Source organism: Megascapheus bottae, chromosome 22 (assembly GCF_031878675.1).
Source record: "Megascapheus bottae isolate mThoBot1 chromosome 22, mThoBot2.hap1, whole genome shotgun sequence".
NCBI lineage: Eukaryota > Metazoa > Chordata > Mammalia > Rodentia > Geomyidae > Megascapheus > Megascapheus bottae.
The window spans coordinates 12,015,994-12,117,841 of record NC_143530.1 but is presented as its reverse complement, the minus strand read 5'-3'; the positions used below and the strand labels follow the sequence as shown (position 1 = coordinate 12,117,841).

The 101,848-nt window shown below is 49.5% G+C and overlaps 3 protein-coding genes and 2 long non-coding RNA genes across 14 annotated transcripts; 3 read left to right on the top strand and 2 right to left on the bottom strand.

Moving 5' to 3' along the window:
- Positions 1-23,964: 23,964 nt before the first annotated feature.
- Positions 23,965-43,927, top strand: Scube3 (signal peptide, CUB domain and EGF like domain containing 3). 2 transcript variants are annotated; one of them, XM_090355827.1, is made up of 22 exons: positions 23,965-24,113; positions 25,678-25,803; positions 27,692-27,826; positions 28,568-28,693; positions 28,867-28,983; positions 31,506-31,553; positions 33,339-33,455; positions 35,182-35,304; positions 35,727-35,843; positions 36,838-36,963; positions 37,219-37,335; positions 37,478-37,582; positions 37,819-37,935; positions 38,273-38,431; positions 38,643-38,858; positions 39,206-39,367; positions 39,574-39,741; positions 40,536-40,697; positions 41,099-41,296; positions 41,739-41,891; positions 41,999-42,078; positions 43,148-43,927. In XM_090355827.1, the coding sequence occupies exons 1-22, from the start codon at positions 23,966-23,968 to the stop codon at positions 43,295-43,297; spliced, it is 2,970 nt and encodes a 989-aa protein (XP_090211953.1). In that variant the 5' UTR covers position 23,965; the 3' UTR covers positions 43,298-43,927. The 2 variants fall into 2 exon arrangements, with proteins under 2 accessions (XP_090211953.1, XP_090211955.1); XM_090355829.1 differs by lacking the exon at positions 31,506-31,553.
- LOC150047791 (uncharacterized) lies at positions 32,392-82,143 on the bottom strand. Of its 3 annotated transcripts, XR_016539298.1 has the most exons (4): positions 35,015-35,732; positions 34,781-34,910; positions 34,212-34,341; positions 32,392-32,841 (listed from the first exon to the last, which is right to left on the bottom strand). It is a non-coding gene; the product is annotated as an uncharacterized LOC150047791 (long non-coding RNA). The 3 variants fall into 3 exon arrangements; XR_016539299.1 differs by lacking the exons at positions 34,781-34,910; positions 35,015-35,732 and adding an exon at positions 81,916-82,143; XR_016539297.1 differs by having other exon boundaries at positions 34,781-35,732.
- Znf76 (zinc finger protein 76) lies at positions 50,442-80,348 on the top strand. 6 transcript variants are annotated; one of them, XM_090355823.1, is made up of 15 exons: positions 50,442-50,751; positions 65,892-66,011; positions 68,086-68,254; positions 70,642-70,722; positions 70,836-70,913; positions 72,269-72,468; positions 74,877-74,993; positions 75,238-75,313; positions 75,733-75,858; positions 75,976-76,155; positions 76,893-77,126; positions 77,209-77,372; positions 77,894-78,058; positions 78,899-79,012; positions 79,534-80,348. In XM_090355823.1, exons 3-15 carry the CDS (start codon positions 68,182-68,184, stop codon positions 79,636-79,638), a joined length of 1,713 nt encoding a protein of 570 aa, XP_090211949.1. In that variant the 5' UTR covers positions 50,442-50,751; positions 65,892-66,011; positions 68,086-68,181; the 3' UTR covers positions 79,639-80,348. The 6 variants fall into 6 exon arrangements, 5 of the variants coding, with proteins under 5 accessions (XP_090211949.1, XP_090211950.1, XP_090211952.1 ...); XM_090355824.1 differs by lacking the exon at positions 65,892-66,011 and having other exon boundaries at positions 50,442-50,637; XM_090355826.1 differs by lacking the exon at positions 65,892-66,011 and having other exon boundaries at positions 72,269-72,384.
- Positions 73,739-74,771, bottom strand: LOC150047793 (uncharacterized). Its single transcript, XR_016539296.1, has 2 exons — positions 74,019-74,771; positions 73,739-73,978 (listed from the first exon to the last, which is right to left on the bottom strand). It is a non-coding gene; the product is annotated as an uncharacterized LOC150047793 (long non-coding RNA).
- Positions 81,070-101,608, top strand: Def6 (DEF6 guanine nucleotide exchange factor). Of its 2 annotated transcripts, none has more exons than XM_090355830.1 (11): positions 81,070-81,326; positions 90,996-91,136; positions 91,614-91,805; positions 93,501-93,746; positions 93,827-93,973; positions 96,753-96,861; positions 97,009-97,307; positions 99,161-99,327; positions 99,444-99,642; positions 100,655-100,745; positions 100,920-101,608. In XM_090355830.1, the coding sequence occupies exons 1-11, from the start codon at positions 81,231-81,233 to the stop codon at positions 101,168-101,170; spliced, it is 1,938 nt and encodes a 645-aa protein (XP_090211956.1). In that variant the 5' UTR covers positions 81,070-81,230; the 3' UTR covers positions 101,171-101,608. The 2 variants fall into 2 exon arrangements, with proteins under 2 accessions (XP_090211956.1, XP_090211957.1); XM_090355831.1 differs by having other exon boundaries at positions 91,614-91,799; positions 100,920-101,606.
- The last annotated feature ends 240 nt before the right edge of the window (positions 101,609-101,848 follow it).

Below are 101,848 nucleotides of genomic sequence, written 5' to 3'. Positions count from 1 at the left end.
TTAAATTGAAAAGTTCGGTTGTGATAGCCACATTTCTAGAGATCACCAGGCATCCAGGCTGGGTAGTCATACACAGAACATCCTCATAGAAGGTCCCGCAGACTTGTGTTGGCTTAGCAGCTCTTCCTAGTGTGGTTTTATTTGTTCCTGAATTTTCTCACTGACCTCTGATGTGCTGCGCATCCTTATTTCCTGGTGTGCATTCAGCATTATGTGTCTCTGGTGAGGGAGGACGGTGAAGGCCAAGCTGCTTCCCTGGCTGGCTGCCCAGACCCCCTGGCAGGATGCCTGTGGCTTTGGGGCATTGCACAGCTCTAGCCCCAACACCTCCAGGCACGTCTCCCAGCTGCTGAGAACAGGTGCTAGGACTCCGCCCTCCCCCACCTGGCCCCCCATAAAGGGGGAGCATCTCTGGTGTGTTCAAGTCTGTGGTCTCCTCTGTGGAGACCCCCAAACCATTCCTCCCTCCACAGCCATTTTCTCTCTCACCTCTGGTTTCCTACCTTTTCATCTTTATAGCTGCGATACTGTTTATCTTAACCTCTTAGGCAGCCAGACGCTAATGGCTCACTCTTGTCTTCATATACCATAGCTGACGTATTCATTCTATAATTTCAATCACTTTTGGTTATGTTGTGATCTGAGGCCAGACAGAGGGTCTTCTGCCAGCTTGACCCCACAGCTCCAGCCAGGCCTCTGTATAAATCATGGCCCTGTCACAGGTAGACCCAGTTCACAACCAGTGATGGAACACGTGGTGATACCCAAAGCCAGACTGGTACTGGGCTGGCTGAGGGACAAACTCCCAGGCTCCCCTGCAAGCCCAGGGCTCCCGGTCATAGAGGCTGTGAATGCGCAGCACTGCTGAGGGGCCAGCTTACTAAATGGGATTGTGGAAGAGACTTCAGTACTCAGGATAGCCAAGGCCATCTTGTTTGTAGCCAAGGCCTACATCCCCATGGTGTCCAGTGGCTAAGTCATTCTGGGAATGACCTGGGCGCTGGCCGGCTGTGGAGCTGGGGATGGGTGTGTGTCTAAGGAACCTTTTTTCTTTGAGAAACCCAATGGGGACAAGAAAGATACAATGAGTGCCATTGAATGGTGCTGAAAGATTGCTGGAGGCCTCTGCCTCCCACAGCAATATCAATTCTGCAAACTTCAGCGATCATAAGGGAGCAAGGGAGCCAGAAAATTCCCCCACCTAGAGGTTGTTGGATTTTTTTTTTTTAATTTAATTGCTATCCTTCTGAGGAGGCCCCACTTGAGCTTTGAGGAGATACATTTACTGGTTAGATTTGCAGTAATGATTATTATTGTTTCTGTTCAGAAGAATGTACTCATTGTCTCCTGAGAACTCACAGGGCTGCACAAACATAACCTCATTTCTCCTCGGATTGGGCAGGTATTGTTAACTCTGTTTTTTTTTTTTTAAAGAAGGATATGGAGGTTCATTGCGGTCCAGTGCCTTGAGCAAGGCCACACATCAAGAGAGGAAGGCAGGGTGGAGCCAACCCCAGGCCTCACCCATTTGAGTTCCAAGGCTCTTTGCACTGGTCTTGGCTCATGTGTCTGTCTGGTCAACTTCTTTGGTAGTCAGAGACTTGATTCCAGAGTCTCCAGATCAGAGCAGTCAAAGTTCCCCCAGCGGCTCACAACTGGAATCCTAGCTACTCTAGAAGCTGAGCACTGAAAATCTCAGCTGGAAGCTAGCCCAGAAAAACAAGCCAAAGAGATTCTTCTCTCCAATTAACCAAGGGAAAAGCAAGAGGTCAATGTGTGGCTCAATGGTAGAGCCATAGTCCTGAGCAAAAAAGCCAAATGAGAGTTCGAGGTGTTGAGTTCAAGCCTCAGTACCAACCCACTTACCTTCCTTCCCCCCACCCCCACACAATCAGAGGCAGAATTGGTCCTGGCTCTAGGAATGTTTAGCTGGCTTCTTTCTCACTGTTTCTACAATTTAGGTGGCTCTGACTCCCCAGCCCAGCTCATTCTCTAGACAGTGCTATGGGCTGGAGGCTGGCTTCGGCTAGATGAACAGGAGCAGCCCTGGGCCAAGGCTATCTGCTCTGGGAGGGAGGATAGGAAGGTAGGGGCTTCCACAGGTCAACACCAACTGTGCCCTGGACTGCCACAGCATAGCTAACTCCACTCACACCAGCTGCTGCCAGCTTGGCTTCTCCCCCATGCCAGGCTCATAGAGTATGGAGGATCTCACCACCAAAGGCATGTTCTGCCCTGCACTTACAGCAAGTTTATGAGTATTTACATCAGCATGTAAACCTATCATTTAGGGCCTGGGCATGTAAATCAACACAGAGCTAAAGGGCTTCCCTCCTGTTCCCCACACACACTTGAGGTTGATTTAGGAGAGACTTGATTGAGCTATGTGACAGGGGGAGGGCTGGGAATGAGGAAGTGTCTCCAAGGAGGAGGAGCACCCATTTGCCTAGGAGTAAGGCTGGCCAAGCAGAGAGCAGAGGGGGTGGGGAGTTGGTCTTCTGTGTCCAGTTAAAGAACTTCTTCTGTTACTTTTGGAGCAGGGGTAGAAATGTTATGGAAACTTTGAAGAAAACTCTAGAAAAACCTCCCTCTGGCAACATGAACATGGAGGGGAGGTGGGCACAATTTCATAGGAGATTCCTAGATCTCAAAGCCTATGTGACAGCCTGTGCTAAGTCATACCAGCATGTACATGACTGACAAGGTTCCAAACATTTTCATTTTAATGGAGTGCCACTCCATCATGTGGGTTCATGCACATGCTAATGCGACTTGGAAAGCATCTCATATAACTTCTGGCTTCTTTGCTAACCTCTGTATGAAACTGGGGTTGGTGGTAGGGAAAGAATAGAGAGAGGAAGGGTATCAGGACCTGGTTTTAGGCTAATTTGGAACCAAAGACTGCCTGAGACTCTTGCCAGTAGGGATCACTGGGACCTGGGTAACAGAGATTCCTGGAGCATCTGATCTTGTTAATGTGTCAATAAAAATTAGGGGGGACAAAGGCCAAGCCCTGGCAACTCTTTTGTGAAGGGGAGCAAACTCATAAAGAGCTGTAACTGAGCAAACCAAGGCCTCATTGCCTTTCATTAACTTTAATAGCCCTGGTTAGGTTGTCTTCCAAGGGCTGTGAGCCACGCGGGAGAAATGCAGCCCGTCCTCACTCCGGACTCCCCGGTGCTCCCCGGTGCTGGGAAGCGCCGCTCTTGCTACCCTGGAGGCTGCCTAACCGGGCACCACATCCTGCCTTCCCAGGCAAGCAGCCTCTTCTTCCAGGACTAATTCATTCCTGCCAGAGTGGGGAAAGACAGGGGCCAAGCGCCTCCCACCTCCCCCAAATCATCTCCAGGCTCCTGCAGGCCACCTGACCCCAGAGTGCCCACATAGAGGCCCCTCCTGGGGGGGGCAGCAAAAGTCCACCCCAAGCCCAGCTGGGGACCATTGTCAATGCCTGCCACACCCCTATCCCCCTCCCCCTCATCCCCAGACATGGTCAATGTCAGCAAAGCAGAAAACAAACAAACAGGGCGAGCAGAAAACACATCACCAAATAAACCCGCCTTACATTGTCCTCTGTGGTCAGCTAGGGCCTGGAGCCCGAGGCTGCTGGCTTGGAAAAGCGGGAACAGTGCCTTGTGTGCCCTGCATTAGGCCCCTGAGCAAAGCCTGTTCTCTGTCATCTCCTCTTCTCCCATCACCCCTTCCTTTCCCTCTACTTATTATTTCTGTCCTGATCCCATCTCCTCATGCTCCTTCTCTTCCTCCTTTCCCTCCTCTCCTCCAGTGTCCATGATGAAATTCATTCACTAAAATCCAGCCCACTCTAGATGTCATGCAGGGTTCAGAAAATCGCCGTGACTTCCACCTTCCTTCCCTTTCTTTCTTTCCTTCCTTCCTTCCATCTTTTCTTCCTTTGTTCTTTCTTCCTTTTTTTAAGTCATCCAACCCCATTTCACTTTCCAGTTTTCCCACCCCTCTAAGTACAAATCTCTCCCCAGGCCCCAGTGGCTCCTGCCTGGTAATCCCAGCTACTCCACAGGAGGACTGAGGGTTGTGGTTCAAAGGCAACCAGGACAGGAATGTCTGTGAGATTTGTATCTCTAATTAACCAGCAAAAAAAAAAAAAAAAAAAAAAAACCCTAGAAGTGGAACTCTGGCTCAAATGGTAGAAAATTGGATCTATGGTTATGAAGAAACACACTACCAATTCTGCACCTCAACTTCACCATTAAGAATGCATTTGATTTATCAAAAATTGATATACTTAGACCGGGAGTTTGGCCTAGTGGTAGAGTGCTTGCCTAGCATGCACAAAGACTCAGGTTCGATTTCTCAGTACCACATACATAGAAAAAAAAGCCAGAAGTGGTGCTGAGGCTCAAGTGGTAGAGCTCTAGCCTTGAGAAAACCCAAGGACAGTGCTCAGGCCCTGAGTTCAAGCCCAGGACTGGCAAAGCAAACAGACAGTCAGACAAATAGATAACATAGATAGATAGACAGACAGACAGACAGACAGACTGACAGATAGACAGATAAATGATAGGCATATTTGTTTGAGGCTTTGGACCTGGAATTGGGTCCCTAAGGTCTAATCTGGGACTTCACCTGAGGCTGGAGGATGGTATGTTAGATGGCGGCACCTACTGGTGAAGACTGGAACTGCAATGTGGGTCAAAGTAGGAGAGGCCAGTTTCTGCGTGAATCCCCAGCAGAGGGGACCTGCAAGACAGAGGACTAGAGTTAAGTTCCTGTCCCTCCTCAGGAGCCCTTATCTCTGGGTCTGTGCCTCTGTTGAGTTGGCTCTCCAGCCCACTACAGTTTCCTGCAGACTGGATTTTCGTAGACCAGAATAACGAATTCCTAAAATACCTCAGCATTACAATTACGATGGATGAAGAGTGGTGGCACAAAGAAGACAACTTCTGAGCACGGGGTCATGGCCCACTGCTAGTCCTGGGATACAGGGAAGGTGGCGGTGCTATGTATGTGCGGGTGAAACAAGATGGAGAGTTCAAGGCCAGCCTGGTCAACATAGTGAATTCAAAGCCAGCCTAGGGCTAAATACAGAGATGATGTCCAACAACGAATGAGTGAATAAACGAAACAAACCTCTTAAAAGAAAAAGAGAGGTGAGGCTGGGAGTTTGGCCTAGTGGTTAAAGTGCTTGCCTAGCATGCACCAAGACCAGGGTTCCATTCCTCGGTACCACATACATAGAAAAAAGCTGGGAATGGTGCTGTAGCTCAAGTGGTAGAGCTCTAGCCTTGAGAAAGCCCAAGGACAGTGCTCAGGCCCTGTGTTCTAGCCCTAGATCTGGAAAAAAGAAAAAGACAGGCAATAACTGGGCTTGGTGGCTCACATCTGTAATCCTAGCTACTCAGGAGGCTGAGATCTGAGGATTGCGGTTCAAAGCCAGCCCAAGCTGGCTATAATTGGAGACTCTTATCTCCAATTAACCACCAAAAAACTGCAAGTGTCTCTATGGCTCAAGAAGTAAGGCCAGGGGTAGGGATGACACAAAGGAAGAAAGCAAGCAAGCAAGAAAGCAAGAAAGAAAGAAAAAGAGAGGCAAAATTTCATAGATATTGGGGCTGGGAATGTGGCCTAGTGCTTGCCTCACTTGCATGAAGCCCTGGGTTCAATTCTTCAGCACCACATAAACAGAAAATGCTGGAAATAGTGTGCGGCTCAGGTGGTAGGAGGAGGAGGAGGAGGAGGAAGAGGAGGAGGAGGAGGAGGAAGAGGAGGAGGAGGAGGAGAAGCAGCAACAACAGCAGCTCAAGGACAGTGCCCAGGCCCCAGGACTGGCAAAAACAATTGTAGATATTGGTGCAAGCCCATGACTGGCAAACATCCCTTCTTTGTCCCAGGCTTTCAGCAGCTTCAATCCTATGGAAGTCTTTCTCTGGAAATCTAATACAACATTGGGTACCAAAGCTTTGTTTTATACCAATTACTTGAAATAGCTTCATGGACAACTTGAGTTTTGTCCCAGTATCTTTTCTTTCTTCCTCTCTTTCTTTTTTTTTTCTTTCTTTCCTTTTCCTGTCAGTCATGGGGCTTGAACTCTAGGCCTAGGCGCTGTTCCTGAGCTCTTCAGCTTAAGGCTACCACCCCACTCCTGGGCCTGCTCCCTGTCCCTAAGCTCTTCAGTTCAAGGCTACTGCCCTGCCCCTTGAGCAACAGCCCTAAACAGCTCCAGGTAGCTTTGAACCATGATCCTCAGATCTCAGCCTTCTGAGTAGCTAGGATTACAGGTATGAGCTACTGTGCCTGGCTCATAATACTTTCCTTTAACTCTTTTTTTTTTGGCAGTCCTGGGCTTAATCTCAGGGCCTGAGCTTTGCCCTTGGGTTTTCTCAAGGCTAGAGCTCTACCACTTGAGCTACAGCACCACTTCTGGCATTTTTTCTATGTATGTGGTACCTAGGAATCGAACCTGGGTCTTCATGCATGCTAGGCAAACTCTACCACTAGGCCAAACTCCCGGCCCATCTTTAACTCTTAATACCAATGAGAATGGCGTTGGCAGGTAGAAAGATCGTAGCAGCCATTCCTCTGGGAAGGGGAGACGGCTATAAAGAAACTGTGCTCTCAGCAAAGTGAAGGCACGAGTGATGAGTGACCCTAGCCCCTCCCCTGCCAATCAGAACATGATTGTTAAGGTTTTCTCTTGGCCACTGAAGTTTCCACAGGCAACAGCTCAATCCTGCCATCCTCTCTAATGAGAGATATTTGTATTTAAGACCCAGGGACAGAAGGTCTACCTCAAAGGGGTGATGAATGATGAGGTTTTACACATCAGCAGGAGTGATCTTTGATGAGGTAGTGAAGAATTCTCTAGGGACTTTAAAGAGGGCCCCACTCGGGGTTCTCCCTCCTGGTCTGTCTCCTAAGAGTTCAGGTGGGAGATGCTAATGGGCCTCGTTCTATCAACTTTGGCCCCGGGCCTCTGGCACTCAGGCTAGTTCTTGTCCAGTCTCCAATTCTTCAAAGCTTTGCAGGAGATCCATACTTGTGGCTTGGAAGGTTCTAGGTCATCTTTGTCTCCCAGAATCTAAGAGACCTTGCACCAGTGTCCACTCTAGGCTCCAGATCTACGTAAGCTTTCCATTTCCACACTACCCTTTCATTCAACACCATCTGCTGTCCTCTTGTCCCTTAGGAAATCCTAGGCATTCTCAGGCTACTGGGAGGCGTCCTTAGGGCTTCTATGAGTCATTCCTTCCTTCATTCTTTCAGCCATTCAACAAATGTTCCTTAGGCACTGCTCTGATCTGCTCCGATCCAGGCATGTGCTTAGGACACACATTGCCCACAAAGGATTTGTCTATCAACCACCATTGGGGGTAGATTTCAAGTCCCACTGAGCTCCAGTCTGTTGGGACAGTAAGATGACTTTGGGGATCCGGTGCCATTTTTGCTGGATCTCAAAAGGGAGAAGCAGTTTACCAGCTGACAAGACCATGCCGTGAGCAGGCACGCTGTGGAAAGCATGCGTAGGAAAGCAAAGTCAGAAAAGACACATGGAATGTTGCTGGAGAGCAAGGTCTGGGAATGGCACATAGGGCCATCCGTTCCATGCTAAGAAGTTAGTGCTTAATGCTTGCTGGGCGATGGACAGTGCCAGCAGCGATAGGGCCAAATGTACATAATGGGAGGTGGAAGGGAAGTAGACTTAGAGATATCGATGTGGGGGTGCTGGCTGGAGCCACAAAGGCCCCCTCGTGCTCTGACCTGCACGATGCTGACCTGGCCCAAATCACCTGTATCAATCTCCCAACACCCAGGGGCTGGAGGGTTGGTCTTCACTCATAGGGAAGTGAGCGCATGGCAAGGGAAATTGCTGCAGCCTCCCCCACAGATGGGGCTAGGAGTTCAACTGGGGACCGTCTGGCTGGCCCAGCATTTTGAGTGTCCCTCAGGAAGGTCCTGCAGAAGGGGAAGTGAAGCTAGCCATGCTGGACATTCCAGTCCATCACAGACAAGGGGAGGAAGAGCCAGAGAGAATCGAGAGAAGAAAGAGGAATGTTCGGAGGTTTCAGATGACACAGAAGAGTCAAGCTAGCCTTTCACAGGCAGTGTGTGTGGGGGGGGGGGCGGATATTGCCGGAAATCTTGGGGAGGAGTAGCTGTCGGGGAGCTGAGGGGTGGAAAGGAGGCTGTGGGAGAGGGTGAGTGTAACGGAGATCCTCTGAGGAGCCTGGACGCAGGACAATGAGGTGGCGGGGTGGCTGTCAATGGGCTCTGCAGGTTTGTATATGTGGGATTGGCCTTAGCCAAAAGGTGGGGTCCTTCTCTCAGCAGTGGAGGGATACAAAGGTATGGAGGATACTAAGTTGAGGCCAGAGTCTTCTGATTTCTCAGTGACCTGGAGTGAAGGGACTGGTTGGGAATACAAGGGGGGGGGGACCTGGGGTTGGCAGGTTTTGGGACACCAGAGTTTGGCAGAGTTGCTGTGCCAGGGCAGCAGGGCACAGGTGCTGAGCAGACTGGAGACATGCCTCATGATTCACAGGAGTCTGGAACCCCAAGGTAGTCCTGGGGCCAACTGGCGGATTGGAGATTTCTTATTTGTCCTTCAGGGAAGTGGCTGGAAAGCAGGTGAAGAGGAAGCAGGTGTGGCCATGAGTCAGGTATAAGGTGGCCAGGAAGAATCCATCTCTTTTAGAGAGCCTAGGACGGTATGCGGCAAAGTGTGAGACAAGTACCGCAGACTGCAGGCTCCCTGCAGCTCCAAAGCAGTGATGCAAGTTGCTCAGGAGGCTGAAGATTAGTTTGAAGCCAGCCTGGGCAAACAACTCCAAGAGACTCTTCTGTGCAATTAACCATCAAAAAGCCTGAAGTGGAGGTGTGGTTCAAGAGGTAGAGTGCCAGTCTTTAGGGAAAAGGCCAAGTGAGAATGCCAGGTCTTGAGTTCAAGCCCCAGTACCAACATACACACACACACACACACACACACACACACACACACACACACACACACACACGAGTCAGAAGTGGCAAAGGTGATGCTTCCAGCTTTGCTTTTAGTGTGACCCAGGACATATCGTGTGACTAATTGTCAGCTGACATAGATGCCAGCTGAAGTCTTCCTGAGCAAGCGCTGCCTTCCATGTGAAGGCGCTGGTAGTGCCAGATGGTCTTCTGGATTTAGAGGCTGAAAAGGGAGAAGAGGAGACCCATAAGCTTTAGAATCAGGCCTGCTACCAGCCCTAGCTTTGTCCTTTTGTAGTCTGTCATTCTACACAAATTAATCTACCTGAGCCTCCATGTTCCCATCAGTAAAATGGAAACACTCGATGCTGCCTCCAGTCCTATGCTGGTGGGCTAGATGCACTGCATCCAGGTAAAAAGCCCTTGGTGAGTGGCAGCTATGAGCCCCAATTTGTGTCTCCATGTGTGTGCCTTCTGTAGGATAAAGAGCTACAAAGGAGCAGGAAAGGAAAGATCCACCCCCCCCACACACACACATTCACCCCAAACCCTGCGCTGTCTGCTTGGCAGGTGAATCCCCTTCAGACTCTCCACCAGGTGGAAGCCTGTCCACAAAGGTAATGTGCTGGAATGCATGGAATTTTCAGAAGCCTCGTAGTAGTACTGTGTGACGGACCAGACCTGTCAGCAGTGGCGAGAGTCAGGCCCACATGGCTGCACTGGACACCCAGCAACATCAGAGCCTGGCTGGGGCCATGGCTGCCTCTTCCCAGACTATGATACCTTGACCACCACACACTGAGGTCTTTTGATCCTTCTGAGAAGCAGTTGCAGTAACAATGATTCCCCCCACCCCCACCCTATCTCTCAAATGCCTGCTACGTACTGGGTATTTTCCACACTTTATCTGGCTTAAGTCATAGCATAAGTCTATGATGCTTTTGCATCACAGATGGAATTGGGATCTCATTAAGACTGAGAAGTTTACCAGAGTCACACAAGTAGGATGAAACTAGACCGAGTCTCATCTCAACCACACAGTTGTTTCACTCTAGAGCCCATAGAGCTACATGCTGATACAGATCTCATATCTCTAGTTAGATGCTGATACAGATCTTGTGATCGGAGCCATTTTCCAGATGAGGCAGCTGAAAAGTGAAATAACTCACCAGGAATAGATAAATGGCTGGGAGATCCTAGGGCCTGACATTGATCTTGAGCTCATCCCTGCTAGACCATACTGCTTTGGAGGTATGGTCAAGGCAGAGGCAGGAGGACCAAAAAATCCAAGACCACAGCCAAGCACTAGTGGCTCTTGTCTGTAATCCTGGCTACTCAGGAGGGTGAGCCTTGGAAGATAGCTGTAGAAAAGTCTCCAGAACTCCATCTCCAAAATAACCAGCCAAAAGCTGGGCTGGAGGTATGGTATGGCTCAAGTGGTAGAGCACCAGTCAAGCAAGGAGCAAATTGCTGTTGAATGTTCAAGGTTCAGAGAACACTGGATACCTGGTCGTGATGGCTGTGTCATGTCAGTATTCCTTTGTTACGAGTTTCAGTTAAAGCCTCTGAAAGTGGTGTACCGGACGATGTGTCTGCACTCTAGTTTATAGTGATAGAGCCTCTTCTTGTCCCCAGTAGCATGCTCTGAAGGGCTGGGAGCAGGCTCCAGCATGATTGCAGGTGAAGCAGGGGTGGGGCAGAGAGTAGACACAGGAGGAGAAAGATGATGAGACTAAAGGGAACCAGAGGGAGGCCCATATCACTATAGTGGCTAAGGGAGCCTCCCTCCCTCCTAGAAAAGCTGGGGAAATCACAATGGGACTGGAGAGAAGATACTAGAACACCCATCACGGCCCCTGCAAACTCCTCCTCCATGCCCACATACATAGCTGTGCAGAGGGGCAGGCTGGAGCTTCTGCCCCCACCATCAGCACCAGAGGAGAAGCAGAGAGCTGGTGTGCTCTCTCTCTCTGTCTGTCTCTCTGTCTCTCTCTCTGTCTCTGTCTCTCTCCCTCTGTCTCTCTGTCTCTGTCTCTGTCTGTCTGTCTCTCTGTCTCTCTCTCTCCCTCCCTCCCTCCCTCCCCTCCTCCTGCCTCCCCCCCCCTCCCCCAGGTAGCTCATAGGCACTGTCTGGCAACCTTCAATTCTTTTCTTCTTCTTCTTCTTCATTATTTTTTTTTCTAACTGCTGTCTTGTTTGGGGCAAAAAGGATGGCAGGTTTGCACTTGTCCTCCAGCCCTCCGCATAATTGGTGGCAGTAGGGGAGGGGTTTGCCCCTGGAATGAAGGAGGGAGGGAATCTTAGAAGGACAGGGCCCTCGAGATCATGTGACCCAACCTTTCTGTGGCCTCCACACCATTCCCATGACCTGCTTGCTGGCCTCCCCTCCGGCACCTCCCACCCCCACCAGGGGCCTCCGCCTCCTCCCCCAGGGCTTCCTGAGGGCACTGCCCGCGTTTCCAAACGCCCAGAGAATCCGTCCTCTTGTTTTCTAGATGAGGAAACTGAGGCTTTGGAGAGCGGAACTTCCCCAAAGCAACCTTTGTCCCAGGATAAGGAACCCGAAACCTGGGTCTCCCCCATTCCCCAGAAAAGGAAGGGCCAGGCTTTCCCAGGAGGCGGGAGGGCGGCCTCCGCAAGGCCCACCCGCACCCCCACTCCGGCTGGCTGCCAAGGTCAAGGGTCTGGGACGGAGCGGTCCTGGGGGGCGCCTGCCCGCCGCCCCTCCGCGGGGTGCCACGGCCCCCCGTCCTGCAGACAGCCGGCTCCGAAGCGTGGACCCGGTTGGTGCCTCTGGGTCTCACCACAGCCACACGCCAGGAAAGCCCTGGCCGCCTCACAACACCTTTCCCCACGACGAGGAGAAGGCGCGGGGCCGGTCCACGGGGTGGGGGGTGGGGTCCCCTCGGCGGGGTGCGGGGCAGGAGGCGGCTGCGGGCGGGCTTTGTGTCTGGGGTCCGTCGAGGGGCGTCCGCCCCGTGCGCCACAGGTAGGGTGCGGGGCGGGCTCACCTCCGCGCGCCCCGGAGCGGGCAGCGGGGTGGGGGGCCGTGGGGGGGCCTGGGTGGCGCTACTCCTTCCCAGTCCCGACAGCGGACTCAGACCCAGGGAGGGGCGCGGGGTACACGTGGGGAGGCCGTCAGCCGTCGGGAGCTGGGGTCGTCATCTGGGTTTCGAGGTGCCATGTGGCCGGGCCCTGCGGGACGGGCCGTGCCGAGGGCGAGCCGCGCGCCCGGGCGCCGGGGTCCGCTCCGGCCGGCGCCCCGCGCGCCCTCTTCGTCTCCCGCGTCCGGAGACGCGCGGGGGCCGCCGCCTGGCTCCCCGGGGGGCGCAGCCAGGCTCCCGCTCGCTCCGGAGAGAGAGAGGCCGAGCGGAGCCGGGTGCTGTTTGGTCTGGAGCGGAGCGGGGATTGCATTGATCCATTGATTGCGCGCGGGCTGCGCCTGACCCCGGTGCTCCCGGGAAGCCGTCTCCATGGAGACCGGGCCCGCGCCCCCGGCGCGGATTGTAAATTCCTGCCGGCGGCGGCCCCGCAGCCGGGGAGGGGGCCGCGCGCCCGGGCGCAGGGGGCGGCCGCCGAGCCCGGGCCCCATGTGAAAGAAGAGAAAAAAGGGGGGGCACGGAAAAAGGAGGTGGTGGGGGAGAAGGAGGGGGAGGAGGAAGAAACGAAAAGGAGAGGAGGAGGAGGAGGAGGAGGAGGAGGAGGAGGAGGAGGAGGAGGAGGAGGAGGAGGAGGAGGAGAAAGGCGAAGAAAAAGAGCCGGAGTCGGGAGCCCGGAGCGGGCGGGGGACCCGGAGAAAGGGCGTTCCTGGCGGCGTCTCCCCTCCTCTTTCTCAGGTCCCTCGCCGGGCTCCGGCTCGGCTCCCTGCGGGCGGCGAAGCTGGGAACTGGGTGGGATTAGACGGAGCAGCCCCGCCGCCGCCAGCGGAGCCGGGTCGGGAGGAGGCGGCCGGGGGGTCCGCGGGGTCCCCTCCGTCAGCCGCGGCGGGCGTCTCTCGCCTGGATCTCCGCCTCCATCTCCCCCGCCGTCGGGCCGGGAGGAGCCGGCAGCAGCCCCGGGAGCCTCCCCGCCCGGGGCGCCCCGCGCGTTCGCCCGGCGCCCCGTGACTGCAGCGCCCCCCCCCCCCGCTCCGCCCGGCCCCGGCGGGGCGTCCTCCCCTCCCCCTCCGGCGCGCAGGGGCCCCGGGCCGCTTCCGCCCTCCGGGGGCTCCGCAGCCATGGGCTCGGGGCGCGTGCCTGGGCTCTGCCTGCTCGTCCTGCTGGTCCACGCCCGCGCCGCCCAGCACGGCAAGGCAGCGCAAGGTAAGCCTGGAAGGAGGGCGCGGGGCGCGGGGCCCGGGGCGCCATCTCCCCCGCAGGGGCCGGGCAGGTGCCCGGCGGCGGGCTGCGGTGGTGCTCCCTCCCGGAGTGCCCGGCACGGGGCCCGATCGGCGGGCACCGCGCCCGAGGCGAAAAGCTGGAGGAGCCGTGGGTGGGGGGGGGTTGCTGGGGCTGGGGGGGGGGGTGAGTGGAAAGTTCGGGGGGACCCAGGGGGCAGGAGGGACCGCACGCCTCCCTCTCCGGCCAGACGCGTCTGCCGCCCGCGCCCCCGCCCCGGCATCCTCGCGCACACGGTGCCAGACGCTTCAGCTGTGGCCTGGAGAGGGAAACGCGTCCGGGCTGCGCCCCAGGCCCCCCTGCCCTGCTCCCCACCCTGTGTGCACACTCGGGGAACCTCAAGTTGCGGTCTTATCAGTGGGGGAAGAAAAAAAAATGTGAAAGGAAACATAGAGTCTTTTGCGGAAAATCCAGCTCGGTCTCTCCAGGGATGGTAGGGGGCTGACGACGAGAAGAATTCCTGTGACTGGCTGTGGCAAGAATGCCTCTCTCTCTCTCTCTCTCTCTCTCTCTCTCTCTCTCTCTCTCTCTCTCTCTCTCTCTCTCTCTCTCTCTCTCTCTCTCTCTGGGAGGGAGGGAGGGGGGGATCTCTTTCGTCTAGCACGACTTTCGTTTCTTATCATAATATTTATTTATTAAGGCCTCAGGGTTTCCAATTCCATTTAAATCCAGGTCAGAATTGTATTAAAATAACAAAGTAAAATTCCAGGCTGGAGAGCTCTGACAGATCCCTCTAGGAATCAGACTCCACGCCCTCCGGCTTCAGTCCCCAGGCATCCGTGCTGGCGTCCCAGAGTTCTCCCGGGACAGATGCCCCTCACCCCATTGTATCCTCACCCAGAAAAGATTTGTACAGACGGAAAGAAAACTGTTCCTGGCAAGCTTTTTCCCTATTGTCCCTGGGGCTCTTGAAGCTAGCCAGGGTGTGATGGCTGGGGCAGAAGGAAAGTTGAACTTGGGAGTTGGGGAAGCCTGACTGTCTGGCAGCTAGGTCTCTGTGTCCCCTGTCTCCTAAAACACTGGCATTTCAACTAACCCTTCCTTCCTCTCTTCTAACCTGCCCTGTAACAGAACCAAGCATGGGAGACCCTCAGCTGTCAAAGGCCAGATCCCAGCCGCATCCCCTCTGTACCTCAAAAACTACCTCCTTTCCAGGTCTGGTTCCAGACAGTTCACCCTTCCTCCCCTACCCACCCCCCAGCCTGGGAGCAGCCCCTCTCCTCACTGTGGATTTGCTTGTGTTTTCATAAACAAAGCTGGCTTTTGTAGTGCCTGCTGACTTGCTCATAACATGGAATTAGCTGGGGAGTTTAGTCTGAAGGAAGGAACAGATTTCATGCAAGTAATCTAGAGACAAGATAAGGACCTCTTTCAAGTTGGAGCCAGTGTCTGTAGTGGTCTAGAGAGACTGGAGGTGGGGAGGGGTGGGCTGGGGGGGAGCAAAAGGAGAAAGCAGTGCATCAAAGGGGCCCTAAGGGCAGATGGGGACCCCCTAAAAGGGACAGGTGTCACCAACAAAGCTCCCAAGCCTGGAGATCAGCCCCTATTCCAGGGATAAAAGAAGTCAGAATCTCCTCAAGTTACTTCAGGACCCCCTCTTTCACTGGATGTCTTACTGAGTGCTGAGGGGTGCTACTGGATAGGGGTTCTCTACAAGGAATGTACCCACTAACAGAGTTGTTCACTGCCTGACTCACTACTGGGCCACACCTGTTCTGATGGAGCTGCACCAGACTCCCCTCCCTCCTCCCTCCTTCCCTCCTTTCCTCCCTTCCTCCTTCCCTCCCTCCCTCTTTTCCTTCCTTCCTTTCTTTTTTCTTCTTCCTTGATCCTGCTCCTTTCCTTTTCCTTTCTTTCTCCCTTCCCCTTCCCTCCCTCTATTCCTTTCCCCCTTCTTTCCCTCCCACCCTCCCTCCCTTGTTCCTTTCCTTCCTGCTCTTGAGTCTAGCTTGGCATGGAATGGAACCTCTCATTGACCCTGCCATTCAGGAAATCTATAAACTCCCATCTACCGGAGGTTGCTTAACAAATCCACAGGCTTGCTGAATTAGAGAGATGTCTTTGGCCCTGTTGTAGGCAGATACTCAGGAGGATGGGGGCTTGTGGGGCAGCCTTGCAGACTTACAGTGCACTGTGGGCTTCCAGGAGGCCTCTCTTGCCCCTTGGTATATGTCCCAGATATCATCAGGAGGTGTGCCTAAAGACCATGTGCTTTTCAACCGTGCTCTAGAAGTCTTTAACATAAAAATACACTTGGCAAGTATCATGAAGGGAGTTTCTCTCCTGCTGGGGATGTCTATGTTGCTGACTTTAAAAAAAAACAAAACTAGAAATTACCACACTGAGAAAACCAAAGTCATGTGGAATGGGATAGAGGGTAAAGACCAGGACATGAGCCCTAGGTGTAAGAGGGTGTGCGTGCGTGTGTGTGTGTGTGTGTGTGTGTGTGTGTGTGTGTGTGTGTGTGTGTGTGTGTGTGTGTCCGTGATCACCCACATAGGACATAGCTGAGTGGCTGGGTCTGCTGTAACTTAGTCATTACCGACATGAATGCTGAGTGTGTACGAGTGGGCGTGTCAGCTAGGGGAGTGAGCTTGAGGGTACATGGTTTTGAGTGTTTTTCAAGTGCCTGTCTGTGTATCTTAAAGTAGACAGACTGGATAACCAAGATAATTGTTAACTTAAAAGCATTAATTTGCTTTGCTTTTTTTTTTTTTTTTTTTTTGAAGGTGGGGGCAGCAGTGGTTCAAGAGACCTAATCCTGGCTTAGGGCTCAGGTTACAGCTGAATGAAAAAGTCCCCCAGCCTCCAGGGAAACTGCCTCCAGGCAGACGCTGAGGGAGCCAGCTTGGCCCTTTTCCTTTTACCTGATCGTTTTCTCTCCTCATTAGGGATAGAGTTGTGCTCAAGTCATATATTTACCATTTCCAAGTAACACCATTCCTGGGGCTGAGAGTATTCATCTGGCAGCAAACAGTGTCTCTCTGTCTCGATGTGTCTCTCTGGGTCTCTGTCTGGGTGTATGTGTCTCTCTCTCTCTCCCACCCCTCTTTCCTCTTTAATGTGGCTGTTTCCTCTCCTCCCTGCTTCCCTGGGCTCCTGTGGCCAGCTCTTACAGTGAGGGGACTGTTCCTCCTAGCCCCTCCCTCCAAAATATGAAATGAAAGCCATAACCATGGCAGGGGTGAGGGTGGCTCCGTGGGTAGCCGGCTACAGCGTGTGCCCCAGCCGGGCCATACTGGGAAGAGAGGAGGGGAGGAGGAGGCACACCCGGCCCTTGGTTCCCTAGCTTTAATCAGTTCCCCCCTAAGCCCATCCCTACCTTCATTTTTTTTTCCCAGAAGGGTGGAGGGAGGAGGGGGGACTACTCAGAAATTCCTCAGGAATCCCTTTGACCTCTTCTCTGGGTGACTGGCTCAGGTGGTCAGGGAAAGAAAGCCTGGGGCCATGAGCACAGAAACTTTCCCACCATCACCTCTCACCCCTTTCAGTGTGTTCAGGGTGGGGTGTGAGGGAGGGGTCTGGAAGACCATGAGGCCATAGTCACTGCTGGGAGAGCTAGGGGAAAGTCTTCAGTGAGCTGCACACTCGTTCTCTAGAACTTTCTGGAATCCGAGAGCATGAGAACCAGGTTGAGACATGAGCAACCAGGACCTGTTGTAAAAGGAGCTGGCCTGTGAAGTTTGGGAATATGAGGTGTGCATGACTCAGGGTGTGTGTGTGTGTGTGTGTGTGTTTGTGTGTACACACTTGTGCTTGTGCATGCTTCAGTGAGAGGAAAAAGGAAGTAGGGCAATGTGCACTTTGTTTTCATCGGAGAAGCAGAGAAGTGGAATGGCTTGGTTCAGGGCCTTAAATTGAGGATGGGGGATGGGAATGGATGGCTTTGACCCTCTGGAAAAGATGGAGGTGGAGGAGTTCACTGCCTGATCCCGCCCCGTCCTTTCCCCAGCTCCTGTGTCCCGGTGTGGGCCTCCTTTGCCATCCCATGCCTCTAGCACATGACCACTTATAAGAAAGAGTCCCTGTCCGGGCTGGAAACTGCAGAGCTGCAGGGCGGCTGGCACAGCTTGCAAGAGGCCCAGACCTGGGGACAGTGTCTCCACGAGTCTGGGAGTGGGAGGCCTGCTAGCCTTGGGGAGAAGGGGAAAAAGTCAGTCAGGGGTCCCTGGTGTGTGTGTGGGGGAGTTAGATGGCTAGCTGTTCACCTGAGCTAAGGGGATGAGGGGATAGGATTCCTTCCCTGCCTGCAGACTGGCCACCCTCCTCCTGCCAGACCCGCACCCCGCCAGCCTCTGCTGGTGCTGGGGAGCAGGGGACCATGGTGCCAGGGGCTTGGACAAATATAGACGCTGAGCATTGAGGCCTCTGAGGAAATGATTGAAATTCTCTTTCTCACTTGCAAAATCAATAGGGGCCCCTTTCCTGCTGCTGAGCTCCAGTGCTGTAGCCAGGCCACTGCTGGAGACTCAACGAAATACCGCGTCCTCTCCCGCCTGACGCCGCTCCACTTCTCCTGCCTGGGTTCATGTCACTTTTCTTCCCAGGGTTCCAAGTTCCTGACAAGTCTGTGTCCTTACGTGGGCATTTACTCCTGGAAAGAGCCCCAGGAGAACCTGGGGTGCTTGTCTCTCAGTGTTCACCCAACCAAGGTGGGAGGTTGAGCTGGACTGCTGTGTTGTGGCATCACAGCTTCTGTTTCCTTGCTCCAGGCCTGGTGCTCTAGGAACCCATTCTACCCCTCCCACTCTGTTCTCCCATCGGGCTGTGCTTTGGAGTAGAAATTGAATTGGTAGGGTTTCCTTGCTGCACAGGCAGAATGATGACACCCTAAATAAGGCACTGGGGCCCTTGGGTCACCTATGGCTTTCCCTGTGGGTGGAAACCATAGCCCCAGAGAGCTGTGGGGTTTGGATTTCAAGCCCTATGCCAAAAGCTGACCAGGACTGGCCACTGAGAGTGATGGGCTGAGGGAGGGGGGCTGGGCCAGGGCTGGTGGGTGAGAAAGTGATGTAGGAGGAAGACACAGACTTCAGGAATGCCTGGTTAAGGGTGGAGTGTGAAGGTATGTGGGCGCTGAGGGAAGAGGGGGAGGCCAGAAGGCGGGGTGCTTAGGGTAGAGCCTGGGGAGCAGGTTTACAGAGAGGATGTCTTTACAAGTTTCTAATTATATTTATCTGGAGCTTTCCTCTGGCGGTTTGAAGCTGTTAACAGCAGGAACCGGTGTCCCTTGTGTTTGTTTTTGTTTCTGACCAGCTGCCTGGCCCCAGCCTAGTGGATCCAGGGGCAGGCGACACCTGCCCACTACTGCGCCACCCACCCCTTCCCTCTTGCAATCGTGTGTGTTCAACTCCCTGCCCGGTCCTGTGCCCTGCTTCCTTCTTTTGATGCCCAGATGGTCTGTCTCTGCCTGTTGGGTATTTACCTCTTACCAGGATCAATCACTCAAATCTCAGCATCCTTCCACCCCGTGGCTGCGCATTGACTGCTTGCATAGTCAACTAAAGTCGAGTTGAGGCCAGGGGGCACAAAAGAATGATGAATGAGGGCATGGATCCCTTCCTCGGGTGATTCTAGAAGCTAGTGGGTAGTATAGTCAGAAGACCAGGACCCTGGATTCATGCGGGTGATTTGCTCTTTCCTGAGATATACTCACTCAGCTTCAGTTTCCTCATCTGTCTAGTAAGAGATGCCCACCTCCAGATGAGGACTAAAGAGCCTGAGTCCATGTACAGGGACTCGATAACTATTTGAGTGGCTGGATGAGGGTGCATTCCCTCAGGAGCTGACAAGCATTGACTTCAGCATGAAGCAAGCAGCCAGTAGGATCCCGGGGAGACTTAACACATTTGCAGAGCACTTACTGTATGCCCGCCCTGAGGAGCTGAACACTGGGGTATGAACTCTCGATGCTCGTGTCCGTGAGAGTGCTGTGGTTCTTATTCCAGTGTAGCAGGGAGGGCACATAAATGCAAGTCTAGCCCAAGGCTTCACAGCCTTGGACTGAGCTGCTGTTTGAACTGTTTGAACTGCAGCATCACTGCAGGACCTTTAAACCATTCTGTCACTTTGCTCACCCGATTTCTCCCCAGTTTGGGCAGGTAGATCATCCACATTCCCTGAGTTAGGGAAGGGACACAGACAGCAGTCCTGGCCTCCCCACTTAGGTCCCCCTGTGGTGTGGCTGAGGAGGCCTGGAGACATTTACAAACCTTCCCAGAGATTCCAGTGATCAGGCAGTGAGCCCTCCAGTCTAAGCCAATGGGCACCTATCAGCACTGACTGGTTTGTGGGCCACTGAAGGGTTGTGCACTGAGAACAGGCTGAGCTGAGGCTGTGTGCGTGTTGGGAGTGGAGAGAGGACAAATTCTGGCTTGGCGGTGGTGCGAGGGAGCGCTGGAAGAATGAGCTGGCAACAGGGAGAGATGTTGGGGATAATTTAGGGTCTTGTTTCACAGTTCTCTGCCTTAGGCCTGTTTTGCTTCAAAAGCTTTCAACCAAACAGTTGAAAGGTCCCTCTTCGACTCAGCCAAGTGAGGAAAGTGGAGCCCATTACGGGAGAAAGCTTCAAAGGATTCTCAGAGCAACTCAGCAGGAGTTGCAAATAAGTGGAAGCAACTGAGTTGGCCAGGATCAGGAACTTGCCAGAAATGGCTCACTGGGAAATCTTTGGGGAAGATAAATGTGTGTGTGTGTGTGTGTGTGTGTGTGTGTGTGTGTGTGTGTGTGTGTTTGTGTAGGGGGGATGTTTATGTGTATTGGGACTTGCACTCTGGGCCTGGGCACTGTCCCTTAGTTTTTCACTCAAGACTGATGATGCTCTATCACTTGAGACACGGCTCCATTTCAGCTTTTTGACGGTTCCTTGGAGATAAGAGTCTCGTGGACTTTCTGCCTGGGCTTGCTTTGAATTGTAATTCTTAGATCTCAGCCTCCTGACGAGCTACGATTTCAGGCATGAGCCATTAGCACCTGGCTGGGAAGACAATTTTGAGCCATATTTGAAGAGTAGCTGGAAGAAGGAAAGGAGTGTGTGTGAATCCAGTGTGAAAGTAAAAAAAAAGTGTGTGCACACGCGTGCCCATGTGCACACGCACACACACACATGTGTAAGGAGAATGGTGAGGTGTTCTAGAGGAAATGGGAACACAGTGGGGAGAGAAAACTCTTAAGCACTCAGCTGGACAGGGCAGGCGATGAGGAAGACAGGTAAGAAGACATCATGGAAGGTTGGAAAAGCCCTGGGCCCAAAGGTCTAGCTTTGCTGGGTGCTGCTTCGCCGGCCTCTGTAGGACAGGGAGCATTGACTGGGAGGAAAAGGGAAGAAGTGGGAGTCAGCGAGCCTTGAAGCATCTGCAGATTCAGAAATGGCCACAGAGGAGGAGGGGCTTCTGTATGAGTCTCTGTATATCTGGGCCTTGCCAGGCATTCTTCTCTTTAGAACTAGAGCTGTGCTGTCCAACAGGACTTTCTGTGAGGTTGGAAATGCTTTAGATTGTCCTATCCACCGAGGTGGCCACTAGAGCTGTGCTGTCCAACAGGACTTTCTGTGAGGTTGGAAATGCTTTAGATTGTCCTATCCACCGAGGTGGCCACTAGCCACGTGTGTCTATGGAGTATTAGACCAGTGAACTGAGGAGCTGGATTTTAAGTTAAATTTAAAGTTAAGTAGCCACCTGTGTCTGGTGGCACCGCAGTGGATGAACCAGAACTCCAGCTGGTGACTGTCCCATCCCGGGCTTCCTGTGTCTGTGTTGGGGACCTGCTGTCTCCCTCTTGTCTCCTTTATCAGGCACTTGATACAAGTTAATCTCATCAGCTGCTCACACCCCTTAGGGAGAGGTAGTTCCGGCCTCGTTTTAAAGAAGAGAAGCTGGGCCTGGAGGCTCTGGAGTATAATCCAGCCACTAAAGAGGCACAGGAGGGCTGGGACGTAGCTCAGTGGCAAAACACTTGCCTAGCAAGTGCAATGCCTTATCTCCAATTCACCACCAGAAAGCCAGACACATAAAAATGTATGTAGGGGCTGGGAGCATGGCCCAGTGGTAGAGTGTTCCCCTAGCATGCACGAAGCCCTGAGTGTGATTCCTCAATACACAGAAAAAGCTGGAAGTGGTACTGTGGCTCAAGTGGTAGAGCACTAGCCTTGAGCTGAAGAGCTCAGAGGTAGTGCCCAGGCCCAGAGTTTGACAATAAAAAAAATAGAAAAAATAGGAGTTGGGAGTTTAGCCTAGTGGTAGAGTGCTTGCCTAGCATGCATGAAGACCCCGGTTCGATGCCTCCTCGGTACTACATACATAGAAAAGCCAGAAGTAATGCTGTGGCTTTCCTTGAGGAAAGCTCAAGGACACTGCTCAGGCCCTGAATTCAGTCCTCAGGACTGGAAAAATAAATAATAATAATAATAATAATAATAATAATAAATTCAAAATTAAAATGAAGAGGAGGAGTTTAAAAAAATAAGAAAGGCCTCCCTAGAGAGTGATAAAGGTGGAGATTTATCTGGGAATCAGTACAATTTTATATTAAAGACTAACTGGCTTAAGCTAGGCACCAGTGGCTCACACCTGTAATTCTAGCTGCTCAGGAGGCTGAGATCTGAGGATCACGGTTCAAAGCCAGCCCAGGCAAGAAAACCCATGAGACTCTTATCTCTAATAAACTACTCAGAAAAAGCCAGAAATGATGCTGTGGCTCAAGTGGCAGAGAGGCTCAGGGACAGAGCTCAAGGCTCTGAGATCAAGCTGCAGGATCCAAAATAAATAAATAAATAAATAAAATATACTCATAGGCATGCACATATACACACACGCACACGTTATGTATGTGTGTTCATATGTATCTGTGTATATATCTGTGTATTTAGTACCTTAAGGATCTGGATTTATTCAGCCTAGAATAAGGCCTGGAATCCACATTTTAAGAAAGCCCCAGCAATTTTGTAGCCAGAGTATGTTGGTTTCCAAGCCTATGTCTTTTATGGTCGGGATGCTACTTGCACGGTCCTTGATTTCCTCTTTCACTTTTAGAAGCAGGTCTTCCTCACACCCTCCCTGTTAGAGATTCGTAACCTTCGCTGCACAGTAGAGTTACCTGGAAGCTGCAAGGAAATACTGAACACAACGCTAGACTCCTGCCTAAGCTGGCTGGCCAGAATGTGGAGACTCTGCCATCCCCTAGGGAAGCAGCCAGGGTTAAGGATGCTCTCACTTTATCTCCATTTCAAATGAACAAAGCATTCTTCCTACACACTTCAGCTTCACGGGAACCATAATTTTGTCCTAGAGTTCAGAATCTTTGGCTCAAAGACTTCCCTAGGTCCTTGTATAACTAGCCTCACCTTCCTGGCAGGTCTGGAGGAGCCTCTTTCTTTGGTATAACACTGGGTCCTGCTGTGTTAAGCACTTGCATTTGAGCAGGGGAGCTGAGGGAAGAGGGGGGCTGGACCTGCATTCTGGGTTAGGCAGAGGGGGCTGGGCTTCAGGTTGCTGGTGCTACCCTGCCCCCCCCCCCCCCCCCGCCGCCGCCCCCATGAGCTCCTAGTTCCTCTGCAGCTGTTGACAGCTCCGGAATCAAGGAAAATCTGAAACCAAACTTCATTCCTACATGTTAAATTGAAACCCCTGTATATAAGTACTTAAAGATAATGATGATAAATGGTGATAATAAAAAGAACTTTATTCCTCTAAAACTTCTTGGTGCCAGGGTGGCACATAAGGAGCAGACCTTATTTTTTTTGTTTTTTGGGGTTTTTTTTGCTTATTTTTATTCTTCTGAGATAATCTTAATATGTAGCTCAGGTTGGACCTCAAGATGATTCCCAAGTGCTGAGATTGTAGATATCACCATCCTGCCTCATAGCAGCAGGCCTGTTCTAAAGCAGAACTGTGAGGCAGATGAGGAGCTTGCAGATTCCAATCTCCCTTCATTCATCGTTTAATTACTAGCGACCACTGGACACTGCCACCTTCTGAAGTCACTGCCCCATGCCTTTTCTTCCTTTTTTTTTCTGTTGTTGTTGTTGGTGGTGGTGGTGGTGGTGATGGGGCTTGAACTAAGGGCCTGGATGCTACACCTGAACAATTTTGCTCAAGACTAGTGTCCTACCACTTTGAGCTACAGCTCCACTTCCAATTTTTGAGTGGGCAATTGGAAATAAGGGTCTCATGGGGACTTTCCTGCCCAAGCTGGCTTGGCACTATGATCCTCAGATCTCAGCCTCCTCTCCTGAGCAGCTAGGATTACAAGTGTGATTCACCTGCACCTGGCCTCCATGCCTTTTCTCTTGTCCTTTCTCTAAGTCTGCTCCTGAGGAAGCGATACCAATTCACATTAGGTTGGTTGTTTCTAATCACATTAAGGATAATAGCCAGTCCTGAGGGCTGAGTTCCAAGTGACAGTTTAGTTGTCACTTGGGATTAGGCATGTTTGAGGACAGTGGGGGTTCTTTCTGAATTCCTGAAATTACAAAGTCTGCTCTCTGGGAAGTCAAGGGCTGTGGAAAGAAGTTGGCTCTGCTTAGAGAGGATTTTGCCTTTGAGAAGCCCATCTTCAAGCCTCCTGCCCCGCCCCATGAGGACTGGGAAGGATGTGGCTAGTGGTAGAGTGCTAAAGCCCTGAGTTCAAATCCCTGGTATGGAGGGAGGAGATTCATGTACCCCATTCTGCCTCTGTCAGATGTGGATGAGTGTGTGGAAGGGACTGACCACTGCCACATTGATGCCATCTGCCAGAACACCCCACGGTCCTACAAGTGCATCTGCAAGTCCGGCTACACAGGGGATGGCAAGCACTGTAAAGGTGAGGGGGTGGGGAGGGGGGCAGAGCAGGGGGCGCCAGAGACATAGCTTTGTGCTAGCCATACTATGGGACCCTAAACCCTGTAGCCCACTCTGGCCAAGGGTGTGGGAGGAGGGGTTACATCTTCTCCTGGGAGGCACCGAGTTATACTTTGCATCAGGGAAAATCCAAGATTGAAGCCCTGGTGGGCTAGTGCACAGCCACACAGATGGCTGGGGTGAGCTGAAGCCATTGCCATTCGATGGGAACACACACACACACACACACTAAAGTAGCCTTGAGATATTATTTAAAAATTATGGTGGGGCAGGAGTTTGACCTAGAGGTAGAGTGCTAGCATGCACGAAGACGGGGATTCGATTCTTCGGTACCACATACATAGAAAAAAAGCCGAAAGTGGTGCTGTGGCTCAAGTGGTAGAGCTCTGGCCTTGGACAGTCCAAGGACAGTGCTAAGGCCCTGAGTTCAAGCCCAAGATTGCCCCCCCCAAAAAATGGCATATAGGTAGGACTTCAGTGGACACACTCGCTAATTCCTACTGGCATTGTAAATTGAAAAGTACAGGTATTGTTTGGTATCTAGGGAGAGAGGAGAATTAGTTCTAAAATGTTATCAAAATTAGAGAATACCTAAGTCCATGATCTAAAATGGCATGGTTCTCATGTACACTTTATATCACCTTTAGATTACTTAGGCTATGGAAATAGTTGTCATACTATACTGTTTAGGGAATAATGACAAAACAATCTGTACATGTTCCATAGAGACATAATCTCTTTGAATACTTTTGACTGATGGTTAAGTGGACCTGTAGCCATGGAAACCATGGATTCAGACAGCTGACTTGGCAGGAACCTTAACATGGGTTTTACCTTTTGACCCTTGGGGACTCATTCAAAGGAAATCAAACATGGTGGCTCATGCCTATAATCCTAGCTACTGAAGAGGCTGAGATCTGAGGATCATGGTTTGAAGCCAGCCCAGGCAGGAACAGTGAGACACTTATTTTCAATTACACATCAAAAAAAAAACCAGAGTAGAGCTCTGGCTTAAGTGGTAGAGCACTGGCTTTCAGAGAAAAAAAAAAAAAAAGCTCAGAGATAATGCCCAGGCCCTGAATTCAAGCCGCAGGACTGGTTACAAAAATGGAAGAAAAAAAAGAGAGAGAAGAAGCCGGATGTGGTAGCTCACACCTGTAATCCTAGCTGTTCGAGAGGCTGAAATCTGAGGATCATGGTTCAGAGCCAGCCTCCACACTAAAGTCTGTGAGACTCTTATCTCCAGTTAACCACTTGAAAACCGGAAGTGACTCTGTGACTCAAGGGACAGGGTGGTAGCCTTGAGTTGAAGAGCTCAGGAACAGCAGCCAGGCCCAGAGTTTAAGCCCCACACCTGACAAAAGAAAAACAGAAAAAGAATCCCCAGCAAAATAGTTTATAGGCTATGAGTGTAACTGTACACACCAATACATTATATATTTTAAAAAAGCAACCACAAGGTTCAGCCCAGGGGCAGAGGGTGGGGTAGACTCATGGACTTAGAGGTGTCTTCTGCTTGCCCACAGACGTAGATGAGTGTGAACGAGAGGACAATGCAGGCTGTGTGCACGACTGTGTCAACATCCCCGGCAATTATCGCTGCACCTGCTATGATGGGTTCCACCTGGCGCACGATGGCCACAACTGCCTAGGTAAGCGAGGGAGCAGCACTGCTCGGCCGCTATCTAGTTGGGGAAAAAAGCTGGCTTTAACATTTCCCAGCCAAGAAGGAGAAGTACTCAGAAAGGATCACATTCCTCTAAGGAAATGAGGGCAGCTGCCCCTTTGGGGCCTGGCTGGTAAGAACACCCCTGCATCTGGATGAAGACACCAGAGGAGATGCTGCTAGAAAGTGCCACGGGGCGAGGGCCAGGAGATGAGTAGATTTATGTCTCAGGAGTGAAGCAGGGTGGGAAGCTAACTTGATTCCAAATACATCTTCATTCTGCCTCGCACTGCCTGTGCAGTCCTGGGCGAGTGGGCTGGTCTCTAGGACTCTGAGCTTCTGTCTCTGAAGTGCACAAGGGCTGATGAATAGCGCATCACAGGAGAAGGTGTAAAGAGCACTGTAAAATGCTGAGAGAAATGGCTCAGATAAGGATGATAGTCTTCCCTGGCTCTCACAGGCTGGTTTCCCCCCCAGCACTCCCCACTCACCTTCTCCACACTCATGAGGCTTCAGGCTGACCTGTTCTCCTTTGTCCTGGTAGCTGGATCTGATAAGACATCTCTAGGAGACTGAATTCACTCACCTTTGGTTTCTGTCATTGTGGAAGATTACTACGATCCATTAAACCCATGCCCCAAGCATCATACCTGGAGCCCATCATAGAAAAGGGTTTGAGATTTGAACCCTCTTTCAAACTCTCTCTGGTGGCAAAACAGAAACAAGGCACTGGAAGCATAGAACAGAAAAAGAAGAGAAGCCAGAAGCAGAGGTGCCCCCCCGCCCAAATCAGCCTGGGCCCCACTGGCCTCACGGAAGCACATAGATGACTTGTCCAAGGCCCTGCTGGCCGAGGACCTCCTTAATACCAAGCTGCTTCTAATTGCCCGCCCATCCTGGGATTCAGGTCTCCAGAGTCCCTCCTGATCCCTTTCCTACATGGCCATTCCCCCTACCACCTCAGCCTGTCTCCTCCCTTCCTAGTCACCCCAAGGGGACTCCCGTGAGACTCTGGTAGCACTGGGATAAGGACAGGGAGTTCCCGCAGAAACCCAGGATTTCTCATCAAGAGAAGCAGCAACGGGCTTTGGGAAGGGAGGGCAGATGAGGCCCGCAGAGCCCAGATTCCCTCTGCTCCTTTGGGTCAAGGCAAACCGATGTGGGAGGGAAGGAGCTGGCATGGAGACGGAGTCAAGGTGTTGAAGGGGGAGCCCCAGGGGGAGCTCCGCTCAAGGACTGAGGGAATGGTGGGTGAGGGCCTGCTCTTCACCTTCTGCCATCTAGGGTGTGGCCTGGCAGCTCTCTTTCCACCCCCGCTCTCCCAAATGGCCAAACTTTGTTTTGTTAAACCAAAAATAGGAGAAAAGCTAAGCTATATGGCAGTAAGCCAAGGCATGAGGAGAAGGGGAGGGACAGGGCTGTGGCTTGTTCACAGAAGTGGTCCCTGTCCCAAGAGAAGACAGCCTGGAGCAGGGCTCAGCTGCCATCCTCTGTGCTGTCTTCTCTCCAGACTCAGCACCATTGCCATAGCTCTGACAACAGAACCATTTCCTGGCTGCTCATTGTGACCAGCCCCCCTCCCCCACCCCTCCACAAGAGATGTGACCCCCCAATTGTTATCCTCTTACCCTGGTTCCTTCCCGATCTCTGCCCTCAGATCCTGTCTTTGGGCCAGGAAGGAGAGTCATCACCTAGATAATCCCTCCCTCTGCCCTCTTCATACTAAGGAATATTAGTTGACCACCAAAGGAGAACTGCCTGGTCTAAGGCAGGGCTTAGGTGAAAGGGAAGTTGAGTTTGTGACTGAACCCTACAGGTACTGTTGAAGTCCCGGGCTACACCCCACAGACCCACCTATCGCTTGTCTTGCACAGATGTGGACGAGTGTGCGGAGGGCAATGGCGGCTGTCAGCAGAGTTGTGTCAACATGATGGGCAGCTATGAGTGCCACTGCCGGGAGGGCTTCTTCCTCAGTGACAACCAGCACACCTGCATCCAGCGGCCCGAAGGTCAGCCTGGCCCCTCCCCACCCCCCACCGCCCTTCCCCTGCAGGTAGCCCTGCAGCTACCCCCTTCTGTCCTTCCCACAACTCCGGCAACCCCAGGGCTCCCTGGATAGAGAAACATCTGGTGAAACTCATTTGTGGTTGGGGCTGTATGGGATTGGAGCTACTTTGGGGTGTTCTCGGCACAGCCCTGAGACTCCTGCTTCTGTGAGAGGTTTCACCCAAGCCTCCTCTGTGGTCCCTGGACCAGGAAGGTGGGGTGGAAGAGTGGGGTATATGTTGTCTACTTCTATGATTCATCATATGCCAGCACGCTGCCCTTGCATGTGACCAGAACTACACAGTGCTTTGTGGCAAAGTAATTATCTGTACCAATGACTTCGTCCTCACAGTGTGGATCTGATGGCTGTTTTGAGTGTAAGCTCTTTGAGGGAAGAGATAATGTCTTAGATTTTCTAGATCTTTATTCCCAAGTTCCTAGCACAGTGCCGGACGACTCTTAGACACGGCGTGGACTGTTGGAAAGACAGGGTAGCCAGGTTCTTTGTGAAGCCATCACACAGAATGGTTTGGCGCCCTGCTCCCTGCACCTAGTTCTGTGGGCCTGGGACAGGCGGACAGGAAATCACACATGTTCTTCTCCTAGTTGCAACCTCCTCCAGTCTCCCCACTTCCCAGTTCTCTTCCTCGTTCTCATCCATCTAGACATCCAGGGCACAAACAGCATCTGCTCTTCCCTTTTAGAAGGAATGAACTGCATGAACAAGAATCATGGCTGCGCCCACATCTGCCGGGAAACCCCCAAGGGGGGTATTGCCTGTGAATGCCGTCCTGGCTTCGAGCTCACCAAGAACCAACGGGACTGTAAATGTGAGACATTGTGGGGTGTATGTGGAGGCGCACAAAGGAGAAGGGAGGGGCTTGTACAGCAAGGGGACAGGGCTGGGTGTGGGGGAGCCATCTAGAAAAGAGGGCCCATTTGGAGTTGTGGAGCCCTGTGAAGCCCAGAAGTGAGCTGACAGGCCTCCTGCCCCTCTGCGCAGTGACCTGCAACTATGGGAACGGTGGCTGCCAGCACACGTGTGACGATACGGAGCAGGGCCCCCGCTGTGGCTGCCATGTCAAGTTTGTGCTCCATACGGACGGGAAGACATGCATCGGTGGGTGAGGTCGAGGGGTGGGGGGGGGAAACCCAGGCCACCTGCAGTGGGGTGGGGATGCAGCCCCAGGGAACTGTGGGAAGTGGGGAGCACTCCTATTCCTTCCCCAGAGTGACCGGTGAGGGAACCAAGGTCCAGACAATGCCAGTTCTACAAGGAACAACTCAGAGAGAATGAAGGACGTACTTGACCTTCTTCCTCCTTGACCAGCCCACACCTTCCTCTGCCTGCCCCAGAGCCTCACCACCCTCTTCCTCCCAGGAGGCCATTGCCAGACTGGGAATAGAATGAGCAGAAGTGCTGGCTGGCCAACGCTGAGGAAAGTAAGAGAGAGGAGAGCTGGAGAAATCAGCTGAAGGCCCTGGTGGAACGGTGGTGGGAGCTGGCCCAGTCAGAACCCAGGGCTCTTTCCTGGAACACCCAGCCCTGAACTGACAAATCCGGGGTGGCGGGGGGAGCATATCCTAGCTCCAGTGTCATCTTCTTCTCTGTTTTCTTTCCTTATTTCTGCCCCACCAAATCCCATTTCCTTCCCTCTTCTCCCTTAGCTCCACCTACATAGCCTGCCCACTGCCTCACCTACTCTAGCCTTCCATTCCTCTCAGTAACTAGACATTTTATTCCTGAATTCCCGTGCCTTAGCTCATGTATCCCCACTGGCTACCTTAGATGAGCTCAGTTCCTTAAGGTTAGTTTTGGATTCCCTTGGTCTTTAGGTCTTTGGTGCTGAGATCATCCTGGGTTCCTTTGGAGAGCATAGGGAGAGTTTTGGCTGGGGTGAGGCTGGGATTGAGCCAGGTAGGGGTGCGCTTGCTCTGTGGGCACAGAGTGCATGGAGGACCCTCCATCTGGTTGGCTCCAACAAGCTTGGAAAGGATTCTGAATTCCTGTGTGCCACACACACCCCCACACACACACTTCAGAGATTTGTCACCTTCACTGAAAGATTCAAAGAGAGAGGACAGATAGTATTCTTACAAGATTCCCTTAGGCACCTGCTACAGAAACAGGCTTAAGTGCTTCTGTAACTGGGGAACTTTCTGCACACCTTCCTTCTCCACTCCTCAGCCACCTTAAAACAGGATTAGATCTTCATGTTGTCTTCTCCGGGCCAGGCTGGTTGTTCTAGTTCCTTTCATTCTTTCCTCCTAGGTCTAATTCTGCTTTCAAGTTCCTACCACCCCCTGGTCAATTAGGTGTCCCCAGAATCTCCCTGCCCCACCCTCCAAATGCATGCAGCTGGAGTGGTAGTCATGCCTCTAATCCTGCACTTGGCAGGCTAAAGCGGGAGGATCTGGAATCTGAGGACAGCCTGGGCAACTCTAACTTCCCTAGTAAAAGATTCTCCTGTAATAAAAGGGAGAGGAGCCGGGTGCCGTGGCTCACGACTGTACTCAGGAGGCTGAGATCTGAGGATCATGGTTCAAAACCAGCCTGGATACTAAAGACTGTGAGACTCTTATCTCCAATTAATCACTAGAAAAGGGAAAGTGGGGCTGTGACTCAAGGGGAAGGGCGGTAGCCTTGAGCTGAAGAGCTCAGGGACAGTGCACAGGCCCAGAGTTCAAACCCCGTGACTCACAAAAATCAATAAAAAAGAAAAGGGGAAGGAGTCAGACAGTGGTGGTTTATGCCTGTAATCCTAGCTAGTCAGGAGGCTGAGGTCTGAGGTTCATAGTTGGAAGCCAGTACAGGCAAGAAAGCCCATGAGACTTTTATCTACATGGTTTAAGTGGTAGAGTGCTAGCCTTGAACAAAACAGCTCAAGGACAGCAACCCAGTTCCCGAGTGTAAGCCCTAGAACCAGAACAACAACAACAAAAAAAAAAAAAAAAAAGGAAAAGGAAATACATGTGATCTCTCCCAAAGAAAAGCTGTATGCATCCAGACAGAGCTGGGGGCCCATAGGTCAGAGGCCTAGATTCCTCTCTGGTTTCTTTCAGACATGGCTGCTTGTGAAAAACCACCTAATTAGCTTGACCTTTTCTCTGAGACCCACTGGGCCCACCATGGCAAGAGAGGCAGAGTGAGCGGGCAAGCGAGGCTGCTCTCGGTCTTAGCGCGCTGTCCTTTCCTGCTTTCTCCTTGGCTCTGATAGCACGCAGTTCATTTGCCCCCATCTCATCTCTCACCAGCCTCCGTAGAAGTTCTCCATTGTTCAGGCCCACGGGAATGCTCAGCTTTAGTGGGGAGGCTGAACAGGCCGTGTCAAGAGCCGAAAAGCTAGGCACGCTTTGAGATTTGGCTGTTCCTAAGACTTGCCTGGCAGGCCAGCTTTGCCCTGGGCATGCTGTGTAGTGTTGACCCACCATTGCCTGTCTCTGAGACTCAGTTTCTCAGGTTTTCAGTCACTTGTGGGGAAGCTTGGCTTCTTTGGGGACTCTAGGCCGGAGTGAGAATGTTGTGAGGGTCCCAGGGCTTGTGGTGTGGGGATAGGGGTTTGGGGACTGCAGGGTGGAGTTGGCCTGGGGAGGGAAGGCCCCTGCCCAGCATCTAAACAGCTTTTTTACAATGTCAAACAGGGGAAAGGCGGCTAGAGCAGCACACCCCCCCTCAGGCCGTTTCTAATGGTAAATATGTCCGCTCTCCGCTTGCTCTCACTGGCTTGCTAGGGGAGGGGCTAACCGCCGGGGCTCCCACTAACTGCATGCCCATTTGAGCCCAGCCTGACTGAGCCAGTCTGCCAGCAGAGCTCCCCTGGCAGCCGGGGTACTGGGTCTATCTGGTGACAGGAAACTCACATCCCTACAAGCTGGCCTGGGAGCCTTTGTGTTGTTCTTATCTTCCTCTTCTCTCCTGCTCCTCCTCCTTCCTCTTCTGCTCCCTTCTCATCCAGCACCACCTTCTAATGCCCCAGGTTCTTCCTAGCCATCTGTCCCCACTTGCCGCCACCTCACAGTCAAAGACCCAGCTAGGTCTCTCTTCCCCGCCGTGCCTACTGTGTCACTGAGACACGGGTGTGCATGACGTGCCATTCCCTCCACAGCCATCTGTCCCGGGTTCTTACATGAATTCGCAGTCTTAGCATTGCCTACCATTCTCCACCCCACTCGTGGAAAGGAGGGTGGCGTTGGCGTTCAGGCAGACCAGCGTGTGGCATGTAGTGATGGCTGGTCCACACAGAGCAGGGGCAGGTCGTGACTTTACAGTGTGGGGTGAGGGGAGCACAGATGAGCTTGCCCTGCCCAGTCCTGCCTCACCCCTGGCCTCCCTGCTCTTAAGGAAGCACTCTTAGGGGGAGGAGGCTGAATTCGGGTTCCTGTGGTCTTGAGAAGCTCTGAGGAGTAGAGGATGGGGGGTTGCTGCCAGAGCTGAGCATGTGCTGGCTCAGGATGTGCCTGGGACCTGCAGGGCGAGACACGCTGTCCTCCTCCATGGTGATGAGGAAGGGCTGGGAACTTTGCTCACTCACTTCCTGACTGTGGGAGCCCCTGTCCTGGGCTTCCTTGAGAGGCCTCGGGAGTCTCTCATGGGAGAATTCTAGGCGCCCCCACAATGAGTACACAGCTTTTTTTTTTTTCTCTCTCCCTGGCTGCTGGTTAAACCTACTTTTCTCTGGCTAAGTAGGAAGAGTGGTTCTCTACATAGTCTCTTGGCTAAGGGAAACAAACACAGCAACGGAAATAAGATGGTTTTTATCTTGCTTTTCCTACCCTTCCTAGTCTGGATTCTTCTCCTTTGGCCTCTCCCCTTCCCCTATGCATTTTCTCCCCATAGGAAAGGAGCACAGCAAGTAGCCATCTTCACTCCAGGTGGAGCTAACAGGAGGGCTGGGAGGAGTTCAGGGTGCACAGCCTAGTATTTGCCTTCTCCTCTAGGCTGGGAGGTCAGTCCTGGAGCTGGGGTCTCTTTAGATAGCTGGACAGGAAACAAGGGGAAACCAATGGATGAGTGTCCTTCAGCTGTCTTAGGAATCTCCAAACTCCCTTTGCCCGACCCACTCACAGGAAGAGTGTCCCTCCGTGACCCCAGCTACCTCCAGAGAGCTGATGGGACAGGGAGGAGGATACCTCTGCCTGTCCCTTCTGTTCCTTGGTGATCAGAAGCCCCTTACTTGGCTTCGGTGACTCCCTGCTTCCCCTCCCCCACCTCAGCACATTCCTGCCTGACAGCCCTGGCTTGTACCTGCCTCACTGCTGTCCACCTTGTTCCAATCAAGCAGGGGGCAGGGCAGCGGCTGCATGGCTGCACTGGTGAGGGGCTGGGGGCTGGGAGCCTCGGCTTCACGCTGCTGCTGCCGAAACACAGGATGGCCCTGGAGGCCTTCCCTCGGCCCCTGTGGCCTCTACTACTTGAGCCTCGGGGTCTTCTGGGTGAATAACCTCCCTCCCACCCTCTGCCGCTCTTCCCCACAGAGACCTGTGCTGTCAACAACGGAGGCTGCGACAGTAAGTGCCACGATGCAGCCACTGGCGTCCACTGCAGCTGCCCTGTGGGCTTCATGCTGCAGCCAGACAGGAAGACCTGCAAAGGTAAGGGCTCTGAGGGGACAGGAGCATGGACAGTTCTGGTAAGGGACTAAAGCTGGGTCACTAAGAATGGAACCGCACCTCCTCAACCCTGAGAGCTCAGGACAGGGCTAAGGAGTGTCACGTGTCTCCCTCTCCCTTCTTGTTCATGGGACCCAAAGGTGCTTTCTATCCCTCCTCTCTTATTCCTCTACTCTCCTCCATGGCTCCCTGGGTAAGGGTGGAGGGTCAACCATCTTAATTAATGAATATATCATTCATATTAGTCCCACATGTGCCAAAAGGATACTTTAGCCCTGAAACCGTTTTTTCTTTTTTTTTGGGGGGGGGAGGTAGGAGCTGGTCATGGAACTTGGACTCAGGGCCTGGGCATTGTCCCTGAGCTTTTCTGCTCAAGGCTGACATTTCTACCAGTTGAGCCACAACTCTACTTCCTGTTTCTGGTGGTTCATTGGAAATAAGAGTTTTGTGGACTTTCATGCCCAGACTGGCTTCAAATTGCCATCCTCAGGTCTGTCTCCTAAATAGCTAGGATTACAGGCCTGACCATAGACACGCACCCAGCATGTAACTTTAACCTTCCTTCCTCAGGCATTCCCAGTAAGCTCTGGGAACTAACCTTCCTTTATAAAGTCTGTCCAGGCCCAGGGAGAACAGTCTGGCTATTGGATTCAGTTCCTGGCTCTTCCTCTTCCTAGTTCTGTGACCCTGAGCAACTCATGTCATGGCACCATGCCTCAGTGTCTCCTTTGTGCTTACCTTGCTGTGCTGTAATGAGGGTTTCACATACAGAGTCCTTAGAGGAGAGCTTGGCTCCTGACGTGTAGATTTGTCCTGACAGTAAGAGCACTTTGTCCATTCTACTTCTTTTCATCAACCAGATCTGGGGCTGATGGAGGAGAGGGAGGAGGAAAAGAAAGGGTAGTCATATTAAAAACAATGATTCATGGGGACTGTCCCCTACTCACAAGTGGCTGGGGCTCCTTCTTTGTGTTTTTTGGCCCAACAGCTGTGGGAGGAAGGGAGGGCTGGGGCAGCAGGTCAGCCAGCCCAGCAGGAGCGAGGTTTCCTGCTGGGAAGGACTGTTGACAGGTATGCTGGGGTGAGATGGAAAGCTGCCCTCCTGCCCCTCCCCTCCAGGAGGGGTGAGTAGCCTGGGTCGTGTCTGCCACCAGCTCCAGGAACTTGACCTCAGGAAGGAAGCCCCTCACCCCCACCCACCCCCTTCTCTAGTGCTGAAAGCTGACTCAGGCCTGAGGCTCTCCAGACTTCTCCCCATCCAGCCCCCTGCCTGGCCCCTGCCTCCCCCATCAACTACCCAGCCTTACCCGCTCTCCTGAAAGTCCTCCCTGCCTGGCCCCATGCCCAACTCCTCCTCCCTGAAGGCTGCCCCTTTGCAGTAAGTCCTCTGGACTCTCCACTTCTCCTTGGCCCCCTGCTTGGCGTTCTTGGATGGGCCTTTGGAACAGGGGTAGGGGACAGGAAGGAGACAGGAGATGACTACCAAGCCTTCTTGGGTGTAGCCATCAGCTGGAGAGCATGGAGTAAGGTCAAATGCCCACCTGTTGTACTGTAGGATGTTACCAAGTCCCCTGAACGGGGAAGGTCCAGAGGCAGGAGAGTGGCAGGAGTTGGGAGGGGTAGGCCAGTACCCTCCTTGCTTTCCCTTGTCCGTGGGAAGAAAGGATCTATCCACTTCCTTCTGTTCTCTTCTGCCCTGCCTCCCCAGACATAGACGAGTGCCGCCTGAACAATGGGGGCTGTGACCACCTTTGCCGCAACACAGTGGGCAGCTTTGAATGCAGCTGCAAGAAGGGCTACAAGCTTCTCATCAATGAGAGGAACTGCCAGGGTAAGCAGACTTGGGCCACTGTGAAAGGCCTGGGAGAGGTTCTCAGGCTCAAGTCAGCCAGAGGTCAGAGCCTGAGAAACTCAGTAAGTGCTGTTTAGAGTCATGAGAGGCCACGTCATGCTGCAGATTGCAGGTAGTCCCCCTTCCTTCTGGCAGGCCAGCTCCACACTGGAGCATGCAGCGTAGTGAGGCCTAGGGGATAGATTTCTACCCAGTCTATACCCAGTGTGGCCTGCCTAATCATGCACATCTTTTGGTCCCTGGCTCCAAGGACTCTAATAGAACGGGCACAAGTTAGCACTGCTTACTCACCAATCTGTGGCCTGGTCATGAATGGGGCAGTCCACTCCAGGAGTTCTTCACCTAAGCATGGGTCCAGTACCCCAAAACAGACTCAGTAACTCACCTCTTATCTCTTGCAGATATAGATGAGTGCTCCTTTGATAGAACCTGTGACCATGTGTGTGTCAACACACCAGGAAGCTTCCAGTGTCTCTGCCATCGTGGCTACTTGTTATATGGTGTCACCCACTGTGGTGGTAAGCCAATAAGCTTGCATCCCCCCCCGCCCCGATCACCTATTTCTTACCTCCTCGACCTCCAATTGACTGCATCTCTGTGTATTGGCTTGTGGTTGTGGGACACCCCTGGCTGCACATGCCATGTCTGTACCAGCCAGGATGAAATGGAAAGCGCTCAGGCAGCCTTTTAGACAGCATTGGAGAACAGCATCCTGTCTCCAAACTTCCCAGATCATAAACAGCTCCATCAGGAGGTGGGAATGGAAGCCTTTAAAAGGCCAGTCAGTGTGCCTCTAACCCATGAGTCCAGAGATAAGGGGAGGAAGTCTGAATTCCTGTCAGGCCACAAAACCCTGAATTTTTTTTATTGTAAGTATATTTTGAACTGGGAACCAGTGGTTCATGCCTGTAATCCTAGCTACTCAGGAGGCTGAGATCTAGAAGATCCCGGTTTGAAGCTAGCACAGGCAGGAAAGTCCACAAGACCCTTATCTCCAATTAACCCCCAGAAAACCAGAAGTGGTGCTGCAGCTCAAAATGGTAGAACACTACTAGCCTTAAGTGCAAAAGCTCAGGCAGGGACAGTGCCCAGGCCCAGAGTTTAAGCCTGACAACTGACCAAATAAAGAAGAAGGAGAAGAGGAGGAGGAGGAAGAGGAGGGGGAGGAGGAGGAGGAGGAGGGGGAGGAGAAGAAGTAGGAGGAAGAGGAAGAGGAAGAAGAAGAAGAAGAAGAAGAAGAAGGAGAAGAGTTATTTTGACTGTGAGGGTAGGGGTGGTATTATCCAAAATGAATAGAAAAACAGAATTTAACATGATATTCACCCTCTTAACAATATTTTAAGTGTGCAGTATAAAGTACTGTTAACCAGAAGAGATCTTTACAATGTACTCATCTTTCATAATCCAGGAAGCCTACAACTATAACCGAAGGTCCTGGTTCCCTGCCGACACCCAGACTTCTACTCCCCAACCTCCATAGTTGACTGTCTGTCTTCCTACCCCTTCTCCCAGATGTGGACGAATGCAGCATCAACCGGGGAGGCTGTCGCTTTGGTTGCATTAACACCCCTGGCAGCTACCAATGTACCTGTCCCGCCGGCCAAGGTCGCCTACACTGGAATGGCAAAGATTGCACAGGTGCGCAGTGCCCTCTGCTGGCAAAATGTGGCACCGAGATTTCAGAAGAGGGATGTTGTCAGTGGAGTACCAGGCTGGGATAGGAGGTTGGGGTAGAGCTGAAGAATGTAATTATCTGTGTTAAGACATGGCTTCTCCGTGAGCATAACTATAGTTTTGCATATAGCTGATTCTCTTCCTCCAGATTCACCAACTGAGGGAGAGGGTGGGAAAGGGATGCGTGCCGCCCCCGTCAGGCCTCTCTCCCCTTCCTAGAGCCAGTGAAATGCCAGGGAAGCTCTGGAGCCTCGAAAGCTATGCTCAGCTGCAATCGGGCTGGCAAGAAGGATACCTGTGCCCTGACCTGCCCCTCTCGGGCCCGGTTTTTGCCAGGTACATGGGAAGAGAAGAGAAGGTTGGGGGGGACAGGTTGGAGCTGAAGGAAGAAAATGGCAGTGCTTCTGCTCCCCTGAGATTCCTCCTACCAGTGGGAGTTCAGGAGCAGATCAGAGTTGTGATAGGCTCCTTTTCTCAGAGTCAGAGAATGGCTTCACGGTGAGCTGCGGCACCCCAAGTCCTAAGGCTGCCCCACCTCGAACCAGCCACCCTGGGAACAGCACCAGTGCCAGCCACTGCCATGGTGAGCACTAGCACAGAGCCTCTCTGACCCTCTTCCACCGACCTCTCTCTCCTCTCGTCACCCCGCCTTGCCTTGTCTCGGGTCTCCTGCATAGCTCTCCTCCAGACTCGCTGCCTCTAACATCACTGTCTCACTTTCTGGCTGTGCCTCTGGTTTAGAGCCCAGCTTTGCCACACCCTCCCCAAGGACCACCCCCCACACACACACACCATGCTGAGCTTCTGCCATCCCTCTAGAGGCTGCAGCCCTGTCGGTTAAACAGCGGGCCTCCTTCAAGATCAAGGATGCCAAGTGCCGTTTACACCTGCGAAACAAAGGCAAAATGGACGAGGCCAGCAGAATTCCAGGGCCAGGTCTGGACTGGGGACCTTGCCCCGATCGGCTGTCCCATTACTAAACCCTCCCCACCCCGTCGGCCCCTCTGCATAGTGAGATCTAGAAACTTCCCCAGCATCAATGACTGTGCACAGAGCAGGAGGGAAGCCCTTGTAGACACAGGGGATAAGGAAGTGCCAGGCTGTTTCCCCCCAACTAACATCCCAGACTAAAGGAACCCTGCGAGTTGCATTCAGAGGCCTGGGGAGGCCTGTCTGGTTTGGGGAGGGGATGTGAGAGCGGTGAGGAAGAACTTCCCCTCCCGCTGGGGGAGAGGGGGCCCACAGACTGAGGCTAACAAGGCCTCTCCCCCAGGTGGCGCCCCTTGCACTGACTGCCAGGTTACCTTCATCCATCTCAAGTGTGACTCCTCTCGGAAGGGCAAGGGCCGGAGAGCCCGGACCCCTCCAGGCAAGGAGGTCACCCGGCTCACCCTGGAACTGGAGGCGGAAGTGAGAGCTGAAGAAACCACAGGTGTAACTTGGGTGGAGGGCTGCAGGGGCGGGTGGAGGTGGGGACACAGACAGGCCTCAACAGACCCAGGGAGGGCCAGGCCTTACACTAGGGGCACACCCTGTGTAAACACTGGCCCCTTATCATGCCTCTTCCAGTTTCCACCTTTGCACCCCTGCCCACCCGCTCATGCCAATCTTTCTTTCCAACTGATACCATGATCCACCACCAGCCAGTTGCGGGATGTCCTGTCTCCGCCAGCGGATGGAACGGCGGCTGAAAGGGTCCCTGAAGATGCTCCGAAAATCCATCAACCAGGACCGCTTCCTGCTGCGCCTGGCAGGCCTTGACTATGAACTTGCCCACAAGCCGGGCCTGGCAGCCGGAGAGCGCACAGAGCCAGCGGAGGCCTGCAGGCCCGGGCAGCACCGTGCTGGGGCCAAGTGTGGTAAGGCAGCGTGCAGAGGAGCAGGGGGTGGGGGGAAGGCCCCAAGGAGGGACTTGCCTTTGCAGAATAGAGCAGGACCCTTCCTTTGTGGCCTCAAGGACATTTCTTAAATTATGAGGCAGCCAAGACTCTTCTGCCCACTATCCTCCCTTTCTTGGTCCCAGGCCGAACTCTTAAGAAACCAGGGGGGACCAGCACATACACTTGACCTGTTTCTCAAAGCAAGAATTCTATTTATTCCCTAACAAGCGGAAATCTCCCAAATCTACAGGAGCGGGAAGGGGAGTCCTAGGCCTGGGGGGTGGGAAGTGGGGGGTGGGTGGCTAGCGCGGCCGACTCTCCCTCAGTCAGCTGCCCGCAGGGAACGTATTACCACGGCCAGACGGAGCAGTGTGTGCCATGCCCAGCGGGCACCTTCCAGGAGAGAGAAGGGCAGCTCTCCTGCGACCTTTGCCCTGGGAGTGATGCCCACGGGCCTCTTGGAGCCACCAACATCACCACGTGTGCAGGTGCCAGGGGAACAAACAATACAGAGTGGGCTAGGGTGGGCACTGGGGCACCCACGGGCATGGGATTTCCCACAGGGCAGGCCCAGGCTCCAGGCCATTCACCTAGTTGACATCTCTTTGTATGCTTTGTCCCTCAAGACTGGGTGACCCCATGAGGGTGACTCAAGACCACCCCCATCAGAGCTGGGCCCTTGGTTTAATTGCAGGTCAGTGCCCTCCCGGACAACACTCTGTAGATGGGTTCAAGCCCTGCCAGCCATGCCCACGGGGCACCTACCAACCTGAAGCAGGACGAACCCTCTGTTTCCCATGTGGGGGAGGCCTCACTACCAAGCATGAGGGGGCCGTCTCCTTCCAAGACTGTGACACCAAAGGTGAGTGCGTTAGTTACCCCACTAGGAGACTGCTTGACCCCAGCTAATATCAGACACTCTCCAGATCTCTGGCCCCGCCATGCAATCATAACACACTGCTACACCACTACCACAGACACACCCCCCCTCCCCGCCAAAAAATCCCCTCCAGAGTCCCAGAATGTTATCCCACCATGGTGTCTAGAGAACCAGGGGCCCAGCTACCCAAGCAGGCACACCAGCCTGCTCTCAGAAGCCATCCTGGCCAACCCTCAAGCCAGGTCTGGGGATAAAAAGACTTAGCAGCTGGGCACCAGTGACTCATATTTGTAATCGTAGCAACTCAGGAGGCTGAGATCTGAGGACTGCAACTTGAAGCCAGCCAAGGCAGCCAAGTTCATGAGATTCTAGTAAACTACTCAAAAGCCAGAAGTAGAACTGTAGCTCAAGTGATAGCTCACAGAACAAAAGAAGCACAGGGACAGTGCCCAGGCCCTGAGTTCGAGCCCTGGCATTGGCACCAAAACAAAACAAACAAAAACACCTTAGCAGCCACTGTCTCCTCTGTTTTGGAGAGCGTGGTTCCTGAATAGATTATTGGAGCCAACACTATTTAAAAAAAAAAAAAAGCTTACATTTTCTAAGCTTAAATTCTGACAAAACTGGGAAAGGTTCAAGCCCCCAGACTGGCAAAAAGAAAAAGAAACTTCAGTTTTTAATTTTCTTGATGAGCCATCCTGCCGTCCTGCCTACCCCATGCCCTGGAGTGCCTCCCTGCCCTCCATCTCACCTCCTGCCGTCCCCCTTGCCTGCAGTTCAGTGCTCCCCGGGACACTACTACAACACCAGCATCCATCGGTGCATCCGATGTGCCATGGGCTCCTACCAGCCAGACTTCCGTCAGAACTTCTGCACGCGCTGTCCAGGAAATACAAGCACTGACTTTGATGGATCCACCAGCGTGACCCAGTGCAAAAGTACGTGGCAGGCCGAGCTGTGGAACAGGGGGTAGGACCTGGGAGCTGTGGGCATGGAAAGAGAAGGAGAGTGGCCAACCAACAGGAAACAGGGCTGGTAGGTGGATAGGCACCAAAGCCCTGCTTCTCTCCAACCTCCTTGCTCTCTAGGTCAGTTGCTAGGTTGAGCCTTGTATCCTCCTTTCTCTGGAGATGGGTAAGGTAAGAGGGAGGAAGTGGTGAGGAAAGCGAGAAGGAAAAGGGACTTAAGGGTGAAGCAGGAAGGTGAACTAGAACGTGCAGAGTAGAGATGAACTGGCGTATGGCTGCCCTCCACTCCAGAACGCTTCCCTTTTCCTCCATCTAGTTCCCCACTGACTTCCCTTCTCTTTCTTGCTCTCTCCGCCCGGGCGTGGCTGCAGATCGTCAGTGTGGTGGCGAGCTAGGTGAGTTCACTGGCTATATCGAGTCTCCCAACTACCCGGGCAACTATCCAGCCGGCGTGGAGTGCGTCTGGAACATCAATCCCCCACCCAAGCGCAAGATTCTTATCGTGGTACCCGAGATCTTCCTGCCATCTGAGGACGAGTGTGGGGACGTCCTCGTCATGAGAAAGAACTGTGGGTGGCTGCAGAGCTGGGCCAGGGAAGGGCAGTCGGAATCTGGTTGGGAGAGAGTGAGTTTGGTACAGGAAGAGCTGGGGCTCCAAAGTCAGGGACTCAAGGGGGAGACATGATGAGGGACACTTAGGGAGAGAAGGGCACAAGGGTGGAAAGGAATGAATGGCCGGGGTCCGTGGAGAGTGGAGGGAGGAAAGCCAGCACTGCAAGCCAGTGCAGTCCATGTGTGACTTTCTAATCCTAGCCCTATGGCCATTCTGCTCATTTAAATGTCAGAGTTGATGCACTGTGTGAGTACTTGACTATCAGAAGTGGAAGGAACCCAGGAGGCAATGGGAGAGGGGTGATGGGGAATGTGTTTGGGGGTTTATGTACCTCCATCCACAGCAGGGCATGGGGAGCCTGGCCTGCTGCTCTGCTGATTGGCTGCTTCCCTTGCCAGCCTCCCCATCCTCCATCACCACCTACGAGACCTGCCAGACCTATGAGCGGCCTATCGCCTTCACAGCCCGCTCCCGGAAGCTCTGGATCAACTTCAAGACCAGTGAGGCCAACAGTGCCCGTGGCTTCCAGATCCCCTATGTGACATATGACGGTGAGCAGGGGCAGGAGAGGGGAGGTGGGTGTGGGAGGGGTGGCCTGGGGACTTGGGAGGGGAGTAGGGAAGCAGGTAGAGCCCCCACAACCTTGGTGCCTTTGCAGAGGACTATGAACAGCTGGTAGAAGATATTGTGCGGGATGGACGGCTCTATGCCTCTGAAAACCACCAGGAGATCTTAAAGGCAAGTAAATGGTAACAGTGATGGCTATGTTAATATTAACAATGAGATAGAAATGCAACATGCAAAGTGCCAAGACGAATATTCTTTGTGTGTGTGTGTGTGTGTGTGTGTACGCACACGCATGTGTTATGCGCCAGTCCTAGGGCTTGAACTCAGGGCCTGGGCACTATCCCTGAGCGTTTTTGCTCAAGGCTAGTGCTCTATCATTTGAGCCACAGCTCTATATTTGGCCTTTTGCTTATTGGAAATAAGAGTCTCATGGACTTTCCTACCCAGGCTAGCTTTGAACCATGATGCTCAGACCTCAGCCTCCACTTAACCACAAAAAGTTGAAGTGCTGCATACTAGCTTTGAGCAAAGGAGTTCAGGGATAGTGCCTAGGCTCTGAGTTCAAGCCCTCGTACCACTCCTTTCCTCCCCAAAAAGAATAATAAAGTTTATCCATTTGTGAAGGTACATGCCTATAGTCCCAGGTACTTGGGAGGCTGAAGTGTTGAGATCAATTAATCCCAGGAGTTTAAGATCATCCTGGACCACATAGTAGGACCTTGACTTGGAAAAAAAATTAAAAAGGAAAGGAGGGAAAGAAAGTGAGGGGAGGAAGAGGAAGAACAGAACAGAAAGGGTTGCAAGCAGGAAAAGAGTGGACAAATTAACTACCTCAAGAATCACTCTGGCTATTGTGGGGAATATAGACTCTGTGAGCAAGGGGACAAGTTGAGAGGCAGGCAGTGGTCCGAGTGAGAGATGATGACAGCTTGGCCCAGGGTAGCAAGTGTGGAGATGCCACCAGAGGCCAGACCCTGGATATATTATGACTCTAGAGTCAACAGATTAGTTGTAGTTTGGGTAAAAAAGAAGTATCAGGGAATCTGCACAGATTGGGAGATTAAGCAGTAGACAGCTGGAGTGGCCATTGGAATTCAAAGAGCAGAGGGTGGGACTGGTGGTCTGAGTTCAATGTGGTGCCATACCCAGAGACATGGAGAAGGGCTGCTGGGTGCAGGCTGGTGTTCCCATTTCCCACCCACGCCACTGAGCTGACATGGCTGTCTGCCATCCTCTGCAGGACAAGAAGCTCATCAAGGCCTTCTTCGAGGTGCTGGCTCACCCCCAGAACTACTTTAAGTATACCGAGAAACACAAGGAGATGTTGCCAAAATCCTTCATCAAGCTGCTTCGGTCCAAAGTTTCCAGCTTCCTGAGGCCCTACAAATAGTGCCCACAGCCCACGGACTCAGGTTTTGGAGTCCTCCGACTCCTCAGCCCTCAGAGCTGGCAGCCCCCGACCTTAGACAAGAAACTCTCTCCTCTCTTTAGAGGAACTATCACTACACAGACCAGGCGTTCTCCCTTTTTGTCTTTCTCACTTCCTCCTCTCTTCCTCCCTCCCTCTCTCCCTCTTCCTCTTTTCTTCTTCCTGTCTCCCTCTTTCTTCCTCTCCCCACCCCCCACTGGTCTTCTAGGGAATGGGGATGGGTAAGAAGGGCTTCTTGCCATAAAGGGTTGTGCCTTGCCAGTCAGGAGTCAGAACATGGCCTACTGTGCTCCCCAGGGTTTTTGCCAAAGAAGCCTTTTAACTTAACTGGCTTAATGCCAGAACTGGGCTGCAGGGAACACAGTTTGAGCCCTGAGCTGCCCACACAGCTGGCTTTCTTGTCTATAAAGCTCCTTACTGTGTTCCGCTGCCTGGGATCTACTCTGTAAGGGTTTACAAACAGCCCACGCCCCTGGGCTCGTGGACACTGATGAATGAGGGCTTGGGGGACATTACCATGTACATCAGTGCTCTGCTGTGGCTTCAGAGAGAAAGACTACAGCTCTGCTGGGCAGAAAGCAGGTTTTAAATCATTGCCCAAAAGAAGAAAAGAGAGAGAAGGAAGGAAGGAAAGAAAAAGAAGGAAGGAAGGAAAAGAAGGAAGGAATCATCTAAAGGACTAGATTACAGAACAATTGGAAGCCAGCCTCCAACCCCAGTAGCTTTTCTAACTTGTCCAGCCATGCCTTCATCCCACCCAAGTGCTCCCTGGGGGAGCCCTACTCTTCCTGCTAAATGTCCTTAAAGAAACCCGGCTGTTGCCTGGCCCCTGCCTGGCCCTTGCCCCACAGTTGTCTTTCCCCTGTAGCTCCAGGTGGCCTGTGGGTCCAGCAAAGATGACTCCACTCTGCAACCGGCCTGGAGCTGCCTACCTCTGGCCTTGGGCAGAGGGCAGCAAAGAGGAGTATGTGTGCACTTGGCCAGCCTCCTGCCCACCCTGTCCACATCTAATAAGTGCAATCATTTTGAGTCTTTCTGTGTTGTCTAAAGGGAGGGTTTTTGTTTTCCAGGTTTTGTTTTGTTTTGTTTCTTTTTCCTTCTTAGAACAACCCTATTTATAGCTGCCCAAGAAAGAAGAGTGTGGTAGGAATGGAAGAATATCCATTTTGAATCTCATGAACCTTAAGTGCTGGAGCATCTCATCTCTGTCCCACCAGTGGCTACCTACTGCTCTAGGGCCCTAGCTGGGCTAGCCTGGGGCTGTAGCTCAGAGATATCTGCTATGTAGGACAGTAATTCTGGAGACCTGATGGAACAGAAAAAAAAAAAAGGGACTATTTGCTAAACCAATCCTGCCACTCCGTGACTTCCTTGGGGTTTGTACAGGCAAGTGGGATTGGTCAGTGACTCTATTGCAAGTAGGGGAAACCTCATGTCTTCCTGCTTTCCTGGTTTCCCCAGTGTGCTCATGGAAGAGGACCAGGTCCAAATGCCCAGGGACAGGCCAACTCAGGTTCCCAAGGCCAGACAAAGCTGCAGTAACTAAGAACAGGGTGGTTACCCAGGTGTGATGCTGGTACTATGCCTGACACTTGTCCCTTCCCACTTAAGAGTTGACCTCAAGCCTGTCTCTTGAAGGAAGAAGAATCAAGTCAATGCCCAAACTTAGATCCTACACGCTCTACCCTGAATCCACCTGTTGCTTATAGAATCCTTTTCCGTTTGTTCCTTCGAGTTCTCCCAAAGCTGTGACCCTAGTCACAGTTTTTGTAACTCATTAGGGCCAGTTCTAGGTGACTATGCCAGGCTGCTGCTCCCCAGGAGAACTGACAGGAAAGAAAAGGGCTCCTCAATGAGCAGCCAATGGCAGAATTCCATTTCTTGACATGTTAGTTGGGAATGGAGATCTTCTTTGTCCCTCCTGGTCACCACTATAAAAAAAAATGCTAAATGGCTACATCCAAGCTGGGGAATGATTATTTAGTATGGATGGCCACACTTTCTAAGAAACATCATGAAAACTAAATCAACGTTGACCATCCTAATTCTCTACTAGAAGCATTTAACTTTGGTTCCTCTCTCCCTATCATTTTGCATCTCTCTTGGAAAGCCAAACAGTGAGGCTGAGTCCTAATTTATGCTTTCAGAGTTTGGCTTCTTCTTTCTTTTTTCCTGCCATACCATACATTCACATAAAATATAAAATTCTTCAGTCATTTATGCCATGGCTTGTGGAAAGGGTAGGTTACTAGGTTATTAACTGATATCAAGACAGATCTAGATGAGTAGATGAAGATTTGCTCTTGTCTACCAAGTTTAATTTAGGTGATCCAAGTTGGGCATTAAGAATCCAGGCACAGCTGCTGCTGAACCTAAAGAGGAAAGTGGTCGTGGGCATCAGACTGGGGGATAAGTGGACTGAATGAGGAGTCAACACTCAGGGACTCGCTAGGCTTCACAGACAGATGAAAAAGGTATTTCCACTGGTAAGCTAGAGGAGTGGGAAAATGTGTAAATAGGAATCCTTCATGATCTAACCCAGGGGCCTTCCTGCAGGATGGAGTGCTTGTGGGGTCATGGAACTGTGGGGCCTCATTTGTCTTAGTATAAAACCTGTCCTGATCTGAGTCCATGCATGGGGAGCTATTTCCATAGGGGCCCCATGCGCCAATTGAATTGGAAAAGAATCCAAGTGTTCTGGAAAGGCACTTACATCCTCTGAAGCACTGTGATATCTGTACTTCTCCACCTCTCCCTCTGTATGATCAGGCCAGGCCCATCCCTAAACCTGAGGGAATTCTTGGTCAGGAGAAAACTGTCCAGAGCCCAGACTTGAGCTGCCTACCCCAGGCCTAGAGATTCCCCAAAGGCTGGACACTGAACTGTGACTGCTCAGATTCCTCCCAGGATTTGGTCATTTTGTGGTGATGGAAATGCAGATCTGTTGGTGAAATTTCAATGATACAATCCTGAGAAGTGTTCTTCTTACGCATGTTTGAGGGAACTCTGCAATGGATTATGAGGTCGTTATCTAAATAGGCCAAAAAATTATAGAGCATTCAAACATTTGTATCTGCTGCTTAACCACATTCTGACAGTCTCACACCAAGAGAACAAGACAGTGTAACTGATCGTAGGCAGAAAATGTCAAGCTGCCTGTTTCTTTCTTTAGCACAAGAGAAGAGTCAAAAAAACAAGACGTTTAAACTTGATCTCTCTCAAAGGTAGTCCACCCTGTCCGTGGGCCATTATTTGGACTGGGAATTCCATAGTAAAAATATGAGAGGGAACAGAAGCCCCATTCTGTTATCAGCCCATCTAGATGACACAGAACTTTGCTCTACTGTGCAAGTTGAACGGAAGTTTCCGAGCTTCTTTTCTAATACAGAAAAGATCTCCAAAAAAAATCGCCCTCCACCACTGCCAATATAGCAAGCATCTCCTTACACAATCAACAGTAAACAACAAATGATGCAGTTCCTAGAGTATTTTGCACTTGGGGAAAGATATGTATCTGAACTTGTAAAACACAATGTTTGGATTTTGTATTGTCTTTTTTTTATAATTATTATTAAAATACTAAATGAAACTTCTGCCTGCCATCTTTTCCTCTTTCAATAGCTTATCCTAGAACTGTAAACAAGCTTGAGGAGCAAGTGTCTTCTGGCTTCCAGCTAAGACTTAACTCTTTTTATCTTATTCCTGATTTTAGAAATTAAAAAGGCATATGTGTGTATAGTTTTTAGTTATTTTTTTTAATGGAGGTTACTGGGGTTTGAACTCAAAACCTCTTGCTTACCTTTTTTGCTCAAGGTAGGCACTCTACTACTTGAGCTGCATAGATTCCAGCTTTTGGATGGTCAGTTGGAAATAAGAGACTCAGAATTTTAGTCTCTACAAAGTATTTAAAACAATGAAAAATTCATGTGTGAACTTGGGGGAAAAAAGGAGTACACAGATCTTTAGAATTCCTTTTTTTTTTTTTTTTTTGGTCAGTTGTGGGACTTGAACTCTAGTCCTGGGCCACTGTCCCTGAGCTCTTCAGCTCAAGGACACCGCCCTATTCCTTGAGCCACAGCACCACTTCCAGTTTTCTTCTGGTTAACAGACTTGAGTGCCTGGGCTAGCTTTGAACTGCGATCCTCAGATCTCATCCTCCTGAGTAGCTAGGATTACAGCTGTGAACCACCATGCTTAGCTTCAGAATTCTTTTATGAGATCAACTTTTTAAACGAATCAGTTAATATATATGAAATGTATATTATATGTATTTCTGTGTATGGTTTTGATTTGGGGGACACCACACAAGCTGCTAGAAAGCATCTTTAATATTTGATTCCAAACCGTGTTTCTCACCAATTCTTAAGAGTTGAGAATTTTTTCCCCCCATTAGAATCATGACTTCAAATGAAGGGAGAGGGATCTGCAAGAATTTTTTTTTTTGCCAGTCCTGGGGCTCAAACCCTGGTCCTAGACACTCCCTGAGTTCCTTCTTGCTTAAGCCTGGTGCTCTACCACTTCAGCCACAATGCTACTTCTGTTTTTTTTCTGTGATTAATTAGAGATAAGAGTTTCACATGCTTTCCTTCCCAGGCTGGCTTCAAACTGAGGTCCTCAGATCTCAGTCTCCTAGGTAACTAGGATTATGGGCATGAGCCACTAATGCCTAGCTGCAGAGATGTTTTCCTAAGGACAAAGGTGGTGGTGGAAGGTTGAAGGGACATACAGGTACACTGGATCCTATTTCTTTCTGTACATTTCATGTTATGAGATAAGCTATTTCATCCTTTCTTTTTAGCTATTTAAAAAATCATTTGTCAAATGACCACGGAAAAGGAACTGAAAGAGAGCCCCATAGGGATCAGGCTATTTGTTTCTTTTTATGCTGAGGTCTTTAAGGGTTATTAACTATGAAAATGAGCCATCAACAGCCACTATGCCCATAAATGAGAAACTGATGAGAACTTCTAGTTCCAGCTCCACCCCTAGAAATGCTGAGCCAAAACAGATAAGATCAGAACAGCAAGGTGTAAGATTGAGGAGCTGGCCCCATGTTCTGGTTAAGCTCTTCAGACAAAAGAAGAGGATCTGTACTTCCAAACCCCCAAAGGCATATTAAGCTGCTATAGGCCCCACGCCCAATGTATTGTCAGTGTTGCTAATTTACTCACTTCAAAAACTATTTTTAAGCAGGTGTGGTAGCTCAGGCCTGTAATCCTAGCTACTCAGGAGGCTGAGATCTGAGGATCATGGCTCACAGCCAGTCTAGACACTAAAGACAGTGAGACTCATATCCAATTAACTACTAGAAAACTGGAAGTGGTGCTGTGGCTCTAGTGGTAGAGCCATAGCCTTGAGGTGAAGAGCTCAGGGACAGTGCCCAGGTCCAGAGTTCAAGCCCCACAAGTGACCAAAAAATATATTTTTTTAATGCAGTGGGAATAAGGGGTATAATCCCAGCACTCGAGATTGAAGCAGGAGAACTGGGAGATCAAGGCTAACCTAGACTACATATATGATATAGAATATATACATATGTGTATGTATCTATGTATATAGACTACATATCAAGAAAAAGTATTTTTTTTGTGGGGCGCGGGGGGGAGGGAAATGCAGTCGTGGGGTTTGAACTCGGGGCCTGAGTGCTGTCCCAGAGTTTCTTTTCTTTTCTTTTTTTTTTTTTGCCAGTCCTGGGCTTGAGCTCAGGGCTATGTATGTGGGGTACCAAGGAATCGAACCTGGGTCTTCATGCATGCTAGGCAAGCGTTCTTTTATTAAGTTAAATTTGTTGGATATATATATACATATGAAATGAATTTTAAAAAATTGTGTGTGTGTCAGTCCTAGAGCTTGAACTTCCACTTGGGCCATAGCTTCAGGTTTTTTGGTGGTTAAATGGGCTGGCTTCAAGCGCCAGTCCTTGGATCTCAGCCAGCTAGATTACATGCATAAGCCACCATTCAAACTTTGAAGGTACAGAGCAGTACAGTTTCTCACCCCATTCTTCCCCATCTGAATCCAGGGCAGTTCTTTATTTTTTGTTTCTTTATTTTTTGTTTCTGTTGGGGTTTTTTTCCCCTCTTTTGAACCCAGTTTGCTCTGCACCCTAGGCTGACATCAAACTCTTGATATTCCTGTCTCTGCTCCTAAATACTGCAATTATAGGCATGCATTCTCCACCCCCCTAGTCCTTCCTTATGTAGCTAGACGCAGTGTGTGTGTGTACTTATGTATGTATATATATATTTTTTGTCGGTCGTGGGAGTTGAGCTCTGGGCCTGGGCGATTCCGCCGGAGCTCTTTGGCTCAAGGTTGCCGCCCTACGAGCCAGAGTGCCACTTCCCCATGTGTGCATGTATTTTTTTTTTTTTTTGCCAGTCCTGGGCTTGAGCTCAGGGCCTGAGCACTGTCCTTGGACTTTCTCAAGGCTAGAGCTCTACCATTTGAGCCCCAGCACCACTTCCGGCCTTTTCCCTATGTATGTGGTTACCGAGGAATCGAACCCGGGTCTTCGTGCATGCCAGGCAAGCACTTTAACCACTAGGCCAAACTCCGTCCATGTATGTATTTTTAACGAAGCTCACTTTTCATTTTCTCAGGTTTCTAGAAATGCCCCCCCCACCCCTGCCCGCAGCCCCTCCGTGCTTAGTTTTGTCCTCCCTGTTCCCAGTCAGCCCCGGGGAAGCCGCAGTTTGGCGGGCATCGAAGCTGCGCAGAGTCCTTTTCAACCACGACCGATGAGTACCTGCCATGGCCCCCTCAGAGGGCCAGCGCCAAGGTCAGCGGGCTGTGCCCGTGGACCGCGCCCTCTGAAGGGCCTGCAGACCCTGCAGCTAGCTCAGACTCCGGAAGCTCCCGGACTGGACTCGCCAGCGGGAGGAGGAGGACGCCAGGCCGGTGGGCCCGCCAGGCCCCGGCCTCCGGCCGCAGGTGACCGGAGCGCCGGGAGAGCCGGTCAAGGTAGCGGTCCCGGTTGCTATGGGGACTGTGGTGGGCGCGGCGCCCGGGCGCCGCCCCGGCGTCGTGACGTCACCGCGCCCTCCCCGGGCGCTCGGCCTCGCGGGCCTGCGTCACGCCGGCGGGGGGCGGGGAGCGGGGGGTTCTGCGGGGCTCCGCTTCAGAGCCGGGTTTACCGGGGCTCTGACGGGCCCCGGAACCGGGATAAAGAGTCCGTTCGCTGCAGCGAAGGGAGGGCGGGGTGGAGCGTGCCCGGTACTTTCCATACGGGTTCCGGGGCGCGGTAGAGGCGCACCGAGAGCGGAGGAAAGCGCGGCGGCCCTGGAACCTGGATATCGCGCGAGGCAAGCCGCGCGCGGGCGGGCGGGCTATGGCGCAGGCGGGTTGCGGGGCCGGCGCTGGTGGCGGGGCCCGGTGCATGGCGGTCTGTCGGCGGAGTCGCCCTCGGGGGCTGTCAGGTTGGTGGCTGCGGGAAGAGTGGGTCCACCCTGCCCCAGGCGGGAGGCCGGGCGGGCGCAGGGCCCAGGGAAGGCCCCGAGCCCGTCGTGCCCACCTTCCTCCGGCCCTAGTCCCGCGGCCCGGCCACTGGACTGCGTCCGGGCTTCCCCACCCCCCCCAAGTCCCTGCCCCTCAATTCCCGACTCCCAGGCCCCACCCCGTGACTCCGCCCGCCTCCACCTGTGTGACCCCACTTCCCAGCCCTGACCCCAAGCCGAACCATGTGACCCCTGATTCTTACTCAGTAACTGCTAACCAGGGATCCGCCAGCCCAGTGACCCCCCCACCCCCAGGCCCTCAGTTCTAATACAGTGACCTACAGCCCTAAGATCCCCACCTCCCATCTTAGTGACCCCCCAAACTATCCCGGGTTCCCCACAAAGTTAGTGACTCTTCTCAAACCTCTTCTGCCAACTCACAAGCCATACTCAATCATAGTTTTCCCAATCAGCCATCTCCATAACTCATGATTTTTGCCCTGTAACCTCACAATTCTCAATCCCATATTGTCCTAAAAACGCCCCCACAATCATCCCTTTCTACCCCTACCCCCATCCCTTCAGTGTCAATCAGCACATGAATTACAACTGACCCACACCACAGCACCTTGGTGTTGCTGAGGAGGACATTGAGATTCATCCGAAGTAGCCTTTATTAGAGACATCAAAAATTCTGGGTTGTGCTGTTACAGGTTCAAGTGTAGAGCCTGCCACTGTTGTGTTTGGAAACCTGAGAGAAAGGCTCTTCCTTACTCTGCATCTCAGTGTCACATCAATATGGTGATATGGTTGGGTTAGATCTCAGAAGTCGCCTTCCAACTGAAGCTTGGCAATTTTCAGTCAAGATAGTAATCACAGTCGTGTGTGTATTCCACCCTAGAAGCTTAGTCTTGTAACCACGTGTCAGAGTGTTCTTGCTTTATGACTCTTCTTCCCTCATTCCCGTGATCTCCTATACTCTAATACTCATTCCCCTTGATCAAGCCATCCATCCGTTGTATTGGTAAAGCAGTAGAGCTGACAGTTTCAGTTTAGGGCACTGAGGTCATAAATCTAAGGCCCAGTCTAACCTAACTCTAGCCCTCCAGCTGTGAGACTTTGGGCATTACAATTTAGCTTAGTCTCCACTTCTGTTAAGGGAAGATGATAGTGGCATCTGGGGTAGCACCCGAAGGTGCTCCTGGCACACTAGGAATCTTTATAGCAGCTGTTTTTACTGAGGACCCCCTGGGGGAGGGACTGGGCTTAATTGTCCTCAGTGCTAGGGATTCACAGACCATAAACAATGTGGCCCAAACTGGCCACTGCTGATATCTTAGAATTCCAGTCTTCTCATCTTCACTGAGGCCGCTTTTGTTTTTTCTTTTATACTGCCATGATACTTTGATGATAGGCCTACTAAGCACCTCTTAGAGAGCAAACAGGTTAAGTTTTTACCTTTCAACAAGCCTAAAAGAATAGTTATAGTCATTATCATTTTCTCCCCCTCCCTTTTTTTTTTGGATGAATTTTTAAAACCACACAGCTAACAGAGCTAGGATTTGAGCTTACCGTCTCAAAACAAACAAACAAAAAACCCCCACTTAACTATCTCTCTTACCTGAATCTACTTGGTTTTCTACATCATCCTCAGCCCCCAGGTTCCTTATTTTCTAATCATTATTACACTCAACACCAACTCATCCCAAGACACACATAACCTGGGAGAGGGTACTTTCTGCTTGTCCTTCAGCCCATGGCTTGGTGTTTTTCTTACCCTACTTTTCCTGTCTTTTTGCCCTTCAATTCCTTGGTATCCCTGTACTTTAACGAGAGAGAAGATAGCTTCCTCCCTCCCCAACTCATAGTTGAGGGCTACATAACAAAAGATGAATCAAGAGAAAAGTACATAAATGTATTTAATATAACTTTTTTGTGTCCTAAGAACCTTCAGTAAGGAAATGAAGATCTGAACAAAAGATTAAGCCTGTGTGTTTTTCTGCCAGGTTGGATGATGAGCAGATACTTGAGAAATGCTGTAGGGCCAATGGTATGATCTAATGATAACAGAGTCAACTTGCAACCCTTCTCTCATTTCTAGTTATCATTCCCAAACTGGGGAAAACTGCTTTTTCTACTGTATGACCCCCCCCTTTTTTTTTCTTTTTGCCAGTCCTGGGGTTTGAACTCACAGCCTAAGCACTGTCCTTGGACATTTTTGCTCAAGGCTAGTGCTCTGCCACTTGAGCCACTTCCTGAGTATGTGGTACCAAGGAATTGAACCCAGGGCTTCATGCATGCTACATGAGCACTCTACCATTAGGCTATGCTCCAGCCCACCCCTTGCTTTAAAACTAAAGATGTTCCTTTTGGGTGTAGGGAAAGCACCTGGCACATGAGGGTCTTGCCTTATCCCTTGCTTCAAGGGAAAAAGGAGAGGGATGAGAATGACCTATACACTGCTGTCATTTTTTTCAAATTGCCATGTTTTAGGGTAGCATGTGTGTGTGTAGGCGTAGGCCTGTACGCCCTGTCTCTTAAGGTTTTTTTTGTTCAAGGCTAGTGCTCTACCATTTGAGCCACAATTTCACTTCTGGCTTTTTTGAGGGAGGGGTAGTTAATTGGAGCTCAAAGTCCCATGAACTTTCCTGGGCTGGCTTCAATAATCCTTAGATCTCAGCCTCCTGAGTAGCTAGTATTATAGATGTGAGGTATTGGTGCCTGGCTGGGGTAGCATACCTTGAACCAATTAACCTTAACACCTGTCTATATCCTCTGCCCAGATATTCTTGGAGCACTCAGCGTTCACCCCATAATCTCACCTAAAATGTCTGCCACCTCATGACTCTTTACCCCCAATCTTCTGATCCATGTAGATTTCTTGCCCCTCTCGCCCCATAATCTCACCTAAAATGTCTGCCACCTCATGACGCTTTACCCCCAATCTTCTGATCCATGTAGATTTCTTGCCCCTCTCGCCCAGGTATCCATGTATCCACATTCTATAAGATCTTCTGTCCCAGTATGTAAACAGTTTGAACTCAGAGCTTGAGTGTGCTAGGCAGGCACTCTGGTCCACCACTTGAAGTGCATCCCAGCCCTTTTTCCTTTATTTTTCAGGTAGGATCTTGTTCTGACAACTTGAATTACAGTCCACTTACCTATTAGCTCTTACTTGGCTGGGATCTCAGGTGCAAGCAACCACGTGGACTTTTTCCTCGAAATGGGGTCTCACATTTTCGCTCCAGTATATCTCCTGGACACCATTGGCCTCTCTGGTTTATTGGCCTCAACCTGGGATCCTCCCAATCTCTTAATTGTTATTTGTTTAGTGACCTGATATGCCCAGCTTCAATGAAATGACTCCCTTCTATCTAAACATGAACCCTATTCACGATAACCTATGCATTCCCATCCTGAGCTCTTGTGTCCACATCCCTGCCCACAATCCCCTGCTCATGGCATTTCCTTCATTTTCATCACCATCAGTTTTTAAGTGAAAATTGTTTTTCCACCTTCTTTCTTCAGTTTTCTCAAAATATCTTGTCTTTCCCTCTTATCTCAATAACCATCAGCATCTTTCCAGTCTTTATATCTGATTACAAAGCAAATCCCTCTTCTTCCCAACTCTGTCCCATACCTCTCCTATACACCTAGTTCAAGGGGCACAAGGATGATCTTGTTGCTCTTAGACCTTCTCCAATTAGCTAGTAAATCTCTTTAGCCATTTTGGCTTATCGAATCTTTGGTTTATCCCATCTTTCTCTGGGAACTTGTGATAGTTTCTGGTAATAGATCACTGAGATCTGTTGTTAGACTACTAGGGAGACTGTTCTTATGTAGGAAGATACTTACTTCTGTACCCTCAGGGCAAGAATCCTTTGAGTGTCAGTGTTGAATTAGCCCCAAGATTTCCCAAGCGTTTGGCTGGACTTTTATTCTCCACTCCTCCCCTCATACTGGAAACTGAAGGGATGTCAAAAATATTACATTAAAAAGACTACATTAAAAAATCTTCAACCACCAGGTACAGTGATTTACACCTGTAATCCTAGCTAGTCAGGAGACTGATCTGAGGATCATGGTTTGAAGCCAGCCCAAGCAGGAAGGTCTGTGAGAGTCTTTAATGAACTAACAACAAAAAAACCAGAAATGGAGCAGTGACTCAAATAGTAAAGCAGTAGCCTTGAGCAAAAGAAGCTCAGAGACAGAACCTAGGCTCTGAGTTCAAGTCTCAGGACCAGCACATATGCACACACACATATAGACCCCCAACACAAAAGATCCACAACAAAAAATGTTCTTTGGATCACCAAATTCCCAGTCTCTGAAAATGTACTTATTGGCTGTACAAGTACAGCATAGAGAGAAACTTCATTTAGGGAAGGGGTGTGCCCTGGGGTGTATAAACTGTGTGGATTTTTAAAAAAAGCTTTTAGTCTGAGCTGTTTTATCTTTCTTAGAGCATAGAGTATATTCTGCCTTATGCTTCAATTATTTGTCTACTTTTCTTCTTCCAGCCATCCTTATTACTTCCCTGAGAACTCAGTTGCTGAGTTTCCTTTATCTTCTGTTTTATTTTTTTGTTTGTTTTGGCCCTGTAGCTAGAACTCAGGGCTTGGGCACTGTCCCTGAACTATTTTGCTCAAGGCTAATGATGTACCATTTTGAGCCAAAGCCCCATTTCTAGTTTTCTGATGGTTAATTTGAGATAAGAATCTCTTAGACTTCCCTGCCTGGACTGGCTTTGAACTGCAATCCTCATATCTTAGCCTCCTGAATAGCTAGGGTTACAAGTGTGAGCCACCAGTGTCTGGCTATCCTCTGCCATTTTAATCCTCATATTTAGAATAAATACTTACTGGATTATATTAACTCACTCAGAAATTCTGGGTCACATACAAACAAGTAAAAAACAGTTCATGTATGTACTTATCTCCGAACATAATTGACAAGTCTCTTGATTTAGACAGTCTTTTCCTTTTTCAGTCATTGTTCTTGTGAAGTCTGTCCTATATAGACCTGTTCTCAGGGAAAACAGCTAAGTAAGATATATTTAGTGAGAGACAGAGAAGATCACAGAATAGAGAAAAACATATTGGAAATAGTTGGATCCATGAAATTTGGTATACTATAATTTTCTTGGTTTTTGTATTGTTTTGTGTTGGTCCTGGTGCTTGAACTCAAGGCCTAGGTGCCCTCTTTGAGCTTCTTTTGCTCAAAACTAAGGCTTTACCACTTAAGCCACAGCTCCACTTTTGGGTTTTTAGTAGTTTCTTGAAGATAAGAATCTCATGGACTTTTCTGCCTGAGCTAACTTTATACTGTGATCCTCGGCTTTGGGCTTCCTGAATAACTGTGCTTACAGGCATAATCCACCAGTACCTGGCCCAGTATCTTATTCTTTCTGCTTTTTTTTTTTTTTGCCAGTCCTGGGCCTTGAACTCAGGGCCTGAGCACTGCCCTTGGGCTTTCTCAAGGCTAGAGGTCTACCACTTGAGCCACAGAACCACTTCTGGCTTTTTCTATGTATGTGGCACCAAGGAATTGAACCTGGGTCTTTGTGCATGCTAGGCAAGCACTCTACCACTAGGCCAAACTCCCGGCCTCTTTCTACTTTTGTATATATTAAAAATCCACAGTAAAAACTTGAGGGTGAGGTAGCTTGTTGAACAAGTGGAAATTTAGCTCTATTCCTTTGAAAATGCCTCAAAGCAAATGAGCTGCTGTTATTGCATCAGGACTATTATCTAAATTACATAGTACATGTAGTTTTAATCTTGTGACCTCTTCTGTTTGTGAGATACCAGTAGGCTAAATTTAAAAATTAGTACTCTGTGGAATTCCGTACCTGGTGACACGAGAGTTGTAATACCCTAGCAACATGCATGTGTTGCCCTAGTGTTTCCCTGCTTCCTAGTACTGGTTTGGTTTCTGGCGTTAAATGGGTGGACTAAACTTGAGAAGGTAAGATAGGAAGGGGAATTGGCCTCCCCAGGGATGGGAAGAAACCACAGCTTGACTAGGGTCTCCCCCAACTGGCTTAAGCTTTCAGCTAATTTATAGATTCTGAAGGTGTGAAAGATCCGTTCTTCACAGATCCATTCATTCATTTCTAGGAGTATTTGGAGAATGCTCTGTACCGTATACTTTTCTAGACACTAGAATTGGAGCCCTGAGCTCATCTATTGGGAAGTGGATGAAGGAAGACAGACAAAACAAGTAAAAAATATATTGAGAAAATTAGATGGAGAAGAGATACTAGAAGCCAAGATTCTAGGTGTTGTAGTGTTCAATAGCATGTTCAAGGACCATGTCACTAAAAAGATAACATTTGAACAAAGACATGAAAGAAATTAGAAGTGGATGTTTATCTGGGAAATTTATTCCATTCTGGATAAACAGTAAGCTTAAAGGCCCTAAGGCAGGAGTGTATTTTGTGTATTAAACATGAGAAGCCAGCCCTTATGGCTATGGTACAGTAATAGAAAAAAAGCTGGTGTTCAGTGGGAGTAGACTGAGGGAGGGTCCCAGGTTTCACAGAACACTGGCTTTCTTATGAATTGTGATGTGCATTTATCCATTAGAGGATTCGAGGAGAGTAAGTGACATATCTGACTTCGATTCTCTTTGTGGCTTCTGTGTTGAGAATAGGCTGTATTGGGGCAAGAGTAGGAGGAGAATCTGATGAGGTTTAAAGTAGTGGTCTAGATGAGAGAAGTTGATGGCTTGAATCCAAAGTAAAGCTGTAAAAGACTGAGTGATTTAATCCTGGCTCCATTGATGGATTGAGTATGACAAGTAAAGATATTGAGGATGGCTCCTCATTTTTGGCCTGAGCAAATAAAGAGTGGAACCCATTTACTGGAATGGAGCATTTGGAGTAGGGCAGGTTGTGAGAAGAGGGAAATAAGAAGCTCACTTTTGAATATGTTGTTGGTAAACAGCTGGATATACAAGTCTATTGGACTCTAGTAAATACCTGTTCTCCCAGCATTGGACAACAGATGAAAGGTTTCAGTGTCAGTCTGTGTTCTGTTAGGAGGTGGCTTTGTGGGCCTTTGGGATTCCTCTAGCCCTGGCTGTCTCTTCAACTACAGTTACCACTTTAGGCTAGAAATGAGCTGTATTTTTAAGTTGATCACATTGTAAGAGTTGAATTAGGTGCTTAGGGTAATCTGTGTGCAGTGAACATTTGGGGAACTGCTTAATTCTACATGGTGGTAAGATTGGTGGTAAGATTCCTTCCTCCATTCACTAAAGTAATACCCAGGCAATGTCTGCCATGTACTGGTCTGTACAACCCAAGCTTATAATGATAGAAACAATAAATATGCCCTCTTTGGAGCATGACAAATGACCCCTGCTCCTTGGTGAGCTTCACTGGCAAATGCACAGGATCACGGGACTAGAATTTGAGTTTGATATGCTATTAGTCAGGTAAAGAGCTTTTCTTGCCATTGGCCTGAGGAGAACTGTGAATGTAGGTGTCAAAGAGGGGAAAAGATGGTATTTCAGGTGAGGGAAAGTCCACCAGAGGGGCTGGGGGAAAGTTCACGTAGTAATTTCAGGGGAAGGGTTGGGGGAGCTTGGTTCCTTGCCCACTCCCTCTTTCACCTTTCACTCAGTGTTTAACCTTTTCTTAAGGAATTCGTAAGTTTTGTTGTTGTTGGTGGTGGTGTTTTTTTGTTTTTTTGGGTTTTATTTTGTTTTGTTTTTTGGTGGATCATGGGGCTTGAACTCTGGGCCTGAGCCCTGTCCCTGAGCTCTTCAGCTCAAGGCTACCACCCTACCCCTGGAGCCATAGCCCACTTCCTATTTTCTAATGAGTAATTGGAGATAAGAGTCTCACTATCTGCCAGGCGCTGTGGCTCACACCTGTAATCCTAACTATGGAAGCTGAGATCTGAGGATCAAGGTTCAAAGACAGCCCAGGCACAAAAGGACCTGGGACTTTTTTTTTTCATATATTTTTTATTGTAATTAGGACCTGAGACTCTTATCTCCAGTTAACCTCTAGAAAATGGAAAGTGGGGCTTGGCTCAAGGGTAGGTAGTAGCCTTGAGCTGAAAAGCTCAGGGACAGTGCCCAGGCCAAGTTCAAGCCCCATGACCCCCCCAAAAAAAGTCTCATGGTCTTTGGTGCCCAGGCTGGCTTTGAACCATGATCCTCAGATCTCAGTCTCCTGAGTAGCTAGGATTACAGGTGTGAGCCATTGCTCCAAGCTAAGGAACTCATAGTTTTGTAATAGATGACATCTAGTCTCAGAAGTTTCAGTTGGATCTCACTCATAGTAACTGGAACTGAATCAGAACGCATTTTTGAGCTAAACTGCTCAGTTAGCTAGGGACCAATGGCATAATCATTTGTTATTTATGTACATATTCTTTTTTTTTTTTTTGCCAGTCCTGGGCTTGAGCTCAGGGCCTGAGCACTGTCCTTGGACTTTCTCAAGGCTAGAGCTCTACCACTTGAGCCTCAGCACCACTTCCAGCTTTTTTCTATGTATGTGGTACCGAGGAATCGAACCCGGTTCCTCGTGCATGCTAGGCAAGCACTCTACCACTAGGCCAAACTTCCAGCCCCTTATGTACATATTCTTTGTTAGGTTTTAACTAAGTTGAGAGGTATACTCTCCAGGAACTTAAATTATAATCAGTGTGACAGAAAGTAAGAGTGTGCTATTTCCCCCTAAAAAGAGCTAAGTGCTGGAAACACATACTGTGGCAGTGGAGTCCTTTAACTGCATCTGGAAGTTGTCCTCTCTTAACTGTGATCCCTTTGTCACTTAGTTGTTAGTGCTACCACTAGGCAGTGCTCCTACCCCCCCCCCCCACTTTTTTTTAATCGTACTGCTTTTAGAGCAACTATTGCTTTCTTTTTGGCCTCTTCTGACCATGTCCACTTGGAGTTGATCCAGATATTACTTGACTTAACATTAACTTTATGTATTTTTTTCACTTATAATTAACCCCCTGTGAACCCCAATGGTCCTCATAGTTCTTATCTGAAACATTCATTACACAACTAACTCTTATTTTTTCTTTTTTTTGTTTTTGTGCACTGTTTTGTGGGATAAATTATGAGAACAGGTTGTTGAATCTTGAATTCTTCCCATTGGGGATTAAGTACAGACTGTTCTCTTAGAAGACAAGAGCAACTTCCAGAGCAGTCATTAGCAAGACACACCTGTGCATATATATATATATATGTGTGTGTGTGTGTGTGTGTGTATGTATGTATATGTATATGTATATATATATATATATATAGTTTTTTTTACCAGTCCTGGGGCTTGAACTCAGGGCCTGAGTACTGTCCTTGGGCTTTCTCAAGGCTAGTGGCCTACTACTTGAGCCACAGCAACATTTCCCGCTTTTTTATGTATGTGATATCAAGAAATTTGAACTTGGGTCTTTGTGCATGCTATGCAAGCACTCTACCACTAGACCAAACTCCTGGCCCAGATATCTTTTAAGTTAACTGTTTCTTAAGTGGCTTTAAATTTACAGAAAAACTGAACAGAAAGTTCCTATACCCCTTTATTATTAACACCTGGCATTGGTAAACCCTAATATGGATAACCCATAACCCTAATACTATTGCATCAAGGAACCTGAATACGTAACCTATTATGGACACATTGTTCATAACTAGTATCTGTAGCTTATATTAGGGCTTCCTCTGTGTCATATTCTCTGTGTTTACCTACATATAAAGTGCTCCCTGTTCTACCTGTTCCCCCTCTCTCTCTTACCTTGAATTTCCAGTAACCATTGATCTTTTTACTGGCTCTCTAGTTTTACCTTTTCCAGAATGTTGTACAGTTAGAATCATGTTGTATGTAGTCTTTTCCAACTCAACTCATTTAGCAGTATGAATTTAGGCTTCTTCCATATTATTTCTCATGGCTTGATAGTTCATTTTCTTATTGCTGAATAAGTATTCCATATAGAAATGTGCCACAGTTTGTTTACTAAAGGACATCTTGGTTGCTACCAGTTTTTGGCAAGCATGAATTAAGCTGCTTAAGCATTTATAGTCCGGTTTTTCTGTGGACATAAGTTTTCGGCTCATTTGGGTAAGTAGCAAGGAGCATGATTACTGGATCATATGGTTGGAGTATGTTTAACATTGTAAGTAACTGCCAAACTGTCTTCCAAAGTGGTTGTTCCACTTTTTTAGTCCCCACCAGCAATGAGTGAGAGTTCCTGTCGCTCCACATCCTTTGCCAGCCTTTGATGTCAGTATTCTAGATTTTTATCATTCTAACAGCTATATAGTGGTATTCATTGAAGTTTCCTGGTGACATGATGTTGATTATCTTTTCTTGTGTTTTCTGTCATATGGATATCTTCTTTGGCAAGGTGTCTGTTCTAATCTTTTGACCATTTTTCAGTTAGGTCCTGATAGCCTGTGCCTATTTCCCATCCTTGCCAACTTTGACTGATGGTTTTTATGCTTTAATTAATTAATTTATTTTGCTAGTCCTGGGGCTTGAACTAAGGCCCTAGCACTGTCCTTGCGCTTTCCTCAAGGTTAGCACTCTGCCATGTGAGCCACAGCATCACCCAGCTTTTCCTTTGTATGTAGTACTGAGGATTACAGGCGTGAGCCACCACACTCGGTTTAGCCTCTATTATTTTAAGAAATGAGAATGAACCATTTACAAAAATAGTTAATATATTAACTGTGGTTTTCAGTTGTGTTAATTCACATTGTAGTCTTACTTTGTCCAATGGGAATTCAGTATTGTTCTGGAAGACATGTACATGTCTATGTTTTTAATATATTTTATAGGTTTATTCTTTAATATTTCCTTTACTATTAATTAATTTTATTTATTTATTTTCGTGCTGGTTCTGGGGCTTGAACTTGGGGCTTGGACTATGTCCCTGAGCTTTAGTGTCAAGGCTACCTACCACTTTGAGCCAGAGTTCCACTTGCAGCAGGGTTTTTTGTTTTGTTTTTATGGTTAATTAGATAATAATCTCCAGCCTTCCCTATCAAGGATAGCTTCAAACTGTGATCTTCAGATCTCAGCCTCTTGAGTAGCTTGGATTATAAGCATGAGCCACCAGTGCCTGGCTATTAATTTATTTTTTAACCACCCCTTCCTTTCCTTGTTTTTTTTTTTTCCTTAATTTTTATTTTTTTGCCAGGGCTCAAGCTCAGAGCTTGAGCACTCTCCTTGGACTTTCTCAAGGCTAGAGCTCTACCACTTGAGCCTCAGCATCACTTCCAGCTTTTTGCTATGTATATGGTACTGAGGAATTGAATCCGGGTCTTTGTGCATGCTAGGCAAGCATTCTACCACTAGGCCAAATTCCTGGCCCCTCTCTTGGTTTTTATTTTCCTTTAAAAGTTCAAAACTACTCTTCCTCTTGGTTAAGATCTTGGTGTTATTCCATGTTGATGATAAAAATTTGGCCTTTTTGTCCCAGGGTTTTGAAATAACCCCATGCTGATGGGAGATTTCATTTTCAAATGGCCCTGTTTGACCAGTGCTATAAAGTTTGTCCTTAGGATATTCCTTCTAAAATGCCTTCGTTCGTGGCTTTCCCCTCCCCACCACTCCCAGTTAAGTAAAGGTAGGTTGGAAAAGCAGCCTTGATTGCTGTGTTGACTGTTTACACACTGAGGTGTTAAAGTCCACTTAAATGTGTGACTGCATTTTTAAGTTACTTGTTTTAACTTAAATGAAATTTTGTAATAATTAGAGCTCTGTATTTTTATTACCCCTTTGGAATTGGAAATAATCTACTTGGCCTAAATTACTCCCTTTTCTGTGACTAATTCACATCTATAAAGTTGCAGTAGTCACATAGGAACCATACTAAAAGCATTCTGAGCTTTTAACATCAGTGTGTCTTTTGCAAAGAAATGTTTAGCTGATGTTTTAAATTTGTGTCATGTTAATGCAAGTTTCTGTTATTAATTTCCTGTTTTTTTCTTCAGTGTTTAGAAGCCCACAGAACTAAGCTCGTTTCACTTAGACTTTTTGTTTGCATTGAAGTCTTTTTTTGTAATAACAAATACTGAATCATTTTACTGCAGCTCTGAAAGCTGATTCTAATTTGTTTGCCACTTGTCTCCATCAGCCTTTATCCCTTCCAACCTAATGTTTCTTTGTCATCTCTGAGAATTTTTCTATATTTGCAAATAAGGAATTTTCTGAGTGAAAATAAAGTCTTTTTTTTTTCAGTTGTCAGTCTTGAACTCAGGACCTGGGCACTGTTCTTAAGCCCTTTACTCAAGGGTACCACTCTATGACTTTTAGGGTTTCCTGGAGATAAGAGTCTTGCAGACTTTCCTGCCTGGCCTGGCTTTGAGTGGAGATCCTCTAGATGTCAACCTTCTGAATAGTTAGGATTGTAGGTGTGAGTCACCAGCACCCAGCATAGTCATTTTTTTTCTAGTTGAAGTTGAACATTCTCCTCTTTCCAAGCAAATGCTTTATTGTTTAGAGATAGTTGCTCTCTAGGCTGGCTAAGAGTACAGAAGCTGTGTTCCAGTGTCCAGGGAGTTCTGGTTAGCAGAGGTGATGGAATAGTAGTCAGCATAGCACAGCTTGAACATGACCAGATTATATCTGAACTGTGGCAAAGTGGAAAAACACAAGTACTGTGGCTGCTCTTTAGTTTTGTTATCTCCTTTTTTTTTCTGTTTTGAATAGTTTAAGCACACCTTGTTTCATTAAGAGCTAAAAAAATTGTTCTAAATATTACCTCTAATAATTCTAATTTATGTTTCACAGTAGGAAACACTGATATATTATGGAGCCATTAAGTTATTTCCTGCTGTAGAATAACAGTAGGTAATTTCACTTTTAAAAGTGCATCGGGGCTGGGAATTTGGCCTAGTGGTTAAAGTGCTTGCCTAGCATGCACGAAGACCGGGTTTCGATTCCTTGGTACCACACACATACAAAAAAGCCGGAAGTGGTGCTGAGGCTCAAGTGGTAGAGCTCTAGCCTTGAGAAAGTCCAAGGACAGTGCTCAGGCCCTGAGCTCAAGCCCAGGACTGGCAAAAAAAAAAAAAAAAAAAAAAAAAGTGCATTAGGGGCTGAGAGTTTGGCCTAGTGGTAGAGTGCTTGCCTAGCATGCATGAAGACCCGGTTCGATTCCTCAGTACCATATGCATAGAACAAAAAGCCAGAAGTGGTGGTGTGGCTCAAGTGCAGAGTGCTAGCCTTGAGAAAAGCCCAACGACAGTGCTCAGGCCTTGGATTCAAGGCCCAGGACTGGCAAAAAAAAAAAAAAAAGTGAATCAAACAAAACTGGGCTTGCTACATTTCCTGGTAAAGTGAGGAACGCTTCCCTTCAGTTCAGCCTTTTATCATCAGTTTCACATCACTTTCCCCTTCATCCAGCCCAAATCTTCCCTGTGTTCAGCTCAGGTTATGGAAAAGCTGGTAAGCCTGGTACCTCTAAGGAGAAAACAGCAGTGGTTTCCCCCCCTCATCTGTCCTTCTTAGAGGGCCAAAGGAGTTTCAAATGTCCAGTGCAGGTAGGAACTACTCAGACAGCTGCCCATGTCTACAACAAACCTCTGCCTGTCACTGCTGTTAGAATACATCGTTTAAAGAAGGGAATGAGAGTTGATGTCATAGAGATTAAAAGTAAACAGCAACCAGTTAAGAGGAGAATTCTGACATCTAACTCAGCTTTTCTACTCTACCAAGATTTGGTGATCTATGCCTATAATCTCAGCTATTCAGGAGGCTACAACCGGAAAATCACAAGTTGAGAGCAGCCTAGCCTACGTAGCCAGACCCTAACTCGGGGCGGTGGGGGGGGAGGGGAGGGAAGGTGAAAGAGGGAGAGGGAGAGAGGGGAAGCCAGGGTGTCCTGGCAGTCATGGAACATCCCCTTAACACTCTCCTATTTGGTGCTGGTGGAAGTTGAGGGAGTTAGGGAGCCATAGTAGTCTGATGGAAAGGTTTAACTTGTGGGTCCTAATGAAGAAAAGTGAGTCAAGACTACTTAGCCTAGATTAATCTAGAGGGGTAGGGGCTTGTTTCCTTTGAGCCTAAAAGAAAGGTGGTTTTGCGGAATATGGCCACCAGTTTTTTTCCCTCTTGTATTGTAGGCAGACAAGAAGAACCAGGAATAAGTTATAGTGAGGGAATGGAAATTAGTCCACATATATTCAGTGTTTTGACTGCTGACAGTGTGTAGGTCACAGTAGATTAGCTGAAGTGCTCTATATATGGAGAGGTCCAGACTTGGGCCAGCCAGCCTAGTACTGAATCCTGGTTTCTGTGCTTCGTAGCTTTGGGATCTTGGCAGATTGCTCTTCTTCTAAGCCTAAGCAACCGCATAAAATGAGGGTTACATACCCCCTTCTCATAGAGTTATTCTCTTTTTTTCTTGCATGTGCTGGTCTTGGGACATGAACTCTGGGCCTGGACACTGCCCCTGAACTTTTGTTCTCAAGCTAGCAGTCTACCACTCAGCCACAGCTCCATTTCCAGCTTTTTGGTAGTTAGAAATAAGAATCTCATAGGCTTTACTGTCTGAATTTGCTTGAAACTGTAATATTCAGATCTCAGCCTCCAGAGTAGCTAGAATTACAGGCATGAGCACCTGTTTTCACATGATTATTATTATTTTTTTGCCAGTCCTAGGCTTGAGCTCAGGGCCTGAGCACTGTCCTCGGACTTTCTCAAGGCTGAGCTCTACCACTTGAGCCTCAGCATCACTTCTGCTTTTTCTGTGTATGTGGTACCGAGAAATTGGACCTTGATCTTCGTGCATGCTAGGCAAGCACTCTACCACTGGGCCACACTCCAAGCCCCCTAATTTAGCTGCCTAAGTAGCTACTACTGTTGTCCCCCAAGACGTGGTATCTGAGACTCAAAGGTTCACTGGCTTGTCCAAGGCTACAGCTTCCAAGATAAAGTCTGGAGAATTAAAGCACGGCCTGTCTGACTCCAGAGCCTATGCTCTTGACCACACTATTGATTTTCTTTGCGAAGTTTCCATGGGATGTAGACATGCTACACCTTTGTTGCATGAGCCACTTGGCCCAGTCTAAAGGCTTGAGATCATTACCCACCTTCACAACTCGTGTTTCTCATATGGTTCTTATTTCCAACACAATGTGTTACACTAAAACAGGTTAGAAGAATCTCTCCCTGATCAAGACCATGAGAGCTGAATGCCAAGGATCCAGCCAGAAGTCAAGCCCAGAGCATTGTGCAGTAGGGGCCATTGGGGATTATCAGGGATCTGAGAAAAGTAAGGCCAGATTTCAGATTTCCATCTTTACTGGTAGCTGCTTAACTTTTACCTCTGTGAGATTCTAGTATAGCTTTTGACTCCCCTCTTCAGAAAAAGATATAGGCTCACATACCCCATAAAAGCATTTGGGGGGGTTAACTTCAGGTTTCATAATCTCTCAGTTTAAGAACCACTGAACTACTAAGCACCAATGGCCCATGCCTATAATCCTAGTTGTAGGAGACTGAGATCTGAAGATTGTGGTTCAATGCTAGCTGGGGCCAGAAAGTCCAAGAGACTCTCTCATCTCCAGCTATGTGCAGGAAACCAGAAGTGGGTGGTGCTGTGGCTCAAAGTGTTAGAGTGCTAGCTTTAAGTGAAAAAACTCAGGGACAGTGCCCAGGCCCTGAGTTCAAGCCCCACAATCAACAAAAAAAAGTAAATAAGAGAGTCAAGGTATAGAATTGCTGCTAACATGTAATTTGCCTAGTACATGGTTAGTTCTTCGGTACCATTTACTACCAGAAGTAGCAATATTGCTCCTTGGAGCTTAGCTTATTCAGTAAATGTTTATGGACAGGATGAATGAATAATTCCAATTGAGATGCCAAGCCTTGGATAGAATATGCCAGCATATTGATCTGTTCAATTCTGAGGGTGCCAAAGCCCCAGCTGGTTTCTAGTGGTTTTAAGCAGCAGCATCTGCTACGTAGCATACAAATATGCTTTCCTCCTGGATGCAGTGACATACAAATGAGATGTCAGCTAGGAGGTCATAGGGATCAGTGGGCAGAAATTCTGTGGATGGAGGCAGGCTTGGGGGTAGGGAGCGATACCGGCTTGAATTCAGAGCCTGGTTGCTGGGTCCTCAAGGCTGGCTCTTTACCATTTGAGCTACTTTTGGCTTTTTGGTAGTTGATTGGAGATAAGTATCCCAGGGACTTTACTGCCCAGGCTGGTTTCAAACCTTAATCTTTAGATCTCAACCTCCTGAGTAGCTAGAATTACATGAATGAGTCACCAATACCCAGCAAAAGAAAAATAAACTTAAGTTGACTAAGAACAGAGGTTATGAGCTTTCTTCCAAGCTTCACAAACATGGAGGTCTAAAGTTGGAGGAGGCTTTATGCCACCAGAGGGACATGAGGACCCAGTGAGTCACTCTGGCAGGATCTGTACACAACCCCCAGGACTAGATGCTGGAGAAACCAAGGGGAACCAGGAACAGACTGGAGTCCCAAGTCCTGCCTGCAATAGAGATGAAGCAGATAGTATAAGTCTTTTATGAGTGAGCTGAGGGGTGTGAGTGCTAGGAAGAGATCATACGGAGGCTACAGGAACCATAACAGGACCCACAGCCTTGCCTGCCAGGTGCAATCCGCAGCATGATAGGACGTTATCAGAGATTTTAAAGAGGGAAGTGCATTTAGGTTTATAGTGTTTTCTAAAAGTTATTTTCAAAGCCAGGTAGAAACAGACAAGAGTTTATCCAGGGGCGTGGGAGACCCTGATAGTTGAAGGGTAATAAGTGATACTTACTTGAAATGGGTAGCTAAGTTGTAAGGGAAAAGGACTGAAAGATGATACCACTGCTTCTGAGTGGATAGAGGTGCCTGTCATTCTTGGGACAGGGATATTGGGAAAGTATAACAATTTGGGGGAGCAGGGAGACATTGTATATTCCATTTGTGTTACATACTGGCTATTCTCTGAATGGCAAGCAATGCCAGTGGTAGATGGAACTGAGGACAAGAGAAATGGGGAAGGCAGAGAGGACTAGCAGCATTGTTGGCTGTCTGTCTTTAATCAGGCTCCCTTGGAGGGGAACAAATTTAAAAGTGAGTTTTGATCAAGAATTCTTCCTTTACAACTAATTTGAGTGACATACTTCTGTGTTCATCTTTTAAAATTTCTAACTAAACTATATATATATATATATATATATATATATATATATCCTAAACACTTCATAAAAACTAACAGTTCTCTACTTTGAAGAACTGGTTTCTGTGTTCTTGGCTTGCCTCATTTAACTGCGTGAGGAAGAAGGAAGCTGTGTAACATTTTATATGACACTCCATTTTTTTTTCAGATTTGTGACCCAGAAGGAAATCTCTGACATCAGCTGTGGTTGTCAGTGCTGGCCAGAAGCCAACTTCATGTCTGAGTGCACGAGCAACAGTTTGCCATGGAGAGCTTGGGGCTTCAGACGGTGACCCTCAGTGATGGGACAACCGCCTATGTCCAACAAGCTGTCAAAGGTGAGAACTTCCAGGGAATCCGGGAAAACCAGAATCCTGCCCCTCAGCCTCTGGAAAGGCCTATCTTCTAAAATTCTCTCCACACTGCTCTTCTGCCTGCTCACCCCTGCCACTACCACTTGCTCTGCATGAGAACCCTGAACGGTATTTCATGACAAGGGAACTCTAAAATAAAATGCCATCCAGGAAAACTAGAAAAGCAGACTACCCTAGCCAAGACTTCTCAAAGGCAGAATTCTTTCCAAACAGTGAGTAGTTCATAAGTATCTCTGTAGTGGACCAACACAGTATTAGTGTGGCTTCCTCCTTTTCAGATGCTCCCTGACTGGTTTCTTGGTGCTTCATTTTCATTCAAGCATGTTTACGTACTCAAACTCTCTCTTGAGTATCTACCTACATAAGATAACTCTTCTAGGCTCAGAATGGCACCTCCTTCCTCCTTTCCTCCCTTTCTTGCCCCTCCTTCCCTTCCTTCCTTCTTTTTTTCCTTCCAGTTTTGGAGGTAACAGACATGTGTGACACAAGGAGGATTTGTTGTGATGTGCACATACACGCACACAGTGTCCTTTGAACAAATTTACTGCTTCCATTATGTTCCCATTGATCTCCTCCTTCCCCTTTCCCCTGCCCTTTTTCAAACAGCATTTGGTGGGTTTCATTATGCTATATTCATGTAGAGACTCATCCTTTCTTACCAGCATTCTCAGGCATGCCTAGTGATACTCCTGTCTTCCTTGGACAGCACTAGGCAAATACTGCCTTATCTTTTGTTTTGACCTTTGCAGGATTCTATGAGCATCACTGTCTTTCTGACCACATTGTCATTGCAGCATTGCCTTCCTTCAATCAAATACACTTCTAAAGTAAATTTCTGTTCTAAGTTTATAAATCAGGTGTTTATTTAGTTAGTTATTTTTGCCAGTCGTAGAGCTTGAACTCAGGGCTTGAGCACTGTCCTTGGTCTTTTTCCTCAAGGCTAGCACTCTGCACTTGAGCCACAGCACCACTCTGGCTTTTCTATGTATGTGGTACCAAGGAATCGAATCTAGGTCTCTGTGCATGGTAGGCAAGCACTCTACCACTAGACCAAACTCCCAGCCCTCAGGTGTTTATTAATTTCATTTAAAAACTGTCCATTTCCTGATGATTAGAGACATCTCTTAATTTCATCAGTGAGCTCTGTCCATATTTGTGGGGGACTTCTGGAAAGGGTTCTTTTTTCTTTTCTTTTCTTTTTTTTTTTTTTTTTTTTGCCAGTCCTGGGCTTGAGCTCAGGGCCTGAGCATTGTCCTTGGACTTTCTCAAGGCTAGAGCTCTACCACTTGAACCTCAGCACCACTTCCAGCTTTTTTCTATGTATGTGGTACCAAGGAATTGAACCTCGGTCTTCGTGCATGCTAGGCAAGCACTCTACCACTAGGCCAAACTCCCAGCCCTGGAAAGGGTTCTTGTAATGAGCTGATGGTATTGTGTTATTCTTTTGAGAATATTCTTTCTCTAGAACACATCTGAAGCTGAAGCTCTCGGACTTCCCACCAAAAGTCTTGCATACTGCCACAGTAAGCAAGAAGGGAATATTTTGGATTCATTAGTTGGTGCTATATCTGAATTTTTCCCCTCCCCTCCATTTTTTGTGGGTTTTGTTTTGTTTTGTTTTGTCAGTCATGGGCTTGAACTCTGGACGCTGTCCCCGAGCTGTTCAGCTCAAGCCTACTGCCCTACCCCTTGAGCTACAGAGCCACTTCCCATTTTCTAGTGGTTAATTGGAGATAAGAGTCTCATGGACTTTGATGCCAGGACTGGCAGTCAGGTCTCAGCCTCCTGAGTAGCTAGGATTACAGGCATGAGCTACCGCACCTGGCAAATTTTTGCTCTTTTGGTTCTTTTTAGATTCATAACGTTATTTTCTTTTTTATTTATTTTCTTTTGCTAGTCCTGGAGTTTGAACTGAGAACCCTGGCACTGCCCTTGGGCTTTCTCAAGACTAGCATTCTACCACTTGAGTCACAGCACCACTTCCAGCTTTTTCTGTGTATGTGGTACCAAGGACTCTACTACTAGGCCACACTTGTGGTCCTACGGCACTATTTTCATTTGGATTGCGTCTTGGCACCCTGAAGTTTAATTTTGCCGGGTCTGGGCAGAACACTAAGGAAGTTGCTCCTCAGTGATGAACAGGAAGGAGATCTGTTGGAGATAGAAAGTTCCTACATGCCAGGATGTCTTCACCCTCACTTCCTCCAGGCCTAGATCTAAGAGGAAGCGCCAAAGAGCAGCAAATGTTACCTGTGCTTAGACCATAGGCTAGTGCCCAAGCTGCTACTAAAAACAGGCAGGTATCTCTTAGTGCTCTTTTGGCCCATTTCTGTCTGCTTCTCCCTCCACAGGAGAGAAGCTGCTTGAAGGGCAAGTGATCCAGCTTGAGGATGGGACCACTGCATACATTCACCAGGTGACCGTACAGAAAGGTGAGGGTCCTCCAGCACACCCCTGCCATGGGAGGTGCGCCAAGCAGCCCTCTATGGAGGACCCTTCCGTGGCACTGAGTTCCAGAGAAAGGCTGGCATTGCTCTTGTTACAGAATCTCTCTCCTTTGAGGATGGACAGCCTGTGCAGCTGGAAGATGGCAGTGTGGCCTTTATACACCGCACACCCAAAGGTAGGATCAGAGTCATCAGAGGTAACAGAAGAAAGGAACACAACAGTAGCAGTGCAGTGGCACACTCCATCATAGGCACAGATACTCACTCACCTGAGCAGAAGCCTTGCCCACCTGCCCTGGTGAAGACCATTGGGAGCAGTTTCTTTTATCTCTAGGAGGTTGGCCTTAATAAGGGAATGGAGTCATCTTGACCTCCATTGTGGCTTTGGCTCCAGCATAGCTTACAAAGTCTTAGGGTTTTAAATATGATATAAGGACATCACCTAAGACCAGGGGAAAGAAATTTACTAATGTTTAAGAATGAATCACCTGCTGGGCTGTCCAACAAGCTGAGATCTAGAAATCATGTTTTGAAGCTAATGTGGGCAGCAAAGTCCATGAGCCTCCATCTACAAAATAACCAGCCAAAAAGCAGTCCTAGAGGCACAGTTCAAGTGGTAGCTAAGCAAGCAAAGCAAGCAGACTGATTGAGCATGAAACATTGAGTTTAAACTCCAGTACAGGGTGGAGGGGAGTGGCGGATGTGGAGAGCTTTTAATAAACTGTTGAATAACAGTTGAGTCCTACAGGTAACTTCTTGGATAGCTGCTACACACCAAGCATTTTGTTAGGTGCAGAGCATAGTACAGAGGACAAAGACATAGGCCATTCTCGCCCACAGTCTAGTTGGGAAAGAAGAGTGAAACAAGCCATGCCTCATGTAACCTAGTTCTGAGGTTCTCAGGAAGAGCTTCTCTAAGGGGTTGCTGCTAGAGCTGAGAGCCAAAGGGTAGATGGGCTTGGGTTACTTAGCTAGAAATAGAGAGACATCAGTAGTCAAGACAGGACCAGCATATATGCTGACACGGAGCTGATGGGGAAAGACAGAATGGCACATTCAAGGAACTGCTGGGGCTAGAAGGGGACCGAAGGGATAAGAGGAGGCTGAAGCAAGAGGGGCAGGGTCAGAGTGCTCTGACCTTGTTAGGATAGTTTGGGTCTTTATATCCTAAGACCAATGGGAAGCATTCGGACTCTTCAGGCAGCTGGGTGACCTTTGCATCCTGTGAAAGTCCCTATGGTTATTGTGTTTCTTGAAGGAGCTAGAAGGGGTGAGGGGCAAATGAGCAGGAAGCCATTGAGACTGTCTCAGCCTCCGAACAATTTCTCACAGAGCTAGCAACTCCCAGTCAGTGACCAAGGTCACCACAGAAAAGCCTGTCCTTAGGAGAGGCCTCCCCAGAAGAAGAGCCAGCAAAAGAGGCGACAACCAGGCAAAACTCAATGCTGAAACCCTCAACGTTAAAGCCAGAGTCCTAGATGGATTGCCTCTTCTTGTGTGACATCAGGGCTAACCTTTTTGTTCCCTGCAGAGGGCTATGATCCCAGCGCCCTGGAAGCTGTCCAGCTGGAAGATGGCTCCACTGCCTATATTCACCACCCTGTCACTGTGCCATCAGACAGCACCATCCTGGCTGTGCAGACAGAGGTGGGCTTGGAGGATCTGGCCACAGAGGACGATGAGGGCTTCAGCACAGACACGGTAGTAGCCCTGGAGCAGTATGCAAGCAAAGTGAGCATGCAGAGCCTACCGCTGCCCGTCAGTCAGGACGGTAGGGCTTCTTGGCCCCGCCAGAATGTCCTTACCAAAGACAAGGACTGTCCTGTGTTGGGCCACTCCCTCAGCCCCTCCACCCTAGCTCCCTGATTTGTGCCTCACACAGCCTTGTTGGAAGTGTGCAGGAGAGCCTGGCCAGGGCCTCTCACAGCTGTTGGCACTTACCCTTGTTTATGTTGTCTCAGCAAAGGGAAGGCTATAAGGAATAACAGCACCCGTGTGGTGGGAAGTTTGGCCCAGCCTCACTTTGGCAGCTGTATTAATCCTGTGTTCTTTGGAAAAGCCCCTACCAATGTCTTTTATTAATTTTCTCATCCACTGAAGTCTAATGCTCTTGTATTTGTTGTTTCTCTGTGACTCATTTAGTCATTTGGGAAAATAAGTTCAGTAGCTAAAGAACAGGGCCTGATTCTTAGAACAGGAGACCCACAATAACTCCATTGGAAAGGAGAATGGTTCCACTTCTCTGCTGAGTGAGAACAGGAACAGAGACATCCAAGAGTTGAATGTGACAGTTACTTTTATAAAACAAGAGTGGATGTATGATAAAGGAAAAGAGAAAATCTTTGTGTCTTTTCAAAATGAAGCCTAGGGCCCAATGACAGTGGAGCACACCTATAACCCTAGCTGTTCAGGAGGCTGACATTGGGATCATAGTTCCAGACCAGTCTGGGCAAAAAAGCTCATGAGACCTCATCTCAGTGGAAAGGAAGTGTAAATAGTAGGACTGAGGTCTAAGCCAGACTGGGCAAAAAGCCAGAGCCAAAAGGGCTGGAGATGTAGCTCGAGTGGTAGAGCATCTATCTTGCAAATGTGAAACCCTAAAAATAAACCCTTGTACCACAAGGGGAAAAATGCATGAAACTTTATGCAGCAGGCCTGTTTGGATTATGCTTATTTCTACCTGTTTCCCAGGAATTATAGAGACCAACCTCTGACAAGAAGAGAGCTGGACATTACTAAATCATGAGTTCTAGTTAGTTGTGAGTTATATATGAGTGTGAGCTATTACAAGAGACCAAGGTAGGGAGATAATGAGTTCGGTACTAGCCTGAGTTACGCAGTGAGACCCTGTCTTAGAAAAATAAATAGGGCTTTGCGATCTGTGCTGACCCTCCTGTAGCTTAGTCCAGCCATGGCTGAGCCACTCCCTCCCTCACTGGCCTAAGTTGTCTTGTGCAAGCAAACTGGAGGAGCTAAGGTCGCTTCTGGCCACCATTACTACTTCTTTTTTTTTTTGCTTGACCACAAGGCCTAGGTAAAGTCCCTGAGCTTCTTTTACTCAAGGTTAGCACTCCACCAGTTGAGCCACACTACCACTTCCAACTTATTCTGAGTGCTTTATTGGAGATAAGAGTCTTATACAGACTTTTCTGCCACAGCTGGCTTTGAAACATGATCCTCAGATCTCAGCCTCCTGGGTAGAATTACAGATATAAGCTACCAGCAGCTGACCCACAATGACCTCTTGATTTCCAAGCTACCAGCGCCTGACCCACAATGACCTCTTGATTTCTTTGATTACCCCAGGAGCTGGGAGACATGGGAATGAAATATGAGTGTCTGTGAGTCAGCCTGTACTGCCACCTGTAACTCTCCCTTTCCACCACCAGCTGTTTAAGTGGCTAAAATTTTGCCAGCTGCCTGAGCCCCTGACTCAGAGCCTGAGTGGATGGACCTTAGCCTTTTGCTCTCTACTCACTATGACTTACAAAGCTGTTTCAGAAGCTTCTAGAGAAAACAGTGTTTGCATATCACCCAAAACACACAGATTAAGAGTCCTCCCAGGACCTTGCCTAGAAAAACTAAAGATTAGGAAGGCTCCATGTGGCCAGAGACTCTAGCATTATCACCAGTGTTGTCTTCAGGAAAGGAGACAAAACAGAAAAACGGACCCATTCCCTGGACCCTGTGATAGAACTGAGACATCTCATTTTCACCATTCCTCTGGCTGTGGGAACCTTATTCTGGGCACTTGGCCTGTCAGGCAAACACAGTAGCCCTGTCCCTGTAGCCTGCTCATGAGGAGCATGAGCACAGTCTCCTACCAGAAGGAAGGACCAGCCGTGAAAGGATAGATGTGTCAAAAACCATGGTGCACATGGGGTTTAAGGCACTCCCCTTGGTGCCCATCTGGACTGCTCTGCTCCCCAGTATGACCTTGTGGTCCAGGAGATAATCTTTCTTCAGTCCTCCCTCTAATGAGAAGTTGGCGTGTGAACCTGCCAACCCTGATTCTCCAAGGGCCTGAATATCTGGGTATGTCTTTGCCCCAGAGGTCTCTGACCATCTTCACTGACCTAGGCTGCCATCTGAACCAGTGGAAAGATTACATATAGGAACTCCACGATTTTCTTCTTCAGGTTCTGCATGACACCCAGGCTCCCCACAATGGCAAAGGGCAGCAAGTTGGAGACAGAGCTTTCCGCTGTGGCTACAAGGGCTGTGGGCGTCTCTATACCACTGCTCATCACTTGAAGGTAAGGTGGCTGGCAGGGAGCTCTCGGGTCTGCCATCTCCTGGCCAAGTTATACTTCTTTTTTGTTTTCCTTGGACTGACCCCTGCAATCTAAGTTGTGCCTCACCTGCTGGAGGGAAGAGAAGCATAAGCACAGAGACTGTGACTCATGACCATTGTGGGACAGAAGACAATCCGGGGCCCTAAAAGAGAACAAAGAGCCCAGCTCTTGCCCTGGTTCCTCTGAATTCTGACTGTCTTCATAGGTGCATGAACGAGCCCACACGGGTGACCGGCCATACAGATGTGATTTCCCCAGCTGTGGAAAGGCCTTTGCCACAGGTAACCTGCCCAGAAGGAAGCTCAGTATGGACAGCTTCTGGTTGAGGACAGAAGCTTGTGATTTGCGTGGGAGCTCTCTAGGACGGAGAAGCCATTGTAGAGTGCCCTCCCCTGCATGTACTCCTGAAAGAGCTCCTCCTGTAGAGAGAAAGCTACAGAGGGAGCCAGGGAAGAAGTAAAAAAAGACCCTCCTCTTGGATCTGTTCTGCCAGTTGCCAGCCATAGGCTGCAGGGGGACACTGTGTCTCTGGGTTTCCCCCGAACCCCCAGCCATAGGTTTTCAGGTTCCCTCTCACACCTGCCTTCTGAAATGCCCCTGGAGCAGGAAACAGGCACCTCCAAGTACATCTTAAGATGGAAAGGAGGCACCAGAAATCAAAGTCTCTGACTGTTCTCTTCATCCCCACTACATGTGACAGGCTATGGGCTGAAGAGCCATGTTCGCACCCATACTGGCGAGAAGCCATACAAGTGCCCAGAGGAGCTGTGTAGCAAGGCCTTCAAGACCTCAGGAGACCTGCAGAAGCATGTTCGCACCCACACTGGTAGGCTTGGCCCTGCCTGCCTTTCTCACATCCACCTGGAGCCTTGGTGCCATCCCTTCTTGCTCCAGCATGGCGGCTACCCCTTCTGAGCCACCCCTTGCACCACCATCTACACAGGTGAACGCCCATTCCGGTGCCCTTTCGAGGGTTGTGGTCGCTCCTTCACCACGTCTAATATCCGCAAGGTACATGTGCGCACCCACACAGGCGAGCGGCCCTACACCTGCCCAGAGCCCCACTGTGGCCGTGGCTTCACCAGTGCCACCAACTACAAGAACCACGTGCGCATCCACACAGGTGGGCCAGCTGGCATGCAAGGACCACCCCTCCCAACACCCTACCTCTCTCCATTGTAGGCTCTGTTTTGAGACATGGTCTTAACTCCTAACCACTCCAGGCTAGTCTGAGGAAGCATGTCCTCAGAATCACTATTTCACTTGCAGTGAGCACTTTCCCCAGTTTCCAGTTAGGTCGAGTCAGGTATTGCTTGCCTTCTGTGGGATCCCTCAACTCCTTACCATCCCTGTCCTTCACTCCCAAATCTCCCCCTCTGTCTGACACCTGAACAGAAGGATCCGGAATGGCAGGGGGAAGTGGAATGAACAACATATTTACCTCCTTATCTCAGCCACTGCACCTGAAACCTCACCCTCCCCGGTGCCATGTCCCTATCCAGCTTTCTGTGTCCTTTCGTAGTCATGTGGCCCCTTCGCCCATCATACCTGATATCAGCCTCTATCTTCCCTCCTGCTTCGTCTGTTCACATTCTCAATCCACCTGTGCCCCTGCGACCTCACCCCTTCTCTAAACCAGCTTTGCCCCTTCCCCATTCTCTCTCTACTCTTCTCTGGGCTCAGAGGTCCCACGCCCATATCCTGCCTGGCTATCTTCCCCAGCTATCCATTCCGAGTCTCAGGTCTCAGTCCCTCTCCCTCCCTTTGGCTCTCCCTTCACCAACCCTGCCCCCTGCCCTTTCCCTTTAGTTTCCCTCTGCCAGCCCCAGTTCCCACCCCCTCACAGCCCAGTGTCCCCAGGGGAGAAGCCCTACGTTTGCACGGTGCCAGGCTGTGGGAAGCGCTTCACTGAGTACTCCAGCCTGTACAAGCACCACGTGGTCCACACGCACTGCAAGCCCTACACCTGCAGCACCTGCGGCAAGACCTACCGGCAGACCTCCACCCTGGCTATGCACAAGCGTAGCGCACACGGCGAGCTAGAGGCCACCGAGGAGAGTGAGCAGGCCCTCTACGAGCAGCAGCAGCTTGAGGGTGAGGGAGGGGAGGGGGGGGGCAGGCTAGGCCTCCCTGTGACATCTGGTGGCAGGTAGTAGCCTGGGCTCTCCTCTCCTAGCCGCCTCCGCAGCTGAGGAAAGCCCTCCACCCAAACAAGCGCACATTGCTTACCTTTCGGAGGTGAAGGAAGAGGGTGATGACATCCCAGCCCAAGTGGCCATGGTGACAGAGGAGGATGAGGCCCCCCAGGTGGCTCTGATCACTCAGGATGGCGCCCAGCAGGTAGAGGACCAGGGGATGGGTGAGGCAGCCACTCTGTCTGGGGATTTGGGATCTCTGGTGGTCCTGCCTCCACTTAGATTCCATTTTAGCTTTGCCCACCTGAGAGAGCTGAGGCTGGGGAATCAAATCCATACCTGCCTCTTCCCTGCCTCCAGCCGTGTCACCTCCTGTTGCAAATCAGTCTTTTCCTTTGCCATTTGAATGGGACATTTATTTGGATGTCCTTCTCAAGAAGGTGTGTAGTAAGGGGGCCTGGAAGCTTCTGTGGAACTGGACCCTGCCCGCACGCTGGCTATCCAGTGCACCTCTGTCTTCTATAGTTGTCAGGAGGGCAGAATTAGCTGGAGACCTCAGAGTGCATTCAGCAGGCCACTAATAATGCACCACTTTCTTCAGCCTTTGCTCTATATTGTTCGCCTGTCCCTTCGTCCTGTCCACTGTGACCTGAAACCCACAGTATCCCAAGCACTTTCAAATAACCTCCTATGACAACCAACACATTTTTTCCCTCCTGTCGGCAGGTCAGCCTATCCCCAGAAGACCTGCAGGCCCTGGGGAATGCCATCAGTGTGGTGACACAGCACAGCAGCACCACCCTCACCATCCCCAGCCATGACAATGACCTGGCCACATCAGGCACACATACGGTCACCATGGTCAGCGCCGACGGCACCCAGACGCAGCCCGTATGAACAGGCGGTTTACTTGGGGTTTCTTGTTTTCTCATCTTCCCACGAAGTGGACATTTGTATAAGGCTCGGTTAGTCAAGCCTTTATAAGACAGAGATTCCCCACTGAGAAATGTCTCCTTGGCTTCTCTGAGTCCTCAGAAACTCTCATCTTCTCAAGCCTGTAATCTTAGCTACTCAAGGGCTAAGATCTGAAAGATGGCAGGTCCAGTCCCCTGGGCAGAGAAGACCTGAGATTCTATCCCTGAAATAAAAAGGGCTGGAGGCATGGCTTAAATGGTGGAACACCGGCCTAGTAAGCACAGGGTCCTGAGTTCAAACTCAGAGAAAGCTTTTGACTAGGGACTAGACAGTTTGTACATCTCAGTCCACCCTCGATTAACTTTGCCACCAGAAGCACATTGCTTTTCCACAGACTTCACAGTCCATTTTCAACTGAGTGATTAAATGTTCTGGGCTAGTTTATTTTTTTGTTGTTGTTTCTTTTTACTTTGTTTTGATATCTGTCTCCTGTGATTGAAAATTCTTGAAGGTATAATAGTGTTAAGAGTGCTTGTCTTACAAGGCACAAAGCCAGGGTTAAATCTTCAGTACAAAAACAAAACAAAACCAATTCCTAAATTCAATTAGACTTAAGTTGAAGAAAACCCAGCCTCATTTAGCTCAGAGCCCTAAGCTATTTAATCTGGCCCATGGTGATTTTATTAGTAACTCCCTTCTCGTTTGTTCCTGGCCACCTAGTATAGGGGGACTTTTTTTGTTATTGTTTTAACTTGGAGTGGGGAGAGGGGGAGTGCTGTAGGCGAGTGGACATAAGGTCTTCCTCCTGTGTTTCAGGTCACAATCATTACCTCTGGGACTATAGTAGCTGAGGACTCGAGTGTCGCATCCCTCCATCACCAACAGGTGGCGCTGTTAGCCACAGCAAATGGAACACACATTGCAGTGCAGGTGGGTAGAAGTGTGGGAGAAAGGGGTGTTGCAGACCCAAGAAAGGAATGAGGAGTAGGGGATATTGACGATAAGGATATCCATTTCCAAAAGATCTCATCTCATAAGGCAAATCTTTTTCTGCCTGCATCCACATATGTCTTAAGCTCTTTCTTGGCTAAGGCAGAATGAAGAAGCTCCTTCCAGCCTTTGAGGTAACCACAGTCTACCTGTAGGCTGAGCCCCTCAACCCTTCATCTGTTTCTTCACGTGGGAGAAAGGGGGCTGCAGTAGATGCCCACCAACGTCCTTTCCAGGCAGCCATTCTTGTAAACAAGCTGGCTCTCCTGCCTACCTAGCCTAGCCTACTACCTAGCCTACTAGGCTAGCCCACCTAGCCTAGTAGGACTCTTTAGTGGTAAACTTTTTACTTATTGGGGACCTGGGTAGATAGGGAGAATTCAGAAAGGCAGCACGCACTCACCAGAGGATCTAGAAAGAAAAGCTTCACACAGTCCTCCTTTTGCATCCCATCTCTGCAGCTAGAGGAGCAGCAGACCTTGGAGGAGGCCATCAGTGTGGCCACTGCTGCCATGCAGCAAGGGGCGGTGGCCCTGGAGACCACCGTGTCAGAGAGCGGCTGCTGAGCCTGGGGCCTGGCTCCACACCATGCTGGCAGAGGTGCTGCACTCACAGGCAGCCCTGCCTCCAAGGGCCCTGGCTGTGGCTGGCACATGGAAGGTGGCCACATAGGTGTCTGGAGAGAGAAGGCAGCCCAAAGATGACCTCACTGAAGGGGAGCGTCCCCTGCCTGAGGTGAGGTCCAGGCAGCAGGAGGTGAAGAGAACCAGCCTGATCACCAAGCAGCTCTAGGACGTGCTCTCTTCCCTCTGGACAACACCCGTCCCCCATCTGCCCATTCCCCCTCTCAGGTGGAGCCGGGCTATGGGCACTGGCCTCCATGCTGACAGGTCAGGGCTAACAGGGGAAATGGTAGATAGCTCTTCAGCCCTGGACATGAGGGCAGAGCAGCCCAGCCTTGCCCAGCAATAACCACCTCCTGGAGGCAGCCAGGATGTCTGCTACTCAGCACTAGAGATTTCCTGCCATCACAGAATTAATTCCTCAGGGGCCTGTGGCTGGAGCAAAGGTGCCCAGCTCCCCACAATACACCCCCAGCTGCTTCCCAATCTCTTGTGGCAAAAACAGGGAGTGAGTGGCCTGTACATAGACTGCTGGGGATTGGGTTTCATTTGTTTTGTGTTTTTTTTTTAATTCCATTTTGATAATTTTTTTTCTTTCTCTGGGTGGTGGTGGCAAACGGGTGAATGAATATTTAATAAAAGTTCCAAGTTTCCACCTGGTTTCTCCATCTTTTGAGCTCTTGCCCTGGTGGCAGGACCTACCAAGTTTCCTTTCAGCACTGTTTCCCTGGTACAGAACTTGCTCAACCTCAATGGCTTAGTTGTAGGCTGGCCTGCCCTAGAGGCATCTCAGTTACTTTGGGCAGTACCTCTGGTGTGGGTGGGCCCTGGCTTCTACTCTTAAGGCAACTGAAGCAGTTGGGTCCCCAGCCTGCCCCTGCCAGGACTGCAGAGCTTCGGTTGCCTTTTAGACCCAGTGACCCCCCAGGAGTAGGGTGCCAGCAAGTCAAGTGCCAAGTCTGCTGTGCAGGCCCAGTTCCTCCTCCGGCCTTGTAGCATCGCTTTTTTTTTTTTTTTTTTTTCTGCCTGGGTGGAGCCCCACCACTAGGGCCGTGTCAGGTAGAACTGAAATGCTTCACCAGAGCTTACTGTGTCCTTAACATCCATTCTCAGACGTTTTCCCCCTTCATGATCATGAGAAGAAAGTGCTCTGTCAGGTTAAGTAACTCACTTAAGACCCCCCCCCCTCACCCCCCATCTGCCTGCTGCAAAGTCAGGATGGCCTTTCTTCCCCCAGTGAGCTGCCTCTGGGAGTCTGGGAAAAGTGCCAGCAAGGAGGCTTGTAAAAGACATCACATACCCAGGGATCCAGGCCCATAGGAGGCTCCAACGCTACACAGTTGGTCCCTGGTCCCTGGCAGGTTGAAGGACCTATTGAATGCTGTCAGCCACAGGCCAGCAGGGGAGTGAGAGCAGGCAGGCAGGTGGAGCTCTTGTACTGCACCAGGGCCCCTCTGCGGTCTGCAGCCGTTTGCACTTCCTGAAACCGGATCTTGGTGTCAGAGCCGCCCCCAGGCCGGGCAGGCGCCTCAGCCATGGCCCTGCGCAAGGAGCTGCTCAAGTCCATCTGGTACGCCTTCACTGCACTGGACGTGGAGAAGAGCGGCAAGGTCTCCAAGTCCCAGCTCAAGGTGAGGGGCACCAGGGGCCCTTGGGGGCCCACAGACTCAGCCCGTTAATCCCTGCCACCCGGGACTCCACGGGGAACCTGCCATCCGGCAGCCCTGGCCTGGATGGAATGGAGGGCTGGTACGGGTGACTGGGCCAGTGTAGCTCAGTGGCTGCTGCCTGCTGCCACCTGCATCCCAGTGGCCCCAGTGAGGTCTGTACAGTCAGTGCCCAGAACCTGGCCCCCCTGCCTGGGTGGAGGTGGCCCCCTGGGGTTCAGAGGGCCAGGAGCCAAGTTATTTCACAGGCTCCTTATGAGCTTCCCAGTCATGCTTAGGCCGTACCTTACTCCTCCCTGTTGCTGCCTCTGGCTTTGAAGAGAGACTGTTAGCTAGACTTGTCAGTCACTTCCTCTGGAACTGAGGCATAAAGGGCCTCACACCACTTACAAACCAGGCTGGTAGCTGAACCCACATGTGGGACAGAGCTGAGGAGGGAGTGAGGACCAAGGAGCCCAATAGACTGCCATCTAGCTCACCATCTTACCCACACACTCCTCTGTCTCTCTCTTTCTTACACACACACACACACACAGCAGATTGGAAAACTTACCATAGACCTTGAGATATGAGGCAGGAAGTAGGTGGAAGCTGAGCACAGGATAGTCCTGTCGGTGGTTCTGGAGTCCATCATCTGGCTGTGATTGTGTATGATGGGGAGTTTCTCTCCATTTCCTCCATCCTTGGCTCGTGCTTCCCTTCTCACTCTGTTAGTGGGGAGGAAGCCACTGGAGCAGAGAGCACTGTGGAAAGGCACAGTGACAGCCTCCACTCTCTGGGACCTGCTGTAAGGGTTTGTTCACTCACTGTAAATAACCTCAGAGTTCTCTGTGTGGCTGGCATGAGGCCAGATACTAGATTCCGGATGTCTCCCCTCCCGTCCTACAAAGAGGGCTGAAGTCCCAACCTCTATCCTTAATGTACAAGCTAAGAGGTGTGGAAAGCTGGCAGGCAAATGGAACACTAAATAAGCATGCCCTAGCTCAGCCCAAACCCATATACTGAATTTGCCCCTGTAAACTTGGATGTCCCAAATCATGAGCATCCAAGGAACAATTTTCTACTCCCTATAGAATCTACTACCGTACATCCTACTGCAGTCCTTTTTCTTTTTTTGGTAGCTCACATTATCTGCATATGGATGAAGAAAAATCAGATCAAATACCAAGGTGCAGAAACTCCATGCCCACACTCAATATTCCCACTCTGCCTCTTCAGTCTTACCATGGCAGTCCTAACACCCATGGCTTCTTGTTTCCAAGGTCTTACTTTCCACCTGTTTCCCTGAGATCTCTCCAGCCCCTCTGTGTACCTCGGGCATGGTTCCTCAGTGGTCAGCCATTAGCTAGTAAGGCTTCCCAGATCATGCCTCTGTGTTGGCCTTTGGCTGACCCCATGCCCACTCCTCCAGCCCCTCAGGTTGAGTATTTGCTGGGGAGATTCCATGGAGAGCTCTCTTTGTACCTCCTTACTGCGTGCACTGAGCCTGCTCCTCGCAATGCTTCTGCTGGCACAGGACTCGTGGTGGATTTAACCTCTCCCTAACAGAAATTTCCACTCCAGGAACTTGTGCTAACAGTAGGAAAGTCAAGGGACAAGTGAGGGTTTGGGTAGAAACAGCACAGCCTCTGCAGAGGAGGAGGGAAGGGAGTCTGTTCACACACACACCCACAGCTTATAACATGGACACGGGGGCGGGAGTAGCGATAGGAAGGGGTACCAGAAAGGCAGAGAAGAGAAATGGAGAAGTGGTTAGAAGGCAGAGGAAGAAACAGATGAGACAGATACATCATTATGGCCCACCTAATCCCCTACAGACTGGGGGATAGGGAAAAGGCTTTGGAGTTAGCTTGCTCTTACCAAAGCCCCTAGCTTTGTCTGTGTGCCACACCTTTCCCTGAGCTTATTGGTGGAGGACTGTCTTGGCTGCCCTGGGCACCCCAACATGAGGCCAGAGGAGTCCTGACAAAAGCCCAAGAGCTTTGGGAATGTTTGGGGCAGAAGAGGAAGCTTGAGGAAGAGACCAAATTAACCTTCCCCTCTGATTCCTTGTAGAAAGTGTGACAACATTTGTCCTATGTGGAGAGAATAGTAAAAGTAGACCTACAGAAATGGTCCTTCTGCCCACAGTGGACTTGAACACAAACTTCTTAGAAAGTTCAGGGCTAGCACTTCTCACCAGTTCCCAGAACCTTCTTTAAGGAACTTGAGGAGTGAGTAGCCAGCCCAACACACAGCTGTAGAAAGGAGGCCCTCAGAATGGCCCCACTCTCTCCCCAGGGTCAGCTGAGAGTTGGGGCTCCCTCCTCCCTGATTGCCAGGCACTGACTGGATTTTAGATGAGCTGTGAGTGGTTTGGCAAGGATCTTGGGAGGTATCAGGCTGGAGCTGGAGTGGAGCAGGGGTGGGGGAGGGAGAATGTACAGAGCAGGGGTCTCCCAGGCTGCCAAGCCTCTAGCTGACATTAAGGGAGGAACCACCCTCCAAAGGCTCCGAGCATCAGTCTGCCTCCTTTGGGAGGGGCAGCCACCTGCTCCTTGACATAGGGAAAGTTAAGAAACCCAAGGGCTGGGGTCATCAGCCGTGCCTTGACCCCTGTGTGCTGCTGGTCTCCAGGGACGGTGGGAAGGAGTGATGTGTTGACATGTGGAGCACTTGATTCAGAGTCACATAGGACTGGACCTGTCGCCCGCTGGATGACCTCGACCAACTCACTCTCCATCACTGATCCATAGTTTCCTGTCTATAAAACAAGAAGGTTGAACTAGGGATCACTAAGCCATTCAGCCAGCCAATAAAAATAACACAAACACTTGTCAGATGAAGAGGAACTCACCTGTAATCCCAGCACTCGGAGGCAGGGGCAGGAGGAATCAGTGAGACACTATCTCAGTAGATGATAGCAAGCCCTCTCCTCAGCCTTTCTCTCTTTCCTTTGCTGCCCACACCAACCCATGTTGGCCTTTCTTATCAGCAGGCTACATAGCTGATCCAGAGATTCTACCCTTGACAATAGTTATGCATGAGTTCCCATGAAGAGCCTACAAGTCACTTCAAGACTGAGTTTATTCATTCTTTCCCAAGCCATTGTTCTTAGGGAGCTGAATCTCCTCATCAGCCATGGCTTTGGGTTCTGAAAGCTGGAACTACAGAACGTCTTCTGGTCAGCATAGATCTGATACCACCTCTCTCTCCCACAGCGCTGACAGGGGTTGAGGAACTGCTCCTCTCTCCCTGCCTCCAGAGCAGTGAATAAATGGTGCCTCTCAAAGGTCAATAGCTGCCCAGTCAGAGGTCAGAAGCTACTGGGTGGGCTGGGGAGGCTGTGGACATCTTTTCTGAAGGAGTCCAGATGACAGCTTGTGGAAAGTACAGTCACCTGGACCCCACCTCCTGGAAACTCTGAGTCAGCAGGTCAGGGCAGGGCGGCCATATTCGTTTCCTCAGCTCTGGGTGATTCAGAGGCTCAGCCAGCGACTAGGAGGCGTAGAAGAGCAGGAACAGGCTTTGGAATCAGACTTTTGCAAGATGCTTTGCTTTGGGTCTTGATTGCCTCATCAGTAAAATGTGGATAATGAGAGTTGCAGCCTCTAGGGCTGTGGGTTGGTTGAGATTATCAGCTCCCGCCACTCCTCCACCCCTGTCATTTCCTTTCTAGCTCAACTCCCTTCAACCTGCTCCCCCCAGGCACCGGAAGCCTGCTGCTTCTCTGGACAGCCCCCAAGTGTCTAGAGCCCTTAATTTCCTCCTCCTCTCCTCCTGACACAGCACAGAGGGATCAGAGCCCTCTGCCTCCCTGCCTCCAGCGCTCATGGTCCAAAGGCAAAAAAAAAAAAAAAAAAAAGAATAGTGAAGAAACCCTTCTAAGTAGCCTCTGAAACTGGTGTTAGTGAAGAAAACAAGGTTGCTAGCTGCTTAAGCAGCTGCTACAGCATAGATGAAAAGGGACCCCTCCGTCCTCTCCTTTTAGACTGAGAAACAGAGCCCAGGGAGCTGCACTTGCTCAGGGAGAGTCAATCTATAGCTGTCTTCCTTTTTGTAGCTTCTCTGTTTCTGCCTAAGAAACGTTTGAGCTCATTCCATGGGTAGCTTTTGAACAACAGTGCTCTGTGGAATGCTTAGTGACCAGGTGGCCAGACTCAGTGATGGAGCAGTGAGTGAGAACACTGTGTGACCCCTGGAGGCTGTTGGTATAGACCAGGAAACAGGAGATAAAGAGAATTCTAAAACTGTTGACTGTGATGGAAGACAACACAGTCCAAGGAGGGAAATCAAGCAGGAGCAGCTAGCAATATAGAACTTAGAGGGACTGGGTTATAGATTTAAATAACATAACCAAGGGCACCAGCTCTGAATAAAAGAAGTGAAGAAGCCAGGCGCCGTGGCGGCTCACACCTGTAATCCTAGCTACTCAAGGAGGCTGAGATCTAAAGATCAAATTTCAAGGCCAGCCACCAGGGCACAAAAGGACCTGAGACTCTTATCTCCAATTAACCAACTAGAAAACAGAACTGGGGCTTGGCTCAAGGGTAGGGTGGTAGCCTTGAGCTGAAGAGTGCAGGGATAACACTCAGACCCAGGGGTAGGGTGGTAGCCTTGAGCTGAAGAGCTCAGACAGCGCCCATGACCCACAAAAAAAAAAAAAAAAAAAATGAGAGCAGAGAAAGGACAGGGTACCATCCATGCCATAACCTGGAAGAAGAAGGTTCCAGGCCATCGGAACAGCAGGTTCAAAGCCTCTAAGCAAGAGCATCCCTGTCTTGTTTTGTGATCAGCTAGGAGACCAGAGTGGCTGAAGAGAGTGAGGGGGAGAAGGGAGAGAGAGAGAAGGATGAGAGGGGGAGATTAGATCAGACAAGGGGCAGGGGGCCAGGTGACAGGGCCTGGAAGCCCCTGGAAGGACTCTAGCCTTTATCCTATAAACCACTGAGGTGCTGATGCTCAGCTTCAGGAGTCACTTAGAGACATCCAGCTGTAGAGACACTGTACTGTCCTCTGGAGTCAAGTTTGAAGTGAGAGTCCTTACTGTGTCCAAAGAATGAATGAATGTGCAGTACCCAGACAGGGAACAGCACAAGACTGGGCAACTTAATAACAGGGCAAATTTAATAACAGGGCAAATTACTGGCAGTGGATAGTGGTGCTCTTTAGTGTTTATCCTTATTGTTTAAATTTTTTTTTGTCATGCACTAGGTGTGGTGGTTCATACCTGTAATCTCAACACTCAGGAAATGAAGATAGGAGGATCTTAAATTGGAGGCCAGCCTAAGCTACAGCAAGAGACCCCCTATCTCAAAAGATAAAATGTATATTATAAGGATAATGTGTACTCCAGGGAAGGTCTTGACTGTGATCCTCCTATTTAAACCTCCCAAGTAGCTGAGATAACAAGCATGCATCACCACACCCAACTTGCCAACTGTTTACCTGAAGTGGCACAGCCTCTACCTCCCAAGTCGCTGGGATTGCAGGTGAGAGCCACCAACCACACCCTGCCTGGACTTTTTGTTATGAAAGTGAAACATGTTTCTGGTTTAAAAAAATTCCAAGAGTAAAGCCTAGAAGTTTTGCCTAGTGGTTAGAGTGCTTCCTTAGCATGCACAAAGACCCGAGTTCGATTCCTCAGTACCACATACATAGAAAAAGCTGGAAGTGGTGCTGTGGCTTAGGTGGTAGAGTGCTAGCCTTGAGAAAGCACAAGGACAGTACTCAGGCCCTGAGTTCAAGCCCCAGGACTGGCCAAAAAAAAATTCCAAGAGTAGAGAAGAGGGCAGAGAGCATGGCCTAGTAGTAAAGTGCTCGCCTAGCATGCACAAAGCCCTGGGTTCAATTTCCTAGTACTACATACACAGAAAAAAACCAAACGTGGTGCTATGGTTCAAGTGGTAGAGCTCTAGCCTTGAGAAAGCCCAAGGATAGTGTCTAGGCCCAGAGTTCTAGCCCCAGAACTGGCAAAAAAATAAAAAAAGAGTGGAGAAGAATGGGCTGTTAATAGAGATGAAATACCCTCCATACCCTTCACTCAACTCCCCGGAGTGGCTGGGGGAACCCTGGGGGTTTCCCTGTTAGTTTGCTGAGTCTTTTCTATGATTTCCTATGAACAAATACAAGCCAGGTTGAACCACATGAAATTTCTGCTTTTTTTCCCTACTAAAACAAGTTTCTTATTAGTCAATCTAATCTTTGTACATATTTACTTTAAAAATGGGTCATTCTGAAGCTTGTTCACATACTGGCATAGCATTCATATATAAATATAAAGATAACTCACAATTTTTTTCTTTTGATCCTGAGAATTGAGCCCTGAGCATCACAAATTCTAGGCCATCACTCTACCCCTGAGCTAACACACCAGTTCACTCACAGTTGTTATTAAGTTGTACACTGCACATCACATACTGTGCTAAGGTTTTGACACTGAACAACCCACTAAAGTGGGAGGAGAGCAAGACAGAGTGACAGGGGTGAGCTAGATAGGAATATGTTGTATATATATGAGTGGAAATATCACAGTGAAATCTCATCTTACCTAGCTAATATATGCAACTACATCTAGGGGCTCATGATCAGCCTCTCCGAGGAGGAGATTTAGGTTTTAGAGAATCAAATCACTTTCCCAGGAGCACACAAGGGACAGAGGTCAAATCTTGGCAATTATGCCTGGAGTCCTATGATCTGGAGTCACTATTGTTGACTCACATTGTGCCCAATGCATAAATGAACATAGCTCTGAACTCCTGAGTTTCTGTAGAGTCTGTCACTAGAGATGCTGGGTCAAGATCATGCCTATTTTGCTTGACAGATTCCTACACTCCAGAAAGATGATCGGAATTCATACTTCACTAGTAAGATACTCAAATCTCTGCTTCTCCAGACATCTGTGATACTTGATACTCGCCATTAATATTAACCTTTGTCTGCACATGTGTCAGCAAGATGGAGGGCAGGACTTCCCATGTAGGAAGCGACCTAGCACTTGCTTGTGAGGACTTGAACCTGGCAGTACCTGTGTATTATCTTACATCACCCCCCAGTCCCTCACCACTGCCAGTATTAATCCCTGCTTCTTTATTTTATTTTATGCTGGTACTGGGGCTTGAACTCAGGGCCTGGGTGCTATTCCTGAACTCTTTTGCTCAAGGCTAGTGCCCTACCACTTGAGCCACAGCTCCATTTCTGGCTTTCTGCGGTTAATTGGAGTTGAGTTTCTTGCATTTTCCTGGCCCGACTGGCTTCAAACCTTGATCCTCAGGTCTCAGCCTCCTGAGTAGTTAGGATTACAGATGTAAGTCAATGGCACCAGGCTAGCCCCTATTTTCTTGGCAACAAAACCAAGGCTCAGAGAGGTGAAGGGACATCCTAAGACCCCACAAGCAGAAGGCGAGGGTCCCTGGCTTCTAGCTCTCCTTCCTGTGGAGTACAGCCATTTCACTGGAGCTATGCAGGAAATTTCTCAGAGGGACACTTTGAAAAGAGGTAGCACATGGGAAGTTGTAAAACTCAGAATAACACCTGTCACTTCAGAAGTGGTCAGCAAGTGTTTGGCACTATTGTTTTCTTGAGTTGGTCACCCTACATTTCAGTGCTAGTTCTTGAGCTAGAGGCAACCCTTAGAGTGGGGGCTTATTTTTTTTTATTTTATTTTATTTTTTTTTGCCAGTCCTGGGCTTGAGCTCAGAGCTTGAGCACTGTCCTTGGACTTTCTCAAGGCTAGAGCTCTACCACTTGAGCCTCAGCACCACTTCTGGCTTTTTGCTATATATGTGGGGTACCAAGGAATCGAACCCGGGTCTTCATGCATGCTAGGCAAGCACTCTACCACTAGGCCAAACTCCTGGCCCCTGGGGGCTTATATTCTAAAACCACAGACACATTAGGATTTTTCTAGATGTAAACAATAGGACCAGACTCAAAGGGGTGGCACTGGTTGCGCACACTTGCAATCCTTGGAGAATGAAATTAGTAGAATTGGGGTTCAAGGTCAGCCCAGAAATATTTGCTAGACTTCTTTTCAACTAATAACTAGGTATAACGGTATGCTTGTTATCCCAGCTACAATTGGAAGCCTAAAAGAAGCAGGCCTAGGAAGAAAGTGAGACCCTATCTCAAAACAGCCAGGGTGAAAAAAAGGGCTATGTTTAGCCCAAGGGGTAGAGCTCCTGATTAGCAAACCTGAGACTCTTAGTCCTGCCCTCCTCTCTCAAAAATTCATCTCAAGGGGCCTGGAGTTTGGCCTAGTGGTTAAAGTGCTTGCCTAGCATGCACGAAGACCCAGGTTCGATTCCACAGTACCACATGCATAGAAAAAAGCCAGAAGTGGTGCTGAGGCTCAAGTGGTAGAGCTCTAGCCTTGAGAAAGTCCAAGGACAGTGCTCAGGCCCTGAGCCCAAGCCCAGGACTGGCAAAAAAAAAAAAAAAAAAAAAAATTCATCTCAAGGTTAAGACTGAGGCTCAATGGTAGAGCACTTGCATGAGACAAAGTGCCCCATCCCTCTCGCCCATACAGTGGCTAGTACTATATGTGTGAGCATGTATTTTTATTCAGTTCCACTATCTATGATAAATGCTGGAAGAAAATTTCTCCAAGGCCATTTTCTTCTTTTTTTTTTTTTAAGCCAAATCATCCTTGTTCAAACTCAATTCCTTTGTTCTGAATTCAAGGATTTGTTCAACGAACCTCTGTTTTCTTTCTATACACCATCGTGATCAACCACACTTCTAAATCTTATCCTATTCAAATCAAAGGGTCTTGTTTATGGTAGTGTGTGTGAGTGTGCACACACACTGCTCTTAGGACTTGAACTCAGGGCCTGTCCATGAGCTGTTTTGCTTAAGGCTAGCACTCTACAGCTTGAACCACAGTTCCACTCCTGGATTTTTTTGGTGCTTAATTGGAGATTAAAATTAAATGGCCGAGCACTGGTGACTCACCGCTGTAATCCTAGCTACTCAGGAAGCTGAGATCTGAGGATCCTGGGACAAAAGTCCAAAAGACTCTTATCTCTAATTTAATTCACCACCAGAAAACTGTCGCTATAGCTCAAAGTGGTAAAGTGCTAGCTTGAGCAAAATAGCTCAGGGATAGCTCCAAGGAGTGGAGTTCAAGCCCCAAGCCCCACTAAAAAAGTTTCAAGAACTTGTCTGCTCAAGCTGGCTTCCAACTGTGATCCTCGGAACACAAGCTCCTGAGGAGCCATGATTACAGGCATGAACCACCAGCACCCGAATCACGTCACTCAGCCCTACTTTGAGCCATCCCTGCTCTTCCCTGGTCTTGCACACTGCCCCCTGCAGATAGCTCAGCATCACTAAGGCTTTGGAATGTGGTAACGCAGGCTAGGAACCCTTGAGGAGTAACTCTGGACTAGTCATGACAGGAAATGAAGTGGTTAGTAGTTCAGCTTTGGGAGCCTGCATCCAGTCCCTCTGTTCATTTGTCCAATGGGAATGTGGAAGTGAAGCTCAGTGCATGGCACATAATCTGTGTAAACGTTTTAGTCATTGCACTGAATGGTGTGTGCAGAGCGCTCAGCTGGGATGGGTGAGGGGCAGGGGACAAATAGGAAGGGGAGCAGCTGTTTGGCCTGCTTTTGGCTGGGTTATAGGAAGACAAATGGCGCACTCTCATCTCAGGTGCTGTCCCACAACCTGTACACAGTCCTGCACATCCCCCATGACCCTGTGGCCCTGGAGGAGCACTTCCGAGATGACGACGATGGCCCCGTGTCCAGCCAGGGCTACATGCCCTACCTCAACAAGTACATCCTCGACAAGGTGTGGTCTCCCTTAGAGAGGTGCCTTGAACCACTCCGGCCTTTCCATCTTTATTTGTCACATCCCAACCAGGTGTCCCCTCTGTCCTCTCAACTTACCCTCTTGTGTCTCCATCTTAGCCTCACCCTTCCTACAACCCTCTACCAATGTCCTTCTACCTGCCTGTCCTCACTCCAGCTTCCAGCTATAATGCCTCCCCAACTCCTCTTCCCCATCTTTCCTGGTTCTCCTGGCTGTCCACACCCCACTCCCAAGATATCCCTCACTTTCCCCTTTGGGCAGACACTTGGTGTGGTGTGTGTGGTGTGTGTGGTGTGCTGGGGAGTTGATCAGCTCAGGGATTCCGCATTAGGTGAGCTTTAGTCCTGGCAGGATGGGGAACAGAGCTCATGTATGAAGCCAAGAAACCAAGCTGGAGCCCTGAGTGATATAGAGCAAAGATGGGGGTAGCTGACTAATTTGCGGGCCTGGTGGCAGGTGGAGGAAGGGGCTTTCGTTAAAGAACACTTTGATGAGCTGTGCTGGACCCTGACGGCCAAGAAGAACTATCGAGCTGACAGCAACGGGAACAGCATGCTCTCCAACCAGGATGCCTTCCGCCTCTGGTGCCTCTTCAATTTCCTGTCTGAGGACAAATACCCCCTGATCATGGTTCCAGATGAGGTAAGGGTGAGCGTAAACCCAGACCCAGCACAACCATGAAGGCCACATGGCCTTCTGTACCTTCCCACATCCCTTCTCTTCATTGTCACCCCGTGCTGGTCCTTCCCCCCTCCCCCAGCTGCCTCCACTTACCTAGGATTTCTCATGTTGGAGCCAATATGCCTTCTTCCAGAAGAACCAAACACTGCGTATCTATTAGGGTTCCATAGTTCTCTTTGGAGGATAATGATCTGCGAACTTTATGAAACAACACTGTCGATTCCTGAGAATTGCTGGACATTTTACATGGAACAGCAGTCTTGAGATACTGCCATCATCTAGGAAGATATTTTATAAAGAGAAGAGAGACTTTATCCAGGCTGGAAGTAAATCTCCAGATATTCAAGGTGGACAACCAAGTCTAGTTTTGTTTCCAGTTTTTGTGTTTTTTTTCTTTCTAGAGAGCCAGGGACCCAGAGAATCCGGCTCCTGCCTACTCTGCTCAGAATGAAGCCAGGGCAGCCTATGCCTGACCACTAGTACCCTCTTTGGCCCGTTTTTCTCCCTTGCCCACTTGGCCTGCTTCTGAGCTTTTCAGTCCCCTTGGCCACTGTGGAGGTGCCGGAGTGAATTTAGGAAGAGTCCTAGCATGCCTACGTTCTTGTTTATGGAATGGCAGGAGCCATCTGAGCTCTCGATAGACATACCCTCCACCATCCCTACTCTCTAGCTGAGAACCCAGTGTGAAAAAGTCTGAAGAAAGTTTCTCAAGAACTGCTGGGACAAGAGAGGGACTTGTGTCCCCCTACCTGGACACTCCAGGGCAAGTTGGTTCTCAGAGGCCCAGAGGCCTCTTGCTGCTGTGACCAGCATGCAGTGAGAACATATTGCAGCAGGATACACCCAACCACCACTTCCTGTTCCTCCGTAATGGGTTTCCTGTGCCTGCCTGCTTTCCCCCACCCCTCCACTCCCCTTACCTTCCCACAAGGCAATCCCCTTTACCGTCCCCAGAATTGGGGGTTAAGGTTTGGAACTTGTGTGGGAATCAGGAGTTCTAGCCACCCTCAGCTTGCTGTGTGACTTAAAACAAGCCACTTTCCCCTTGGGCCCTGGCTTTCTCACATTTGAAACCAAGAATATTGGATGAGGGAGTTCTTGCACCACCTGTGACACTGACTAGAACTGGCTGCCTCTGCGTGATCCCCAATCTTCAGCTCCTACCTTCACACTAACTTTAGTGTAAGATAGGGAAGAATAGGATTAAAGTTAGGAAGCGGGCATAGATATTTGGGGCAGAGTTGGAGCTCCAAGATTCCCTCAGAAATCTCTACCGAGAGTTTGGCCTAGTGGTAGAGTGCTTGTCTAGCATGCACAAAGACCCAGGTTTGATTCCTTGGTACCACACACGTAGAAAAAGCTGGAAGTGGTGCTGTGGCTCAAGTGGTAGAGCTCTATCTAGCCTTGAGAAAAAAAGACGTCCAAAGACAGTGTTCAAGCCCCTGAGTTCAAGCCCCACGACTGGCAAAAAAAAAAAAAGAAAGAAAAGAAAAGAAAAAAAGAAATTTCTACTCTAGTATCCACCAGCTTTAGGGCTTCTGGCCCTCCCACCCACCTGTCCCTGGTCACCTCTTCTCAGGATCTTAGACCCACCTGGAGCACCCCCTGGTGTCCGTGATGGGGAACTACCACCTGCTTATCACAGACCTTCCCACTCTCCAGGTGGAATACCTGCTGAAGAAGGTGCTTAGCAGCATGAGCCTGGAGATGGGCTTGAGTGAGCTGGAGGAGCTGCTGGCCCAAGAAGCCCAGGAAGCCCAGGCAGCCCAGACGACTGGTGGGCTCAGTGTCTGGCAGTTGCTGGAGCTCTTCAACTCTGGCCGCTGCCTACGGGGTGTGGGCCGGGACACCCTCAGCATGGCCATCCATGAGGTCTACCAGGAACTCATCCAAGACATCCTGAAGCAGGTCAGCCACGCTGGGAGCTGGAGGAGGACCACCAGGGGTGGGGGGGCTCAGGAGGCCTCTGACTTGACTCTGGCTGGCAGGGCTACCTGTGGAAACGAGGGCAGCTGAGGAGGAATTGGGCAGAACGCTGGTTCCAGCTGCAGCCCAGCTGCCTCTGCTACTTTGGGAGTGAAGAATGCAAGGAGAAAAGAGGCACCATCCCGCTGGATGCTCACTGTTGTGTGGAGGTGAGAGCGCTGATGTAGGGGTGAGGGTGCACCTGTCCCCAACGTGATATGAATATAAGGGGTGGGGGAGGAATGCAGGAAAACCACAGGGACACATTTCTGCTTAGATTAGTGCAATCAAAAATATACCTGGGAGCAGTGAAGCCATTCTCCCCCTTCATTATTTCTTCTCTTGTGGGTGAAACTCACAGCTTTATGCAGGCATGGCAGGTTCTATACCAGTGAACTATCCTTGCCAGCCTGATGTCAGCACTTTAAAAACTTCAAACTGTCCATCAGATACAGAAGTCATAAGTGAATATTGTGGAATTGGCTAGAGGAGACCTTAGATGACATGGTTTATATCTATTTTTCACAGTAAATCTTTTTTTTTTTTTAACCAGTCCTAGGGCTTGAACTCAGGGCCTGGTCACTGTCCTTGGACACTTTTTTCTCAAGGCTTGTGCTCTGCCACTTGAGCCATAGCACCACTTCCAACTTTTTCTCTCTGTGTGTGTGTGTGTGTGTGTGTGTGTGTGTGTGTGTGTGTGTTACCGAGGAATCAAACCCATTGCTTCATGTATGCTAGGTGAGCACTCTACCACTAGGCCATGCCCCCCGGCCCCATAGCAAATCTTTCTAAAACGATCTCTTGGAAAGTTTTTCTCCTGCTGGGCATAAGTGACTCAAGCCCTAATCCTAGCTATTCAGGAGGCTGATTTTTTAGGATTGTGGTTCAAAACTAGACTGAGCAAGAAAGTCTGTGACACTCTTATTTCCAATTAACTACCAAAAAGCTGGAAATGGAGCTGTGGTTCAAAGTGGTAAAATGCTAGCCATGAGCACAAAAGCCCAGGGACAGTGATCAAGACTGGCACCAAAAAAAGAAAGAAAGAAAAGGCCAATTCAGTTGCATTAAAAATATTATGCCACCATCACCATTGCCTATTTATTTTTCATTACCCCAGAGAGGTAAGCAGCAACTCCTCATTTACACCCCCCCCCTTTCTTTTAGCCCCTGGCGATCTGCACTTTACTGTTTCTATGAATTTACTTGTTTTAGTTATCTTAATAAGTGATGTTATACAGTATTTGCCTTTTTTTGCCGGCTGTGTGTGTGTGTGTGTGTGTGTGTGTGTGTGTGTGTGTGTGTGTGTGTGAGAGAGAGAGAGAGAGAGTGTCTGTGTGTGTGTGTGTGTGTGTGTGTGTGTGTGTGTGTGTGTGTGTGTTTTGGAGCTTGAACTCAGAACTTAGGTTCTGTCTCCAAGCTTTAAGGTGACTATTCTACCACTTTGGACCACTGCTCCACTCCAGTTTTCTAGTGGTTAATTGGAGATAAGAGTCTCACAGACTTTCCTGGACTGGCTTTGAACCATGATCCTCAGAGCTCAGTCTCTTGAGTAGCTAGGATTATAGGCGTGAGTCACCAGTGCTCTACTCTGTCAAACTTCTTTTAGTTAGCAAGTTTTCAAGGTTCATTGAAGTTGCAAAATATATCAAAATTTCATTGCTATTTTTTGCTTGCTTTTTTTTTTTTTTGTCGGTCATGGGGCTTGGACTCCGGCCTGGGTGCTGTCCCAGAGCTCTTCAGCTCAAGGTTACCACCCTGCCCCTGAGCAACATCCCACTTCTGGTTTTCTAGTGGTTAATTGGAGATAAGAGTCTAGGTCTCCACTTCCAGTTTTCTAGTGGTTAATTGGAGGTAAGAGTCTCAGGGTCTTTAGTACCTGAGCTAGCTTTGAACCTCAGATCTCAGCTTCCTGAGTAGCTAGGGTTACAGGCATGAGCCACCACAACCAGCTGCTTAGTTTTTGTTGCTGTTTTGCTTTTGGTTTGTTTGGTTTTGCTTGTGCCAGTAGTGAGTTTTAAACTCAGGGCCTGTGTTCTCTGTTAGCTTTTTTACTCAAGCTTGGTACTCTACCACTTGAGATATACTTCTACTTCTGAATTTTTGCTGGTTATTTGAAGATAAGAATTTCTCAAATTTGTCTGCTCAGGCTGGCTTTGAACCTTGATTCTCAGTTTTCAACTTCCTGAATAGCTAGAATTATAAACCTGAACCACAGGTGCCTGGCTTCATTGCTTTTTAAGTCTGAATAATGTTCTACAGCACGACTCTATCACATTTTGCTTATTTATTGGTGAATGTTTGTATCATTCCACCTTACTACTGTGAATAATACTGTTATGCACAAATTTCTTTATGGCTATGTATTCATGTCTTTTGAGTTACATACACATCTAGAAATGATATTTCTGTACAATATGATAAGTGAGGAGCTGCTAGATTTTTCATCAGTGGCTATATCATTCTCAGCATTGGTTCAGAAATATTCCCATTTTTCTCAATTCTTGCCAAGTCTTCTTATTTTACATTTTTGAAAGTTCCAGACATGGTGATGAATGGCTATAATCCTAGCAATTGAGAGGCTTGGGGCAAGAGGATCTCAAATTCAATGCCAGCCTGGGCAGCATAGCAAAACCTGTCTCAAAAAGCAAAAGCATTACCTGAGGCTCTATCCATTGTGGTGGGTGTAGTTACTTACTGAAGTCAGTCACTGGAAACAGTCAAGCATGTAGCATGTGCCAAGCCTGGTGGAAAGATACCAAGATAGAAATGGCCCTAACCAGTTTTCAAAGTGCAAAGAGTTGTGGGGGGACACAAATACCCCATAACCAGCAAGATCACCTTTCCAGCAAGATGGTCAGCCAGGAGGTGAGGCAGGCTTGAGTTAGGGGACACCTCTGGGGCAGAGGTAGGTAACCCCCACCTCATCGAGGTCAGCCTGCCCTCTCCCAGGTGCTGCCTGACCGCGATGGAAAGCGCTGCATGTTCTGTGTGAAGACAGCCAGCCGCACGTATGAGATGAGTGCCTCGGACACGCGCCAGCGCCAGGAGTGGACAGCTGGTGAGTGCTGGCGGGGTCACCCGCGCCTGGCTGGGCTTCAGTCGCCTCATCTGTGACAATGCTTTGCCCAGTGGGATCTGGAGAGCGGACCTGAGACTCCTAAGGTCGCCTTTGCAGCCAGACTGACCCCTCCTGGTCTGCCCGCAGCCATCCAGACAGCGATCCGACTGCAGGCGGAGGGGAAGACGTCGCTGCATAAGGACTTGAAGCAGAAGCGACGGGAGCAGAGGGAGCAACGGGAGCAGCGCCGGGCCGCCAAGGAAGAGGAGCTGCTGAGGCTGCAGCAGTTGCAAGAGGAGAAGGAACGAAAGCTGCAGGAGCTGGAGCTGCTACAGGAGGCCCAGCGGCAAGCCGAGCGGCTGCTGCAGGAAGAGGAAGAGCGCCGCCGCAGCCAGCACCAGGAACTGCAGCAGATGCTGGAGGGCCAGCTGCGCGAGGCCGAGCAGGTGGGGCCCGCCCCGGGTCCCGGGGGTGGGGCCAGGATGGGGCGGGGCCTGGATGGGGCGTGGCCGAGCGGGATGGGGCGTGGCCGCGGGGGACTGGATGCTGCCGTGGGCGGGGCGGTGAAGGATGCTGGGGGTGGGGGGATGCACAGAAGGGGCCTGGGGCTGGGGGGTAGGTGGGGGTTGGGCAGTGAGTGAGCCCCGAGACTGGATGCTACGTTGGGCGGGACCTGAAGCATGATGTGGGCTTAGAAAGCAAGAAGGGTCTATCAGACTAGGGGGTGCGAGTTTAGAAGGAGGAAATGAGTTGAAACCCAGCCAAGAACCTTGAAAGAAGACCATAGCCTGTGCCTAAGGACGGGAAGAGAGAACTTGGCCAAGGAATAGCTTGAGATGACGGAAGCTGGAACCAGAGCTGAGCGAGGCCTCATTGAGAGACGTTTTTTAGGGTGGACCGAATAGTTGGGAATAGCTGGGACAAAGATAAGTCTAGACTTGAGCTGAAATTACAGTGAAACCTGTTTGGGTGCTATAGAAGGAGAGGTAGGTGGGACGAGGCATGCAGAGACAATTAGATATAGAGATCTGGAGTCTGAGGCACCCGTGAATTCAATCCCTGCTCTGCGCTTTAGGAGCCCTGTGATTCCAGCCAAATGATTAAACCTTGCCTGTCAGTAAATGTAGAGCTTAGAACTTTGCTCATGGAGTAGGGCAAGGATTAAGTAAAACACTTGTAAAATTTTCAACACCTTTCAGTTGTAATAATAATCATGGTCATAGTCTTTCGAGTACCAAGCCATAATGATGTTATAACATATAATAATTATTAGGGCTATTAGTAGGAAAGATCTTTCTTTCTTTCTTTCTTTTTTTTTTTTTTTTTTGGCCAGTCCTGGGCCTTGAGCTCAGGGCCTGAGCACTGCCCTTGGGCTTTCTCAAGACTAGAGCTCTACCACTTGAGACACAGCACCATTTCTGGCTTTTTTTCTATGTATGTGGTACTGAGGAATCGAACCCTGGTCTTCATGCATTCTAGACAAGCACTCTACCAGTAGGCTAAACTCTCAGCCCTCTTTTTTTTTTTTTTTTTTTTTTTTTTTTTGCCAGTCCTGGGCTTGAGCTCAGGGCCTGAGCTCTGTCCTTGGACTTTCTCAAGGCTAGAGCTCTACCACTTGAGCCTCAGCACCACTTCCGGCTTTTTTTTTCTATGTATGTGGTACCGGGGAATCGAACCCGGGTCTTCATGCATGCTAGGCAAGCACTTTAACCACTAGGCCAAACTCCCGGCCTCTCAGCCCTCTTTCATATTTTTTTTGCCAGTCCTGGTGCTTGAACTCAGGGCCTGGACACTGTCCTTGAGCTTTCTCAAGGCTAGAGAGCTCTACCACAGAAGGCACAATGCCACATCAGCTCTTTCTATGTTTGTGGTAAGCACTTTACCACTAAGCCAAACTCCTGGCCCCTGATATTTTATTTTTATATTAATTGTAATATAACATGTTATTTGATAATAGTAATTGGGCTTTTGTGTGTGTAGTGCTAGAGATGGAACCCAGGGCCTTGGACCTATTCAGCGTTCTACCACTGAGCCTCATCCCCTAACTGTTACTAAAGCCAGTGCTAGTAAGGAAATAATTTAAGGTATCTGTTCACTGACCATGATCTGAGCCTGTCAGGGTCTCTGAAGCAAGTAAGGCTAGGAAACACCAATACACAGGATTTTCCCAGAACTCACCACGGGGTAGCTTGGCAGAGCCCTGAGGAAGAGCAGCATAAGTCATCCTCCTGTCCCCCTACTGCTCTGGTCCCCATTGACCTGGCTCTGTGTTTCCCCTGCTCCCCCTCCCGTCTCCAAGGCCCGGGCCTCCATGCAGGCTGAGATGGAGCTGAAGAAAGAAGAGGCTGCCCGGCAGCGGCAGCGCATTGAGGAGCTGGAGGAGATGCAGCAGCGGTTGCAAGAGGCCCTGCAACTGGAGGTGAAAGCCCGGCAAGATGAGGAGGCTGTGCGCCTTGCCCAGACCAGGTAAATGTATAGGAGGGACCCCCTCTGTCTTCCCTTACCGCGCTGTCTTCTGGCTTTTTGCTGAGCACCTGTTAGGTGCCTGAGCACTGGAGGTGACCTGACATATTGCCTGGCAGACTGCTAGAGGAGGAGGAGGAGAAGCTGAAGCAGTTGATGCAGCTGAAGGAGGAGCAGGAGCGTTACATCGAGCGTGCCCAGCAGGAGAAGCAGGAGCTGCAGCAGGAGATGGCACTACAGAGCCGCTCCCTGCAGCAGGCACAACTGCAGCTGGAGGAGGTGCGGCAGAACCGGCAGAGGGCTGACGAGGACGTGGAGGTGAGGCTGGGCCAGGAGTACTGGGGATTGCTTGGAGGGTGGACAGTACGTGTTACATTGGCGCCCCCATCCAGCGTCCTTCCCTCAAACCCTTGCCCTATGGTCAGCTGACTATGTGTTTTGGGGCAAATGGACTCACCACTCTGAATTTATAGTCTGTCTTCTGGGGAAGCAAACTGGTAATAATACATACTCTCATGACAAAGAAAAAAATAAGAAAATACAGAAATTGGACACAGGAAGCTCATGCCTGTAGTCCTAATTGCTCAGGAGGATGAGATGTGAAGATCACGCCTCAGACTTGCTAGGCCATTAGCCCCAAACCTTTTTTGCTTTAGTTATTTTTCAGATAGGGTTTTAGATTGAGCAAAAATTCCCAGATCCAGCCTCAAACTGTGATCCTCTTATCTATGTGTCTCCCTTGTTGCTAGGATTGCAGATATGTATGAACTAACAACTTCATAACCAGCTTGTTTGTTGAGAAGGGGTTTTGTTAACCATTTAGTGTACTAGCCTCAAACTGCAATCCTCCCATCTCTGCCCCTGAGCAGATGGGATTACTAGCTTATACAACCAGGCCCAACATGTTTATTTCATTTATTTATTTATTTATTTATTTTACCAGTTCTGGGGACTGAACTCAGAGCCTGAGCACTGTCCTTGGGCTTTCTCAAGGCTATCACTCTACCACTTGATCACAGCACCACTTTTCTATATTTGTGGTACCAAGGAATCAAACCGGGGTCCTTATGCATGCTAGACAAGCACTCTACCACTAGGCCAAACTCGCAGCCCCAACATGGTTTTTTTTGACCCTATGGGGATCCATGAGTCCTTTGATATCAAAGTCAGTCAAACAAAATTGATGTTCACATAGAAAATTATTTTTGAACATATATGAGATGATCAGAAGCCGTGGTCAGATCCTGTGAGGCTATGCACCTAAAAACACTAGAACCCCCTGCCATGGACTGCAGTTCTGACCTACTCCCTACTGGCCCTGCCCCAACAGGCTGCCCAGAGGAAGTTACGCCAAGCCAGTACCAACGTCAAACACTGGAATGTCCAGATGAACAGGCTCATGCACCCAATTGAGCCTGGAGGTGAGAAGGGGTAGACTTTTCCGAGTTGTGGAAAGAGGACAGAAATACCTCCATATCTCCAGGTAGAACTAAAGGTCACAGCTCCTCATCTTGCAGGAGCACAGTGGCAAGGCCCTCCCCTCTCCCCTGTTCCAGTGTCCTTTCCCCCTTATTTGCTTCTCTTCTCTCTGCCAGATAAGCGGCCTGTCACCAGCAGCTCCTTCACAGGCTTCCAGCCCTCTCTGCTTGGCCGAGGGGCCTCCTCGTCCCTAAAGTGCCTGACCCGCTGGGGATCCCAGAGCAATAGGACCTCCTCCCCCAGCCCCAGTGAGCAGCATGAGTCCCTCAATGGCGGGGAGGAGACTTCCAGCCCCGGCAGGGAGGAGACTTTCAGCCCGGCTTCCACCTCTCAGGAAGACAAACTGGATCCAGCACCAGAAAATTAGCCTCGCCTCACCCTTTGTTCTTCCCAACATCATGTCTACCAGAACCTGGCCACAGATGGCCACAGCTGGCCTGTGGGCAACACTGACCTCTGCTAAGGGAGGGCTCCGAAGTTCTGGTGCCAGGAACTCAGCCCTCCAACCAGAAGCTGGTCCAGCATAGAACCTGGATCATTGATTGCACCAGTTCCTAGACCCAGTCCACGGAGGCTGTGGGTGCGTTGATACTTGAGGCCCTGTGTTTTAGCTCCAAGGACCCAGTGAGCAGGGCTGTACATGCCAGACGAGGGCGATTCACCCCAGGCTGCCACCTAATCACGGAGGACATATTTCCAAATAAAAACGGTTGTTGGAAGAATGTATTGGCACAAGTCTGTCCACCTCTCCTGCCTTCCCCTGTCACACTTCTGGAGTCCAGGCACAAGTTCCAAAGGCAGTGAATCTAGTGAGGTGGTCAGGAACAGGGAACTCGGGCACCAGCCTGCCTGGGTTCAGAACTCAGCCCTGCCCCTGACTAAATGGTTGACTTTGGTGGTTTCCATGTGTCTGCACTTGGCTTTTCACATGGGCACCATGAAAACAATGCTAGGACTGGCTTTCCACAGGACATAAGGACGGTCTTGGCATGCAGACAAGTGTGATTAGTCAAAAGATGTTGTTAGCTGGGCACTAATGGCTCTC

What these genes read in the sequence shown, in the direction of transcription:
- Scube3 (XM_090355827.1), top strand. Translation starts at nt 23,966, where the DNA reads ATGTACCCCATTCTGCCTCTGTCAGATGTGGATGAGTGTGTGGAAGGG. An exon ending in CTGCATCCAGCGGCCCGAAG is followed by an intron (nt 27,827 to 28,567) that starts GTCAGCCTGGCC and finishes CTTCCCTTTTAG; the next exon opens with AAGGAATGAACTGCATGAAC. An exon ending in CCCCTATGTGACATATGACG is followed by an intron (nt 41,892 to 41,998) that starts GTGAGCAGGGGC and finishes GTGCCTTTGCAG; the next exon opens with AGGACTATGAACAGCTGGTA.
- Znf76 (XM_090355824.1), top strand. Translation starts at nt 68,182, where the DNA reads ATGGAGAGCTTGGGGCTTCAGACGGTGACCCTCAGTGATGGGACAACC. An exon ending in GCATGTTCGCACCCACACTG is followed by an intron (nt 75,859 to 75,975) that starts GTAGGCTTGGCC and finishes CCATCTACACAG; the next exon opens with GTGAACGCCCATTCCGGTGC. An exon ending in CCACGTGCGCATCCACACAG is followed by an intron (nt 76,156 to 76,892) that starts GTGGGCCAGCTG and finishes CAGTGTCCCCAG; the next exon opens with GGGAGAAGCCCTACGTTTGC.
- Def6 (XM_090355830.1), top strand. Translation starts at nt 81,231, where the DNA reads ATGGCCCTGCGCAAGGAGCTGCTCAAGTCCATCTGGTACGCCTTCACT. An exon ending in ACAAGTACATCCTCGACAAG is followed by an intron (nt 91,137 to 91,613) that starts GTGTGGTCTCCC and finishes GCCTGGTGGCAG; the next exon opens with GTGGAGGAAGGGGCTTTCGT. An exon ending in GGGCTGACGAGGACGTGGAG is followed by an intron (nt 99,643 to 100,654) that starts GTGAGGCTGGGC and finishes CTGCCCCAACAG; the next exon opens with GCTGCCCAGAGGAAGTTACG.